This window comes from Diadema antillarum, unplaced genomic scaffold (assembly GCF_040938485.1).
Source record: "Diadema antillarum isolate AM-2024a unplaced genomic scaffold, OU_Dant_1.0 seq00001504_RagTag, whole genome shotgun sequence".
In the NCBI taxonomy this organism is placed as follows: Eukaryota; Metazoa; Echinodermata; class Echinoidea; order Diadematoida; family Diadematidae; genus Diadema; species Diadema antillarum.
Window position 1 is genome coordinate 187,917 of NW_027272238.1, and position 144,179 is coordinate 332,095.

The 144,179-nt window shown below is 38.8% G+C and overlaps 4 protein-coding genes and 1 non-coding gene across 6 annotated transcripts; 1 reads left to right on the plus strand and 4 right to left on the minus strand.

Annotated features, from left to right (window-relative positions):
* Positions 1-937: 937 nt before the first annotated feature.
* Positions 938-4,343, minus strand: LOC139710136 (thioredoxin C-1-like). The gene is made up of 4 exons (XM_071622067.1): positions 4,243-4,343; positions 3,433-3,597; positions 2,360-2,506; positions 938-1,398 (listed from the first exon to the last, which is right to left on the minus strand). Exons 2-4 carry the CDS (start codon positions 3,570-3,572, stop codon positions 1,161-1,163), a joined length of 525 nt encoding a protein of 174 aa, XP_071478168.1. The 5' UTR covers positions 3,573-3,597; positions 4,243-4,343; the 3' UTR covers positions 938-1,160.
* Positions 4,344-4,611: 268 nt separating this feature from the next.
* LOC139710143 (2-oxoglutarate and iron-dependent oxygenase domain-containing protein 3-like) lies at positions 4,612-18,191 on the plus strand. Its single transcript, XM_071622075.1, has 9 exons — positions 4,612-4,763; positions 8,649-8,857; positions 9,291-9,366; positions 11,831-11,873; positions 12,458-12,522; positions 13,166-13,225; positions 14,538-14,691; positions 16,592-16,715; positions 18,052-18,191. The coding sequence occupies exons 1-9, from the start codon at positions 4,651-4,653 to the stop codon at positions 18,189-18,191; spliced, it is 984 nt and encodes a 327-aa protein (XP_071478176.1). The 5' UTR covers positions 4,612-4,650.
* A 10,131-nt stretch (positions 18,192-28,322) lies between these two features.
* LOC139710148 (protein N-terminal asparagine amidohydrolase-like) lies at positions 28,323-42,076 on the minus strand. Of its 2 annotated transcripts, XM_071622080.1 has the most exons (10): positions 41,969-42,076; positions 39,531-39,675; positions 38,245-38,347; positions 37,343-37,517; positions 36,442-36,515; positions 35,547-35,600; positions 34,231-34,284; positions 31,778-31,878; positions 30,800-30,913; positions 28,323-29,539 (listed from the first exon to the last, which is right to left on the minus strand). In XM_071622080.1, the coding sequence occupies exons 2-10, from the start codon at positions 39,609-39,611 to the stop codon at positions 29,351-29,353; spliced, it is 945 nt and encodes a 314-aa protein (XP_071478181.1). In that variant the 5' UTR covers positions 39,612-39,675; positions 41,969-42,076; the 3' UTR covers positions 28,323-29,350. The 2 variants fall into 2 exon arrangements, with proteins under 2 accessions (XP_071478181.1, XP_071478182.1); XM_071622081.1 differs by lacking the exons at positions 39,531-39,675; positions 41,969-42,076 and having other exon boundaries at positions 37,343-37,536; positions 38,245-38,343.
* A 5,123-nt stretch (positions 42,077-47,199) lies between these two features.
* Positions 47,200-100,631, minus strand: LOC139710140 (fascin-like). The gene is made up of 5 exons (XM_071622073.1): positions 100,502-100,631; positions 89,023-89,883; positions 52,117-52,297; positions 50,399-50,679; positions 47,200-48,641 (listed from the first exon to the last, which is right to left on the minus strand). The coding sequence occupies exons 2-5, from the start codon at positions 89,846-89,848 to the stop codon at positions 48,436-48,438; spliced, it is 1,494 nt and encodes a 497-aa protein (XP_071478174.1). The 5' UTR covers positions 89,849-89,883; positions 100,502-100,631; the 3' UTR covers positions 47,200-48,435.
* Positions 100,632-112,418: 11,787 nt separating this feature from the next.
* On the minus strand, positions 112,419-112,491 carry Trnat-ggu (transfer RNA threonine (anticodon GGU)). Its single transcript has one exon. It is a non-coding gene; the product is annotated as a tRNA-Thr (tRNA).
* Between the last annotated feature and the right edge of the window lie 31,688 nt (positions 112,492-144,179).

The following is a 144,179-nucleotide window of genomic DNA, read 5'->3' on the forward strand; positions in this document are numbered from 1 at the left end:
CCCAATTGGGCCATCAAAACATATAGTTGGTGGCTAGACACCAATTTTCAGTGGCCCTGGGCCACCAATAATGTTGAGCCCTGCTTTAGGATTAAATAACATATGCTTCATGATGTCTCCTATTCTATCAGTGTCAAAGACAAATGCAGCATTAGAATCAGTTTCTTTTTTTTTTCTTTTGTCGTTTTACAACTTCTTTTACTTTGATATCATAGTCATGATTTAGGCAGTACATTCTAGTTGACCCTAAAGGTTAGTCAGTGTTGAAAGTAGAAGAGATGCCAACTTCTTGACATTACAAAAAAAAAACCAAAACTAAAAAATCAGATTTTTGAGAGGAAAATCAGATTGTCACAAAATCTTGACATCACTACTAGGCTGTTGGCTCTGGGCCAGTAAAATGTCATTAAAAGAAAAAATGTTTTCCTGGTATTCAGGTAAGAACGGGCAAGTGAAATGTTGCTACTTCATCAACATTGATGATGAGAAAACAGTAAAGCATCTGCATATTTCCTGCCCACTTAGGCTCGCCGTTCAATGTTGTTTTTTTTTTCTTTGTAGGGGTTGCAGGAATTTAGTAGTACTGTACATCTTTCTATGTGATGAAGCGTTTTTTTTTTTGGTTGCAGTTTTCTGCCGTTTATAGTGACTTCTGTTTTTTTTTTCAAATGATGAAACTTTAGTCAAACTTTCAAAAGGCTTAGTATCATTGTATTTCACATTGTTTATTGGTACACGTATATCTTATTGGTTGGCATCTCTGACGTAGGCATTCCCAACAAGTTTCAAGTCACTGATGTTGTCATCTAGAAAACAGATTGTATCCAGTCTCCTTCGATTTTTTTTTTAATTTGAATTTTTATTATTATCATTCTTTTTTTCTCGGGGAGGGGGGGTTGGGGGAGGGGGGTAACAACCTCAATGACATCTTTTCACTGTGGAGAAGTGAAGTGAAGATTGCTCATGAAAAATCTTGAATATTATACATGGTCTCTATGCAATTCTCACTAAAAAGCACATCATCAACCTCTCTGTTAAACAGGTGGCGCATTGTTCTTGACTTGACAAAAACATGCAGCAACTAGGACAACTATGTTGAGAAATCTCATCTCTCCCTCACTTCTTATGGCTACAATTTTAACCTTCCATTCCTTTGCAAGCTAAGACAGGAGTTTCTCCACAAAGCGCTCAATCCGGTCCTTGCTCTGCAAACCGATGAAGGAGTCCACCTTCTCGCCACCCTTGAAGGCCATGACTGTCGGGACGGAGTTCACCCCATAGCCGATGGCCAGGTCCTGGAGTTCGTCGATGTCCACTTTGGCCAGCTTGACCTGACCCTCGGTGTTGGCCAGGACTGCGTCCAGGACTGGGGCTAGGGCCTTGCAAGGTGCACACCATCTGTGGATGATCAGGGGTGTGAAATTCAGATAATCAGATCTCCTCGTGTACGTAACAACTACAATGCATGAAACAATAATACATATATATCTCATGAATTCATAATTTTATTCCCAATAATTTGCAATTACCATGTCAATTTAATAACCTGTACCTTGCTGATATCTAGTCATTGCGATGTCATTTTATTCACACACACCAAGCAAAAAAGTTGCAGATATGAATTTCTATTTTGTATACTCAGCATATGGAGACATATACACCCTGTGCTTCTAATGAAAGCCTCTGATGAAAGTAGTTGTATCAACAGGAAAAAAATTTTAGAGACAGAGTACCTGTCATATTTTCATATCATAGATCAAAAACTATCTAAAAAGTCTCCACAAAGTTGTGCATATGATGGCACATAAATACAGCTGCTTGCAAGAAATGATGAATCCCAAAAGGGTAAAAGCATAATAAACCCAGTTAACGTATGACACAGTCTATAGTCTGTAGAGGGCTAATTTGCTTTGGCTTTATGCTTGACACACTCATATACATACCATGGTCTATAATATATATATATATATATATATATATATATATATATATATATATATATATATAATATACATGGGGGGGGGGGGGGAGATGCTGCAGCCCCCCTTGCCCATCCCCAGTTTTTCCCCTCATATACGATGTATATTGTACATGATGTTGATGATATATATCATCCCCTGATATATAATGTCTGTGTAGTATAGCTGTATTTTTTGTATTTTAATTCTTTTGAAGAAAATTACAATATTTCTCATATGACTTGGATTGCATAAAGGTAAGGAAATCAATCTATAGACTTTTCTAAATGTAATGTCAGTAACACTGGAATTGTCCATATAAAGCATATCTCTCAATAAGTAAATGCATGTACTACCAAAACAGCAATTATGAAAGTGGAAAAGTAGTACAATGTACATACTCTGCATGAAAGTCCACGATGACTGGTGAGTCACTACTGATGACCTTTTCTTTGAAGTCCTCCTCATCTTGGATGTTAAAGTGGTTCTCATCCAGAAGATTTCTGCTGCTGTGGAATGATGCACTGTGGCAAGTCACTGGCAGGAGTCTGAAAATTAATGTTTGTTACAGGAAGAAGGAAAAAACAACCTCCCAACAATAAGATGTAGATTCATGGATACAGGTCCACTTTTTGTGACTGTTCAGTAGTCATGTAAACTGTATGTGTGTGTGTCTACTGTGCATGTGTATGTGTGTTGTGTGTTTGTGTGTGCATGTTATGTGCATGTTATGTGCATAACAATGCCTCTTATCAAACTAGCCACAAAAATAGATTTGGACCAAGAGAGCAGAACACTTATCATTTTCTTTGGCTGAAATCTATCACTTAGAAAAGTCTTGCAACATTTTATCCACCTTATAGTGACCATTCACATTTTGTTATTTTTTCCTGACATCAGATGCATGTAAGCCATGTGACAACACACACCAAGATACTGTACCACAATCCGTGACTACTGAAGACACACACAACACAGACTCAATGTGACAGGTATTTACACGATAATAAAATAGGAATAAAAGTAATTGTGTCTCACAGTATCCCTTAATAAATAAATTCCTTTGAAATTCCTTTGAAATGGGAGGTGACAACTCCATGCTTTAAATATTACCCTATTTCTAGGGCATCTCTTTGTCTTAACCCGTTGAGGACAAGTCCTGAGTATACTCAGGCAGGTGTCTACTTACGGGAAAAACGTGTTGGAGAAAAATCAGTAATCTAAATGTGCTGGATACCATTATCACTCATAATTTGTGTATCACAAATGCAATGCCATTCATTACTTGGTGGCAGGTTTCTATTCCTTGAAGAACTCTCTATCTCGGCAGGCATTTAATCTTGTCTAGAAGTCACTGGATAAATCAATGTTCTTGCCAGTAATTTTTGTGCTGAATGGATCGAGGCTTGAACCCACAACTTGGTGGCCACGTGTCAGACACTGAATACTGCATAACCACTGTACCTTCCCTTACCTCTTTGTTACGGAGCTTGTGATGCTAGATGTCTGACATGCTGCCTTGGCGACTCCACTCTGGAGCACTGCTGGTCTGGTGGCAACCAATACAGATGACTGCCGGAGGATCACTCGCTGAATGAGATGCTTGGTTGACATGGTTACTCGGTCTCTATATCGAATACTCCAATAAGGATGACAAAAATAGAAATTAGATGCTTAATCAACTTACGATAACAATGCCAAAGTAAGCTTTGTTACAGTGAAATTTTTCAACAGATGGCTTTTGTTCATGCCATATGGCATGGGGTGAAATAATTTGTGTGAGTTGCAACATGTTAATGAGAGATACACTTGTCTACGTCTATGTCTACTTCTATGTCTATGTCTACTTCTACATCTACGTCGATACTTGGCAAAGAGCCAGTTCAGCACATTTACAGAACATATTTTTGTGCATTGGGTGCAGAAATTTGAATGCTATTTATTTTAGAATAATGGATTTAACACGCGTAGACGATTGCTGATTGAATGAAGGTAAATCTAGTTCACATAGGTCTAGTCATAGTAGTTGAGTAGTTCAATCATTTAATGAAATGTAAAAAACTGCAGCAGTGTTTGCTTACATTTACAGTCATTGGACAGTCTACTCTCGATCTATATAACGTCTACAATAGTACAATACATTTCATGATTTGGGCATTTAATATGCCATTGCAAGTTTAATAAACTTACATGATCAATTGATGATTGAAGTACTAGATCTACTCCTAGCTATACTTTCTAGCAAGAATTATTAAGAACTTGATCATCATGCGTTCATACTTACAACTACTGGTTTTAGATTTCCTAGCTAGCTGTAGTCTCCGAATCGAGGAATCAGACCTTGTGGACCTCAATGAACGTAGCTCGCTTGCTAGATTATGGATACTGTAGGGCATGAGGGGGCAGAAACCTCGGTCACCACTGCACATCATCAGTCTGTGTAGTTTACCGATGGCGATAACGGTACACTCTCCATGTAATGTGATTACGCAATAACTTGTGTACTGATGGTGTATGTCCAGCCTGCGTCCAGCCTTGTTGGACAGCGCACTCCACCACCGCGATCGCTGTTCGTACTGTACGTGTACGTGTCTCTATCTCGCTCTAACTTGGTTTATTGGCGAGCAAACATCTGCGAGAGAGTCTAGAAACTTTCAGCGGAGTAAGTTTAGTGAAAGAAGACCGAAGAAACATGCCTGCAGAAAGAAGAAAAGCCAGTTCGAAAAGACCAGAAAGTGATAAAGAGAAGAAGAAAGAAAAAGGCTCACAGCGTAGTGGCTCAGATGAGCAGAAGAATGACACGAAGTGAGCATAATCGTTGGAGTTTTATGAGCTCTTGTTTGTGTGGACCCACGTATTACATTTCCTGTAGTGTGTAGGGCTGTATTATTTTGAGCAGTTACATGGGGCCGTATTCTATCTGAGAGCTTATTAAATGTCTGATTAGCACTTAATTACCGAATTGGTATTCTGAGAGCATGATTAAGTCGGGGGTATATTAACTACCATAGCAACAAGCGTTTTGGCGGGAAGGATCCTACGCGTTTGCGCGTATCAATGCGCGTGCGCGTGCACCTCTGAGAGGACTTAAAGGACAAGTTCACCTTCATAAACATAAGGATTGAGAAAATGCAACAATATTAGTAGAACACATCAGTGAAAGTTTGAGGAAAATTGGACAATCGATGCAAAAGTTATGAATTTTTAAAATTTTTGTGTTGGAACCGCTGGATGAGGAGACTACTACAGCTTGTGAGTCATATGCGTACAACAGTATAAAGAAAATGTAAAAGAAAATTCAACATATTTTAACTTTTTTGACATAATAAAAGTGCACTTGACTTGCCTCTTTCTAAAGGCAGGGGGAATAATATTACCCATAACATTTGTCGGTAACGAGTCAGGGGAATGTGTACTTTTTTCAAAAGATGGAATTTTGTGAAATTCTCTTTATATTTTCCTTTTATTGTTGTACGCATGTGACATCTAAGTTATTCATACACTGCAGTAGTCTTCTCATCCAGCGGGTACTGCACAAAAACTTCAAAAATTCATAACTTTTGAATGGATTGTCTGATTTTCCTCAAACTTTCAATGATGTGTTCTACTAATATTGCTACATTCTCTCAATCCTTATGTTTATGAAGGTGAACTTGTCCTTTAATCACAGAGTTAATTACGAATCGGTATTCGGAGGGTGTAATTAAGTATGAAAGTTAGTGGAAAACTTAATGATACTAAAGAGTGTCATTGACTACTCCGATATCACGCAATACATCGTGTTTTCTCTGCCACAACGATGCTTACCGTCTTCGGTAACCGAGGAGCGATTGAATGTTGTTATCATGGTATCCATAGAATTCAGAGAAAAAAGAAATATAGCCGATCTTCTAGGAATTTTGTCATTTTATGTGAGCAAAGAGGTTGAGATCTTCGCGTGCGTAGGTGAGGGGTTGTAATCAAATACCGGAGTGTGCGCACGGAGCTCTTGGGTTGTAATTACAGGGGGCGTGGAGGAGCGCGCATTGAGGGCATATTTGCGTGTGTAATCATCATTTTGGCTTCTAACAACGCGTCTGATTGGATGGAATAACAATTAGATGGGAGGGACCTAAGATAATTACAGGGGACTTAATCATACCTTAATTACATCCTCAGAATACCGATTTTGCCCATGATTAAGGGCCTACTAACTTCACGACTTAATCACGAAGTTAATTACAGACTTAATTACGACCTCAGAATACCACCCCTGGCTATTAAACTATACACAGGCTACAGCGCGCCCAGTCGCTGTATGAATAGCTTCGCACGTACAGGGTATGGTCGGGCTATTACCTGGCTGGCGCTGCGCTGCGCTGGTGACCGTAGCGAACTACCAACCCTCCCTCCCATTAAGCTTCCCCCAGTCCCTAACCCCGTCGCGGCCGCGGGGCGCTGTAACATAGTAACACGGTACGTATTTGTCCGTATGGGGTCGCTGCTGTGGTTACCCAGGCCCCAGATTATACAACAAGGTAAAAAATGATGACGGCATGGCGGCACAGCACAGTAGATCAATGATCTGCCCTCTGTTTTGTGATGCAAGACAATGAACCTGTATATCTAGACTCTGCAATGTTATTTCCTGTTACAATATTTACAATTTTTCGTAAATAAAAATAAAATAAGAATAGTGTCGATTAGTGACCACTCGACAAACAAGCTCAATTAGTGCTAATGCTTGACCGAAAGATCGGTCTGTCTATGCTACTGCTAGCTTTTATGGGAGAAAATAAATGTAGACACAAAAAACTGAAATGTAGTTGTAATGTTGCAGACACAACAAATAGTCATTCAGTTTCACAATGGTGGCTATCGTCTATCGATCGCAATATACATTGTATATTTTCCATGGCATGCCATTGGTCACTCTCATTTAACACTGTCACATGCTTACTTATTTGCAGCCGAAAACCCTCCTGGCTGCATATCATGTAATTGTTTATTTACGGTTAAACACATTCTTCTTGAATGTGTAGAGTTCACTGATATTCGCACAACTTATCACAATGTTCCTGATTTGTTAACTCTATTTAGAGACGTTTCACGTGAATCAATAGTAGCTTTTCTAAAAGCTATCAATTTGTTTATTCAGTTCTAAATACACGTAGGCAACTGTTTGAATCCTAATCAGAACAGGTATACCCTTTGGCAAGGTATCTTATGCTAATTGCCTAGTCTTTTGGAGGAGACTTTAATGTTGGTCCCGTGTAAAGGAGAGTCACACCATTTGCACATTAAAGAACCTATTCACTTTTCGAAAAGAGTAGGGAGTTATCCCTGTGAAATAGTTCATGGAATTTAGTTAATATGCTATGATTGAGATGCTCGTTATTTTTACTGTGCATGTTTAAACTGTGTATGAATGTAATCATTTAGATTAAGATAAACTGTTTGACACTTAAATAATGCTAAACGTGTTGATAGTGTTGTTAAGCATATACCAATCAATCAATCAATCAATCAATCAATCAATCAATCAATCAATCAATCAATCAATCAATCAATCAATCAATCAATCAATCAATCGATCAATCCAAGGCTGGTGCTGCATTTAAAAAAGGGGGGGGGGGGTTGGGTGGGGGTCCAATTTACCAGTAGATTGTTGGTGTGTAGATTTACTGTGCATGTTAAAACTGTGTATGAATGTAATCGTTTAGATTAAGATAAACTGTTTGACACTTAAATAATGCTAAACGTGTTGATAGTGTTGTTAAGCATATACCAATCAATCAATCAATCAATCAATCAATCAATCAATCAATCAATCAATCAATCAATCGATCAATCCAAGGCTGGTGCTGCATTTAAAAAAGGGGGGGGGGGGGTTGGGTGGGGGTCCAATTTACCAGTAGATTGTTGGTGTCATTTCTGGGTTTAATCAGCAGACAAGGAAAAAGAAAGGCCTTCAGTGCAATTTTCTGGTGCACCTTCCAGGTTTCATCAGCTCACAAGCAAGAAAAAAAAAAACCCAAACCACAAAACAAAACAAAACAAACAAACAAAAAAACTTAACCACATTTTTCTGGTGCCACTTCTTGGGTAAAAAAAAAAGGGGGGGGGGCAAGTGGTTAGACCCTATATACATATTCCTATGTATCATGCAAAAAAGTGGGGGAGGGGGATCATGGGAGAAGAGGGGGAAGAAATGGGATGGGGCTTTTAAGACGTACTTAATCAAACCATTCTTCTTAAGAGTGTTCCAGGAAAACTGCTAAAAAGCTCAATTCCCATTTAGTTTATGATCCCAAATTTTAGAATAATGTCGAAGAAGAATTTTCTTTCAGAAAGTATGAAAAAAAAAATCAAGCTTGACTAGTTTGACTCATTTCACCTATTTTTAGTTGTCACATAAAATCAGGGCATGCAATTTGTTTTTTTTTGCTTTGTGATGCACAGTCACATATATTATCTATTTCTTATCATAAAGTGATCAAGCAATACTGATTGAGTAAAGTTCAGCAGATACAGTATCATTTTCCGTATTTGATTGTTGTTTTTTAACCATTAACCATCAATTTAAAAATAGTGTGTCATCTATGTTACAAGCCAATAAGATGAATGTTTTTTGGCCATGAAGATCTTTCATTCATCATGTTCATGTTTCTGTATTGACAGTCTGATATTCTTTCTTTTTTTTTCTTCCAGAGATGACCCATCAGCCAAGTATCGGTCAACTGGCAAACGAATTGTGGTCAGACTGACCACCATCATCCTCCTCCTTGTGGGAGCTCATCTCTACTTTGGTCAGAAGGAAAATTTCAGGCCCTTTGCCAAGCAGTCAGAGAGCGTGTCGTCCAAGTTTGCTCACGTCACATGTTCAAATGACTACCAAGAGGACAGGAAAAGATTTAAAGGTACCGGGGTACATTCTTCTTCCCCTTGGGCTACCCCATGCAGCACTCGACTCTCTTACATTTCAATCAAAAGATGTTGACTGTTTGGTTTTAGCTGGTTTAATTCATGTGTATTTGATTATTATCATTTTTACCATTATGTAACATGCTTTTGAATTATGCACAATGCACTACAGTGTCAATACATCATACTTTCAACAGGTTGTCTTCCCAGACCCCCTAATTAGGGCAACCAAAAAGTATTCATTTAGACCCATACGTCTTTGTCTATGTTTCTGTCTATAGTGATACATCTGTATCTCTACATCAACTGTATATCTCAATGTCTTTATTTCTGTTTATAGCTATGTATATTTCTTTCTTTCTATGCTTGTGTCTGCTTTTGATGTTAGAAATTTAGTTGTTTTTTTTCATTTTCAAATTTTCATTCCAGAGTGTGCACCAATAAGATGCGGAAGAGGCGTGATGGACCATATAGTGTCGCAAGATGAAGCAAGACGGTTACTGAAGTGAGTTGTTCATGAGTTGGGCATGTGGTTCCTTCTGTATTGTCCTTCTCGTTGAGTATCGTCTTTGTATATTTCTCTATCACACGTATAAAATTCTATGTTAAGTGTCTTCTTGGCTGTAACTTATGCCAGTATCATAGGAACCTGAAGGTCCTGTATAAGTATGCAGATTTCAGAATGTCATAGGTAACAAGTGAACAATATGACAAGTGAACATAATGAAAAGATATAAACTGATGTAGACTATATCATCCAGTCATGAAAAGATCTTTGAAACCACATTTCTAATATATTGTGCTTTTGAACACTTTTCAAATTATTGGTTGTTTTAGTACTGTTGACACTTTAGCTTGACATTATGTGAATACTAGTGTATTTGGAACGTTTGAATGTACAAGATTAACTCTGTTGCAGTATAGATGATCAAGAATTCAGAGCCATTAGTGTTGTTATGCTGTAGGGTGTAATTCCCACTGCCACGTAACAACCAGAAACCTAAATAGCAGCACTTTGCAAGTTGACTGTAAAGGTTTAAAGAAAGTATAACACATGCTTTGGACTATCTGCCAATTTTTAAACATTCTGCTTGAAATCAGCCCGTTGTTGTCAAAAGGATATGAAATGTTGAATTAGATTTCTTATCCTGCAGAAAGCTTTAGCCATATATAAATATATATATATATATATATATATATATATATATATATATATAGGGATACAGTCAAACCTGCCTTAGCGGCCACCTGTCTATAGTGGCCACTGAAAAATCCCCCCGAGAGAAAAGCCCTGTTAAAGACCCTGTGTATAGCGGCTACCTGTCTAATGCGGCCAGCGGCCGCAAATTTTGTGTCCCACGGTAGATTTTAACCTGTCTATAGCAGTCACAGACCCGATGGAGCCATAGCCGAGCCGGTAATTCAGCGTGTTTGTCTGCTTTGAAGTTGTACCAGTCATTCCTGGGCAACGTGCAGTGATCGCCACTGCTGCATTCATCACTCATTCAGTTATAACACTGTACTGTTAAGCTTTCTTCACAACTGTACACATGCTACTGCGCAACAATTTCATAAACACCGGCATTGTTCAATGCATGAAGCACACGTGTGCTACGTACACACGTACATGTACATGTAAGTACTTATAGATGTATACAGCGATGACACATGTACATGTAGGCAAAGCACACAAAGTTGGATAACCTGTCTACAGCGGCCACCAGTCTATAGCGGCCACTTTTTTCGTCTCCCTTGTACATGTAAGTACTTATAGATGTATACAGCGATGATGATACAGCAATGATACATGTACATGTAGGCAATGCACACAAAGTTGGATAACCTGTCTATAGCGGCCACTTTTTTCATCTCCCTTGGGTGGCTGCTATAGACAGGTTTGACTGTGTGTGTATATATATATATATATATATATATGTGACCTTGCACCTCAAAACAAACAAAAAGTCGCCAGACATGAATTTTTAGTTAAGACCATATTCTGAAAGAGCAGACTTTAATCTTTAAAATGATGTATAATTCAAATCAAATGGACTCTCCTAACCTATCCAAATACTGGAAAGAAAGCACAAACTCAGGAAAAGTGTGAACTGAGAAAAGAGGCTCTGAAGTACAGTGTCTATTCAAGCGCTTAATCTTTACCAAACTGTGCTGGATGTGCGATGAATGGGACAAAAAACAGGAAGTAAACCACCAGAGCAACAACAATGAAGAGATTATCAGATTAGACTGAAATAAAGCATGCCTCATTAACACATTCTGTCCATAATTAATGCCAACTTTCAAAGCAGCAGCACTATCCTTTCAAAAGTTATTAGAGTTGAAAGTGAAGAGTGTGGACAAGGTTTTTCAGAAATGAAAAAGGGATTCTAAAGACACACCTAATCACACTATTCTACCAAAAATGCTCGAATAAACTGCTAAAAAAAAAACACACTTTCCTGCCCGTTTTATGATACCAAATTTCAGCATAATGTAAAAGAAGCCCCGCTTTTTCAGAAAATATGAAAAAGTCAAGTTTGGGTAGGTTGATCCATTTCACTTATTTTCAGTCCTCACGCAAAATCAGTGTGTGCGACTTTATGTTCGTTTTGAGGTGCACGGTCACATATGTATATACATATATATTTATATATAATCATATATATATATATATATATATATGTAATCATATATGTATATATATATATATATATATATATATATATATATCATAGAGTACAAGAATCCACAAAGGTAACACAGTAAATCTGTCACTGCAGTAGTCAGCAGAAAAGAGAATGACAGTATGATACATGTAAAAGCAAAGTGGATCATGTATCCTAAGATATGATTGATATTCATTGAGATATTGAAATATATAGAATAAAATAAAAACATGCAGAATAGCCTATGACTGCTGGAATGTGACGCACCAAACTTCTCTTGTTTTTCTTCTCTACATATTGCAGGGTTGCAAAAAGTGGGTTGGCACTTGGAGGTTCAAATGGAGGGGTGAGTTTAAATGTTAGTTTGAAGTGATTTTCCGTGGGAGATACAAATAATGTGGTAAATGAACATTTTCATCAGAAAAGAGGACATCAAAAGTGAGAGAAATCCTCATCTCCACTAGCTGGCTTTAGGCTTCTTTGTATACTGATAGCTCCCTCTCCCTCTCTCTCTCTCTCTCTCTCTCTTTCTCTTTAATGAAAGTAGTGAATAAAAGTAGGAAATGAGATGTTCATTTTTTTTTTGCCAAATTAGACAAGTGATAATATGACTCAGTTCAACATTTAGTGCTAAATGTTTTTTTATTTTTATTCATTTTGTTTGTGTTTTTGTTGAATGCAGCTCATTAGTTAAACTGATATAGTATATCTTTTATGACTATCATTTATCAGGTTGACTTGCATTCTCTACAGTCTTGAATATGATGTCTAATTGTTTTGTTAATCAAAATTATATTGTAACCTCATTTAGTAACTTACATTTCATTCACAATCGAAACAAAATTAGGCCAATTTCCTGGCAGATGAAGTTTTGTTACTAAACCTACTCTCGATCTTCAAACTAAATTGGTTGCTTTCTGTACACTGCAGGCATCTATACTTGATCTTCACTCTGGGGCATTGTCCAAAGGAGATTCTTTCATAAATATCTACAAGTGAGTATAACAGTGGCAGGAAACAGGATATTCATAAACAGACAGTGATTTTTTATTTTTTTTGGCCATTTTCTGAGACATTATATCACTCTATGTAGGCCTTCATTACTTTTATTTTTTTTCCCTGTATTTTATCATGTGAATGCCCCATTTTATCAAAATATATAATCGATTATAGATTTCCTTACCACACAGGCTGCCATAGACTTATGATAGAAATCAACTATATAATCAAATATAACTCTTCATAAAACAGAGCCCAGAATTGTGAATATGACAAAATAATATCAAATATATGTGACCTCTGTATATATGTTATTATCCCTGTTTTGACCCTTTCTCCAGAGCAAAGGACAGAGTCATAAGTTTACATCACTGTGGATATATCACTCAAGTTTTATATTTCCATATATTTCAATCTGTTCTTAATCAAAAATATGCGGCTTTATATATCTGAAGTGAATTACTTAAGAGTAAAACATGCACATGTACCTTGTCCATTTTATTCTTGCCTTTGCATACTGATTATCAATGATAATGAAAGGTTGATATAGTTGTACTTCATTATATTATGGCAAACACAAATGATATCTCTTTGTGAGAACTATCACAAGTGTGTGTATCTATGTTTCACATTTTGCAGGTTACTTGAACAAAGTGATGCAGAAAATATATTTACTCAAGAAGACATCAGCTTGTATAGGTAAGAGACTGAGAATTCAACCTTCATATCGCTTCTGACATAGTTTCTCAGTTTTCCATTGTAGAGGTATGTTCTTCCTCAAGTAGACTAGCAGTCCTCATTTGCAAACCATTTTTAAAAACAATAATATGCAGAAAGTGGCTCATTTTGAGACAATGTCTAGTTTAGTCAATGCAACATCATTGGCACATGTAAATGTTTCCCACTCTTTGGGGTTTTATGGTTTATGTCCATTCTCCAAATTCTTCCTGTTGGTTAGATGTACATGTACGTTGTCAAGGCCAGATGTTCTCAAGTATTTTTCTACAGTTTCCTTCCTTTTTTTTTGTCCTCCCACAAGGTTTTTGTTTTTGTTTTTGTTTTTTTGCCTTCTCCTGAGCAATTTTAAAGAGATGTATAGTTTTTGTTGATAAGGGGCTTCAGGTTTCCACTTTTGTGTGAGATAATGAGAAACCTCTAATGAAATACGAAAGAGTATGTAATTCTAAGAGGGCTTTAAAGTTTATGTGATGAAAATTAGTTTTGAAACAGCTGAAATATCCATAACAAAGCTACCCTAATAAAAGGTGGGATCCACCTTTCAATAGCGATTGTTTTTTTTTACTTTGTTTTTGGATATTTCTCAGCCATTTCAAAACTGATTTCATCGAATAATATTTGATTTCCTCTTTAATAGAATTGTATGCTGTGTAACATTTCATTAGTGGTTTCTTAGTATCTTCCAAAAAGTTAAAAGCTCAATCCTCATCTCAACCAATACTATACCATCCCTTTAATGTTTTCTGGAGCTAGTATTTTACTTCTCTCCTCTAGCCAATGTCCATACGATCTCAGCCTGCATATCACAGCAATTAATTCTTGTGAAAACATCCTGTACCTGTCAGACAAGACTTTGAAATTCTGAAGAATTATGAGGTGCCTCAAGTGTGTAACCCTTTGTGTGCTCTGAGTGACAAGTGGCACAGAAAACTCCATAGCTTTGTACACACTGTCCAAAGTCCCTGGCACAGAAAGGGTTTAAATGATGACAATGAAGGAAGTGAACTTCCTGACAGATTTGTAGATAAGAATTTCATTTGGCTGTAATAAAATGACATGAAATTCATGACATCCGAGTGCAAATAACTTTCTAGCATTTGGTCACTATAACAACTCTATGAAACCACTGAGCTGTTGTAATTTCCCCTGCCTGTTATCAGAAATGTTCGTCATGACTGATTGTAGGAAGTAGCAGAGACTTGATATGAAACTAACACACTTACTTCCCCAGTGTGTAGTCTCAATCCCAGACTGTGTTTGCTGTTACTTTCAGGAAGGTGGCTGATAAGATCAAGCTGGCCATCGCCTCCAGGTTTCAGATTCCGCAGCAGAAGCTCTACCTGACGCACCCAACCTTTTTCTCTCGCATGACAACGAGGGCGGCAAAAACAGTTCATGACGAGTACTGGCACCCACACGTTGACAAGGTATAGAGATCACAGATGCTCTTTCTTTAGTGATTGGTCTGAGCGGATTTAAAGCCAAAACATAGTTCTGGTACGCCTGCAAAAGTTGTCAAATTTCGCTCCCAAATGTGAACGTATGCCTAGGAAATGTGCGGAATAACGCTGTAATAACAAGATATTCGATGGGTAACGACGAAAATGCAAAATATTAACCGAAAAGGTTCAGTCTCAGAACTTACCCGAACGGGGTCAGGGTAAACTTGGACTCGGGGATAACTCGGCCTCGCTTGATGGCGGGCTGAGTTGTATTGGTTGTCCCTCTGGATTGTACAGTGTTGTACTATGGGAGCGGCCTGTATAAACTAGCGCTTCGCGTTCTGGCTACTCGCAGTAATGGTCCGAGTTGTTACAACGTGCGCATCAAAAAACCTCTTTGTGTGCACCTATCAAGCACCTCTAAAAACAATCAAAGACACTTGATAAACTACAACAAAAACTTCAAAGACAGTGCGTCTCAGCAACTCAGGTGATGTGCGTATAGGCTTGAGGACCGCGCACTGTCCATTTGTTTTGTACAGGATTAGCACGCACTTTCCTGTCTGTTCAGTTATGCCTCGTTTGGTATTATACAGTAGAATATGGCGATCACGAACTGCGTGTAAGTTGTCTGAAATAGGGTCGAGTTTTCCCTGAGACCGAGTTAGTCTGGATCCTTCTGGAATAAAAGTTGGTTTTCCGACTTTTATTATTTTTCTCAAAATACTCCAAAACGACTCATCATCCCGGCAAATCGTGTCAGCCAGGTACGTTTCTTTGTAGACTCTTTCGATATATTGCAAGCAAATATGAAATGGTGCCAGACGGGTTCTCAAACCCTTACCAAAACTATGTTTTCACTTTAAACTGATCATCCTAGAGAGAGATAACAAACATTGTGGAGACATCCATGCCAATCCACTGCAAAAGGATTCTTTTTTTGTGTGCTATAATGAGGCAGTGCTCAGTGTGGAGACTGCAGTTTGCAAGGTCTATGGTTTTCATGTTGGCTCATTGAGACCATTTGTAATTTTGGTTATACAATTGTATTGATATGTAATTTAGGGATCACAGTAAATAGTTTGATGTTCCTTGAATTGAATTATGATTTGTTTTTTCATGACCACTATAAGGAAGTGGTGAATGGTAATAGCAAGCAACCACAGCAGTGACGACTAATAGTCTCCGCCAAAGAATTAGTCAATGGGGATAAAGTGCCTTGCCTAGAGGCACAACCACTGTACTGCTGCATGTGGACTGGGACTGGGGACCTCTTGATTGAAACCCAGTAGTCTGTTGCCCAATCCACTGAGTCGCAGCAGCTCATTAACTCCATATTTGATTCTCACTCCATTACTCGGGCATTCGATTCTGAGATTTGGTGACTTCCATTGAATTGAATGTGTGGTATACCTGGCTTCAGTATGCAGTGGCTTAAATTTTAAGAGGCAATTTTAGGCAGTTGGCTGCTATGGACATCAAACAATGTAGAAACATTGTTTGGATTGCATTGATGATCATTATTTTTGAAAACTCATATCAGTATCTATGATATTCAAAATTTAGTCAGGAGGTTTTTGAATATGTGCCAATTGAGATATGAGTTTTGTTACGATACTGTTACCCCAGGGACAAATTGTTACTGTTCAATATTCAAAATTTAGTCAGGAGGTTTTTGAATATGTGCCAATTGAGATACGAGTTTTGTTACGATATTGTTACCCCAGGGACAAATTGTTACTGTTCAATAAAAAAAGGCAAGACTTTGAATGCAGCAAAGAAGTGTAATTTCATTTCAGCAAAGATGTGTAATTTCAATGGGAATTCTCTGTTGAATGCTGACCCTTCATGCAATATTTCTTTCTCGCTCTTGCTGCCTCGCCAGGAAACTTACGAAACTTTTGACTACACATCGCTCCTGTACCTGAGTGACTACGGCACAGACTTTCATGGAGGGCGCTTCGTATTCATCGATAAGAAGGGAAACTATACCATCGAACCGAAAATGGGTGAGATTATCAGTTCGGGGCTTCACATGGTATGGATGATCGATGACTGTTAAAGGAGAGGGAAAAAGGCAAAATGTTTCAGTTATCCCATGGGCTTGAAATGCTGTTGAGGAACTTTAAGTCACTGAAAGAGCATTAAACCCCGAGGTGAACATTCTGTTCCTCCTTGATAGTACGTGTCATCATTCATGCCCATATATAGGAGAATAAAATCAATATGCTTATACTGTCTATGCTGAATATCTCGCGAGGTTTTTCTTTCGGTAAATTTTGCGAGTGGTGTGCTCTTTCCGAATTGAAAAACACACAAAAATATTAACTCTGATCCTGACATGACTCACTGAAATGGCATTATTTGTTGTTTGAAATCCAATGTGGTTAAAATTGTGCCTTACGTAATATATATCTTGTCGCTGGATATAAACTCACTCATACAATGCACTCAATACACAGTGAGGAAGTTTCCAGCCACTTCCAGGTACAGGCATCCTAAATCGTACCACATTCATGTTTCACTTTGTACCGAATGCCCAATTATACTCCAAAGTTGAAAGGGAACGTAAAGGATTATTGATATTGACACTAATAATGATGATGATAAGCTTTACATTTTACCACATCCAATTCACTTTGCGATGCTGAAAGCACTTTGCAGTGATCAACGACAAACGACAGCGACAGTGCCATGGCGGGGCTAGAACCCATTGTCTTCTCATCACAAGCATAGTGAACAATCTTGCAGACCACAGTATCTCTGTTATGAGCTGCACCAGCATAGTGCAGTGTATTCCTCATTGTTGTTATACAGTGCACTCCCGTTATAATGAAATGCTTGGGACCGGCAATTTTCTTTCAAATACAATGTATAAGAAAACAAGGAAACCACGTATATCATATTCTGTTTGCTGAATACTCATCATACACTGGAAAGCTATGTGAAATGTGATGGGATAACTGTATTACAATAATAAACGCAAGTTCCCCTCAGAAACTGTGCGTGACACAAGGAGCGAACACACATTGGTGTGAAGCGTTCACCCATGCAGAGACGCTATTATGCTTGTTCTGCTACGTATTTTCGAAAGCAATTCGCATTTCGTTATAACGGAGCACATTTCTTTTGTTTTTCTTTGTCTGTGGCGCTCAGAAAAGACTTCGTTATAATGGAAATTTCGCTATAACCGTGTTCGTTATAAGAGAATTTTGTACCATAGACTTTAATGGTGATAATTTCGGGACCAGAAGATTTACTTTATTATAACGATATTTCGTTATAACTGTGCTCGTTGTAACGGGAGTGCACTGTAATCCCTCTGCTTCTATGTGTGCATTTCAGGGCGGTTGTCCTTCTTCACGTCAGGGTCTGAGAACACGCACTACGTGGAAAAAGTGTCGCGAGGGACGCGGTATGCCATCACCGTCTCTTTCACCTGTGACAAAAAGCATGCCATCAAGTACCCCTCCATGGGAAGCTAGAGATGAAGCTGACCCTAGCAAGAATGTTTTCATTCAGCTGATTAAGGTGATTTGGAGTTGTGAAGTCAAGATATCTTGGTTTTTATCTTGTTTCAAATTAGAACCAGAGGGGTCACATTGTCTTGAACTTATTGAAGACTAGTTTTGAGTATACTGGGGCAGGTGTCTGTGGACTATTTGATCTTGAAATTTATATTCTTTTACCGATACCTGTCAACTCATAGTGCGTCTTGTGATGGAGGATTTATTTTTTTTTGGGATTTGTAGGAGACAGATTCCAGCTTTTATAATTAAACATAGGTTCTGCAAATCAAATCTGAATATTTGTGAGGCCTACAAGCCAAGAATGTTTGAAATCCTCTATTCTGAATGTTTTAGTGATTCTCAGTCACTCTGTATTTTACTGGAAAGGACAAGCGTCCTGTTTACTGATCTTCAAGTGGTATAAGCCTTCATTTGTAATGTTCATCAGAAGTGCTTGCAAGCCTATCATGGAAATACATTGTACTACTATTTTCTGTTTCATTTTATGCAGGGCTGCCAACATTGGAAACTAGTTGAGAGTGAGACTCCCATAGGCCAAAGCTATAATTTAGGAGTCAAAATGAGTGAGATCAATAGAAATGCATGCAAATGAAATAAAGTTTTAGAGTGAGAAAGGACCAAAATGAGTGAGTCTCACTCTCAATGAGTGAGAGTTGGCAGCCCTGTTTATGTTCCCCCATCATTTGTTCACATATATGCACACATGATACTATGTAATGTAATGGCTTTCCCTTGACATTCCTTGATAGTCTCAGTACTACTCAAAACTTTGTTTGCTTTTTATGTATAGTTGTGAGTGAAATCAGCCATAAGAAAGAAACTTGACTTTTAGCTTATAAGATATGATATTTTTGCATATGCATCCTATATACTTTGTGTTATTCTGTTGTGCAACTAGACTCAAGAGTGTCCGAGTCTCAGCTTTGCTGCAAATGATTGGATGGGAATGCTTTTTGGAGTTTTTTTTTTCCAGCTACTATTGCTTACACTGCTCTGCCTAGCTTGGTATGAATCTTTGAATTTGCTATGTTAAGACAAGATATTATTTTGAAAACACTTTGACCATATATTAACATTTCTTTCTGATGTCGCTCAGATAATGTTTAATTCTTCGTATGAAATGCTTTGTACTAATGGTTGTGAATATTCCAGATTTAAATTGCTTTGTGCTCTTTCAACTTTTGAAGGTAGTAGATACAGTTACGGGACACTCTTATCAGAGATGTCATGTAGTTGGTACTCAAGTAGGAATGATAAGTATACACGTACACAGTTCTTGTAGGATACACTTGTATGCAAAGACTGGATCAGCCTTTTTTTATGCCTCCGCCATGAAGTGGTGCCGGAGGCATTATGTTTTCGGGTTGTCCGTCCGTCCGTCCTTCCGTCCGTCCGTAATGAATTTTGTGGACAAGGTAACTATCAAAACCTGTTGAGGTATCCTAATGAAACTTGGCATGTATGTGTATTAGGGGGTGAAGTTGTGCCTATCAACTTTTGGGTGCACATGCTCAAGGTCAAAGGTCAAAAAGGTCAAGGTCAAATACATAAAATTTCACTATTTCCACCATATCTATTGAATGCCTGAATATATTTTCTTGAAACTTAGTGTATACATGTATTACCCAATCAAAATTCTCTGGTGAAAGTTTGGGTCATGAGGTCAAAGGTCAAAGGTCAAAAGTTCAGGGTCAAATACGTAAAATTTCACTATTTCTACTTTATCTATTGAATGCCTGAAGATATTTTCTTGAAACTTAGTATATCCATGTATTACCCAATTAAGATTCTCTGGTGAAAGTTTGGGTCATGAGGTCAAAGGTCAAAGGTCAAAAGGTCAAGTAAAAATATTAAAACTTCTTTTTTTTCTCTGTTCAAGGTATCTTCATGGAACATAGTATATACATGTACTGACTGGAAGTGATTATCTAGAGAATGTAGGGTTCATGGGGTCAAAGGTCAGGGGTCAAAGGTCAAGTGCAACACTTCAAAATTTTACTATTTCCCTCATATTTATGCAATGCCAGCGGGGTTATTTTTTTTTTACACTTGGTGTATGCATGTGTAACCTAATAGAAATTCTCTGGAATTTTTTTTTCTTCTTTTTTTTTGCCTCAAAGGTCAAAAGGTCAAAGATCAAGTGAAAGTGCTGAACTAACTTTTTCCTCCATATCTCAGAAGTGGCTCAAGTTATCTTGAAACTTAGTACATATTATGCATGTTCTACCTGCAAGTGATTATTTTATGAATTTTAGGGTCAAGGGCTAGATGAAAATGGTAACAATTTACTATTCAATTCAGAAATTGCACTTTTTCTCCACACCTGTACCTTGAAAATTACTCAATGCCTAAATGTATGAATGGGTCAAAGTCAAGTTAAAGTCCTTAAATCCCTAGATACATGCTCTCCTATTCATCCAATTAAACCTAGGTCAAGGAAGGTGAACATTCAACACATTTGTGACAAACTTGTCATTTCAATATTTTGCCAATTTTGTGAAAATGTAATCACACATTGTCCACATGTACTATCTAGACCTATTGGGAAAATCATGCATTATGGCGGAGGCATACCAGTCGCCAAAGCGACATTTCTAGTTTTCTTTTCACAGCTCTCATCTAGATAGCTATATTTGTATCTCTGTCTTTTGTGTTTGTGTGTGTGTGTGTGTGTGTGTGTGTGTGTGTGTGTGTGTGTGATGAGTCTACAATCTGAATGCCAAAAATTGTATGTCCGTAGTAGTAAGACTCTTGCAGTGTTACATGTACCAGGTACTTACGGTTTGCTTATGGACCAAAGTTTGTCTCCATTTCATTCTGGCCTCTTTTCTTACGTACATGTGCAGTCTTCTCTTTTTTTATGACAGCTGCGACTGAAATCTTATCTTACACAGAAGATACGTACAACCATGCTGCATGAAGTCAAGCCCTTGGCGTTCTCTCGACAAGTATCATGCACTTTTGGAATTTTGTGAACATCACCTGTTGCCATAGAAGATCAATAGGCATGGTCAGACTGCAAATGATCAAGAAGTTTAAGATTGTGAAGTCTTTGGAATCTTTTCATGTCCGGTCACACTGGCAGCCAAACTTCTCGAGCTTTGGATTGAGAAGTTGGGTCATTAGTGCGCATGTGCAAGAAAGAAGGGAGAGCACGCTGTCTGATGGCTTGTGATTGGGGGGGGGGGGGTGGGGGAAATATCCCTTGTTGGACTCACATGGAGTGGGGGGGTTCACGAGAAATTTTGCGGGAAGTTTGCGGTCACACTGGCAAAACTTCGAGATCTTAATAAAGATACATTTGTACTTGCAATCTTAAACTTCTTGATCTTTAACCAGTCTGACCATGCCAAGAGTCTTTGTGCAACTACAAGAGGCGTCACCCATTCAGTACCTGAACTTCCTCTGCAGGGGAATTTTGTTATAATGAGCTGCTTGGGATCAGGGAAATCTTCTCATTATACATGTATTGGGTATCTCTTTATATCTAAGAATATTATATATAAAATATAAAAGCATAAAAATATTCAGAAAAAATGCAAATATTGCCCTTTTTGAAAAATTATGCATTGATTTGTTGATTTGGGTTCAATGCAGAATTGAACTGACATGAGCACAAAATGCATCTTATACCACTAAATTCTGTATGTTAATGAGAAATTATAACTCTTTTTAGAAACAAGCAGATATACCTAAATTCCCCCAAAGACCCGCTTTCTATGCACATCCAATAGATAAACCCATTTTTTTGCATCCCTGCCAATCTCCCTTAAATTGTATTGATGGTACAGTCCTCAATCTATACATACTATGCCATCTGTGCCCTACTGTGGAGTAGTCCCGAGGCACCAGATCAATAAGACTTTGAAAAACATTGTCAAAACCTTAAGGGGAATAAAAAATGTCCTCTTTGGAACGAATTCCCCTCCAGATACCTTGTTTTCAGACGTATATTCCCCCTATGGATGCTTTTATACTTGTATAAGAAGGAATAGGACCTGCAAAGTTACCTTGCTATCATCGGTTTTCTCGCTACATCCACCCTCGTTATAACAGAGTTCCACTATATGTAGGGTGAGAGTGTATGTTCCCTTGCCTGGGTCATTTCCCTTTACAATCGCTGTATTCTGAAACTTGAGCTCTAGAGAAAGTGTCAAATTTACTGCTTTCTTCAGGGAGTATAGCAGACAGTCGGTACATACAAGAAACTTCCAAGCGATCAAAGGTTTTGAAGGTGGCTTGACAAGTCTTTTATCAGTGCCTTAATGTCAGTGTGATATAATCGTCAATGTACCCATTGAGTCTAGTTCTGTCATGGTATTCTGCAATTAGTCTGATTTACACTTGTTTATTATATGTATTCAACTTTATAGACATCTCCCATCCCCTCTCTGGCTCTCCCCTTGTAATGACCCCCCCCCTCCCCCCTTTGTAATGAGCTTTTACACTTGCCTGTTTCCTACTGCAGACGCTTGTATATATGGCATATGGTATGTACTGGCATGGGTGACGTTGTCTTGAGCAACTTGGTCAAGCTTTTGTTGACAGCCTTTGGAATAATTAAGGATCTGAACTACTGTAAAAGTGGAAATTTTCGCGCATTTCGCGCAATCAGAAACTAGCGCAAAAATAAAAGCACGCGAATATTTTTGCTTGCCATATGTTCCTTTGCGTGATGTCTTGATTCCGCGGAATTAAAAACACGCGAAACTCTTCTTACGGGGACAAGCGCGAAAAATTAGTCGCGCGAAAATATCCACTTTTACAGTATTACAAAACAGTACAAGTGGAAGTTTTTGTGACACGGAAACCGGCATGAAAATAAAAGCATACAAAATGTTTTTGCTTATTACAAGAGTATATGTAATACTATGTTAGATTTTATTCAGTAAAAGACACACAAACTAAGTTCATCTTACCTGACTGAGTGTGAAAAATTACTCTCACGAAAATTTCCACTTTTACAGTATTTGAATATTGTGCATAAACAAATGTAGTAAGCCATTCTTGCTTGGGAAAAAAGAATGGATTTGCTCACAAGGACAGCTCAAAGTTTGTGTTGTACCTTAGATGTCTTTCTTGTGGTTTTCATCTGCATATTGGTTCATGTAATTCATGACAAGATTTGTCCAAATGAGAATACATGTCATATTGTGCAATACCATGCCGATTGTTACCTGAATAAAATGAACCCAAGGGACAGAAATGACACATGGTATGAAAATTGTTATTACACTAGTCCTTGTTCTACACTTTATGAAAGAGGAATGACAAAGTCAGCACATGGCAGAGTTACGTGGACATTTTACCTCATTTTTATCATCTGTCTCAAAAACAAAAACAAACAAAAAATCTTAAAGGACAAGTTCACCTTCATAAACATAAGGATTGAGAGAATGTAGCAATATTAGTAGAACACATCATTGAAAGTTTGAGGAAAATCAGACAATCCGTTCAAAAGTTATGAATTTTTGAAGTTTTTGTGCAGTAACCGCTGGATGAGAAGACTACTGCAGTGTATGAATAACTTAGATGTCACATGCGTACAACAATATAAGGAAAATATAAAGAGAATTTCACAAAATGCCATCTTTTGAAAAAAGTACGCATTCCCCTGACTCGTTACCGACAAATGTTATGGGTAATATTATTCCCCCTGCCTTTAGAAAGAGGCAAGTCAAGAGCTCTTTTATTATGCGAAAAAAGTGAAAATTTGTTGAATTTTCTTTTACATTTTCTTTATACTGTTGTACGCATATGACTCACAAGCTGTAGTAGTCTCCTCATCCAGCGGTTCCAACACAAAAATTTTAAAAATTCATAACTTTTGCATCGATTGTCCAATTTTCCTCAAACTTTCACTGATGTGTTCTACTAATATTGTTGCATTCTCTCAATCCTTATGTTTATGAAGGTGAACTTGTCCTTTAAAGAGGCCACAGCTCAAGGGACATGTGTATTTGAGGCATTAACTAAATAAGCCATGCTGGTTTGCTTTCAACAGAATTCACACAAGATGGAAAGACTGGAGATGCAGCATTTTCCCATAATAACGAACACCGTTACAACAAATTCTTGTTACACTGAAGTGAAAAGTCAGGTTCCCAAATTATCATCTGTATATCCACATGTATTTGACTATTTGGCTTTAATGACATTTCAATATAATGAAAGAAAACTGTTGGTCTCAAGGACTTTGTTAGGATGGGAGTTGCCTGTGCATTGTACTGTAAAACCAGAAACGTGTCATGCAGAATCTTTTGCAAATTGGACTAGTCTTTTGTGCGCAGGGTGAAACTTTTGCTAATCGCACAGGCATTCAGTGCACTGTGTAATCAAACACTTTTGCAAAGCTTGACTCCTCGTATGACTGACATTTAGAAGTGGCAAGCAAACAAACATTTCTGATTTTATAATACAGCTTAAAACCAAACAATCGACATGAATTTCTCTATAGACCTGCTTGATTCGAGTGCTGTTTTTTTATGCTTATGTCTATTCCAGTCATAACTGGGGGGCTTCAGAATGCCTAACAATATTTGATTTATGCACAGACATAGCAAAGCACCTGACTTATTGCATAACCCACTGAATCGTCATTTCTTATTTTTCAAGCCCGCAGTTATGGCCGACATAAGTTGCAACGTTTTAAAACTGTATGTATTACTGAATTCGTCATAAGAGTTTAACACATTTTACTGAGTTGGTACGTGTACCAGATGTGATGCGAACAACCTCAAGAATGTCTCCCTGCTGCTTTAACACATACAAACATACACACACACACACACACACACACACATACAAAGTGTGCTAGTCAGAGTCTCTGTGTAAGGAACAACTGAAACATTTTCTCACATTCATAAGTTCAACCTCTTTGAGAAACATGCTATACAAATATTCTTATAATTGACCACATGTTTTCATAGTAACAAACTTTCTCCAACACGATACCAGCTATTACAAACAATTCAACTATTCAGAGTAATTGCCCTGATAAAAATCATGTGTATGGTACATACTCCGTTGAGATTCCAACCCAAGATATCCTCATAGCTAGACAAGCATCATATGCACTAGACCATACAATACAACTACCTACAACTGTACTGCCATATTAAAGGGATAAGAACTGTCACTGGCTATCGAGTGGAAGCTCAGTAGTCTACTGGATATGATGCCTGTCTAGCAAATCAGAAGGTTGTGGGTCCAAATCCCATCATGATGTTTAACAAGGAAAATTGGCATGATAATTTTTTTTTTGTGTGTGCTTTTGATTTTAACTCCATGATGATAAATTATCTTCTAGAAGTCTCTGATGATTAGATGATTTTGTTTCCATCTATTCAACGGTGATGGTTTATCAACTTTTATATATTTTTGATATTCTAGCAAATTACATGCCGATATTGCCAGATCGCACTTGAAAACAGGGGTCTAGTGTTGGAGTCAAGGACTTCACTTAAAGTTTACGAAATGATTCTGAATCTGTAGCATCCTCCAAACCGCAGCTATGCCATCCTTGTAACTACGATGTATTAAGTTACATGTACTATGGTATGAGCCACATTATTTTATTACTATGGTATGAGTCACCTGAGAGTTAATGCGTATGACAGTCTACACACACCCTGCCCTTTAAGTGAATCTTGCTAAATGCCTTTTCACTTCTTTGCTCGTCTCCTCCCCAAGGAGTACCAGTACTGCTGGCAGTGCCTTTTGTTTCTGGCAAGTGTGACATTCATATTCTAATCATCTCTAGAAAAGTCTAAGATTATAAACATACAGACAAATCATATACAAACATTGTAACACACACAATCTGTGAGCAGTCAGTCTCTTTCTCGTGCATGAAATCCCATCATTTATCTGTACTTGGCCATTTTTAAAGGGGATGGCTAGTAACTGATCTGTGGGAATCAGTGGGAATGCTGGGGGATGATTGTTCCAATCCTTGTGGGATTCATTATATATCTATCTATGGTTGTGTGAAAATTATTTGCTTCAGAATGGTCTCATATTCAAGTAATGTGCAGTTTAATGTTAACGGGCCGTTTACAATTGCCCCGTCACTGTACAGGCATGCTAACCTGGAAACATTAAACAGCACATGACTGCTACTTGAATGTGAGATCATTCTGAAGCAAACAATTTTCACACAACAATAAATATACAATGTACTCTTAAATGAATCCCACAAGGATTGGAACAATCATCCCCCAGCATTCCCACTGATTCCTACTGATCAGTTACTAGCCATCCCCTTTAAAAACAAAGAATCTTATCAGTTCCATCTTATCTTTTCTTCTTTCTTTTTTCAATTAGAGAGGACAACAATATAACTCTTGCAGCAAAACAACCTCAGAACTTAAATGGGTTAAACTCAAAATGCCACTCTACATTCCAGCTCACTGTGTCATAAATGTGGTACAAGTGACTCCCGATATAACAAAGTTTTTTGGGACCATCAGTTTTCTCTTGTATCAAAAATATGTTATAGCGAAATTGTAATGTAAAGAGATAAAGATAATAATTTTGGGACCTGAATTTATACTTTGTTGTAATGAGAACTTTGTTATAACTCTGTTCATTATGACAGGAGTGCACTGTACTAGCAAACAAAGAAAAGGGTAACATTTACTTAAATTTGGATTTAACCCTAACAAGCTGGAGTGCTTTCTTCGTCACTTGGAACAAAAGTTTGATACATGTAGTTAATTGTCAAAGAGTAGAGATAACTGGTCTCAACTACTGTAAAAGTGGATATTTTCGCGCGACTAATTTTTCGCGCTTGGCCAGGTGAGAAAAGTTTCGCCTGTTTTAAATTCCGCGTAATTAAGACATCACGCACAGGAACATATGGCAAGCAAAAATATTTGCGTGCTTTTATTTTCGCGCTAGGTTTTGGTTGCGCGAAATGCGCGAAAATTTCCACACCGCGAAAAATTTCCACTTTTACAGTATCCCTATTTTGTCACTAGGGCCTTCCTGTCGGACTGAAGCACTACACCTGAGTTGGCTTTTTTACCTTCACATCAAAGGCAAAGTTTTTGATGGATTGCTAAATGCTAATGAAAAAAATTGGCAAGTTTTCATAAGTTAAAGGGATGGTACAGTATTGGTGGAGATGAGAATTGGGCTTTTAAGTTTTTGCAAGATACCAAGAAAGTACTTATGAAATAGTACAGAGCATACCATATTAAGAGGAATTCAAAGTTTATTTGATGAAAATTGGGTTTGGAGTGACTAAAACATCCAAAAACAAAGTAAAACAAAGCGATCGTAATACCGAGTGGGTCCCACACTTTAGTGGAATCGCTCTGTTTTGGATATCTCAGCCATTTCAAAACAAATAAATGTTGAATTCCTCGTGGAATTACCGGTACATGCTCTTTCATATTTCATAAGAGGTTTTTCATTATTTCACCAAAAAAATGTTAGAAACCTGAAATTAGGTCTCAACCAAAACTATACGATCCCTTTAATGAACACATGGGGTTGAGATGATGAAGGCATGAGATATTTACTCTTCACATGTCCCCTCTTACAATATATCACATTCCAACAGTAAATTTATCATTTACATCTACAATAATTTACACTTGGAGCGGCATTTCATTTTAACATTTCAAAATCTACACACCAAGCTTGATGTTTGTAACAACTATGTTATACTAAAAGAATTGTTTCAGCCACAGTACTGCACCTTACATTGTGCTTTTCTTGACTGTAATATCTGGAATTTTATTCAGGCAAATCAGGCAGTGACCTGCTTAGGTTCCAGTCAGCTTCAATAAGTTCACATACTTGTAAGTACATGTATTTGGAATGAACACTCACCTCCTGTTGAAATACACAAATTAAATTTCGATAGTTTCTATTTCATGACCTACAGGCATAGGGAGTGTATATTGCTTTGTGCATTCATTGAACAAAAATGAATACTGGTACTGTTATTATTATCAGCGTTAGGAATGCGGCAATGGCTCGCAACCTGCATGATGTTAGTCACAATATTTGGAAGAGATTTGTGTTCATCAATCAATGCAGATTGCCAAGAATAAAGTTTCTCCTCAAAACTGGAGTTGACACCTCTTCCTCATTCTCCTCCTACCATACAAATCCATTACTCCAGTTGTTAAATGATCATACCCACTGAACTTTACAATTTGTTACAACTCTGCCTGCAGAGGTGTACAAGTTATAGAATTGTCACTTTACTATACTCAAGTTGACTGATGACGTGAAACAAAACACATACTGTCATAACATTTCTCAAAGGCCATGTGAAGTGATAAAAAACCCCTAGATGAAAACAGAATTAAAAGTCATACATTCATTTCATGAATATAGCCAAATAGAACAAAAATTAAAAAGAAAATAATTACAGGGAAGTATTATATTACTTTAACAATGGTGAAACATATAAAATATTTGACAACCAAGATGACAAGGATCATATATCCTGGAGATTTCTGCAACCATGAATTTTATCATGCTGATATTAAGTCATTCTCTTGAAAGGTCTTTGTTCACGGTTGTAGTGTAATATACAATTATGAGTGGGCTTCTTTGCATTATGGGTCTCACAATGACCAAGGCCTACACACAAACTACCTCAGCTTAAACAAGCCAGTCTTACACGAATTCTTGCACTCATAGAGAGGAAATGACAATTTCAAAAGTGAGAAATGTCTTGTAATATTGCAAATATTATCATAAAAACTACTCGGCTTTGACATACAATGTAAGTGTAAAAAAGATATTGTCAGCAGAATTAAACAGCAGCACGCTGATTGTTCTTATTTTCTTTGTCACTAGCTACCAGCCTGCTATTTAAACTAAAGGGTGTTAGCACCTTCTGAAAGTATCATTGTATTTGTGCTCAAACCTGAATTCCATTAAACAATGCAGATTTCCTACAATTTCTGTTGGTGTCTGAAAGAGAATCCTTCTTTTGTCTACAGCCAAAAACACACAGTTCATTGTATCTTTCTCTCATATACTTTCTTCTCTCACAGACGTCGTAACAGTTCGAATGAGATGATGAAAATTCTTCGTAAAGTTACTCATGTGGAGGTATGCACTTCTACTACTCTCATCTGCTCCTGTCGTCATGATGATGGGCTTTCATTGCCCTTGGCCTCCGTCCACTCACCCTCCTTGTCCTTGCGGTAGATCCTTGGCTTCTTGCCGGGGAAGACAGTCTGGGCGGGGTTAGGGTGGTCCAGGACCCAGCGGAGTGCCGCCCTGATGTGATTCTCAAAATAGGGCGGCTCCACATTGGGGGACGTTGACATGTGCTAGATGGAGTAGGAGTAAGGGAAAGGGAGGATGGATTGGGGAATGGATCACATCAATATGGTGGTCCATGAGGGGTTCCGGCATGGCACAAGAACATATTGATTTTTTTCCCCCAACATCCTTTAATATGAACACAACATGCAACAATCTAAGCAACATGCCCTCAACTGACAACATGTGAAAGCAAACCCACTGAAAACTGGTTGATGATTTGTATTCTAGGATTAAAGCTCCTTCACTGAGGTCAAATAATCTCTTTGATGTTTCACATCAAGCTTGATATCATTTCATTGCTCTATTTCTACTTACTTTTCCTTTTCTTAAAACTTACATTGGGTCTTGTACATTTGAAAAAAAAAGTATATTCTTTCAATGATCCTTCATTCAACCATACTTTCTCCTATGTTCCTTGTTTTCCTGCAAAAGTATTGTCAGGTACATATTAAACGCCACATGTTTGTGTTGGTGCATCTGCAGGTAAATTAGTTTCACAACCTCTGTACTGTTTCACAATGTCCATGTTTATTCCCTTTGAAGTTTATTGGAAAGCAGACATTTATCCACATTTCCTTCTCTCACAGTACGTATTAATCTATTGTGCTGGGATGATATTCTGTAGAGGTGCTAATACAGACACATTTCAGTCTAAAGCAGCTGTTATTATTCCCTTTCTAAACTTTGACACACTATCCCAAGATTTCCATTGACAGGATGATATTCTTTCCTACAACTGCTCAAAAGCTTTCATGCTGTACAGTCCAATAAAAAATTTCTCATGAATTAACATTCACTGATTAATTAGTCCATTGAAAATATATATTTAGCAACTGGATATGTGTGTTTCATTCAGCTAATTTACGAGAAATGGACTATTTGAGATATGGAATACTGTAAAAGTGGAAATTTTTGTGCATTTCACGCAACCAAAAGGTAGCACAAATATAAAGGCACACAAATATCTTTGCATACTGTATGTTACAATAATTCATGTCCTGAGTCCATGGATTCTGGGATGAACACTGAACTAGGGTTTTCTATCGCTCAGTCGGTAGAGCACCGGGATAGCAATCTGGAGATCTCGGGTTTGAATCCCGATGGAATCCCATTTTCTTTGCTCATTTTTCCACTAATGAATTAAAAACATGTGAAATTCATCTCACCAGGCTGAATGCGAAAAAATTATTCATGCAAAAATATCTACTTTTACAGTAACTTTGACAGCAAAATCTTGAAATAAAAGGAAAGAACCACAGAAATACCCGTCTGATGAAGGAGTCTGGCTGCTGCAGCATGATGGCAGCTTGGGGCCAAGAGGTATAGCTGAATGGAGTGATCATATGCTCGCCAGTCTTGTGGTCATATATGTTCCTGATCTATCACAGACAACACAAGATACTACTCAGCTTTCACAGACAAGAATATCATATTTCATGATCACATGAAAGAGGAGATACTGCTGATCAATCATGGACAAAACATGAACATCTCTATCATCTCGCAATGTTTTGTTCACCAAATGGCATCTCTGCTTGATGCCATCTTTTGTTGATGGACAGAGGTTTTGTGAAACCAATTCCTACTGATCAGGGACTACCAAACATTTTGTGCATTCCTATTACATCACTAAAGCCTTTGGATGGGACTGTGGCTTTGGAACACCAAACCGAGTTGTCTTTTCTGCATCATGGTAACATTTTATGGTCACTCCGTTAATGCCACAGATACAGCTGGCAAGTTACAACTGAGTACATGAGCACATGTGGGACTAAAGGACATACCCAATGAATACATCTTACTCAAATAATAATGGACATTTGCACGGCTACATTCTTGAGAAGCATCCACAATCAAGAAACACCTTGAGTTCTAAATCCTATATTGATGACAATGAAGTAGATCCCTTAGATGCAATCTTAACTGATCTTAGGAAGGAAATAATACATTACCAATGAATGCATACCAAAATTTCAAGTCCCTCAAAAAACCCGGTGGGATTAGGGTTAAACCAAAAAGGTACTACTTGGGAAGGGTTTAAGCATTTGTTCCAACTGCTTTATTGACAGAGTTCACACTTGGTTTACAAAGCAGTTTGCCACTTAGAGTTTCTTTTTTTTTTGGTGCATGTCCACATCCATGAAAACATCTTGTTGCATTCTGCACTTTTGGAGTGCTTCCCACCTGCACTATCACCATTAAAGTTGAGATTGCATGACAAGTTCTGTTCCAGCCTTACTCACATCGTGCTCTCCAAAGAGCGTATACACAGAGCGCAAGGCCTGATCCGGACCCTTGTCAGAAAAGGTCGCCGGGAAGATTTCCCCGCTGCGGACATCAACAGCTGAAAGAACAGAAAAAAATCACAACACAGCATAAAGTTCAGAGTGGCAGTTTACATTGGGGGAACAGATAGAACAATTGGAGACTTGTCTTGAGAAATTCATCTACTCTTACGGCCTAGAGACTGACACAGAACAGTACTTGTCAGATATACACAGCCCAGGATAAGGACAGTATCAACTGGGATACTGCCGTTTCATAACATCGACTGAGACATTATCATTGGCAACTTGGACAATATCGCACAAGCCATTCCTTTGGTGAGCATAATTTGTTGCAACTCAGGATTAGTAAGGCAACTTTGCAAGTTGTTGACTTTCCTACTTTAAAAAAGAAAAATCAAGAATTGAAGTTAACAAACTTAAAGGGATTGTACAGTTTTGGCTGAGACCTAATTTCAGATTTCTAACATTTTTTGGTGAGATAATGAGAAACCTCTTATGAAATATGAAAGAGCATGTAATTCTATGAGGAATTCAACGTTTATTTGATGAAAATTGGTTTTGAAATGGCTGAGATATCCAAAATAGAGCGATTCTAATAAAGTGTGGGACCCACACTTTATTACGATCGCTTTGTTTTACTTTGTTTTTGAATGTTTCAGTCATTCCAAACCCGATTTTCATCAAATAAACTTTGAATTCTTCTTAGAATGGTATACTCTGTACTATATCATAAGTGTTTTCTTGGGATCTTGCAAATAGTTAATAGCCAAATTCTCATCTCCACCAATACTGTACCATCCCTTTAACCTCGGAGATGATATTCACCACATTTGTGTTGTGGAGACAACATGTCTTTACAATGACAGCACCTCATTCATTCCAAAAATATCAGTTAACTTCAAGAATTCATGAAAATAAAAGCATAACAAAATGTTTTGCTTACACTGCTTCATTGCATCAAGGGTAACGTCTGCTTAGACTTGGACAACAGCCAGATCATTGTCGCAATGAAAAACTAAAACATATGGTACATGAGGTAACTCAATGATTAATCTCGTGACTGCATGTATAAAAAAAACCAAAACAACACAACAACAACAACAACAACAAAAAAACACACAACCCCCCCCCCCCCAAAAAAAAAAAAAAAAAAAAAAAAAAAAACCACAACAACAACAAACAGTGGACACATGCTTGCCAATATCTGACTTTACCTTGTGAGCAAACATTCTAGGATTGCTGGCACACTAAAGTCATTACATTTTTGTAATGTATGGATCCTACACTCTATTTGCTGTCACATGTTCTACTTTGGCTTTACAAAACACATCAGTATGCAAAGACTGAACATTTTCTAAATTCCATTCAAATGCCTGGTACTCCCTCTCATCATAAACCAACGGAAAGAAACTGCTGTTGCTATTTCACTCTTTTCCTATTCTTTATCCCTTCATTGTTCCTTTGTCTTATTTGATGTTGCCTCCCTATTCATCCTTATCATTCACAGGTTGCCCCCTATGATCCTTGTGATCATCACTGGCCCACCTCTGCCTTTTGTCTGTCCACCCTCCTTTAATCCTCCTCCCTTTCTTGTTGGGCTCCCTGCCCATGACTTCTTACTACCTATCCCTTTTGTTCTCTTTGTTCTGTGTCCCTAGCCCTCCCCTGACTTTGCTAGTTGTGTGTAGTCCTTATCATGTGATTGCTTTCCCTGCCTGTTCGCCATTTTGCCTCTGACGAACATTCTTCTGGGTTTGAAAGCTCCGGCCCCTTTTGAATCCATTCCACCAACTGAAAGAATTACAGACATGTCTGCGAGTCCCACACTGGACCCAAGCCAGGCCAGCCTTTCAGACCTATGAACTGAGATGCTATGGTGGTTTCAACAAACCATCTTTATCAACAATCAAACCTGTCAGCCTGCCAAACCTGTACAAGCCCTCAGCCTTTCATCTCCAGTCAATGTATCCATTTTGGTGGCACAAACACATGTACAAGGATACAAGTCTATAACATATAAGCTTATTTTTCGGGTCACTCACTGTAAGAGTGTCGATGTTCGCGGTGTGGAAATTTTCATGCATTTCATGCAACAAGAAACTAGCATGAAAATAAAAGCACATGACTTTTTTCACTTGCTATATGCAACATTATTTAATATTTTGATTCTGTGGAATTAACAACATGTGAAATTCATCTTGCCTGGCTAAGAGCAAAGAATAAATCCCATGAAAATGTTCACTTTTAATGTAAGTGTTTGATCCAAGTTCAACTGCCAGCCAGAGAACTGAAACACTTTTGAACCTCAATGAGATATCGAACTTGTCTGCCAGTGACCAACTACGAAACTTTGCATGTAGTGACCATCATTGAGCCTTTTCACTGATGTTCTTTGGATTGACACTTACCAATACCGTACACAGTCGGCCAGTGAGTATCATTCTTGACAGCATCATTTAAATCTGGGAAACCAAACAAAAGCCATTCCAACAAATATCAAATTGTTGATCCTCTACCTATTCAGACCAACAGAAAATCATTCATATTTAAGATTCCATTTTGGCACTACACACAGGATACAGTTGAACAGCATTCAATTCAGTCCACACGACATAATATGAGATTGCGAACTGAGATGTGACTTTCTTTTTCAAAAGAAACTGAATGCTGTTGTTAATCATAACAAGTTTAACCCACACAAATTAACTCTTGGATAGACAACATATCTATGAGATATGTGTTCCTACACTTTTTTTTTTGGATCAAATACCATGTGACAATTACATGTAAATGATTATGTTGAACTTGTACAATTGTAAATACCTCTGAATGTTAAAAGTTCAATATCCAGTCATTTCATTCTTTAACTTCAGAAAACAACAATGTTGAATTTGTAAATACCTCTGAATGTTAAAGGCACAATTTACCATTTGTACACAAAACATAAACCTACCTTTTGTGCTTCAAAATAGTTCTAAAATGTGAGTGAGGGATAGAAACAACCAGTGTGAAAAGGTTAATCAGTATAATCAATGAATATTGTTAAATGTTAAAAATGTGAACAATAAATATAATAAGATTGGGTTTAGACTTAACCATCTACATTTATGGTTTAGTAAGAAAAATAGTGATATCTCCTTATATTTTAGGCTTTATTGCAAATTCTTTATATGGCAGGATGTTTTGTGATACAACTAACCTACACATATGCATCAAATGTGATGATTCAAACATTTTTTAAATCACTGTTCCCAATGGTAAACAGAATCTTTAAAAGTTCAATATCCAGTCATTTCACCCTAAATTTCAAAAACAATGTTGAAGATTAATATCTCTGTGTTTTCCCCCAGATATTTAGCTTCTTTAGACAGCCTTTGAAATTGTGCTCATATGATAGTAGCACACTAAATCTGCATCAGAACAGCATGCACCAAACATGACATCAAACTTCCGTCTCATTTGGCAACGAAAACTGAATAAAATGTTGTGAATATCCCCTCTTTTGCGCACTTTCCCTCCGAATGCCCAGGCATCTTTAAGTTGCTTCATTATTTACAACATTACCATGATAGCAACAGTATCATAACATCCTGACATATACAGACATATCTCACTAGTCTATGCTAAAATGAATACATTTCCCTTCAAGGCCACTTTCACTTGCACAACAAATATTCTCTCTGGAGAGTATGAACACACTTGGCATCTTCAATTTACGACTGACCTGACATGCACGCCGTGATAAAGTGAAGATCTTCTGGGCAGTCCTGGAGGATCTCTGTTTGGAAAAGAAATCCAGAATCACATTGTCTATTATTTGGTGACACCTGACACACACATGCATGCTTGCTTGACATTTAACACTGCTTAGAAGCAAGGTTGGTGAGAGTTCAACAAAACTGAGGATTTTACACGTCATCTGCCAGTAGAACTGAAGATGCATAATTTACAGTTTTTGTCCAGCTTTAAACTACTGCATGGCAATTTTTATATTACTACTGCTAGGCAATTTTTATATTACTACTGCTACACTACTACTACCACTACTACTACTACTACTACTACTACTACTACTGTTAATACAGTGTACTAATACTAATTCTCATTCTACTATACTACCCATAGTATTAGTACTACTACAGATACTAGTACTACTACCACTTTTACTACTAGTAATATCATCAACCATTGATTTGTGCCATATCTATCACATTGCCACTTCTGACACTGGTTGTGGAACAAGATGGACTTTACTACAACAGGCAATTCAAAGTATGAACACACTACAATACTTCACACATATCTCAGCTTCATGAAGTATTAGTCATATAAAGGTTTTTCTGGATATTTCACATAGAAAAAGTACATTCACAGATGTGACATTCCCTGACAATGCCGGACTTCAAATGAAAATGTGATTCAATATTTTGATATGATCATACAGTATGCAATCCCAAGACTCATATTATCTCCTGTGTTTGTAAATGCATATACCGGGGTACTCATTCAGTTAGTCATTTAGTGATTGAAATGAAAGGTTTACTTAAGAAGGAAAACTACGACAACTGTAGAATCTAATGAACGAGAAAGATTTCACCAGATAGGAGACAACAACTTACTGAGAACCTGTTTGGATATCCTCTCTGACTCTCTCTTCTCATCACAATATCCCCCAAAGAGGTGCACCTCTAACCTTCAAAGGGATAAAAGGAAACATAAGATGATCTTCAGTCATTATCATAGAACGTGCCAAGAAATATTGCAGTCTCATTGGTCGAGAGCCATGCTTCAGTTTTCACTGGCTGCACATTCGAAAACAAATAATCATTGCGATAACTGGCAATAGACACTGTAAACACGTTATCCCCCACGCTTAGCAAGAGAAGGCTAGCTGTGACATCCAGTAAATATTTCATGCATCCAGCAATTACTGGTGAATGGTTGGAATGTATGGCAAGCCAAAAGCCATCCCATAAATTTTTCAAGTGTAGGTAATTGTCTGCAATTTAAAAGTAAGATAGTGCATTTCCAGCAAATTTATTGACAGTTTTATAATACAGATGATGCACATGTCTTTTCATACATCAGTAGGAAAAGTGTGCATGCAGTAACTATGCAACTTAGTCTAAACTCACTCTACTGCACTTTTGTGGGTTAAACGACCATAGAGTTACCTTAAGCACACAATTCCTGATGCACTCAGACCTGTGCATCATTTGTATGCTTACAAACTCCTGTCACCAGCTTTCACATCAAGACTGTGCTGCCATGTAAAAACCAAACCAAACCAAACCAAACCAAACCAAACCAAACCAAACCAAACCAAACCAAATCGAACCAAACCAAACCAAACCAAACCAAACCTGATATTTGCAATAACTGAAGGAGGAAGATTATCATAGAGAAGAAAGAAGAAGCCTGCTTGGTCACAACCTGCGACATACGTAGGGACCATATTATCACAATGTTCATAACAGCCGGTTTTTGATAGGAGATACATTTCAGACAATGACCACACACCTGCCTTCGCTAGATTCCGAGCTCAGCTCATTGATAGCCGTGATGATGTCCCTGATTCCTTGCTCCGTGCCTTGGCCATCCAGGTGCGAGAGTCCCGTCGCCCCGCTACCCGTGTGACGGATGACGATGATATGACACGTAGTGGCATCGTCTGACCCGAGGAATCTTACGACATCTAGAGGGGAGAAGATGAACTACTCGGTCGTTATTCACGTCACAATAAAAAACCAGACTATGCTGGGCAGATCACCCAGAACAAAATATGCTGATCCTCACCTGGTGCTTTACTGCATTATAGCTTGATGGCCTCCTGGTAAAAATATTGGGCCACATATCTGCAGATACAGTTGTATGTAAAATTCCTTGAGTCAGAGAGCAATGTCTACTACCTTCAGTCCATCCAGTTAGTTTAATTTTTATATCAGAAACAGTATCTAGTCTAGGGATAAAACTATCTCATGCAGAATGGTTTCTCCTCCAGTGGTTTATCACTCTTTGTTAACAAGAGTCACAAAATCATAGCATTTTCCAGCTGGTGTGCCTCAGTCTACAGGGCCTGTGACAGAAATAAAATATTCACCCATGCTCAGCTGCACCATGTACACTTAGATGTTGCATTCTTTAGTGACAAGAGTTGACACAATCATGGCACCAGCAAAACAAACAAACAAACAAACAAACAAACAAACAAACAAACAAACAAACAAACAACAAACAAACAAACAAACAAACAAACAAACAAAGATTTATATACATACTGCCACATAGAAGTACATTAATAACCATGCAACCATGTAGAAAAATCTTGTAAGGAATGGATAGGTACACTGTAGGTGGGGAAAAAGAAAATAAACATCTTGTGGAGAATATAGACTGATAAAGTCTTCGTATTAAATACTCACTGTCATCAGGATATGTGACTGCAAACTCTCTCTGATTGACATAGAGGAGGTCGATGGGGGCACAGTGGTGCGCCTGTCTCCTGAAGAACTCTTCAGCAGTGTCCTGACAGGAGGAAATCACACGCACTATATAAAATATCATCTCACTGTTGACTAGTGCAGGTGGCAGGATCAAGCAATCTTTAAAGCTGTTGGTTGAAGGGGGTAGGAAGCCTGCTGATCCTGAGCTGGGGATTCATTACAGTTTGATCCCTCTTATGATAAACACGGTTATAAAAATTTTCCTCACAACAAAGTGGAAATCCAGGTCCCCAAATAACTTTTTATTCATCTTTATTTGTTCTGCTATAACTGCATTTGGATATTCTATGAAAGGAGACTGCCAGTCCCAAGCATTTTTTTTTTTTTCATAACAGGAGTCACTACCCCTATAATAGCTAAAACGGGCACAATACTTTTAGATATAAAGTCAAATCCTGCACTCTCGATGCGTCTACAATGTACTTTGACAGAGGTGAAAAATACACTCATGATTAAAGGAGATATCTTGCCATTGTTGCCGACAAGTAAATGGCAAGAAGTGTGTGGTTAACAGACTGTCCAATCATAATGATGACATTTGCTAGGTGTGATCGATACAGGGTGGGCCAGGAGGTGTTTCAGCATGTCACTGCAACATGCTCAAATTCTTGTGCAACACCCTCAAATCTTGAGAAACATCCTCAAAAGACAGGCAACATGTTGTGCAACATCCTCAAGAATTTGCAACAAGCTCAAAATAGAATGTATTCACACATATGTGAAAAACATGTGCAAAACATGAAAAACTATCAAACTATATGGTACTTAGATATTTGTGTGCAAAACATGAAAAAGAACATTGAATGTAAGCAGCACGAAGAGAGACAAGCTGCGAAATATTGCTTACTACGTGCTCATGATGTGTGCACATGCAATTTCTGCAATTATTCTCAGATTCTGAGCTTGCAACATGCTCAAATTTCAAGTTGTGGACCACCCTAATTGATTGTTTAATGGAGCATAATCTGACTGCAATTAATATTTCACATTTTTTATAGCTTTGAAACCCAGAAGTTGACATAAACTTCCTCATTCTATACTATTGCGTAAACTCTTGACAATTGAGATTTTTCTCTTAGTAGCACATCACAGGAACAGAAATTTTCAACTGGTAGCTTTGTGAACATTTATGAATGGCTAACTTACATGTATAAAGAGAACCTCAATGTGAAGTTAACAATTCTGTTGTGAGTTTCTTCACTAACCTTAAACTGTGGGTAAGTCTCAATGAAGGCGAGCATTGATGGCTGCCATTCAAATGGCTCCCCTTCGATTAGGAGAGGCATAGCAATCCAAAGTAGAGATCAGCAGCGGTGAAGGTACTTTTGGTCTGTAAGTGCTGGAATGAGTCTGAGGAAATCAACATGATAGTAAAGAATAAATCTTATCTGCCCAGTGGTTGAAGAATTACTCAATATTTGCAGGGGCCACAAAACACATTTTTGATTCTCCAAAGAAAAATCAGGGGGAAAAAAATCTGCAAAAATATGGAAAAAACATGAACAACAAAACCATAACTTTCCAAGGGTTCTGTCCGAAGATTCTTCCCGTCCAAGACCATTGGATTGGCCCTTTGACTCTTGACCCCCCGTGAGTTAAGTCAATGAACCTTCTACTAGTTTTTCTACATTTTTGTAACTGGCAGGTGAAGAGATAAGAATTTGGGCATAAGACTGACTGACTGTCGAAGCAAGAGTCAATACCATTCATGCATGCATCTCAGTTTCATTCAGTTTAACAATAGAAACATTGTCATAGACAACCTTGTTAAATTAAGATTCATGTTAAAAACACAAGTAGGATAGATTAGAATTCTGTGAGCATGAGTGTTTGGTATAATCCTGATATAGTCCCCACCGCTCCCCACTGCAGTGCGCGTGCACCCGTGCGTTCGCGTTTAGGGTTAGAGTATAGGGTTAGGTAGGGATGTATTTAGTACAGACACGCAGCGGTGGGGACTACATCAAGATTATGCTGAGTGCTTTTTTCTAGGAATCTCATTATGATCTAGCCTAGATAATGTAGATTAGGTTACTAAATTAATAGGTAACGTTCAATGGGTCCGTTAGGCCTAAGACTAGAGAGTTTCTACTGCAATTCAGTCCGGGAAACCCGCTCATGAGGACCGCCCCCGCGTACGAGGATGGTCCCTCCTCATGAGGACCTCCCCCCGCCTCATGAGGCCCCCCGGGGAACGCCTCATGAGGCCCCCCATTCACTTCTTATTCATCTCACATCTGACGTACAAATTGTCGCAACTTTGCACGGTGATTTTTTGTTACACACACATGTCCACTATCCATGATGAAAAGAAGAAAAAATCCTGTTTTTTTTTTCAAAAATCGAGTTTTAATCAACCGATGCAGAGCGCCCATCAAAACACGGGCGCCAGCGCGTTCGCACAATGCAAGACTGCCGCACCTAGCGGCCTGATCCGACTAAACATTTTCGATGCTTTTTTCTGCGGCTCTCACCTCTCCGCGCACGAATCAGCCTCGTGAAGCTGAAGTCTGACATCTTTTTACACAAATTCGTAACGAGAAAAATTAAATCAGTACTAACCTGATCTTGTCCATATATTCCAAATTACTATTCCACACTGAAAGAGTAGGTGGGTAGATGACATACTCCAGTTTGTTAGCAAAATAATAACTTTGTAGGTATGACGAGTTCACTTTCTTCGTCAATTCCGCCCACGATTCCGCCGTTTGGGCGCTTTTTCTGGAATCATCCCGCGACGCGACGTACGTCGCATCACATCACGCATCCAGCACATACCAGACTGGTATGTGCTGGATGCGTGATGTGATGCGACGTACGTCGCGTCGCGGGATGATTCCAGAGAATCATCATGGATAGTGGACATGTGTGTGTAACAAAAAATCACCGTGCAAAGTTGCGACAATTTGTACGTCAGATGCGCTAGATGTGAGATGAATAAGAAGTGAATGGGGGGCCTCATGAGGCGTTCCCCGGGGGGCCTCATGAGGCGGGGGGAGGTCCTCATGAGGAGGGGCCATCCTCGTACGCGGGGGCGGTCCTCATGAGCGGGTTTCCCGGACTGAATTTACATGTCATTAGACATTACGCTGTACATTTTTAATAGTCAGATAGTCAAGAACGCGAAAGGTATAGAGCCTACTGGATAATAAAGACAAAGACACCACATCACAACTACTTTTTAAAACCTATCAAAACATCTTAAATGTGCCGGATAAGAAAGAGACTGAAGAGGAGGAATATGCAACACACATATTATTATTAGATTCTAACGTTTTATAGAAATTAGAATTAGATGGTTAGTGATAGACACTCATGCACGTACGTAGACAGAAAGATCCGTCTGTCCATTAACCCTGTCCTCCGTATACGGAGGGAGGGGATCCGTGAAGCCAGACGCAGTCTCCGCGAAACATTCCCCGACGGACAGATACAGACCGATCTTTCGGTCAAGCACGTACGTCGCTGCAACAGCAGCAGCATCTCCAGTCAAAGCCAACGTCGATTTCAGTATGTGGGGACCCGGAAACAGTGTTGTGTGAGTTATCAAAATGAAGGCGATGCTGTCAATGTTTCTCATGATAAATCTATATCACAAATTTTATTCGAGTGAAATTATCTTCCACTAATATAAGAGACTCACCAAAACCGTAAACAGTTACTTTTTAAGCAAATGCTTGTATGAAACCGACTGTCACGTTCCGTTGTTCAAGCCAAATTTCGATCCGGTCTGTCAGGAGTGGAATATCAGCTGCTACAAAACTGGCGCCAAGCGAACGTTGAGGGCAGAAATTATGTCACCTACATAGTTCTGTGGTCACCTACCATCGCAATCATCATATTACATCAGACTGAATGGGCCGAATGCATAAAACAAGCAATTGCTTGTAAGCAATTGCTTCAAGCAAAAGCACAAGCTTGTCTAGCAAAAGGTCTAGCTCAAGTAATTGCTTAAATCCATATGCATAACCTTTTGCTAATACTTATACCTTTTGCTTGTCCCGCACAAGCATTTGCTAGCGTTTTCAACAAAAGGGACGTCACGCCTGTGCGAACACAAGAACAAAGGCGAGTGTGGCAGCATGTACAGTGTATTTGAAAGGGCATGTGTGTGCAGAAACGTTTCCTGACATAGCAGAAGAGCTATGAAATGACACTCATAAATGCACACACAGACGTACACACACATCTATACACACACTCGTATTACTGGCTGATTCCCATCACTGCTTACAATAGCCCGCATCTGCCAGATCGCACGTGGAGAGACGTCTCCTTGCTCTCCACCGAAGTGAGACATCCAACCTGTGTTTCATCAAATTTTGCGTGCTAACCACTGGACATTCCCGTTGTTGAAATGAAAAATTTCTTACTCTACTTAAGAGTAATTTCTTGTGGATTTATACCACTCCTTCACAAGTATGGTCTTTCTTCCATGAATATGAAGATGATACTTAAAAGGGAACGTCCCAGATAAGCAAAAGCTCAAGCTCATTCATTTTTACAGAGCTTGGAAAATCGTAAGCAATTGCTAGCAAGAACTAGCAAAAGGTATGTTTTATGCATACGTTTTCAAGCAAGTGCTTGGTCTCTAAGCAATTGCTTGCGGGCAGCAAGCAATTGCTTGGGCTTGCTAGCAAAAGCTTCTTCTCACAAGCAATTGCTTGTTTTTATGCATACGTCTTCGAGTAAAAGGCTAGCACAAGCAATTGCTAGCGTTTATGCATCCGGCCCAGTGTCTCGCGCACCTCACGTAAAGTTGACCGGTAGCTCCTCATTCCAATTTCGTTGTACTGTACCAAAGATTTTTAAATAAACCGGAAAAAAAAGTCAAATGTGAGCCATACCAGAGTATTACAAATCAGTTATATGTGGCTGATGAGGATGTATCCCTCTAAAAGATACACCCTATTTGGAGGCATGATACGCTTTTTCTTTTTCTTTTTTCAATCAGCAACGGGTTGATATATTAAGTCTTAAGATCTTTTATACCGAGTTGCCGGAGTTTCTCTCTCTCATCCTCTCTCTCTCTCTCTCTCACTCTTTGGGAGAGGGGGATATGTCGGTAGAGTATAACGAACTGCCAGGGAAGTTTCTGCCTTCGCCAGTTATGACAACATTTTCATTGTTTTTACATGACCTTCCATTACGAAAGCAGCGAGAAGTCGCCAAATAGGACTTGTCATGGTTTTACATAATGCGATACGTTGAAAAAGAGATGATTAGATTTTCATGTAGCTCGCATTTCTCATCATGGTGTTATGACTCAACTGAAAAAGGTATAATTAAAGTCAGTCAGTTCTATAGGCAGGCCTTTACCAGGATGTTGGCCTCCCTGGGTATACAGACCTACAAATACCAAACCTCAGGCATCAGGCCTAGGTGTGGCCTTTCTCACGCTCACAAGCCTCGTCACAAACTTTTCCTCACGTCTCTAATTAGAACAACCTCCTTTCCAAAAATGCGGATTCCCAACCACAAAGAAAGTAACTTTTTCAGGTTTTGGGACAATCTTTCTTTTTTTCATCTTGAATAATCCAAAACATTGTGCTAATTGTGACTGTATACACCCGCCCGCACAATTTACAGCGTGGAAATAGTTCTATAAAGCAGTGGAAGGAAAGGGGACGCCCCCTCCTAAGTCTCAGACTCAGTATTTGCTCTTTCGAGCGTGAGAGCGGGACAAACTGCTCTCTGACCTTGGTACGTACCTCTACAGGTATGAGGTGTGGATATAGGGTAGATTGAAGTTTGAAGTACGTCTTGCAACTTTTGTATTGACTATAGAGCCTATCATTCCGTCATTCTTGTACTGACAGCTAACGTTATTCAGCATCTTGCGAGTGTATGCTAAGAACAAAGTACTACATGTATTTTGTTTTTGTCAGTACACGGCGCTTTGAACAGTGAATACAATACCTGTGTATTTTCATCTCCACTGGAAATGAGTTTGAACGACGGCGTGCTTGATGGGTATTTCAATTACTACTTATCACGTTTGGTTTACAGCATCAAGTTACAAAGTGCAAACTTTGAAATGTACACCTGAAAATGATAGCGACTTGAAACGAGTGCTTATGATATAATTTCGAGGAAGTGACGAGTTATAGAAAGACGAGAAGCACGTTCACTCCGTGCTTTCTGCGTGTGTAGCGTTATTCTATTACATTAAACCCATCATAGATATGAATCTCATTTATAATGCTGCCAGCGCATTGATCATAAAAATCATATATCATGATACTATCCCCATTAACAATTTGCATGAAACAATAATGTCACGAAGGCTACAGTGTTTCAACTCCAGTCTCTTCTACTAAATAGAACAATTGTTTATTTCTTGGGCATGGCAATCAGACTAGACAGCAAAATGCAATAAACTCACGTTCGATATAGACTTTGTATCAAAGTAAGAAGAAAACATTAAGAAAAAAGAGAGAAAATAATCCATGGGATAATGAACAGGTCTATCTCTGTCGCCTTCATAGTAAAGTCAGAAGTAATTAAGCAAGCAAAAAAAAAAAAATGAAAGGAGAAGAGAAAAGAAAAGAAACAGTCCTATGATATTATATATCCATTAATTTGTAATTTTCTATACTCATCGACAACAGAAAGTATCCATTTAAAAACTTTTCTAAACTTTTGTTCTTTGTCACCTTCAAAGTAAAATCAGAAGCAAGCAAGAAAGAAAGAAAGAAAGAGAGAGAGAGAAAGAAAGAAAGAAAACAGTCCTGTTAAAAGAGGTCCATTAATTTGGATTAAAATATACTTGATACATGCATATTAAACTTTGGGTATTATATACTTGGAGAGGATATGCAGATAGAACTCTAACTAGGTGCATTGATTAATTCATATACAATGTAATAAAGACTATAGGGTTATGGTTATTGTTGAGGTAGGGTTTTAGGTTTATTGTGATGTGACTTAGGATTAGGGTTAAGGTTATGTTTGTGGGTAGAACTTAATATGTTTAATACCTAAGCGTGTAGATATTTCGATGGGAGCAATATAATATTGTCGCAGTACTTAGTAATGTCACGTAACCACCGTGTATTTATGGGTGGCATATATTCATCAAGCGGTGTGCAGGAACTGGGTATTTCGAGCACTGTTGGCATCCATTGTGTTCTCAGATATTTGGACCAGGTGAGGTTGTTTAGAACCAAGTACCATGGCGATGGATGACTATGAAGTCATACTACGGTACACTCTACACTAGGATAACAATTTTAATGCCCCGTATATTGAATACTATAGAGCTCCGTGCCCCCTCCCCCTTCTCCCTATCACACACAAACACACACAAACACGCACACAAAGAGCAAACACATACACACAACGCGCGCGCGCACACACACACACACACACATACACACTTTTCCCCTTATTCCTTGGTTTTGTTCCCTCTCTTTTCCGACCAACGATTCACATCATATACACATCAAATGAGAAACAAGGCTACAATTTTTAAGGCCGTTTATTACATGCAATAAACCATCTTCGTTCGTAGAGTAATGTGGTAGTCTTCCCACCACGATCCACGACCGCAAAATGGTGTAGGTACCCTGTGCAACAACAAGCACGTTATGTATCTCCTAGCATAATTGCGTGTTTTTCTTGTTAAAAAAAGCTTCAAATTTGTCATTGATACCTATAATTTCATTAGCTACAAAAATTTCCTGACAGTGCATAGCTGATACGAGAACCAATGTAAATATCATACACGGTTCAGAAGTGTTAGCAAATTAAAGTTAGTGTCACCTTGTCTAAAACATTTGGTAATCTATCATAATACACAATCATACTTCATCCTACAATAATTATGTAATATTGCTTTCGTGCTACTTTGTATCTGTTAGATTTCCAACAAATCACCATAAAAGAAAAAAGAATCTAATGTTTTCCCTATACTACATAGAATATGAATGCGAGCAGATGCTGCAACATTAGAACAATAGCTTTGTATGCCATCACCCATTCAAATATCGGGTAGCGCTTATGCCATATACAGTGCTAAGCACGGCATAGGTATAGAAATTGATAACTGCGTTATCTGCTTACAGCTTTTCATCATAATAATTTTCAAGTCTAGTCAATACGACTTTCTCTAAAAACCCACTCCCACGCTTTGACAGGGAGGGGCCGGGGACATTGCGTCCTAAAACAAGCGAGTGAGATACATAAATTACCATTAATATTTTTTTTCATACGAACAAAAATCAGCAAAATGATCAAATATTTACACGCGTAGTACACTCTTGAAAGACCCAAAATAAAGAAATAAATTAAATAAAGCATGAAAAGACAATGCAGTTTTAACAAAGACACGTTATGCATGGAATGCTATCATAACACTTAACAGCAAAATTACTGGCTACATTAACAGTCTTAAGTAATAAAGGAGATATAGGTGAATAAGAAAATTGGTAATAGATCCTGTAAATACGTACAAATCGGCGTTTGAAGTAGTAAAACTATGATAGAACTGTACACAGCCGAGAAATCCTCAATATGATCGTATCAAAACTTTACCATGCTTTTTGCTTGTTTCTTTCTTTTTTTCTTCAATTCAAACTTCACTACGATCAGATATATAGCTTGAACAATATAACAAGGAAGCATTTTTGGTATCATTCTCGTCCCAAGCACATACTGCTATTAACGTCGGGTGTAGATAAAAAGCGTAGATATACTAGCGAGCAAACATAAATACATACAAATTTACCTATAGGACAATCCATCTGAACAGATTCAGTCTTGTACCATCTTCTTTAAGAATCTCGACACTAATTGCGAAGATAACACTCAGAAACAGCTGGCATTCTTTCACTCATTTCTTGTTTTTTTTTTAACAGACAACAGACAATAAAGTTCCTTGTATCCTTGTTAAGATTTGGTCAAGCTAATACAAGTTACATTTACGGAATGTAGACCTAGGGCTACATATAGCTGGAGAATGTTGGTGAAAGAGTAGGAACTAACGGAATGTCACTTTCATTTAGACATACTTTTTTTTTTCTCTACGTCCGACCTTAGGTTGGGCTTCGTGATTAACGGTATAAAACAAAAGAATTGCGTTACACATTTTTCAGCTGGGAGAAACGTGAGCGATCTTCGTAAAAATCAAAATTTTCATAAGTTTCCCTAAGCATCTTATACTGAAATAATGACACCATGCATTACGTCTTAGAGTTATACCAATGCAGAGAACACAGCTCAAATTTCATGGACGATGTCGACATTTTAAAGAGGTTCGACATTCCATAAAGAAATGTTGACCGTAATGCGCAACAAGAGCATTCATCAACGCGTTGCGTTCTCTCCCATTCTGTACAAACACCAAGCAAAATAATCTTCAAGTTCTATTTCGAAATTTCAAGTGCATAGCAAAATTTATGTTTGTTCTGATTGCGGCTGCTATATGGTGAATATCTACATCACATCTCGCAGGGGGGAACTAGCGATGGTGACAAGTCGTGTGGTCGATTTCTTACGACACCACAGTGAGTATATGGAAAACATTCAGCGAGACTTTGGAACGGAAATGATGTCGGCTTCGAAGTCCTTGTTCAGCAAACGGACGAGCGGAGCGGCCGTCAAGCGACGGGTGGCGTCTGGCTACGGACACACGAGAAAAGTTTCACGCAAGCTTAAACGCTTGCAATATCTGACCGAAGATGACATGCATACTCATAATTGTGTTTCCAATCCCCACATTTTGTATCTAAGTGCCAAAGTTTTTTTTTCTTTTAACGTATGACTATACAAACTTTTGTGAACTTAATGTCAAGTCAGCGAAAATATAGCCTCACTTTAGAGAGTCATTATTACATAAATACAAGTAAATAGCTTTCGAGATGTATACGAGCCACCATCTGAGAAAAAAGAAACCTTTGGAAGCGTATTGATCTCGTAGGATATTTATATCCTATGTAATTTTAGAAAAAATACCAGTTTATTTTTGAACAGCAACGCCTCCGATGCGTCCGAATGAAAATATACGCAAGTCATCACGGAAGCAAATACAGACGTGTAAGCTTTGTGTTTAAACAAAACACTCGTCCCCTTCTGTAAAATTCACCGGATTTTTTCCCCTTTGGAGACACCTTAGAACTCCCATAGTGTGTCCTTTCCCACATCCACGCCGTTAGCCGTGAACAAGCCGCTCTGCTCGCCCTTGATTAACTTGCCGTTGCTCTCCGCTCGAATGGTGAACTTGGATAGCTCGTGGAACTCGAAGAAAAAGAGCCCCTGTGAAGCGCCGAGGACGACTCGATCAGCATCGTCGATGGACCAGTACCTGCCTTCCGAATCTGGATATAACGAATTATCAAGAGAAAAGAGATGTGCATCTTTTCAGGACAAAGACTTCCTCAACAAAAGTTTAATAGTCGACAACACCTACGCTTGCAGGTGGTGTGCATAATATACCCCTAGTGAAAAAGCACTTCCGTTTATCAATGACAATAAACCAGTTCGAGGTTCCACTTTGCGCATGATTCGTATACAGGGCAGGTTGGTTTTTAAATTTACTGAGATTTGCATCTGGGATGTTCTGGGATGTAATGAAATAAGTTATTCAAGTAACCCTTATAACTGGTGCTTGCCGCCACAACTATCTAACAGCAAAATGTGGCATTGATTATGTCAGTTTCGATAGAAAGATGTTGTTAATAAATAATCAGTGCAAAATAATGAAATAGATGCTTTCCCAGGTGTTAATTAACGACCATTCTGGTCACGATCTACGTACGTTCATCCTTTGTGTGAAAATGATTGATGAATTCATCAAAATTGTTACGTTGGGCAAGCTTATGAAAACGAATGATTTGCCTTAACCCTAACTAGGCCGGGATATTTAGGTAGTTGATAGAGCCGAGGGGGGGGGGGGGGGGCCCTCCCAGGCCCCCCCACCAGATCTCGCCCGTCGACAGCGCGATCGTGACGAAAATTGGCACACACATTGCCTATGATGTAATCTAAAATACCATGAAGTTAATTTTTCAAAAAATTATCATTTATGGTAAATTATACTAATTTATGCATAATGATGCATGAAAACAGACTATTTGGTATAAATCACAAAATAAAACTCAAAACTAGCCCCCCCACCAGATCTCGCCCGTCGACAGCGCGATCGTGACGAAAATTGGCACACACATTGCCTATGATGTAATCTAAAATACCATGAAGTTAATTTTTCAAAAAATTATCATTTATGGTAAATCATACTAATTTATGCATAATGATGCATGAAAACAGACTATTTGGTATAAATCACAAAATAAAACTCAAAACAGGCACATTTTTTGTGTAAATATTCATTTTAGTGTCCTCAGCAAATGTTGTAAAAAAATTGTGATTTCAGAAAAAATTCTTAAGTATTTTATTGTTTTTTGAATTTCTTATGTATTTCTCTGTTTTTTTCGACTTTATGTTTTTCATTGTTTTTTGATGAAATTTGTCCGCGACATCGCTGCGAACAAGAAAATATGTTATTCATTGATTTTGATCAATAAAACACCAAAATAATCATGCTTTTATGAAATTTGCCTGTAAGCACAGTTTGCATTGAAATTGTACACGAATTCACGTTTTTGAGCAATTTTTGGTCTGACATGCATGCACATATTTATGCGTAACTTCGGAACCGCGCGCCCGGGCGTCGCAAATTTAGTGTCAAAAGAGACTCGAAAGAAAAAAGCCATGAAACGTCGCGGTGATAGCTTTTTGCGATTGCGATACATCCGCGCGGAACGTGGAGGGGGGGGGGGGGGGGCCTCCCCGGCCTAGTTAGGGTTAAATAACTGAGAAAAAAAGGAAGGTCACTTGTACCCAAGTGCACATGAGCTAACTCCGAACTGGCTTATACAGACAACTTCAAAACAACACATAGTTGAACAAACAAAGTAACAGTTGGCATACCGAAAGCAAAAATTCAGCTTGCACTATTTCAAATGAAGTCCTCTGTTTTACATTTATCCTGGGTGAAAAGTCTGTGCTAAAATTCACTCTATAATGGGGTCAATCCCAGACGTGTTGAACGCACTGGTGGTGCACAGCTCGTTACCTTGGATGGTGTATCCGCCTTCCTTGTAGGAAACGCTGAAGACGTCGAAGTTGGATCTGTTGCATGCCAGCTCGGCCTTGCTCTCCTTGACCCCGACGAAGCCGTGTAGGCACTTGAGCACGAGCTTGGGTCGGTTGAGGAGGCGGAAGACGAAGTCCTTGCGGTTGTCCTCCTGGTACAGGTGACCGTTGTCACGCACGCCGATGTACTTGCCCCCGGGAGCACGGAGGTACATGTGCTTGCCCTCGTACTCGACAGCGAATTGGCAATTGGCATCCTCCCTGAATTCGCATGAGAAGAGAGACGTACAGAAGTTTAGCAAGCGGTTGTTGCAACCATAGCAACCAGTGAGACCCAAAACTCGGAGCTTATATTCGCTCGCTTAAAATCGTGAATAGGAATATAAGCATGGGATGTAAACCATGCATCTCAATATCTACAGAATATTTGTGTATTCTATTTCACTTCCTCGTTCATTATGACAAGTCAAAGCAAAAGTGCATTCACATAAAAATCAACTACTCAGTACCTTTTGAAATCAATACGTTAATCTCAAATGTTCTCAAAGTACTTCTGTGAGGACAAATTTTATCTACGGCAAAACTTGTTAGATTGATTCCAGTGACAGACTTACAGAAATTAACATGGGTACTCATTCATATGTATACTTGTAGTAAGGGTACAACAGTTGATTAAAAAAAGTTAAAATCTTGAATACTGAGGGTGGACAATGTATGCATCTGTGACTTCCATTAAATCATTTGAGGTGTATCACTCGTGTGTCGCATTTGCGAGGTTCTGATATTTCTGTCTTTGGGTTCGTTCATCAACTCTTTTTCTCGGCAGAAACAGGTTTTCCAAACAGCTTTCAAGAAATTTTTACGAGTTGATAAACGCAAAGCTGTTTTGAAAGCCCTTTCGGAAAGCCTTTTCGAAAGCCGCAAATTTGTGGCTTTCCAAACAGGTTTCCTAAACAGGTTTTCAGAAACCTGTTTGTAAAAGCCTTTTGAAGTTGATAAACGCAAAGCTGTTTTGAAACGGCTTTGTAGTATTGTACTGCAGTTTAATACGAACAATGCACGCCTGACCTCTTCTCCTCAGGTCGAATTGCGCAATGCAGCTGTGCAGTGACAGGCCAGTTATCGTGTTCGCGAAAAACGCAACTATTTTGGAAGCCGCTTCTAAAAGGCTTTGGAAACGGCTTTTGAAAGCTGTTTAAACAGGGGAAAGTTGATAAACGCAGCCACAGACGCAGTGGAGCTCGTTACATACTGTGCAATTCCCGATACATCTGGGCCCCATTTCATAAGGAGTTGCTATGATGACAACTCTTGCTGGAAGAATGGCAATTAGTTTATGATAACAACAAGATTCCAGTTTCCCGATTGACTGTTACTGCTACGGGAAGTTGCTATTCTAGCAAGAGTTGCTATTCTAACATCTTTTATGAAACGGGGCCCTGTAGAAATCCTGCACTGAAAAAGAAAGAGCAAAAATATCTGTTGCATCTTTTCAAAATGATCGCACGAGAAAGATCGAGATATCACATGAGATAAGGGCTGCAGAGAGCGATCCTGCGGATGATCCTTGCCACTTCCTGCGTCCAGGGACTACCTTCCTGTATCTATTCACCAGGCCTGATCAATGTTCTTTTCTGCTCTTTTTTTTTCAGGCATGCATTTCCCTTTCTTTCGTTAGAGTGCTATCAAAATACTCACTTGGAAGTCCCGTTAGCCTGAATGCCTGCTCCTACCCTCTTCCAGTAACGGACGTCCGCCGAGTTCTTCTTGGTATCACACACCCGGACGGCGTACAGGTCTGTGCTAATGAACTCCAGCTGGAAGGTCTCCGTGTCTGTGATCTCGTCGTCGCTGAGGAGCTTGAAAGACACATCCTCACCTGGACAAATGATTCAAGATGGGAAGGGGAGGGGGGGGGGGAGAGACAAATGAAAGAGTGTGAGTTTCTCTGGGGTGCCGTAACAGCCACATATCAAAATCATGCAAGGGACGTTCGAAAGAGTCATCACGGAGACACCTGGGTGTTACACGCATCTCAGTGGAGTCAAAACTAATGCCCTAATCAAGGAGGTCTGTCTCTACGTTCCTCTGTCAAGGCATGAACCCTAGTCAAGGCATGGAGAGATAGTTAATTTATCAGGGAGACTCCCGCAAACCAGGAAGACTGCGGAGCTCTGTCCTCGCCATTAAGGCAAGTTATAGCTATAAGCTCCACATGCGTTGGATAGATTACAATATTGTTGCATTGTGGTATGATTAAGAAAAAAGAATCAGCAAACGGGGTTTGGTTTTAAAGATGAGATCGGAAGCACATCTATACGTCTTTAGTAATTTGCATCTGTAGATGTTGCTCTCTGAATGTGAACATGCCAAAATATATACAGGAAGGGGAAAGAAGCGTAGTCACCTTGGGACAAAACTTAACGCTTTTGTTTTGAATGTTACAAGTTCCATGAATGAGAAGAATGTCGTGGTGTGTCAAACTCCTGAGTCATCTAATCAAGGAGGTTGAAGAGATGGAGTTCCAACTGGCTGTAATTATTCAAACAGTTGTCACTTTTCTATTCATGTACAAAAGAATTCCACAGGTGCACCTGTGCCTTTGATGACGACATTTGATGCCGCCGTCTTGCTGAGCATAACGTTTTGAACGTAACTTAATGTTGGCTATATTTTGCTTGTTTATCTATTAAATGAAACGAAATCTCACTTAATGATAAAGAACATTAAACAAAGGTCAATCCCTTCCAGAAATATGTGCATAAGTGTAAATCAGAGCTGTATCATGTGAAAGTGTTTGAAACTGTACCCTCCTGGAAATCCAGTTTTATCACTTTTCCACTTAATTCCGACAAAATAAAACTGATCATGGAATAATCTTCAAGTATAATTCTTTATCAATAGATATATCAGATTGGTGTCCGGGCATGGCCAGTCGAGTAATTTTCATTTTCATTTCATGATTTTTTTTTCGCAATTTCTATTCGCGCATCCCCGTGTCTTTACTTTTATATATCAACTATCTTTTATAAGTAGGGATGGCGAAAAGTAATTACCATCACAAAAGCATATCTTCCCTAGAAAGTGGCTGATGATTATGCAATGAGACATGAATCAATTGTCTTCCTATCTGCGCGGCAGATCCAGTTTGCCACATGCTTCAAATACTTTCGAGTGGCGGCATCGAACATGACTTCAAAGGAAATGCGACAGTTGTGACTCCATTCTCTTGAACCTCCTTGATTTAATCATACTCGCAGAAGATGCCTCGAGATTACAAGTGTATTCATTAAGACAGTTATATAATTCTGCTCCCAGAGCATCGTCAATCAACCTCAGAATTCTGTCGAACACAAGACTATGAATACAGGTGGTGACAGGAATTCAAATCTCCATGATTATAAATAGACAAAGAGAAAATAGTAAACACATGGGCGCCACCAGCCTATCCGGTCAGGTAGTCGACAAGTCATGAATTACGTAACCACATGTACATGTATTTGCCGAGTGTATAAGGATGTGAATGTGTGGACTGAATCTTATCTCCCAAGCTAAACACGTCTAACCGTCACTGTGAATTCTTCAAGCAATGTTGTCACAACGGGTAAACACGACTTGTTGCTAGTGACTGAACCAAAGCAGTATAGAGACCTATAAATGACCAACCAATGTCACGATTGTAACTGTATTTACAAGGTTATCTGTTAAACCTGCTTAGAAGCCATGGAATGCTAATGACGTAGACTGTCATCTCATTACAAAGGTATTGTCTTATCATAAACTCAGTGGGTTTTCTTTTCCCGACTGATTAACTAGGTATTCAATGCAACTCATTGCTCATCAGCGTCTTTCGGTAGCTGCTTGATAAGAGACAGAAGTCAATACCTATTACGGAGAAATAACGACATTGTAAGTTGGTGTCATCTTAGGAAGATGGCGCCGGCCCCCATGGTGTAGACAAGAATATTCGATTGGTGATAGTAAACGACTTTGCAAACAGTCAAGTAACAACACTGTGGTTTCTACATGACTCAAAGACTGAGTCTTTCGTAGAAGTGAGAGATTTTGTATATCGTTCCGCGACGGACGTTGTGAGAAGGATTATTGTTCCGCGACGGACGTTGTGAGAAGGACTATTGTACTCGAAAACCCACAAGATGTTAACGGATGACACAATCGTGTGAAGAATGGTATGTTGACCGGAAGCTGAGCTGGAGTAACTATGTAGCGCCACCTATTGGTCAAACCGTGAAGGGTGTAATACACTGCTGTTCCCCAACTACCAAAGGTACTCACAAATTCGGGCTCAAACTTCCATAACTCATTTGAATAGCCCCTTTCTCACATCAAATTTGATCCCTATAGCTTTCTCCGAGGGAACTACTACTAAAACCACCCATGAATAGCACCGACCTGTAATCGGTATTTCACCTGTTCCGTCAAAACAAACAAACAAACAAACAAACAAAACAGAAATATGACTAAACTAGATATATCGCTATGGCTACTGATATGCCTCCGCCATAATGCATGGTTCTACTAATAGGTCTATAGTACAATGTCTTGACAATGTGTGATGACAGTTTCACACAACTGGCAAAATATTAAAATGACAGGTTTGACACAAATGTGCTGAATGTTCACTTTCCTAGAACTAGGTTCAATTGGATGAATGATTAAAATGTCAGAGTGCAGGTATTTGGGGAACTGATGATTTTTACTTGACTTTTGACCCTTTTATAAGTTTATGCATTGAGTAATTTTCAAGGTATTGAGAAAAAGTATAATTTCAGTATCAAATGGGAAAATAGCATTATCTAAACCTGGCCTTTGACCTTTGACCTCACAGTTCCAAAGAGAATCACTGTTAGGGTGAACATGCATAAATATGTAAGTTTCAAGATGATACCTTGAGTTACTTTAGAGATATGGAGGAAAAAGTGCAATTTAACACTTTCACTTGACCTTTTACCTTTTGACCTTTGACCTTTTGGCAAGAAACTTCCCCAAAAATATATATTGGGTAATACATGCCATACATCAAGTTAAAAAAAAAAAAAAACCTTCAGGCATATTGCATTTTAAGGAAAGTAGTGATATTTTGAAGAGTTGACCTTGACCTTTGACCCCCTGACCTTTGAACCATGACCCCCAACTTCCCTAGATAATCACTGCCCATCGGTACAAGCATATATACTAAGTTCCATGAAGATACCTTGAACCATTTGCGAGATATGGAGAAAAACATGAAATTTCAATTTTTTTCACAAAATAACCTGTGACCTTTGACCTTTGACCCTGTGACCCTAAAATCCACACAAAGTATTATCCCCCAAGGATATACCCTCATACCAAGTTTGATGTAAAACCACCACACGGTTCTTGAGATATCGACAAAAACAAAACGGGACGGACGGACGTACGGACGGACGTACGGACGTACGGACGGACGGACGGACGGACGGACGGACGGACGACCCGAAAACATAATGCCTCCGGCCACTTCGTTGCGGAGGCATAAAAACAATAACAAACCGCAAAATAGAAACTTCACACTTGTGATTGTGATATCGGCCAAGAAATCAAACATTGACATTAGAGATTTTAGAAACCTACCGCGTCTATTTGTGTAGCTTGTAGTAACCCTGATCAAGACTCCGCACCCCCAACATTACGTCATCAAATACAATTAAAGTGGAAGACTCGAGTCTTTTTTATTATTATTTCTCTCCACCGGTCTTTCATCCATCTGGCCGTCTCACTCTGCCACGGCGAAAAATGATACTCACTTAGGCTAATGATCACGGTGTCATTTCAAAAGGCAGTCTAATCTGTGCATCCAAGCCGTTGGGCACTAACGGGAATTCTGTGCCCAGGGCGTCCCGTGCCTAAACTCTGCTGGCACCCTCAACCACGTACTTCGGAAGGGGAAATTATGAGAGGTGATATACTCTCACTCAAACGGTTTAGGACGGTCAGCTATGAAAGAATCATAACGTAAGATTTTGTTAAGGCCTATGTCATATTTTCAATTTTCATTTGTTTATTTATTTATTTATCTATTTATTCATTTTTGATTTTCTTTAAAAATTTATCTTTTTATCTTTTTTTTTTTTTTTGGGGGGGGGTGTCAAATTCAGGCTGGGGAAGCACATATTGGACTATATGGTATCTTTGTTTCATTATTGTTCATGTTTTCGTTTTGTTTGCTTTAGTTTTGCTGAATTGATTTTGCTTTTACATTTCACCTTTTATTGTCTTCTAACAGTGACAGCATTACGAGAAATATTCCTGATGGCTTGTTCGTTGGCAATGGCCTGATTCGGGAACGACATTACTAACTTTACGATCGGCCAAAGATGTTTTCTTCCTATTCTTTCTCTCAATCTTATTACGAGTGCGTCCGGAATGACGAGGCCGTTGTATCATTTAAATACACTGTACAACACAAATACAAAGCCAACTGAGTTTGAACGTACATGCGTGAAATATGCTTAAGTTATATCTGCATGTAATTAAACTCCTATCATACAAATTTCAGTTATGGACATTGTGTAGCTATTCCGTGTGATGTATATTACACGTAGTCATAGATACATAAGTATAAACATAAACATATGCACATGAATACACATTATACACAAGCACATATCATACACAAAGACAAAGAAACGCCACTAAGGTATAGGGCAAATGGCTTTATGGCGGCGGGGACCTTTCTGTTCCTTCTTTGACGCATTCCGCTGTGCTGTACCAAGGGGATGGGACCTCCCTGATAAATACCCGCTCCTTTTCTCGTCCGACATACTTACGACAATGATGTGATATTAATCATACTCATCATTGACCGGCCTTTGTTTTTACGGGAGTCGTAAGACAACCATTGCTCTCATATTGTATACATCACGATTGTGTATCAATTGTGGTTTCAACTCGGGTAATAAAGTTCGCTTAACCCCACGTGAGCCAGGCCCCGAATGAGACAAATATACTTTCAACTTGATTGCTCCTTTTGGCAGTAATGATTATGAAGGCTCACGAGTTCCCCAAGTTCTGCGCCCGTAACGTCATACAGTCCGGGATAGGTGGTGAAAGGTCGAGCCAAGTTCAGGGTATTTGGATCATGAGTCATGCGATATAATTACCGATATGCCGCTTGATTCATAATTTCCCCTTAACATGAATAAGAATGGTTACGACGAAAATGATTGCATCTGTTTTTTCCGCGAGCGCAAAGTCTGTGTCTCGCATCTGGAGAGCCGCAAGGGGAAATTCTTTTCGTCTTACATGTATAAACCCCTCTGGAGTCAGATGACATTCGTTTTTGTGCGTCTCGTATAGAAATACATAACACGCATAGCGAAAAGATGTTTTCTGTTGACGGATTGCTCGCTGATGAAGGTCGACATGTTCCACTCAGCAATGGTGGTCGAACTTGCCCGTGACTCATTTCTTGGCTGTAGGAATTACCAGCATATTTTACCAAAGAGTAGAACTATTCTCTCATTCTACCATGCTGGAGGATAATTGTCAATTTCGGTGTAAACAGAACATTACTGCAACTGATTCTGAACTTCCAAACCTCCAAAAGAGTTTTGCGCACGACTTATAAACTGTCAATCTTGAGACTAACCACAAGTGACAAAAGAGTAGGGCGGGAGAGAGAAATGACATACGAAACATTTTTGTGGGGTCTCACTATCACATTTATCATCATTTTTTCAGTAAATTAGATTCCAAATAGATTTCCTTTATAGCATAAGCACGGTGATTTTATTCGGCGAATACTTCCGGCCAGTTCCCAGTTACAATGTGATCTCTCACAAAAGAAAAATGACTCACATCGCCTACACAGAGGAGCTCTTGAAGTATGACATGCACTTGAGTCCTGACGGACTCTTAACAAAACCAATATATGGATATAGGCATACCTGTCATCTTGAGTGTCATGATAACAATGTATAACATCTCCCTTATTATAACATTGCCGTCAATGTATAAAGCGCCATATAGCAAAACCCATTTATGTTTTTATATCCCCTTGCAGTGACGCCAACTTAGATAATTATTATGAAACAGTTATAATGCTGTCATGTAGTTATGTACGCATGAGCTTACTACTGAGAAATAGGATGGGCAACCTATGTTAATAATGCCGATGCATAGACATTGCACATGCAGCAAAGCCTTCCTGTTTTTGTTTTTTGTTTTTCCACAGGAGACAAGCAATTTTACGGAATGTATCGCAGTGTATTCACCTTACGCACACCCAATAACAAATGTTGTTCAGGACAATAAAAAAACCATGCTTGAATCTTGCCCGATATACATCAAAAAATGATTTTCGAGTAATCAGATCTGGATTTACAGTAGCAGGCAATTTGCGCAGCTTACTACGAGTTCTCCAGGGTCAAAATGATCTGATACTGAAATACCTTGCGAAAAATACATGTCTATTGTGTGGCCATTGGGCATGCAGGTGTTTGAATAGGCAGATATCAGACTCACTGCTTGCCAGAAAGACAAAATATATTTAGATGGATAGATAGATAACGAGACAGATAGATAGATGGGCGGATAAGTAGAAGATCACGAAGGGGAGAAAAGATCGATTGAAAATTTTAAAGGGACTGTGCAGTACTGGTGGAGGTAGGGATTCATGTTTTGAACATTCCTAAGTGAGATAATGAGAAACCTCTCATGAAATATGAAAGAGCATGTAATTTTAAGAAGGATTCAACGTATATTTGATGAAAATTGGTTTTCAAATGGCTGAGAAATCTAAAAAAGTGATAATAATAAAAGGCGACAGGCCACGCCTTTTATAGGATCTCTATGTTTCACCTTGTTTTTGGATATCTCAGCCATTTCAAAACCGATTTTCATCAAATAAACTTTTGAAGCCCCTTATAATTACATGCTCTTTGACATCTCATAGAGTGGTTTCTGAATATCTCGCAAAGCAGGAACTGTACAAACCCTTTAATGTATGAGCAGATACCCCGAAGGAAGCAGGAATATAAGAAGAAGAGAGGGAGAGGGAGTAAGACAGAGAGGGAGAGATAATAATCATAGAAGAGAGAGAGAGAACTCGCACAGTACACCTTGTATGTGCATTGATTTTCTTCCAACACTAATTCTTCCTCTTGAAAACCTTCACTGCTGAGATTACGACTTTCTTTGCTGGCCTTTGTCTAAGCGACGCGGAAGTCACTTGAAACAGATCAAAGCTAAAAAAAAGTGCGATATCATCATCCCTCGACGTCATCAACCACCCCGACCAGGGACACGACGTGACAGACGAAGATCACACATGAAACACTCGCAAAATTCTAGAAGTAGGCAGGATGAAAGGAACAGCTTTGTAGTTTGAGTGGACCATAATGATATCAGCCATAAAAAGACACCCTTCTATGTACCCTATACAGGCATAACACAAATTAGGGCCCTATATCTATAACAGACGGACACGGACGCGGCATGTGGTATACATGGTATATCTGTCATATCAGTGGAAGACTCGAGTTGCGTCTTTCCTTCATTAGAAGTGGAGAGATGCGGGGGTAGTTTCCCCGCGAGGATGGGTGATTGGGGGGGGGGGGGTGGTTGGAGCTGGAGGAGTAGGTAGGGGGAGTGACAATTCGGATATTACATGATAACATATCCAGATGGTCTTCGACACGCATCAGATAAGAACTGCTTATCACGCTACCCCATGAATAATGTCAGGTCACAGTACAACACTATACAGCCATATTTATTGGATTAGAAGCTGAAAATCAATAACAAGATTAAAGCGGGGAAAAAGCATCAGAATGATTGTATACGCGTGCCATTACCAAACACATGACGGTGATCATTATTACCATGCTATATACATATCATCATCTGAAAGTGACAAAATCGCAAAGGAGGCCAATGTAATTTATCAACACATCTCCGCCGTCGAAGGCAAATTCCACCATACGGTGCATGTGAATGCAAGCAAACACATTATGACTTGGGTAATACATTGACCTTCACGCAGCCAGCAATATACCCTGGTAAATAATTTTGGCTCGTTAGAACAGAGGTCATTGGTAATGATACAATCCAATTGACTCTCAAAAGAGTTCTACCTTCGTGTTTATTGTCCATAAATAATCTTGTTTTCAAGTCGGCAAAACAGAACCAGCGGCAAGTATAGGCCTACACCGTGTCTCTCTGTTGTATTTTTTTTTCCCGACAAAAAAAAAGACAAAGAAATAAGACGAAACAATACAATAATGGCACGCTTTGGTAATCCAATCAAGACATGAAAGGAATCAAATTGGATGGAGAGAGCTTGCGCGTCGCTCGGAGAGCTGTAATTACCGTAGCTTGTCAATTAGTCAATGATTATAGTCAAACGGTGGAGGTCGCTTTGTGTTATATATACAACCGTGTGTCCACTGTATACCCACAACGTGGAGAGGTATTAGCAGCAGAGAGACGGGTCATCTCCCTGGTACAAGGAATCGCAGGACCCGGATACTGCACTCGCTCTGTTGGGTCTCTCATGCAGATCGAACATTGAATACAGTTCTTTTTTTTTCCTTTAAAAAAACTAGAACATAGGACCTACTCATGATATGAGCAAATGGAATGCCAGTACATAAACAATTATTTGATACTTCATTGTCGTTAAAACACCCATAGGTGGTCAACTTGTAAATTTCTTAATGTGATGCAAAATTAGGATGGTTGTATGCATAATTATGTTCTTTTGGCAGCAATAAGTGGGGCTCAGAGTAACCTCAGACTCCCCCAAGTTTGGGGAATCATGAAGGAATGTGAACCATTGTTAACGTTCTTTCTAAAAGCACAATTCAATTATTCATGTATGAAGACGCCCATCGCCGGTGTCGCAAAGATACAACGTGGAATTCATTAATAATTTGCTCATCAAAAGATATCATCTTTTCACTACTTTATCTCATGCGAGAAGTTAAACGAAAATTAAATGCCAGTTTTAGACCTTGTACAAAGAGATGACAACGGCATGGCTGCGTGGTAGAGAAGTAGAAAAGGCTTCATTCGATTATCTCTTGGTAGTAAATGATGGAGTAGTAGTCGGTGGTTCATTTCCTTGGGATATAAGGCTCCGACATTTATACATATCATACATCTTTGGATTTCACCTTATAGGGAGAGACAATGTGTGTCTTCGTAACGCTTCCAACCATTTTATATCCAATTCAATCCATGTTTTACAGTTGACAATGCTTAGTATACACATTTCCATAAACTCTCTCCCTCAAGCTGGATCAAGAGTTCTCTATACCACCAGGGAGGTGGGACTCCCCCCCCCCCCCCCCTCCGATACCACTCATGGCACCGTCGACGTGTTTTCAAGCACGCCATTCCACTGGAAGAGTCCTGTAGTGAACGACTGACGACATCTTTAGCTGGTTGTCACCCATCCTTCCTACCATTTCCATCATCTGAGCGAAATGAGGTTCGCGGGTGTTAGGCCCGTTTCCTCCAATACCATCCACATATACGACTATTTCTGCTCTTTCTCGAACGAGAAATATATATTATATATCCCACCATGCATGCCTCATATTGATGTCCAATGATAGATGAGAGCAATTCGAGAACTGCCTGACCGTCCGTGTAGAATTACATTCGCTGCAGATGATATTTTGCGATTTATGAAGGAGTGCTAAATGATCCCTTTACGCAGGGGTTCAGTGTTTCTTTCGCCTCCCTGCTACTCGGCAACGAAGGATGATGTAAACGCCGTGGTTTGGCAGTTTTCTACCTGATCACATGACATGAAATCGCATGCACTTTAGATCGATCGGATAATATCACGCTAACATCGTTTTTTTCCCCCCCCCCCTTCTTCTTCATTTTATGTATAAACGAGTACCGAGCAAGAAGCAATGGCCTTGCTGGCCAAGGGAAGTAAGCTGGTGATCTATGGCTTTAATTTGGCTAATTCTAGGCTGTCGCGCTGGCAGAGGTGCGAAGCCAGGAGCAGGTGGCATGGTAGCCTGGTATGTGCCGTCGACAGCAATTTCATATCCAGAATTAACATCTTCTCTCGTTTTAAATCTAGGAAGCGAGATCTGCACCACAACGGAAAATTCTGCCACCCCTTCTCTCCTCCCTTGTTGACCTGTCAAGACCCTGATGACAGCGACACTTGCTCAGAAACGTTCCGAAAAACTACCCAGAGAAACCCCAGGAGGGGCGTCGCTAAAGATTAAAGTCTGAATCAAGACTAATGACTGATAACGAACAGAGATGCCGGGGATGTAGCTTATTGTTCACGGCAAGATCGATAGTGCTATGAATATATCTCATGTACAGCGTTCATCGCCATATCATCCACTCGGGTTTCAATTCATATACCACGGACTTCTTCGAGTAAAACGTGTTTATTACACTTCCGCAATATTTCTCGGGCTCCATTAAAACAACAACAAAGCATAAAATGCAGAAAGGCGTATGGAATCATGGTTGTCTCATACAGTATACTAGTATCTCCGCTTCGAAGTTCAGTTTATAATGGTATTATGTACGACAGTCTAGTTTCAACCACATAAAGTTGTGCCAGTTGGCTCGTCAAGTACCTCCTTATTGCTTGGTTTACTCCTTTCACACTATAGTTATAGAGGAAATCCACCCCCAAAAATGAATAAACTTCGAAAGAAAGAAAAAAATATTACCTACAGAATGATAAAAAAAAATGACAAAAATCGGATAAGAAATAAGGAAAATACGATATTTTGACATTCTAAGCCACAACTAAACGATCCCTTTAAATTACGGTTCCTGCTGCACTGAAAATTACAGACGAAAGGGAACGCTACCCTCGACAACGCCTGGTGGTTGGGGCAAGTGACACAATTTAATTCAAAAAGGAGGAAAATTTCCTGGGGGTACATTGTATTACCTTTTCCAAACTGGTGAGTTGTAAAACAACCGTCGAGTTGGGGGTCTTCAAGAAGAAATCCACTCCAAAACTTTATTGATTTCTTAAGAAAGAGAAAAACAAAATCCCCACAGAACAGTGCAAAGTATCAAAATCGGATGAGAAATAAGAAAGTTCGAAAAACACCACTGGACCAGTCGTTATGGATATTCAAATCAGCAAGTTGACGTCATGCTCTCATGATTTCTTATTGATTTCATATACAGAAATGACAAAAATCTCATTGTTTTAAGCTGTATGAATTAAAAAAAAACTTGCTTTAAAACCACCCCCCCAAAAAAAAAAAACAAAAACAAAACAAAACCCAAAACAAACAAATGTTATCTCTAATATATTTTGGTATGGGAATATGTTTTTACCTGTCTTAGCAAAAATAACATTCACTCCGAATTTCGTATAACAATTAACACACACGAAAAATAAGTGTTAGGGCATGGCGTCATTAACTCACTCTCATTTGAATATTCATAAGGACTGTATTCGACTGCGCAGAGATAATCATCGATACAACGCTTTTCTAGGTTCTTTGAGATCATCGATAAAAGAAAGAATCTTTGTCGTGGATTGTTCTTCAGCTCCTGTCCATCGTTGCAGAAAGACAGGACAGGCGACAATTATTAACAGTTCATCATGTATAAGAGGATTATGCTATAGTATCACCATCCGAGTTCTAAATTATGTCGCTCCAGAGCGATCGTTCATCGCATACAAACTGTGCAGCACGTCATTTTCAATCCTCTTCCTTTTGACATCAGATCAACATAATTACGGTCAGTAATTTGCTCTTTCACGGTATTTCACTAGCATTTTGCGGTCAAGATTAGACACAAACAGAATCTAAAACATGACCTGCTCACCTGTCGAGACACACGCTACGATGAAGTAGCATACGATTTATTACGATTCAGACGCTTGAGATTGTTACTGGTACACATATTCTTTATTCTTATAGAGAGCACTGTACGAATATGGGCAATGGGTATTCTCGCTTGTTGTGTTTTATCTGAATCTAATTTGTTATAGAACCAAGCAAGTGTGTACCATACGTGTGAGGCGGAAAGAGAGAGAGAGACAGAGGGATAGAGTGTTGACTCTTTGAACAGGATACTAATATATGATCATTTATATCAGCCATGCAGACTATGACACAAGATACATCGAAACATAAATTATTATTCTTAATTCTCCCTTCTCCATATGGCGCCTATAAATAGCGGGTTGTAGTGTTAACTGTTGACGAAAACAATCAGGGGCATAAAATAACTCTTCTTATTTTTTTTTCTGTATAGACAACCGTTGTGTAGAGAGAGCCACAAAGTTATCAAGTTGACAACGTCCATATCTTTCTTTACCAACATAAGAATTCACAGGCAGTAGTGATCAGCTCTCAATTTTTAGCTCGTTCCTTTGGACAGGCACAACATGGTACATAACACCGTCCCGTTATGCCTGCCTTTTAATCTTACCGTCCTATAAAACAAAATTTACGACCACTTCAAACAAATGAACAAACGAGCTGTTATGATTTACACCAACGACCGCCTCAATGGCCTCAATTCCAGTGGAGACCATACGTCGAGGAAAGAGCTGTTGTCAGTTGAATGGCAAATTATGTTACAGGTATGTGCTAATGAATCAATTGAACGTAGAGTGGGCGGGGTTACTGTCGTTGAGTCAGCACTCTTTATACTGTCTCTTGCAAATGCGTGTGTCACCTTCAAGTCCGCTTAGTGTGTCCAGGGAGGTGAGAGGGAACTCACCTCCCTGGTATGTCTCGGCTCTGGATCGAGTGGAGTTGAGACAGGCAACCTACAATTTTGCGTTCAGTATTCATTATGAAAAGAATAATTTACCCTTTAAAATGCAGGGTTAACTACAAAGATAATTATCAGGTGTCCCATTTTAAAATAGTAATAACATTAACATGAAAGGTAGCTCTTTCTTTAACCGAGACAGCCAAGATTACCAACACTTATCCTCATATAGGCAGACACAGAGGATCCGGCCGTTATTTCATGTACCGTACCGTCTTCGAATATTAAGGCTCGTACTAAGTTTCACAACTGGGTCAAGAGCGCTATACTGTACAGTGGGTACAACATCTTGTTGAGGGTGTGAAGCACCGGGACGAGATCGATCCAGCTTTGCATTTCTTGAGCCTAGTCAGTATACGCAGTGATCTCACTGCAATCTTACCCGTCCGCTCGCTGTCTGGATCTCTGGACTCTGGTATCACCAGGGCGGTGGAGCCATCATTAAGGCATCTTGATGATGGTTAATGGAGCTGGATCCACCTCCCTAGTATCACGAAGGAGGTACTACTCTCTTTGTACCTCTCTGGTATAATCTCCCACCAAGACGGTTCAAGAAGAGATTGAGGCACAATATTCTTATTCTCGTAGAACTCGTGTTTGATGTCACCACTCCAAAATATTCCTGAATATTATATGCCAAACTGGATCTACCTCACAGATATAGGAAGACAATTGATTCATGTCTCACTGGATAAAAATTAGCCACTCTCCAAGGAAGATATATACATGTCTTTCTGATAGTTATTGCAATCCCTTTATACTTATAGAAAGTTGGGCGATACACAATGGTACAGACAAGGGGGTGCGCGAATACAAACTGCCTAACGATTGATGAAATAAGAATCAAACTTTCTCGACAGGACATGTCTTGACACTAATCTGACATATTAATTGATAATGACTCAGAGTTATGAAGATTACACCATCAGTTTTAAAATTGTCAGTAATAATCGGAAAAGTAATAAAGTCGTCCCCCCCCCCACACAAGGGAACAGTTTCAAACTCTCTCAAAACATACAACAGCACTGTTTTATACTTTTGCCCATGTTTCTGAATTATTATGGTGAGTGACTTTTTATGTTATGAAGTAAACTTAATTTCATTTAATGAATAAACAAACAAAATGATCATACCTGAAGTTATGTAAGAGTTCAAAATTAGTCTGCTCAAAAAGATAGCGGCAACCAACCCCGATCATCAAAGGCACGAACGCACCTGTGGAATTCTTTTGTGGATCCCTATAGAAATCTAGCTCCCTGCTGTTAATCGTGAATAACTTGATGAATATTACTTGGTATCATCATAGTATCACTTACTGTTACCTCATAACCACAGTGCGCTGCGCAACATGAATGTATTTGTGATATACGTTGGTACCCTGGATAGAAAGTACAAACATACAGAGGCATCAGTATCGAGCATGGCGCGAGCAAGCATCGTCAAGTGCACACCATGTTCCGATATCAAAAGACGAATTCGAAACTGGTCCTGTCGTCTGCACATGTTTTCATCACGACGCGTGGTATGTTTACTTTAAACCATAGTTGGTCAAGACCTAGTAACGCGCCATTTCCTATACCCTAGGTATCGCCGAGCTATTCTACAATCCAGAGGTCTATTATTAATCAAAATGCAATTTCCTGTTTGTGTGTGCTTGCACTTTCCAATTATCTGGGGTATCAAATTAGTGCAAACTAAACACACCTTGTTCTATGTAGAGAGAGTGACCTTCTCTACAGTCTGTGAATGAAGAAAACGAGGGAGCACAATGAACTATAATTGTATTACCATTTTCCCACACGAGTTCCCTATCATTTTTTTCTTTTAAATTGGTAGAGGACAATAAAACAATACCAACATAAAACAATCATGATCTTTCCAGCAGAGGACTGTATGAGTCTGTTTGACTTGACAACGATGTTCATCATTGACATCATTATTATACCTGGCCCTTTCTTTTTTATGAAATTCAATAATTGTTGCTTTTACTTTTCATTTCAATTCCACACGCGGACAACGAAACAAGGAAATAGGACTACGAACAAACACAGTTGGATTGATATATGAGCAAGAAAACAAAACAAATAAAATGGCAAAGACAGAAAAAATACACAAGACCGTTAAAATAACAGACGAGTACAGGCAAAAGTTCATAACCCATATCATACACATGCAAGAATGGTTCGTCAAACTATATCTTTTCGTATACACCCCTTTAATGATGGCACCATCACCTATTACCTTGAAGAAGGTGACACGGGCTAATTTAGCTCCATATACTGTAGTCGAGACATTTATGGTTGAAGGCCCAATTATTGACATTTGCATGGGATGAGGGGTGAGGTGGGGCGAGTGAGGTCCATGATAGCATTGTCCTTGGAACGTGCAATACCATATTAATATTGTGGGCGTGGTAATAATTTCTTCGTCGATAGGATATTGATTTACTATGGCTTTAATATCATACCGCTATCTAGAATGATTTAACTTATCATCAAGCATTTCCATCCCATCGTCTGATGGATCAAGAGAAATGGGAAGGCAGGAAGACGGACAAACGGCCAGTGAATGTCATAATGGGCACCCCGATTAAGGTTTCTTCCTAGCTTATCAATATAAAGCCAAGGCGTAGACTGGAGGGTTTTACGCCAGTAATTGAAGTCATCTTATTTTAAGCGAAAATCTTTGCCACGTGTAGAACGTAATATACCGTGATATAATCATGGAGCTCTAATACCTCAATGATATAATCGTGGGAAATATGCAATGTGTCCGTGCGTTCTCAAGCGGCAAGTGAGCGTGCCTCGACAGGAAATCTCAGTTACACCACGCCTCCTCAATCGATCGATTGGTAAATCGATAATGATTTCTCTTGGCACAGTATTATATTGACCTGGTCGCCATGGATCCTGTTTTACACGTAACCATGGTCAGGCGGTAGCAAGAACTCAGGAGGTAGTCTCATCTACACTCCTTCTATTTGGTACACCTGGGTACACGTTACTTTAACAAACAAACACAACACGCGCACACACATAATAATATAAAGCGCTGAGAATAGATCAATGAATGCTCATTAAGAGTCATCACGCGCAGAAGTCACACCCTTCGGGGCACACCTTTGGACCTTGTCTCGGTAATAATGGACTGATGCGTCAACCGCTTCCAAGGCGTGTATCACAGGGTTATCAACGTGTTTGACCATGGTTTGACGTATACACCCATTCATCCCATTAATTGACGACACCATGTATGAACCTACGACGACCTCATGACAGGAAACCTAACATTACACACGAACCAACACATGCTATTCAGGGCTGCGTATACTCAGCTTGAGCTAACATGTTTACCAACGTCTGTAAGATTATTTTTGGAGCATCTCGAAGGAGAATAAACGTACTCGAATAACTCCACTGGAATTGATGCTACGGCAGATGTCCTACTTTCTCCTACATTCCAAAAGCAATAATGTATCTCCCAGAATAGGCCAATCGGCCAATATCTACACCCCAATAAATTTCGACTAGCAGGACTACTGTAATAGCCTTTAGTTGGACCGCTGGTGGGGTCTGAAAGCTAAACGTTGGATTGACGAGGGTCGGGGAAGCCTCTACCCCATTATACTAATAGATTTGAGACCCTTCATGAAAGCAGGGAGGTGTTCCACCTCCCTGATGAAAGCTGTGCCCACGAATGTACGATACCTTTTTGGTTATACCATGGAGTTAATTTTCAAGATAACAACACTGGGTGGAGTTCATTGGACAGGGGGTGGCGGGGAGGGGCAGATGCAGGTGCGTGAATGGAGAGGGAAGGGGAAGGGAGAGAGGTAGGCGCCTGTAAAGGTATAGCTCGGGGAACGATTATCACAATTGGAATAATCGTTTCTGTTGTCCCACGAGGACACAAGCTTGTATACAAACCCCATGAGATTAATTTCAACAAGAATATTGCTAAGAAAAACGTCAAGTGTAGAAACCTTCGAATGTCTGACATAAGAGATAATGTTTCATATTCATTACTGACTGACAATTAACGACAGAAAAAAATATGGGCACGTCGCGTTTCGAATTCAGCTGGAGGCAAAAATTGCATACCTCGCAAGCATCCGCGACTTTCCAGCTTTCTAACCGTCAGTCCGCGTTATCATTTTTTTTTTTGCCATGTCTCGACAGTTATATTTAGAAGTGTCCGTCTCTCATCTCTCGTCGAGATGAAAGGACATAAGCCCATATGGCACACAAATGCGACTCCATCGCGCCAACAAACATGACTTCGGAAGCTGCACCTCCCGAATGTGTTTTACGAAGGGAAGCGATGCAGACGAGCGCGTGCCCTCATGTACAATAATGCCATGATTGACTAACCCTTTTTAAAGGGATTGTAACAATAGTTTCGGTTGAGACCTACCTTCAGGTTTCTTACATCTTTTTTTTTTTTGTGTGTGTTTGAGATAATGAGAAATCTCTTGTGAAATGTGAAAGAGCATGTAATTCCAAGAGGAATTCAACATTTGATGAAAATTGGTTTTGAAATGGCTGAGATATCCAAAACAGAGCAATTCTAATAAAAGGTGGGACCCACCTTTTATTACGATTGCTTTGCTTTTGGATGTTTCAGCCATTCCAAAACCGATTTTCATCAAATAAACTTTGAATTCCTCTGACAATTGTATGCTATGTACTATTTCCTAAGTGGTTTCTTGGTATCTCGCAAAAAAGTTAAAATCCCAATTCTTATCTCCACCAATACTATACTATTTCCCATAACAATCCCACAAATTTCTTCTAACGACTGGTTATCAGGATAAACACACGCTATACGATTTCCGGCTTCCAGTAGGTGTTCTAACAAGATTGAATTAGACAACATTGACGTGTATTCTTATGTTGTCGGAGCTGGGGAGTTTCTTTGAGCTTCTTGTTTTCGTCCATGGGTATCAAGAGTTCGGTCAAGTACCTATTGTCCTATTGTCTATGGCCATTTGGCTGTTGGCGCACTAATAACACTGTTACACATTACAGGTGTTGCCCTTATAGAAATGTAATATACAACACTTGACATCTTCGCGAAAATTATGTGTTTTCCCCAAGATATTGTCTCGAGAGGAAATATAACTCCCACGAGAGACTGCCAAGCGTTATATTACAACGACAGCCCGGACAATATTTGTGATATTACATAGTCTACATGTAACATAACTGCGTATCAGCCAAAACATTCTCGACCAGTCGGGGGTCAGTAAAAAATCTGGATTTATATTACCTGACATGACGTCGCTGCTTGCAATAGGGCTATAGGCCTAACGTTTTCCATCCATTCGTCACGTCATTGTATTATGGCCAATCACCAACCACTATTATGTGGACCGCTGAATATAACAATCTGCGAAAGAGACTACTTTTCTCTAAACTCGGTCAAACTTGAATAGGTTTCCCTGCAAACTTCTCTTTGATAAGGAACAAAATATCTGTGTGCCAGCTAGACTACATCGACATACAATTCTGCAGGCCGCAATCATTTCCTTATAAGGAACATTGTGGTGTACTCGTAGACTTTTAGTTAGACACTTAGTGGTTTCTTCGAGCAGTTAAGTCCAAGAGAAACGTCATCCGAATAACCCGGCGATTCTCTTCATTCATTTCGATCGTGAAAGGTGCTAAACCACATTACCATCCCAGATGAACAGAGGAAACAGCCTTTCACCCCTCAAGGAGAGCGAACGATCGCCGATTAACGCCAACAGCCTTCCTATCGGCACCGCTTGTGCCACATCGATCACTCATCGAAACACAATCGTCCTGAGTCACCCTGCCGTGGTTTCTCAGTGGAGAGGAAGGGGGGGGGGGGATACGTTCGGTCGTTCATCCCCCGTCTTCATAACATGTAGCACAATAGTCATGTATAACCCATGGTATAACTATTGCGATGAAAGTAACTTAAACAGCCCTCTATAAAAGTGAGAGTCCTTGATTACAATGTAACAACTGTATGAGATGAAAATTTTAACTGCACTTGAGTAAAAAACAGTGAAGGAGGTACTAGGTGAGCTCGCATTGAACCTCCTTGGAACAATACATGTACAGTCAAGAGTGTATCATCAGGGAGAAGAAGCTTGGAAGCCCCATCTGCATGGATCTGTCACCCATGCTGCAAATTTCAGAGAATTTCAGAGAAGTTTTCATTCATTAAAGAATTTATGATATGAGGAGTTACCAGGTAAATGATATATTCATAATCTTAATGACGCCGTACCATCTGATCATGCTGTGATAACGTACAAGCTTTCAGTTTCATGTTATGAAATAAGTCACAGCGCGCTAAACTGTTTTATACGACTAAACGACAAGCTTATAGGAGACGTAGTTTGTGAATGCAAGAATTATTCAGTCAGAATAAGTTTTAGGAAGTACCCCTTGGAATTTATATAGGGCCTACTCGCTCATAACACTGCACAAGGGTTTCCTTGAAATTAAAGCATATAGGCCTATATATAGTTTATTTTGTCTTGTTGAATGATCTTTTCCTTTGTTCTCTCTATAACAGAAGCCAAACAAAGAAATAACCCTCCTTGTAAGGAAGAAGCAAAACAGAAATATTAGGAAAAGGGCCATGGAGCACTGACAAGATCCTTGAAGAGCACAATACTTTTCTGTATGTAATTTTTCTACATAATGATGCCTTCCTGCTCAGAATACAATGCTTCCACTTCAGATTCGCTTGCCTGCGCGACAACACAGCTACAACGGTTGTATGTACCGAGAGCCGAGAGATCGTGATGGGGATAAAAAGAGGTGACCTGAAGGTCTCTTTGCTGGGAGGATAGTTGCATATTTGAAGACACGACGTTCTTTTAGTCTCTCTCCTGTCACAAACATTTTTCGTTTTCATAACAAAAATTTTCGATATCATTTCCTCTATCATCAACACAACTTTCTATAAAAGTATATGCTCGATATACTGACACGAATATTTTACATTGAACGTCGTATCATACCTCCTTGCTTAAACCAAGTTCAAAACTAACTGAACATCAACAACGCCTATAGCACGACGACGTCCCTCGTTTTCTTCCAACGCTTCACCTACTTCCTGGCACGTAACACGTCGTTCTTTCTCTCTTTCTTCGTGTCAATGTGCACGAACACATGAACTAAAATGTGAATCGTCTGGAAAAGCCGACAGCAATTGACCCTGCGAGCAGAAGCGTGGCACGGATTGCACATTTCCATTTGGGAGGGGGGGGGGGGATATTCATCGGAAAGAATGAAAAACGATTAAGTAATTTGAGGGATATCGCAGCTGTTTCGTCCGTTGCGCTCAGCCATTCAGCGACTGCCGTATACGATAATCGCATGAGACCAGACATGAATAGAAGAAATAAGCGAGAAACCACCCCGCTCTCGAATCATTACGTATCCAAACACAACGGCAACATATTGCGAGGCGCAGTCTTCGCAAATGGTTCCCCCACGTGGCAGTCGGAGAGCTCGTATTTTTCACTCCACCGTGCTCACTCACTTTCTCAATCCCCTGCTTTAACACTACAACACAAGATGAAAACACTGTGTGAATTATAGTTCCATTATAATATTATAGTTACTTCAATTTGCAGTGTGTTATTCTAAATGTACGAACTTTTAAGAGATGCCACGAAACGCGATGTGCATATTTAGTACACGTATGGGCACCTACGGTATAGCATTCATTTCTGGTTCTCCGAATATTGGCGCATGCAAATTTGAACAGATAAATTTACCATGTATGGTGTGTGTGTATACAAACATGCTATGTCTATAATTCTATTTGCGCCTGCGAAGGTGAGAGAAGTAGCTACTTAATGACCGTAATGTAAACCAAATTTTCATGTCGTAATTGTTCGGCATGTATACCTAGTTGACCTTTTGACGAACCACCGGTGCAAAGCACACGTTAGGCGTTTTCACATCAGCCCGATAAAAATCCAAGCTCGAGATATTTTTCGCAGAAAATAGTCAGCAGAATAGCGCGATATTTCGAAACATCGGGCTGAAGTGAAAACGCCTACTATCGCGTGCCACTGAAAGGCAGCTTAACATGTTGTGATCATTTCACTAACTAAACGCACACACACACACACACACACAGATACACATGCATGTACATATTCTATTAGAGATCATGTTTATTGTGGCATGCCCCCAGAAGATTTGAAAAAAAAACCCTTCTGTTAGAAGAATGCAATATTGTGCTACGAGAAATGCACGCAACCATATCCACACACATTATTTCGTGTCTGGATATTGCAGCAGTGTATTATGTGAGGGATGTGTGCTGTGAAAAACAGGTCGTCACACAATAAATCCAGACACAGTGAATTCATGTTCGAAGGATATCCCATACTGCACACATTTATGTATGTGAACATGCTATTTATACGTTATTGCAAATCTTAGTCTCTACCTCCAGACCGCAAGTCTATAATAATAGCGGGAAATAGAAGAAGACAAAGAAGAAGACGAAGAAGAAGAAGAAGAAGAAGAAGAAGAAGAAGAAGAAGAAGAAGAAGAAGACGAAGAAGAAGAAGAAGAAGAAGGAGGAGAAGAAGAAGAAGAAGAAGAAGAAGACGAAGAAAGTTAGAGGCATGATGAATGTTTGAGTTGATGGCAAGGGGCATGTAATATTGTCATGTATCACAGTTGTGTTCGTTGGACAGCACGTCGGCGAGATTGTTTGTATACCAATGAATAACTCTCATTTCGTTCGTAATACCAGTTTGCAGATTGACTCCGTGAAGGTCAGTTATTTCAACTGCACACACAAGTCAGTGTTTAAAGTAGCCTAACAAAAACATGCATACAGAATTATTATTCCAGTGTTAATTGCAATTTCGATTCCATTCTCAATATCTCTTGAGTCAAAAGGGACTCTGAATGGCGGTGCATGGTAAAAACTACTCTGTTCTAGAGAACTAATTTTCTTTAGGAAAATGTTACTTTATGATCACAAATACAGTCAAAATGAATTTGTAAAGATCACTAGACTTAGGGCTGCATGATGTAGGTCCTACCGTCCGACATATAAGATACACACATACGAGCATGTCATAATCAAGGGACTATTTCTGCTTGAGATAACCCCTTTCGGGAGTCCAAACAGGGAGTTGGGAACCTCCCTGGTCCAACACAAAAGACGCGTGGTATTTTGAGGATTGCGCTGCAATTTGAAAGAGGAGCATTAAAAAAAATAAAGAGGGGGGGGGGGGGATTCAAGGGAGTGGCTCCGGGCGCTGATGTCCTACCTCTAGCTACTACCATCAGTGTCTTGATGGCGAGACAAAGGCAGAAACAGTCTTGGCGTCGGTGTCAGACTGCCAAACCAAGGAGGGATATACACCAAGGAGGTACTAGTTTGGAGGAACTAAGGAAGCAGCCAAACTTCTCTCGACACGTGAGCAAAGAAAGTGGGAAGGAAATCGGCAATATCTGTCGCCTTCAAACAGCAGCGCGCGATATTGGCTTCGATAATAAAGATACAGCACCTTCCGCATACGGCACAGGTATTGCGTTATATATTATTGTTTGACATTTAATATCAATATGCAGCTTGCGTAGAAGAGGGCGTGTGTGTGTAGGTGTGTATAATGTGTGTAAAGGTTGTTTCTCGTTCCAATACGAAAGCTTTCCAATTTTACTCCATGCTAACAATGTTCGCAACGATCGATCTATACTCTATCCTCAAATAACTCGATCTCTCAATGTCACCTACAATAACTCTAAGGCCTTGCTTTTGATATTGGCGGAGGTATAACAGCTTTCAGCGCGTTATTGGAAGCATCTCTCCGGTGTCAACACTCTGGAGCGCGGGCCATAGGTTGACTTACACATCCCCGAGTGCCCATCATTGTTGCTTCACTTCTTCCACTCGTCTCGTGGTGTGCGGAGTACACGTCACTGGTTCGAAGCGTTAATGGCGCGAATAATGCTATGAAGGTATAACATAAAAACGCGCGTAACACAGTTTTTTTTTCTTGTTTAATACTAGCAACCATTGACTATCAAATGAATACAACTGGTTATGAATTCTCGTCTTGATGACGCTCTTGGCCACTTTGCCACTCCGTCCTCAACTCATAACCATGGTAACAAGACTTGACCCCCCCCCCCCCACCTCCAGAATCATACCAGTTGAGCGTCTTTCAGTCACAGCACTTTCAAAATGTACACTGATTTGCTTGCAAATCTCTGGATAGATGAAATCTGTCAGCTTATCACCACCCAAAGTAGGGGGAAAGCTTCTTAACTCGATCATGTCACTTCGAATGTATCGGTGAGCTTCGGTGCATTTGGGCTCTCTCCGTGAGGACCTATACGACTTAATACATTATTTATAATCCATTAACTTATCTTAACACACACAAAAAACGAAGTAGAAGAGACGGAACAGCAACAGCAAATTCAGCAATCCAACCAGGGAGGTGGGCATATGGATTGAATCTATCATGCATACGCGACCGGTATATTATACTCTTTGTCACAGGCGTGTGTCATTCTTATCGTGCACCTTCAACAAGAGGGCAATTAACAATGTGTATTTACGTTATCTGGACGAGGCAGTAAAGTCATCACAGGGTCCAAGTTCAAATAGAAACATGCAGTTTGAACCCAAATGATGCCAATCCAAATGTCACCTTCATAAAATCAGTCTTGACAAATGAACTCAGCCTGAAGTACTTTAATTCATGGCATCATTTTCTTCACAATTATAAAACTTTCATCAAACATACTCAGCTCGTCACTTTTACTGTATATGCAATATAACATTAATTGACATGCCTCGGGGAAGTCATCGTAATCATGGTCGTATAATGTGTGCAATAATCATGACTGTGATACAATCTTCACCTTTTATCATTCATCGCGACATTTGATTTTCGAATGAATTCGAGTTGTCACTAATTCATTTCTTTAAATGTCTTTGATTTCTTATTTCTTCTTTTATCATATTTCCTTCTTGTTTGTATTCTGTTTACATTTCTTTCTCCAGGCAATTGTCTTGGCGTAAGAATTTAAGATCGTACAGTATTGTAGGCGGTATTTGCGAAACATCGTGGAAGCTTCTTTTGGTTCTAAATAAGAAAGTTGTTCCCCATCCCCATGCCCATAACTCAATCTGGGTTTGGTTTCACTCAGCACAAACTTCATATTTACAGTGCTCCTATGTTGACTTTCCCGATCGCCTGTCATGATGAAATAAAGCTAATTGCACTCGAGTACGATCTGTCGATAACACTCTTTGATCGAAACTTCGGTTGCACCGTGGACCTTTGCACGCGGTAGCTGGCAGATAATTATTATTACATTTTTTATCTCATCATTACATCCCAGGTCCCGAGTAAAGTTTGCTTCTGTGAATTGTATGACAGCCACAAAACCCTGTATAAAATAAACATGCAGACCACAGATAAAGTTGTTAAAAGTTTCATTCTCCGGCTCTCCTCCAAGCACCCCTTCTTCATAAATACAAAGTTTGTACTGTTGGAAGGAGAAACTCCTCTTCATATCTCTGTTTACTTAATCAAAATGATTAACGTGAACGAAACAGAGCGGTGAAATATGTTATATTATATCGCAGTGTCTAAAATCAAAGATTTCTTTCATATCACGTGTTTTTGAAAAAAGGTCATATTAACTAGAAAATTTACATACACAAATTAGCCACTGCAATGAGAACACTGCTCTTAGCTCTCTTCATACGTGAAAACCAGCACAGTTACTGCATAACTATAATAGGGAGATAAGACAAGACATGTATATTTGCAATATATCCGACTTCTGAGATAAAACAATACCGTGGGGAAAATCCCCACAAAATAGGGCACGGGTGATTGGTTGACAAACCCAGGGAGCTGATCCTGACAAAACATAATCAGCTATCCCCTAAGAGTGGAATTAAATCACGGAACACATGAAACAGTCATGTTTATCGTTTAAGCGCATGATCACGTGCCATTTTATCATGAAAAAGGAAGTGTATGATACGACGCACCCTCTTCAAGCAAAGGATTGCCCGGGGAACTCACGTATAATCGACGTCCCTGGCACAAGAGAAAAAAAAGGAAGTTGAATATTTTGGCAAAGGTGGAACAACACTTTTCGAAATCACAGGGTGTAATAAGAAACTTTTTGAAGAATTCGACATACCTTGGCGTTTCTTGTTTGTTTGTTAGCTTGTTTATTAGTTGTGTGTGTGTGTGTGTGGGGGGGGGGTTTGTTGTAGTTGTTTGGTTTTTGCTCTGATTAGCTGTTTATTTTTGCTTGCTTTCGGCATTTTTCCAAGTCCTCAAGTTGTTTGCCAAATGAATCTGACCCACTCCAGCAGAGTTCAGTTCGCATGTATGGCCAACATACATTAGTTGTTGCATTGTCGGGCAAGCCTTAGGAAAGCCTCTTTGCATGTTTTATCAAGAAAACGTTTTGTTAGAGCCACGAGGCCCATAGAGATATCGATAAAAGCTGACGTAAGAAATTCAAACTGCTTTCATGGAAGGCTATGCAGTCCCTGTCCATTGTGCTTTATGCGTATTTTATCAGGGTAGGATTGTTCATTTGTACCCATTGTACTCAAGGTACGATTGACCCCACGAATTGATCTGAAAGCGGCAAATTGCATTGGCTAACGTACTAACGATAATCACTGCCAAAAGCGGAATTCGGAGAAAGGAAAAAATGATCGGTAAGCAATGGCGGAAGTGTGGTGACCGACCCTCTTGTAATTGCATTGATATGGGGAAAGCGAACATGGGTCATGACGCGGTGCAGACTACAACATCAGAAGGTACTAGTAGGCGAGTTGGTACTAGGCGAGCTCGCCTATATAGTAGTACATGTACCTCCTTTGTATTATCAGGGCTGCATGGAAAAGCCACCAGTGCAAGAAATGAAGGGCTCGGCTTTTGGCAGCCCTACTTTGATCGTCTCACCTTCCCCATACTACCAGTACCACCAGGCAGGTGGGATACCACCTCCCTGGTACCACCTTGATCCTATGGTGGTTTTTCCCCATTGCAATATAAATGCGCATCGGCTTACAGAACTACAGGGCTTTATCATCCTGCAACAAGAATTTCTGGTCCAGTACTTTACTATCACACCAAGGAGTAAATTTAATGCTTATAATATAGGGGTCATTGGATTCCATGTCATCAATATGCAGAGGGGATACCTACTAGCATAGAGGTGCACCTCCCTGCTACTAGTAATCAAGCTGCGTATAGCCGAACAATACATGCAGGGCCTAATTCCTTGCACTAACCAAATCTTGGAAAACCCCTCGCAGTGTTTGCAAAACCACACGGATTCCTCACGGCTCAGCGGTGACACTCAATAGATGCAGTAAAAGTAAAGAGGTCCCAGATACCTCCTTGGTAAAAAGTAAATAGGCTACTTGGGTGTGTATTCGTCTGGAAATGACAGAAAAACAACCACATTCAGATATCAGCGGATTACACGCAGAATCGCATGGACGAGCTCAAGAAGTAAATTTGAGTACATTTCTACCTAACTCTTGAACTTTCTTCAATACAAGTCATAACTAGCCTACTTAAAAAAAAAAAAAAAAACTTTCAGGAGAAGTTTCTTCAAGACAGGACATGATACATGCTAGAAAAGCTGTAAATTTTTTCAGCTTCACATCAGAGAAGAGTGTAGTCATAGAAAATCGACATTAGCCGTCACCATATCAGGGTCATATATGCCAATAAAGGGGATAGTAATCATTGTCTCTGTTTGCACGCGCACACTCACACAAACACACACATAATCATGTTCGGATATAAAAAATGGCAGCAACAGCCTTTCTCCTCACAAGTCGTCATTACGACAGAAACATTTCGAATGGTAAAGGCTAAAATGGACAATCTCCACCCGGCATATTTATAGAGACGTCGCTGCTGTATGACATTCGGTGGGCATCTGCATATTTATTCCTGGAGTCAGCTGCGCTCTTTCTCCGAAAATTGGTCGTCCAGCTTGGGAGCGGGATGCGGGGTGGGCTGGAGAAGGGAATCCATACCGCGAGACAACAAAAGACAGACAGGGCCTTTCATTCATGGCCCCCTCAACCCAATATTTGGATTGTCTGGCATTGCAGAACACGTCAGACCCTCAAACATGCTGTTTGCTTTGTGGGGAGCACCATATAGGCCTACAAAAAAAAATGCTGTCTTTCTTTGACACAAGCAGAAGTCGTGATTTTATCACACCGTAGTTATGTATTGTTCGCGAATTCCGCGTTCCAAGTGAATACAAAGCGTCAACGCCTTACTTGTCACCAAGAGGACATTTGAAAATAACAAGTCGGATAATTGCAACAGTTCCCCTTCTGGCTTCGGAGCATTCAGGAAGTACACTTGCTTTGGGAGCAAGGGGTGTGATGACTTCCTGCAGGGGGGCGCACCCCTATTAGGCCTGCAGTACTACCATGCACCAGGGAGGTGGGAAGAGACTCTTCCCAGAATCCAACCTCCCTGCATGGACCTACAACAACCATGTTGTACATGTTGTAGGTCCATTGTACTACATAGGTCCTACCTCTTTGGTGATAACATCAGTAGCGTCCGAAATCCAAAATTAAGAGCTGTCGTGGCAAATGGGGGGGGGGGGGGGGGCGAATATGTTCATTCCATCTTCTCTATCGTGGCATTACAAAGGATGTCATGCACCCTTGGAAATTCCATGGACTAACCAAAGACATCTTCTCCTTTCAGACTAACCTGGGATGTCCCCGTACCAAGGTAATTTGCAATATCAACGAGCCAGGTTAACGAGTCATTCGTATTCGTGGTGAATGGAATCGTTAACACCAGCTGTAGGTGCGAGTATTAAACACGTAGGTGTTTGACGAGTCAACTATCTGCCACTGCAAACATAAGACGCGTGGAGCATGGTCCTCCCTTCCCTCTCACACCAATCAGTGAAATGTATGAGTAGTATAAAGGGCTTTTTACACTTGTGTTTCTTAACCCCGGACTTTCTCTGACCCAGGACTATCGTTAGTCCCGTACCAATTTTTTCAGCTTTTTACACTCGCCAATTAGTCCCGTACTATCTCTTGTCCGGGGCTAAGGAGAAAACTGACCTTTTTACACTCGTATTTCTTAGCCCAGGACTTTCCAAACCACATGAATATTCATAATTACGCAGTGTACTGTACACGTACACGCACGCACCGGCAGCACTTGATGACCTCGTTTCTGATTGGTCAGTGAGGGTCGGACTTCGTCTCCGTCGCTTAGCCCAGGATTATTTTTTCGTTCTGTTTACACTCACTTGCTTGGCACCGCAATTGCGGTGCTAGCACCGCAATTGCGGTGCTAACCCCTGCTATTTTGCAGGGCCAGATAGTACCGTACTATCGGTGGGGCTAGCCCACTTTGGCAAAAACGAGTGTAAACAGAAAGTGGGCTAAGGATAGTCCCGTACCAACGGTGGGGCTAAGGCCCCCCCTTAGCCCCACCGTTGGTCCGGGGCTAAGCAAAATTTTACAAGTGTAATACTGATCATGTCGAACCATGGAGCTCTTAACATGTAGGCTATATTGTGTGCGTTTATTATTCGTTTAGCGTTTTGTTTTTAAGCACCTGAAATGTTGAATGATTGGAGGAGAATGTATTTGAGGCAATAGTTGATAACGACATGTACTATGTAGTTGATATCATTTAACAAACCAAAAAGAATTCGTTTTACTGCAATACTTAGGAGATTTTGTGTTTAGTGCAGTGCCACAAATTTTACTTTTGGAACAGTCCTCCCATAAACGGAGAGAAATCTTTTTGTCACGACAGGTCAATGACTTATTACACGGGCTGAGTCACAATCCGGGATTTCGTGGAGAACAAGCCGGGCACAAAGCTTGCGGTCACGGCGGCTGAAACTTTACAACGCCGTCAGGTTGTTGGAAGTTAAAAATCACTGAACAACGAAAGGAACAAGTAATGTACTGTAGACTGGATATTGGAAACCAGTGAAAATAAATGAATTTGACCTCTCCCTTCCTCTTCCACATTTTGTTTCGTTGGTAAAGTTGTCGTGACCGGCATTTCTTACTTTAAAATGGGCATCATTGTGTTATAGTTGTACGGCTACCATCAGTCGTGGGCCTTCAATTTAAACCCACGGTCACGGTCACTCTTCAAATACGTCTAAACCAAAGCTTTCTCGCCTTCACTAGTCTTATGAACTGTGAGGCGAACCTGTTAAAAATTGAAATTGGCGTGGACCGCTACCAGATGACGTCATCATGCGAAGCTTATACACTGTACAAGACCACCTGTGGACTGCATGACTGTATACTACTATACCCTGTGATAGCTGAGAAGGGGATCAGGGACGCCGTCATGTTTAGTCTAGCCAGTCGAGAACGATTACATAACCCAAATCTTCCGCGTGACATTGATTGCTAGACTTTCTCGGAGGCCGCTCTTTGCACGTCAATAAAATATTAAAGGTCCAGTTTACCTTTGGGAGCAGTGATTTAAAAAAAAAATTCAAGATATCACATTTAATGCATATGTGTAGGTCTGTTGTATCACAAAACATCCTACCATATAAAATTTTCGCAGTAAAGAATAAAATATATGGAGATATCAGCATTTTTCTTCATAAACCATAACTTTAACTGTAGACAGTTTAGTCTGGAAACAATTTTACTATAACTATTGTTCACATTTCGTGTATTTAGCAATACTTAAAATCGATAATACGGATTCAAATTTTTACAGTGGTTGTTTTAATCCCTAACTCACATTTTGGAACCATTTTAAAGCACTAATGCTGGGTTTTTATTTCATCTGCAAATTGTAAGGGGGCACCTCCTTCAAAGTTCAATGTCGGCTCTGTTCAACCATGGTTCGACTGGTTCGACAGAGAAGCGACACTGGCCTCTCGGACTATAAAACCACGCTGTAGTATATGCCATATCAACTGGTGACTAATTAACTCATCAACCCGTTAAACGCATAATCGTCTGTCTGTATATAGTTTCGGTTTTGTTTGTTTGTTTTTAACAGACGAGCATAAATATTATGTATACAAAGTCATACATTATGCATTTGGGATGACAAGCCAGAAACACCCTGCTCTTTGCAGAGTGTAAGGGTATATTAAAGGGGAACAATGTTTCAGGCTACATATTCCTGGTACGCACTCCCATGTTCGTCTCAGACCTAACTCCGCCCCTCCTTGTTTGTTTCCTTTGAAACTCCTGATTGATCTATTACTTGGGTCATGAGATTAGGATTTCCGTTCTGGGCAGGTTATTGACGACTGTAAAGTATATGAATATAATTATACACCAAGAGAAACGCGCTGTAATTTGGTCTAAAGACTGAGAAAAAAACCAGAAACGAGGAAGTTGCATCTACGGAAGGAAATGGGACCAAGGATGATAAGACGAGGTGTATACGAGCCACCTGGGACAGTCTGGGGGTATATGATGAGATTACGGTGTTTCCGCTTGGGTTTTGCGGTTCAGTACTTTGGCCGATACATGGAGCTACACTACTACGAATGGTACTATTTTGTTCACAGACTTCTTAATCTGCGTATTTAAAGTAATTCTCAGAATTTGTGTATGCTTAGAGCTTCAAGCAACTCCAAGGTAGCGTAAGTAAGAACGCACAGGATTCTGAGTGAGAAGGGTGTCACATTTCACTTCAATGATTAAAACTGTCTATCGATCAACTAAAAACAGAATTCAGTGCTTTCTTCAGTATGGTACCGTGACATTTATTTATTATTTAGAATCAAGAAGATATCACCTTTGGTTGAATCTTAATTGAAAGGAAACGAGGCAGCTCCAAAAGTCCGCAAGGATCATGGGTGACCCTTATTTACGAGACGCCGTGCCGTTCTGTTTCTGGACGCAGTTTGCCCGCAAAGCTGATTGCCTTTTCGCAGAATAGTTTCACAGCTGCGATATTCCTGAATTTTTGATTAATTGACTTAATAAAATGCCCAAATGCCCTCCGTGCCCATGCAATTTGACGATTACGCTATCAGTATCGGTTTACTTTTTATATATCACAAGCAGAGACAAGTAAGCCGTGATATAGCCGGTTTCTCGATCGTCTATTCAAGGAGGTATACTGGTAGTACCATGGTCTATTGTGTTTCTTTAGCTAGGTTATTCACCATGTATGGCGCCCAAGGAGGAGGGGGGGGGGGGGGAAGAGAGAGAGAGAGAGAGAGAGAGAGAGAGAGAGAGAGAGTGTGTGTGTGTGTGTGTGTGTAGGTATAAGTGTATTAGCAACCCTCTCTGGGGATGCACCTACGCAACCCATGGGAGCAGGGAGGTGGCCTGGTGAAGTCGTTACTGAGTCATGACTTTGAGTCACTAGACTATAATCTTCGTCTTCTCGGCCCGGGCTGGAGCCGCTGCTCGTCACTCTTCGACGTCGCATCCGCTCTCATCGCGAGACAAAAGGCTCTATGCCGTGGGGATTCCGGGAACAATAATGAAATCACGTGTTCCATTGACTGTCTGTGCAATGCCACCAGCCACCAATCAACGATTTCACAAATTTTATCAGTCATCATTTTGGTTATAAAAGAAGCCCCAACAAAGTAGGCCTACACATTAAATCGTTGTCATGGCAACTTGTCATTTCAACTCATTTTTTTTTTTTCAGCATCGGACACATAACTTCTCCTCCATAGATGAGTTTACAAATATTCCAAATCTACGCATGCCTTTCTGAACTATATAGGTAGCCTATATACACATAGGTACTTCTCGACAACCTGAAAGTTTGCCAAATGTTTGCTCGATGTAGCAAGAGTAGCAAGAACTCGTATAAATGCATACTGGATTCCAAGTATTAAAAAACATTTTTGAGGTACAGGTTAACAGTTTAATTACTACGTCAGGACGGAAGAAACATTAATACATTTGAAATGTAGGCCTACTTAGTCAACCTGTCTATTAATATCATAGCGAACGGCTGGACTACAAGTTCACATGGATATGCAAGGTCTATGGTCACACTACATGGTACAAAATCTAGGGAACGATTGCTGTAAATCTGTATGCCCTTTAGGCTGCGTTCACATAGAATTAGTATTCGGTATTCGGTATTCGGTATTCGCTATTCGGTATTCGCTATTCGAGCACCGACTACACCATCACCCGCACCGTCAACTCACCATCCCATGTAGAGAGGATTTCTTCCTCCTACATCGCAGCAAATCTTATTAAAAACAATTTCTAAACTGCATTAGAATGTCAGTCTACATGCTTATTTTTGCTAAAGGGCAAATCCAGACCAAAAGTGCCATTATTTCATAAACGAGAGACGGTATACGCTGCAAGAAAATCGAACAAGCTCGATTCCCACTTTGCTATACTTTTCGCAGCTATTCGTACTTTCGAATAGTGCCCTCTTATGTGAACCGGTGTAAAGAAATCCTATCGTTCGATTCAAGCTATTCGCGTGCCCTCGAAAAACGAGCCCGAATACCCGAATAGTATACTTCTATGTGAACGCAGCCTGATCGCTGCTTATTTGTAACAGACACGAAGCATCAATTCTATAATTGTTAAATAATGAAAACAGAATGAGCCAGGCAGGTACGTTTCAGTTCAGTATTACAGGATGGTTAGAGTCGACACGTTAAAACTACACAATGTATTTGTAAAAACTTCGGCACTCTCCTCTGTAATATTATGATACAATGTAAATATGGCATGGACAACCCGCTATATACAGATCTAAATTGGTCTCAACACTAACACGCCATGCCATCTGATGACGTGATGAAATAAACCTTTCATTTACAGCCGTATACTAATATGAGTTATAAGCTCATTACTACCCCTGGCGTGATGACTATTAAAGGGTCAGCGTATACTGTAGTGTTGAAAAAGAAAAAAAAAATCATAGTGTAGATAGGTGTTCGCCATTGCACACCTCTTTTGCTAATGCGGTGCTCCGTTTCCATATAACCAGTACCGAACCTCCACTCCCAGCCTCTCTTACAAAGTACAGTAATTACATGCCAAGGACAAGCGATATTGTATGGTGACGCCATGACACACCTGTACCATTCATAAACACAGAATAATTGCCTACAGCAAACAAGACACACAATGGGCACAGCCCGCATAACTAACGTCAACGATCTCACCCCGACAGCTATAATAGTTCGAGTATTATTGCAGGTGTATCTTTACCACGTGAGCGAAAGCGCCAAATATGGCACAAGAATCTTGTACATGTGAGAAGAACGCTGGAACGACATTCCACAAGAACATCATGGTAAATACGAGGCGAATAATGCGCCATGGAATTTACAACGCCTAATCGAGACAGAAAGTTTGTTTGAATTGTAAGGAACACTGATGTCGACGGTCCATGACTGGTCAGTGTCATGTTGACCGAGAACTCAAAAGGACAGGAGGGGGTTTGGTCGTCTTGATCACAGATAGAACACGTGTAATATTTACCACAATACATTCATCCTGAGTACATTGATATTCAGGCATCCACCCATCCGACTGTTAATTTTAGGACTTGATTTGCACTCTCTTGTTATGCTGGTATAGTTAACAGCCAAAAACAAACGGAAATGTGTAGGATTAGAACCTTTAACGATTTATAATTAGTATCCTGCAAGTGCAATGGTTCCCATTTGATATCTCTTGGATAATACTAAGGAGTATCGTTCAAGAAACCGTGTTACAAATCTATGTAATCCGGGACCCGGTGTACAGTAGTTAGTCTACATGTTTTTATAGTAATGATGTACACGGCAAGTCTTACTTGATCACAATCATTACTGTGTTATTCATTGAGTCTCTGGCAATCGATACCCACTTCAAAGCAATAATCTTGTTCCATGAATGCCAACCTCACATACATGTACTACGGTCTATGTGTCGTATGCGTAAATCAGTTATCCAGAGTATCACAAGCATTATTGACAGTGCAGCAGACATCCTGAAGCTCTGTGTAACATCGAGGTTACGTGCGATTGATTCAGTATTGGATTGTTTATCATGCCTTAAGTGGAGGAGACCAGGAACGATGATGTTGTAAAAGCGAGGGATGCTTCTTTCTTTCTCTAAAACTTCGATGAAGTGAGCACATGAAACTACAAACTTATCCGTGATGCTATTGGTATAGAGTATTGGCAAACGAAGGAACATAATTTTTACAAATTGCATCAGTGCTGCACCTTAGTGTTCTGCAAAATATGGACAGGAATTAGCCGTGTCTGAACCTTGGCAAGAACAAAGTTAGCCTATGAAGGCCTATCGTGAAGGATTAAGAAATGACTGTATACCACCGGCTTCAAGTGCAAGCCTCAATTCAACCAGAAGGAAATCTTTTACCATCCGCGTTCTACCACTTTGCTAGTCGTCCTTTAATTCGTCTAGAAAGACATAGATAAGATTTCTATCTCGGTGCAAGCATCCTGCCGGGTTGGGAAGGGAAATGGGCTGGTTCCTGTTCGTGCGCCCAGACCCAGGGGCAGCCCTTGGCTAGGTTCTTTCGCTCTATATCTAGAAGCTCCACGTGCATGAACAACCGATCCTAAATGGAAACTGAGGATCTTCTGAGCAGATAGTACCTCGTGTCCAAGAGACACTCTGTCCCAAATGAACTTTTACCACTCATTTTTTAAGGAAATTGTTCGTAATGACAAGATGAAAAAAATTAAATGTGTGTGAATAGTGATATCATTTTAAATGCAGTTTTTTTTTTCTTATAGACCGCACAGTATAAGGCACAAGTAACATAAATCATTAATATCATCTGATTTAATAAACTTGCGAATTTTGGACTATTGCCCCAAGAACACAAGATATAATTCAAAGAAAACTGCATTTCAATTTTTAAACAAATAAACCAGTCAAATGTTAAGTATTTTCAGGACTCCAAGGTTCAAGCATTTTTCACTTTCCTACCTAATGTGCACAGAAATAAAAAGATTAAACCAATAGGATTTTTGAACAAACGATATCATACAATCATGCCGGGGCAGACAGTCCTTGAGAGAAGAAATTTGCATGGGGTGGAAATTCCTTGGTATTGGGGCCTGAGTGGTATTCCATTCCAAATAAGGGATGTCTGAAGTTTTGTTTTCTAACTCGTCTCACTATTGTGTTCTCTTGAATCAGAGAGACGTGTAAATACATGTACTGCACATTCAAGTCAGCTTCTGATGTAAGTCACGTGTCAGAATGGGCGTGTCTTTAGGTGTATGTACAGTGGGATACTTGCGTGTTCTCTCTCATGTAGAAGTGTAGGACAGACAATGCCCCTGGGGATGGGTTTCCCCCACGATGCTAAAAAATTGAACAATGGCTTGATTACACTCATACATGTAGGCCCGAATTCACGAAGGTGATACAACTAAAACCATGGTTTAAAATAAAATCATGGACAATTAGTATGGAGCGCCAAGTGTCGCATGGTCTATTTCGTTACGAAATTAGTCATTTCGTCGATGAAATGTTTATTTCGTTAACGAAGTGATTATTTCGTCGACGAAATGACTGATTTCGTAACGAAATAGACCATGCGACGCTTGGCGCTCCATACAAATTGTCCATGGTATAAACCATGGTTTCAATTGTACCAATTTCGTGAATTCGGGCCAAAGTCATTTCGACTTCGATGTATCTTTCTACACAGTCACAACTGAACTACCCCGCCCCCATGTCCCAAAGAGGAATATTTCTCATTTCTCTAACAACCATAACAATGCCCCCAAGAATAGACAGAATGAAATTTTCTTTTCATGCTCCTCACCCTCATCTTCATGAGTCCTTGAATTTCACTTCCTTGGCCAGCTGATATGATTTTATCATATAGTTATATCTCACAGGATATGCCTGGTATATATGATGAAACTGTAATCCGAGAACTTTCCTATCACCCATCTTTTTGAGCCTGATATCAGCTGAATAGCTCTGAAGAAGGATTTATACTCTCTTCATGACGAACAAATCAAAATGGGAAGCACCGACCGCAGAAACTGATCCGCAGAGTTCCGGTATTATTTTGGCAGATGTTTTATAGGCTCTACTAAATTTCATAATCATTCTTCTGTAAAAAAAAAAAAATGCTTCCTCCTCACGTTGCCACCCTGTGTTTCGGGTTAACACCTGACCCTCGCCAGCCATCAGGGTCACACGACGACCTGCTCCTGCTCCTGACGACCTGAGAGCTGTTTACAATCATATGCCTAGGGGTGTCTGTGTTGGGCTGGCGCGGTTCACTCATCTGAAATTTGAGTGAGAGGCCGCGAGCGACTGCCAGACAACCAACCACTGGATGACCTCATGCGACCTCTGAACTTCGCCGGTATATAGGTCACTCTACGGGAGGTTGCTCTTGGCGTGCCATTCGATAGTAATGGCGCTATTTTAGGCATTCCACTGTCAGTGGTACAGTTTGTATACTACTAGTAGAGAGTAACATCATTTTCATACCCACAGAGTGTCAACATAGACTTCGATTTCACCAGGGAGGTTTCCCACCTCCCTGATTTTACCACCACACGAGTCACTAACCCACGCCATTCCACATTTTGAAAGTGCCATAATTTGTGCAAAGCATGAACCAACTCCCCATAGGCAATGAGTAAAATTGAGTCTACAGGTCAACTAATTATTATCTTCAGAGGAATTTGTCGCTGCTTTCGAATACTCCTTTAACTGCATATCGCTAAAACTCTAATAGCGTATAGGACCTAGGTCGCAAGATACCTTTTCTGAAAGTATGTAGTTCATGTATCTGTATTAAATGCAAGATTATAGAAGTAAACTGCGTGGACTTACCTTGCTTGAGAGAAGCAAACTTCGATCCGTATTGGAAGGCCCCCTGTGGCGCGCTGTCTTCCAGGATAAAGTAGTTTTCCTTGGAAATTCCGATCTTGCTGGACGATTTGAGCGCCTTGGATCCACTGGCCACTCCTAAGTTATGGCCGTCGTTGTCCCTGAGTACCAGATGACCAGATTGAAAGAGGAGGGTGAACTCTGCTTCAGGGGTTGCACTTGCGCTAAGCTCTCCGTTGGACTGGACGAACTTGCCGTTGAAGGCCTCCAACGCATACTTGCCCTGTCCCAGGTAGGCCAAAGTGAGGGTGGAGTCGGCTCCCCAGGGGACGAGTTCCTCGACGACTACCTTGTCGCTGCCGTCTTCGCTAGTTTTGAGATGGGCGTAGCGCTGGTGCTGGAAATTCTTCATGCATACCTGTGGGTGGATGGCTAACTGGACAGTCCACTTGACCGATGGGTCTTCTTTGTTGCCGGCCGTGCACACCAGGTTCTCGCCATTGCATCCAAGATACCGCTCGTATTTGACGTTCATAAGAACCCACTTGCCGTCGTCAAGGCGATCGAGATTGAAACGAACGTCCTCGCTGTCGCTTTTATCCTCTACATCACAAAACACGTTTCCATTCTTGTCTGCCGAGAGATAGTTACCTGATGGCGCCCTCAAGTAACTGATAGAAGTTCCTTCATCCTGTTCGAGGGTCCAAACTTGTTTGGCTTTTAGTGATGAACCGGAAGCATTTACCTTTCCACCAAATTTCTCGGCTGTCAGGTACTTTCCAGCAGAGTTGATCAAGCCGAATTTGTATTTCAATTCTGTGGCAGGCATCGTATCTTCTGATTCTTGCAAGTCTTCGTGGAAATCTGAAATGAAATACAAAAATACAATTACTAGACACTATTACTCGTCAGCTATCTGGCTTACAGTGGAAGAAAAACGGGTTCAACTTTGCACAAGTAAGTGTGACGCAGTCGTATCAGGGCAATTACCCCCGAGGGCAATCATCCCCCGGCTAAATACTAGTTAGGGATAAGGGTAAAGTAAAGTTTAGGGTTAGGGTTCGGTTTAGGGGCTAGAGTTTGGGTTAGGGTTAGGATTAGGTTCAGGATTAGGGATCAGCTGAGGGGTCCGGGTAATTGCCATGGGGATGATAATTGCCCTAGGCCCGACACAGTACCTTCACGAGAGCTTTTTTGCACCTTTCAGACCAGAAAGGGGGTAAAGTTGAACCTATCTTCACACAGAGTGTAACGGTACAAGAAATAAATGCTTTGACAATACCAACTTACGACACACGAAATGAATGCTTTTGATAATCATACTTGCATGAAGTATAATCTTTTAAATCTTGCAAGTATAAATATACTAGGAGTTACAAAAAACATTTCCCACTTTTGATCCTTAATAGTTCGAAAACTATATATCAGTTAACACTGTCATTGATATTAGTAATAGCTGAATAGTGTACAATTTAGTTGGAGGTGATTTGAATATGAGAACCTATAGGGAGCCTGTCAGTTTCATGAAATCCATGATCAATTTCAAAGTTAGGTTCCAGATTTTGGTCAAATTTTAACCCTCTGTACAAAACCTGAACTTTACACAGGAACTAAATGATAAGTATGTGAGTGTGTAATACAATGTCCCTGGACAATGGACATGGATACCACCTGTTCAGAGCTCTGCTCCAAGGCGCATGATTTTTTTTTTTAAATTAATTATTCATCGTGTTCATGATGGATTGCCCTGTGCACTGCTAGTCTGAATTCATGGCAAAGGGTGAAATGCATGCACACGAAAAAAGTACTTTAAGCACATGTTTCCATGTGCTTGCATACACCACATTTCAGAACGAAAAAAGACTAGCTGCGATCTCAGTAGAAGTCCTCATGAATTAATAATGGACATTCCAATTCTGGCCATTGTTCAGGACCATTATTTGGGTCTCAACTACACACTCCCATACACACCGATTGACTTCCGTGCAAAGTTAAAGTTTTGTACAGAGGGTAGAAAATAGAGCAAAATCTGAAACCTAACTGAAAAATAAATGTTTCATTTAATGAAACTAAATTATGCTGTCATTGTAACATTACCTCCAACAAAATTGTACATTATTCAGCTATTGCTCATATCAATGTCAGTGTTATCTGATATACACTGTAGGCCTACTAGTTTTTGAACTATTAAGGATAGAAAGCGGCATTTTTTTTTGTAACACCTAGTATCTGGCTACATTGGTATATTTTACATTTGTACTAGGTTTCCGGAAGGCAGCAAAGAAAAAAAAATCATCCACATAACAGAGACTGGCTTGGAACGAACATCCACGTATCACGTGAACATTTTCAAGTGACGTAAATCACGCTCATGTTAAGGACATTTTCGTAAAACAGGCGACTCTAGCTGTTATATAACCACACATAGGCCCTATAGGTGTAGTATTTCAGAGAGAATATAATAGTATGTTTTGCCTGCAAGGTGGCTCACGTCAGTCACGCGTATCCTTCTGGAGTTGGTAGCCATAAGATATCAGACTAAAAAACAACTTGCAAGCCCCTAAACTAATCTAAGATCTTACCCTTTAGCCCTGCTATATCCCCAAAACGCTTACAAATTCGTTGCTTTGAAAAAAAATCCAAGTCTTCAAGTCAGAGACTGTTGAACAATCCAGTGGAATGTCAGTTTTATTGATGGTTTTTTCCTCTCTTTATTCTTATCTTCTTTTTTTTTGGGGGGGGGGTGGGTGGGTTGGTGGGATGATCTGTTTTCTGTCACTCTTCCAAAATAGGGTGCAATCAAATTATCAAAGGTTGACTCTTGTGTATTTATATTTTATATGGTATACTTGTGTATACCATATAATAATATATAGGGGAGAGAGGGGCTAATGAGGCCCCCTTTTTTACAATTCATCAAATATCTTGTCAATCAAAAGCAGCAGGTACATGGTAATGATTCAACTGATAATGTAGGTGACAGCTATATTATCCAATTACAATCAGAAAACCAATTATTTTAATTTGCATATTAATTAGCTTTAAATGACGAAGTTTTGGGGCCTCTTTTGCCCCAGTGGGATGGGGTAAAAGAGGCCCTCTTCAAACCTAATTTGCATTCTCAATATATTACATGCAAATTAATGAGCAAAACTGAAATTAATGTTACTGCATTCATAAAACAGTCAGTACTGATGATTAACAATGTATGTCTTACCAATACTTCCCTGTTTAATTGGTTAATTGTTTAATTACTGTTGCGTATAGTGCGTGACACCCAAGATTTTTTGTTCTAATTTCTGGTCACTGGACAGGTACATGTATAGTGTGTTGTCCTACATGTTTTCCTGGCAGTGGACACACACAAAATCAACTGTAGAAATATCTATAACTGATGAGAGATCAATCCCACTGCAAGAAACAGTTTTACAGTACCACTTAGGACACAATTTTAAGTCACAGCCAGTGAACTGATCCGAGTTAGTAATGTCATCTATAATTCCACAAACTTCACATTTCTCAACCTCATCATCATCGCTTTGATTTTCACTTTCACTGAGAACAAGTGCCTTTGGTTCATCAGCAACACTTTCCCCCCTGTCTACCCTTCTTCTGTTTCTTCTTGGTCTGTCTCTCTTTCCTTCTGCTTCTTTGCTTTTTCACTTTCTTTTCTCTTCCTGTCCGATTTACGTTTGTAATTGAGCATGATGTTGCTCGGTTGTAGGCAGGCGTTCAAATTTTGCCGGGAAAGATAACACACCTTGAAATCAAGAAAAATGACAGTACTTGTTTCAATTTGTGATTAATTACATCAATTACAACTAAATTAACATCTTAGTACAATTATAATATACATGAATTAGGTGCATAGGTAAAACTACATTCATCAAAAACAGTCATCGGAGCTTTTTGTACAGGGGGCCTCTTTTGCCCCGATGGTAATACTACAGTCATTCACCCCCAGTCAGAAAAAAAAATAAAATTTCATTGAATTAAATATCATGCTAGCATGGGCACTAGTAGCTTTATAAAATACATAGAAAAAATATATAATATTCAGTAGGGTGTAGGTACAGTTGTCACCTATCCAAAGTGGACAAGCCACTTTTCGAATTTCAGTTTGGAGATGCCTGTAGTTAACAGCTCCTCACAGCCATGTGCATAGGGGTATGACTCAAACATGATGTTGCAAGTGAAGGCAGAGAAGTTGCCTCTCAGACCACATGGTCAGCCACTGGTTTGGCCTTGGCACATTTGAGTAGTAAGCAAAATTCTACTTAGGGGCCTCTTTTACCCCGGGGCCTCATTAGCCCCTCTCTCCCCTACATGTACGCCTACTTTAGCTCAAGAAGTGCCTGGGCCTGCGCATCTTCAGGAACCGTGATGAATACTGTCAAGTCCACACATTACCAAGCCATGACATGCTACAGCTATCAGAAATTGCTCTTCTGGGGGGCGTTTCATCAACGAGTTCGTCGGAGGTTTTCACCGACGAATTTGCTATCAGTCAATCAGACGCAAGGATTTCATTAGCTTTGAATAGTTGTCATTGTAAATCACTGACAAAAAGTTTCATGAAACGGTCCCCTGGTTAATCCTCTCTATGTGCGTTTATGTCTGGGTGATGCTTTTCTTCCCAGCGAGCATAGGGCGAACTCAGGGCGAACTCATGGCGAACTCGTGGTGGAGTTTTCGTTTGAAGTTCGAGAAACTTGTCTCCATAGAGGAAATTACAACAAACATGCCTCTCGTGTTTTTTCTTTTTCCTACTTCCGTGTCTCCACCACGCCCACTCGAGCAAGTCTCAAGTTTTTCAACCGCACTGGCAGCAGGAAAACGTGGCGTCCAGGTCCGAGGGTATATTTCTATTTGGTTGCGCACGCTGATTGTGGATTTGTTCTGCAACGGTCACGAGCCAAGCCAGATCACCAATATGTAGACAAGGAGGTATGCGATGCCTCCTTGGTATGTACAAAAAAGCACACACACACAAAAAAAGAAGCCGCATACGAGCCTGACTGACCAGATGTAGATTTAGGGGATGGCTATAGTACCTGATCAGTGGGAATGCTGGGGGTGATTGTTCCAATCCTTTTCATTGTATAACTGTTGTTGTGTGAAAATTATTTGCTTCAGAATGGTCTCAGATTCAAGTAATGTGCAGTTTAATGTTTCCAGGTTAGCATGCCTGTACAGTGTCAGGGCGATCGTTAATGGGCTGTTAACGATCGTTAACGTTAACGTCAATGTCACTGTACAGGCATGTTAACCTGGAAACATTAAACTGCACTTTACTTGCATATGAGACCATTCTGAAGTAAATAAATGTCACACAACAATAGATGTACAATGTACTCTTAGAATCCACAAGGATTGGAACAATCATCCCCCAGCATTCCCATTGATTCCCGCTGATCAGATACTAGTTATCCCCTTTTAAAGGAGCGCAAAGCACAACTTCCCGGGCGGTTAATTTCACCAGGGAGGTGAGACAACTCACCTCCCTGCTTTCACGGAGTAAAAATACTCTTAGTACAGTACTCTCCGCATAATCGGGTAGGCTCGGGCAGAGCATTTCTTACCCGATTAAGCGGAGTACCCGATTAACAGAAGAACGCGTCTCATTCACAATTGACACACACAATGTGTATGTACATTGTACATACATTGTACACTGCACCAAACACCTACACTGTATGCTTAACACGCATGCTTGCACGGCACATTATACATACCTTACACTTGCTCAGTCACGAGCAATAATTTACACTCTTTTTATGGACAAAAATGTCTTCAGAAAACTTTGTCGTTTGACTATAGACTCCTCGCTAACATGCAGGCATTTTCCAAAATGAACACGTCTCTCTGGGTGGACTATAGGTCACGTAAAACGTCGGGTTACTTTTCGAGAAGTGACTGAGGAAAAGCAAAATTATGGAGCCGGTGCATGAACTGATTTTCATTGCAAACTTCTCGTATGGTAAATGTTGTTGGGGATAGGGAGGGAATAGGGAGGAGCGCAAGTGTGTTCAACTCCTGTCTGTCTATGCAGTTGTGAGTGCCAGCAACATTTGTAATGTTCCTTCACGTGTGGCAAGTCGGTACTGGTACATGTGTTTTCATCATCACGTTTAATCACTCCCCAAATGATCAGTCTTCTTTGCAAATTAAGCAGAGAATGCGATTAGCAGTGGAAAATTTGACATTCATGATTCCTTTAAAAGTGTTATATCTGCGATAAATGTGGGTAGAAATTAGATTAGAAGATTTATTTACCCATTTATGAGGAGAGGCAACCCGATTATCAGGTAATTTTAATGTGCATTGGAACTGACTTTGACATTACTACCCAATTAAACGGAGTACCCATTTAAGCGATACCCGATTACGCGGAGAGTACTGTATTTCAATAGTAATCCCGCTGATATTTGAGGAGAAAGAAAATTGAAGATACAAACACACAAAAAAAGAAAGAAAAGCAGAAATAATACAATAAAAGGATCTTCCAAGCATTCAGCGTGTTTTCACAATCATTCATACTAGAGACTAGCGAAGTGTTTCTTCTTATCGCATGTATACACAAGCTGCAATAAGAGAAGCTGAACTAACTAATGCTTCGAACAATCGAAAACAAAAATGAAACGATCCACTGAGTGATGTGATAACTTTTCGTGTCGACGCATCGTTTGCTCAAGGAGTATGATTACTCCTTGGTCTGCTCAAAGTCACGGGAGAACGACTTGAATGATGGCGACAGACATCTTCACCCTTTTTCTCAAGACCAGAGCAAAACCACAATAGGGAGCTATTCTTGCCCTTTGTATTTATCAAGGTTGCCGAGATTTCAGTGGGTGATATTCCAGAAAAAAAAAATGAGGGGAAGACTACCGGGGGCAGCCATTGTGGCAAAATTTCAAGTAAATGCTCTCTTTTGAAAGCACTCAACAAGGGGAGCTGCGTTGTTCACTGTTCCGCCCCGCCGAGTACCTCCTATGTGGTTGTATTGATATGCAAAACAGCATCACTGTGAGGTGGGACAAAACACAGATGCATGTTCTTTACAACACGGAGCTCGCCTCCAGGTTCTCACGAATGGTGAACTGCACTTGCCAATACATACACGACAGGTATATTACTATTACTATCATGGTACCCCTCCAAACTGACGTTCCGCGCGGGTTGGACCCCCGGATCGTCGAAAGCTTATGAAGTATATAACACCAGCTAAAACCTGTAACTTCATCGTTAATGGCACAATGCAAGTTTCCCAGAAGATTTGATGTGAATATTCATTGTCTTGTCCATCTAAGAAAGTTTTCGTCTCGCCAGGGTTTGACAACATGATTAATGCTGCCAAGAGTTAAAATGTCATTTCTGCACTTGTTACATGGACATCGACATCTTGGAAAATCACGATAAAAGTGACAAGCAGTTATTAGAAACTTTGTGGTCTATTACAAAGGCCTTCGTTGTCTTCGCTCTCTTGGAATGGGGTGAGGGCTTACTCCACCGATTTCTGGCAAACCAGGTGATCTTTACCAATGTACCTAACAAAAATGAAATTTCACATATCACCGTCACATCTATTCTTCTGTGGTTTTTTTCTTCTTTGCACGAATGTGAACGTGACAAGGGAGCCCTTGTTTACCCGCAAGGACTGAACATTTTTCCCAATCATCCATCCCAATGTTGTCATCTACTCTACTGATGTGAATAAGTCCAAAAATCAAAAATTCTGGAGCTGTCTTCTATCATTTCATTTTTTTTCCTGCACCCACTATGCTCCGCCCATAGAAAGAAAAACAAACCAGCTCTCATTGTCTTACCTTTCGTAAAAAGTCAGCCCAAATAAGCATAACAACGCTTGGTATGAAACTTGCCTTGAAATATGACCAAAATCACACGAGCAAGATGTCTCATTGAACTATATCTCCCATGGTATGATAGTATGATCACGGGTCATTGTTGTGTGGAAAATTGAGAGTAATATGGCAGGAAAACGTGCGGAATTAAATTGTCTGAAACATATCTTGCCATTGTGACCTGGTGCACGCAGAAATAACAAGGTGCCATTAGGAATTGTTAGGCTCGATCATTTCAGCTGACTTTAATGTTGAAGATATCAATGAAAGGCAAGGAACCTTAGTGCGTCTTAAAAAAAAACAACTTGAAAATTCAGTCATAATAATATTTGATACATAAGCCTATCATATGTCAATGAAACAATATTTATGAATTTGTGATATAAAAATATACTCATAAAAGCAGAAAACATCACGGACTCGGGACCGGAGCTCAATGTCATTGTAAAGGAGTCTGTAATAGAACGTATAGGCCTACACCCTCGATCCCTATATATTATTACACGGAGAGGTATAAAAATCCACCTCCTGGTCTCTTCGCAAGCCTACTCCTTTCACTCATCACCTATACTGTCGTTAATCAATATCATCATATCCCTCACTATCATCTTCAACGATACCTAAAAAATATCATTATACGTGTTAAAGGGACATTTTTGTTTGCAGATGAGTGTATAGGCCCTACACTACTTTTGTTAATCAATTGTCTGAACTGATAGGCCTACTTATACAATATGAACAATAAACAATAACACAATGGGCCCCTACACATACATTGTATTAAGTTTGTCCCTTATGTTGTATCTGTATGACTTTTTGGGAAGCGTTTACATTTACCTTTTTCTGAAGTACGCAATATCAGGACTGGCATATGCGGTTTATACCTGGGCCCTACTTCTAACCTTCAGAGCAAAATCTAGGTACATTTAGGCTACCGCAACTAACATTGGGGGGGGGGGGGGGGGGTGTCTTTCATTCAACTAAGAGAGCAGTTCACAGGAAAATAAAGGACAAGGAACAACAGCATTTCTCGATAAAAATACCAAGATGTACAATGTAGTTCATCAGAAGAGAAAAACAAACATTATATTCGTATTCCTATAGGAAATAGGGGTCATGAAGTTTAATTAAATCTGGTAGGCTTTGGATATAGAGGGCATCTATTTATGAAAACACAAAGAAGAGGGAAGATTGTGAATCACTGAATTAAGGGTGGGTCCATGGTTGGACCTGCCCAGCAACCTCGCGCTCTCCTAAAGCGCATAATCGCGTAGCCAGTGGTTGCCATGGATACTGATACTTCCAGCAGACTACTCACTAATCCCCTCCTCGCTGGTGAGAAAAAAAAAACCCGCGAACGTCTTTCTTGAGCAAGTGCTCTAAAAGCAGCAGACGTGATCGGTTCACCAGAGACCGTTTTCTTTCTTTCTTTTTTTTTCCTCATTAGCTCCCTCACTGGAACCATGGGTTACACAAAGCTGAAACACAGACGATGGCATAATATCGCATTCGTCGACCTACAATGAAAAATTGCATTTGAAGCCCGCTTGTTATAATCTCCCTTGCCTGCAAAGAACGCCCAAGATGTCTAATAGCGTCAGTGTATTGTAGTTGTACACTGTGTACATAGGTGGAGGGGAGGGGGGGGGGGTAGTTCTTGGCCAACGTGTGCTCCGAGGAGTGTGATGAAAAGATAAACTATCCTTTCAAATAAAACATTCTACCGATTTGATTCACCCTATCACGTCAATTTTTTCCTCATGTCTTCGATCGTCGGAAAATTTTAATAACATCTTGTTAAGCTTCGACAAATATCATTAACCTCCGACAAATATCATTAACCTCATCATCCCTCAAAACAGCAAATTTACAATCAACAACAAAACTCACAAGTCAAGTGTGGCCCATGAGGTATGACCTAGATACTCTTAAATTTCGAAACCATGTAGGCCTCATTTAGTCCTTTAAGGAAACAGGACATTCCATACTATAACAGTGTTTGAAAGACCAAAGAGGAGCAATTTAGCGGAGAGTCATGGTTTTCACATTCAAGATAACCTCTAGTATAAAGTGTTTTTAATTTATACTTTGCCTCGTTCCGTATTTCAGTTTGCCCCGAATGTCAGGAGCAACGATGAATTTTCATACTTTTTCAAGTTCCTGGTATTTGATAACATGGATAATTTGAGAGAAAAAAAAACCCAGATACTGCCATTTGTTAGTGCTCGTCCTGAAGTAAAATTATAAACCAAAAGTCTTGCTTTGCTATTTCGGCCTGACAATTGACAGACAAACAAATTTGGTCCCCTTTGCCCCGGGTTCTGGCCTCTACGCGAGCAGTACCTCCTATATGTGTCAGGATCAAAATTTATCGGGGCTTGTCACAAACTTGTGTCGTATTAAAAAAATCTCCTTTAAGTATAACAGATTAAAAAGATGAGGAAGCAAATTTTGCATAAATATCAAATCTGAATTTGGTAGAAGTATAAATACGAGATCATTTGCCAATTTTCGATCAAAGTGCCTTTTTAAAGTTTCGACTTTGCGCTGAAGAATCATTATCGATCTAATTACTCTACCATCTAAATGTCATGAGCAGATATTTTGTCTACACATTTCTTTAAGTTTGCCTTGTAGTATGATTACGAATCATCTTCACCAAATGAAGCAGGCACGATGATCTGTGCATGCATAAAAGCGTATGAGCAGCTCCAGTTGAACATGAAGCGGAGGAAACAAAATTAAGGACATGTAATACACACAGGCAGGCGATGTCATGCACCAACATCGCACAGCACAGAAGGGCGTGCATTACGTAATCGCATAAACACGCACAGTCGCTATTCAGCTCGCCCTTGGGCACAATTATGATTGATTTCCAGGAGCACCACGCTTGATTTTCTACAATAGTATTGTTTTCCCCACGCTCTACACAGGGAAGCCAGGCGATTGATTGTGCGTGGAGCAACCGAAAGCGTGCATGTAACATGCTGAAGGAGGGGAGGGGAGGCCCGCTTTTCTCCAAGAGGAACGTTAACGAACCCCTTAGAACCCAATACGGCAAAGCAGGAGTACTAGTTGACAAAATGCACAACCATGAAGCGCATGAGTTTAGCAGTATATTTTTTTTTATCCCTTTCACTTCAACCAAGCCCCTCTAAAGTTTCTGAGGTTCAGGGATTGACCTCAAGAGCTCTCAAACTTCTCGAGAGAAAGAGAGAGACGGAGCGGAGGGACCCGGGAGAGAGCAACACTTTATGTTATGAAGGGAGTCTTACAGTAAACGGGCAAAGCATGAAAATGATACCAAGAAATCGTGCAGCAGAGAAATAAAGAGTCCCGAGACATCGGACTTCTTTATGGCTTCGATATCAATGCCATGCCTGTAACGTTTCGTGAGTGGAAATATGAGTTTACATCCATGTTTTTACTTGAATCACACGCCATGCTCAAGATATCGTGGCACACCTGTTCGAGAATCAAGACACACACACAGACACACACACGCAACACAAATCATGACATGGAATTAGGCATTTTGCCAAACTTTCACACGTTCCGGCTCAGACAAAAGTGACTAGAAGATCATCATCATTTTAATTGGACATTAAGTAACGTACCTGCAGTTTGGCTTCAAAGCCTCGGTTTGTGAAAAGTGTCCAAAGAAGCTCTATAATGTCAACAACCGAGTATTTACGGTCCACCACTATTCACAACCACTTCGGAAGAGTAGAGGATGCGAGCGCTTTACTTCTACAACACACCGTACCGCTTTCTCCGCGCGCTGCTCCGCTAGTACGTGCAGAGCGGGTAGTAACAGAGAACCTATGAACTAATCATCCGCGTGTACACACGTAGCGATGCGCGAGGGAGCGAGGCGGGGTTCAGGAAGTCAGTATGTCTCTCTGTTCGACGGAGTGTACTTCACAAATGTAACGACGCTGAAGCGGTGTCTGCAAGCTCGGCTGGAGCGGTCGGATTATTATTCCGCCGAGAAGAGATGGGCGGGGCGAACAGAGAAGTCACGTGATCAGACCGCTCATTGACATGCTGCAAGTGAGTGCACTCTGACAAGAAAATTTACCGACGATACTCTCCCAATGAAACCGGTTTATCTTCTTCTATATTGTAAACAGTCGTAAGAGAAATAAATTTGCAAAACATTTCAGGGTACAACTCTTAGATTAATGAGTGTCTCTATGTTAACTATCCTTTGCTTTACTTATATACCGCCAGGTCATCCCAAAATAAACATTACCGAGAACTCCCGCGGTGTCAGACAGACCGAAAAAAGACCCCCAAACAACAACAAACATTTAAACAAACACCACAAACAATGGGGAAAAGATCCACATCATCGACAGCAGGTTCTTCATTGCCATATATGGCAAACGGTCCTATGAAAATGAGTCGAGTTAGTTACTTTAATCGTGGGCTTCAACAAAGGTGCAAACGTCACCAGAAACGAGTTCCCATTGATGATGGTCAGACCCTTTGATCATGCCGTGATAATCTGTGACCCGGATGACCAAAACAATGCCAGAACCAGAGGCGTCCCTACCACCACGGAGGTGACCCCTCCTACCACTGACGTCACTCCGGTAAATCCCGAATTGAGTTCGCATGCACAATACGTCCTCATACCAAAGAGCTACCCTCATACAACAAGCCCCATGCTCATACGTTCCTCATTGTTGCTGCTTTTCATTTCACCGACCCCTCCCCTTCTCTCTTTGCCTCTACCATAATCGACAAAACAACTTTAAAAAGATGAACGTTGAACTCTGCAAAAATGAGAACCGAACATTCAGCACCAAACGGTTACTCATAGCATGTGAAGCGTGCAGTCATGTCGCAGCATGCTTTTGCAGAAAGAAGCCATTAGTGCGAATATTATACTCTTGTATCTTTACAAGGACTATTAGTGTGATAATCATGGTAATGACTTTTGTTAGGCGGAAAAAAGAATGATTAGAATGCGATAACAATACTCCCTGTTCCTGAATTGGCCAGTGTCTTGATATGAACAGCAAAATGCGAGGTGGGGGGGGGGGGGGGGGACCTCAAAGGATAATTTCACCTTAATGCAATATCAAATATCCTCGATCATAAGAATTATGATTATTGTATGATGCAGAATCTTCTCACTATTATCTTTCACCTTTGTCCCTTCTTTTCAACTCTGTTCTTTTTTTAATGTTGAAGAACAGCAATAAGAGTTGATAGTATAACAGTTTCAAACTTATCTCTCAGTCTCTTTCGATGTTTTCTAGAAAAAAAAAACCTCTGCAAAAGGGAAGACTTTCGAGTCTTTATTCTGCAAATTTCATTGCTGTTAGCCTATTACACAGGAAAATTCTGAAGAAATGCCATCAACAGAGTCAAGTACTTCTTTTACCATACTTTTCCATTACTACTGAAAAAGATTTCCCCATTCGTATCAATGAATTGCTGGAATCATATTGCACCCGAGATGATTTTTAAGATGAGCAGGACTTGTGAATTTTCTGCGACACAATTTCGTGATCCCGGGTAATCTTATGGGTTATTGGACATTGATCTGTCTACCCAGGGAGGTGGATCTCTTCCCACCTCCCTGTTCTACTTGACTTTAATCTTCTTGCGCAAGACCAGTATTTGCATCAATGCAATAGTATGTATTGCCCAAATAAGGCAGCCTCGTGTTACCCACTCATCGTGAAGTGCTTTAGTAAACAGAAAACAACAGCACAGTTCACTGACTTCGAGGACTCGCGAGGAAATTATTTCTAGCTCGCCCTCCCCGTCTCCCTTTCTTTTTCTTTTCTCTGTAGACCACTTTTCTGTCATTTCTTTCCCACTCTCTCTCCCCCCCCCCCCTCTCTCTCGCTTTCGCATGAAAGTGATTGTATCTCTCTTTTACAAGAGCATACAAAAAAGCGAATGATTATACATCCGGATTTGGGACGATGATTCGGTTTGATCATTACGATAAATATGCTGTACTGCCAAAGGCTACTGTTTTGATTCAATTTCTTCTTCTTTTTCTTTTCTTTTTTGTTTAGTTTCCTGCCGCAAGAACGGGCTGTAACCAAAATACATGTTCTTCAATTTCTCAAACTTGATCTCATTCATCTTCATTGTTAAAAGGCACATCAAACAAGTTGCAATTGACGTAAAAATCATACGATTATCTGATTACGCGCTTCATTATAAATGTGATAATAAATGTGTAGGCCTTAGTGTTTGCTGGTCGGTCGTTTGTTTTTATAATTTATATAATTTTACATAAGTGGCTGTAATATTTGATTTGTTTAATCTGATAGGAACAGCATGGGGCATCACAATGTATTGCTCTGTGCAAGGAGGTTACAAAGAACTGGCGTTCTTTGTAACCTCCTTGCTCCGTGTAGCGAATGACAGAAATGGAAAAATTTCTTAGTACAACAACAAAAACACTGATAAAGGAAAACAGAGAATCACCATGTCATAGCGGATCAGGCTTTGAGTTTGTAAACAAAAGGTCATGGGTTCGAATTCCTCCTGCTGCATTCATTCTTGAAAAGATGATTTCATCCCATTTGACACGAATGTCTGCAGCGTCCTCCTTGACCAAGAAGGTGATATACCTCCTTGTCTTGAAACGGGTGTATAACAGTGGCAGATGGGGGGGGGGGGGGGTGGGGGCGCCCCTTATTTTGTTTCCCTTTTTTGATAAAGAAAAAAAGACAAAATATTTAGTTTTGTATCTTTAAAAAAATAGAAGAATGTGCCAGCTTAAGCCCTTTTTCTTTTTTCGTTTTCTTTTTTGCTGATGAAACCCGGAAGTGGCACCTTGCTTTACGCCCATCCCCCTTTTTTATGGAATTCCTGGATCCGCCCCTGTATACGCAGTGGTATACCTGCGTGGTAATCAAGGGATATGGCAATGAAACGACCCTCTTGTAGAACAGTGATGCCACTGGAGAGACTTCTCTGGGTATAAATGGGATCAAATTATCATGATTACTTGTTTAAAAAAAACGACGAAGAGAGTTTCTTCTGTTCATGCATCTCACTACGACTGAATGGATATACCAGCTTGAAAATGTCAAGGTAAGAATGTCAGAATGAAAAAGTGTTGCATGGGGTACAAGTAGATTTTGGGCCTTATCATATTTGACCGACAGCACAATGTTTTTGAATGGGTTTTACCCATTTCATGGATACTGTATCTTTTCTTATATTTGGTGAAAAAAGTAAATGAAAGCATTAGCATTTGGTAACTCCATCCTTCTCGTGCTACTCGGAATGTTGTTCATCACCGCCATTATGCAAGGCAGAAGTCTTGCCAAAATAGAAAGTTAGGAAGTAGTTAATCTTGAACATTTGGCAGAAGTTGACTATCAACAGAAGATTAGTATTTTTTTTCGTTCAAAACAAAGTCACTCATTTTAATCATTATTTCTTTTTATCAATAAATCAATTGAATATTTGATTATTGATTGATGAATCAATTAATTCATTTTCAGTATAAAAAAAGAGCAAAATACAAGAAGACAAGATGCCAGGCTTTCCCTGGGGGGCTTCCCTACGTTGCCCGGTTGGAAAAAAAGCAATCAAAATCACTTTCAATTCCATCAAAATGAATTTGTGTGTTTGTTTAATTGTTTACTTATAATCATAATTATTATTGCTGTTATTATTATTATTATCATTATATTATTATTATTATTATTATCATTATTATTATTATTATTATTATTATTATTATTATTATTATTATTATTATTATTATTATTATCATCATCATCATCATCATCATCATCATCATTATGACCAACATTTTCATAATCATTCCTTTTACTGAAGTAATGATAGGTTCTTGTGGGATTTCCTGTATGGGCTGGTTTCAAAGAAGTAGGAGCAATGAGATTTCCGATTTGCGACTATAACAATATTCCGTACGACACACATTTTTTCTTTCATCTAATTGCTAAAATCGTAAATTTTACAATATTTTATCTACTAGAGAGAGAACAGCTCAGATAAACTAGAATTAATGAGATAAGAAGCGGGATAAGATTGTCACCAGTGAAAATGTCATGAGTAAAAATGTCACAGGTTCAAAAAAACAAAGCAAAGCAAAACAAACATCAGTTAGATAATGATGTCAGTGGTAGTATAAATATGCCAAGAGAAAAAAAAAAAATATTACATGTACTGGTGAAGATGTCAAAGGTAAATGTCAGCAGTGAAATGTCAGAGAATTTTAGAGGGCGCTGTTGCGTGGACCCTTTGGGGAATGATCTCCTGAACACGATGAACGCTTACGCACACTGCCAGGGTTCGCACTTCCGAATGAAACCACGAGTATGTGGAGAATGGTCGAAGTAATGTCAATCTTATTTTGTCCCTTCTTTCGGCCGTATCATTCCTGGCTGGTTCCACCTATACAATGTACTATCACAAGCTGACTGTAAAACAAGCTTCAACTTCTTGCAGCCAGATCAGAGAGGTAGAAAAACATATTTTTGGAGGTCTAAAATGAGGAAGTATAAGAAGCGAAAGCAGTCTTATACTTTGCTTGTGTTGACACGACATTTGCTCATGCGACAATTGCTCATGCCTTGTTTTCTCCAAGGGTAGGGTTAGGGTTGTGAGATGATTTTAGGTCTAGTTTGATGTGAGGATTAGGGTTATTGTTATGTTTGTGGGTAGAATTTACGATCGGCCTAGCATTCTGATATAATACCCATAAAGGAGCAATTGGTGTAGGAGAAAATATTATGGAACCACTTTGCTTGCCCCTGGCATTTTTAAAAATGAAACCTATGGTATAGAAGAGCTTGAAACGCTACACAAATTTCGAGCAAAAAGGAATTCTGCACCAACTATGTACGTACATGCATGAAAGATGATATGAATTCTGGGCACAAACAAGACCTGATGATGTATTCATATAGGCATGCTGATTTCGTCAGTTTCAGTTTCGTCGGCATTGTCGGTGAGTTGCTTTTTTTTTCTTCTTCCTTTCTCCAATGAATGGCAAGCTTTTACGAATCATTAACAAAAATGTACAGCCAGTGATAACACATGGGATTGCCTGCTAGTGTTGAAGGTATTTCAATGTTACATAATTATGAAAGTACATTGTAGATGTTTCTGGTGAAAAACGCATTCAAGATTTCAGCTCTTAGATGAAAGAGTGAAAGGATGGGAATAGGAGTTTTCAAGCAAGAATAGTTTGTGTTTTGAAAATCCACTGAAATGGATGATTCGGCAGGCAAACACAAAACCCTCAACTCCTCCACTGTCGGAGGTTTCTGATACACGATGTGTTTGTATCCCGGGGTTTGTCTATACATCTGAAGATAATTCATATTCAAATAAGATATCGCAAAACCAACAATAAAAAGTGTGGTTATGGTTAAAAACTGTCGTGACTCTTTCACACAAGAAGTCCTGGGTCGCAATCCAACTCGGCGCTTAAACATCCTTGGAGAAAACGTTATTGCCAACGATTTTTTTTTCTTTTCTTAGTCAAGAGGGACGTTGCGACGTCCCTCTTGACTAAGAGAAGGAAAAAAAATGGATGCCTGGTGATGATTTGGTAAAAACAATTACAGGATCCTCTTGAAGAAAGGCGCGAACAGTGATCAAAGAGGCTACCCTGGTATCGTAGACCATGTTATCATTATGATATTGGTATCGAAACTGCCAGTTGACACTATTTGAAATGCTATATGTGTGAGCACTTTGACTCGGAAAGAAAAAAAAATCGTGAAACTTGGCGTATAGAACGTATATACTTCTTGCCATTATTTGCAGACCTTTCAATCGCTTTACGGTCCTTGTTGGAGCTTTTGAGATAAAGAACAACAAAAAAGCAACAAATTGCAACGAAACTTGAACAAAATCATAGTAATACAAACAAACAAACAAACAAACAAACAAAGCAATACATAGAAACAACACAACAGTATTCGCTATTAAGCAATTCCAAGTAAGGCAAGGAAATTTTAGTGCTCAAACGAAGCATAGAACAAAGTGGTTACCTTGATAATGGCGTTAGAAGAAGTTGAGTTCGGTTGTGTAGTATTTGTTTCTGTGGGTGAGTGGAGTGGAAGGGGCAGGGATATCGGATGCAGAAAGAAGGGTTTACAATGGTGTATGGAGGTGTGGATGATAGAGGTTCGCGAGTGGATATTCCAGAGCTTGTGTTGTTCAAGAGCGTATTCATGGTGAGTTGAGTGGGTCTTTCCTATGTAATGTAGGTTGCGTTCGTTGCATGTGGTTAGATAGATTAGACAGGATCATTTACAGTCTTCATAATCTGTTATGAAGATTTTTTATTGTTTTTTTTTACGTGCTTGCGAACGTGTGTTTATTGGATGTGTTGGTACAGAACGCTGGTTTGTTTTTGTTGGGTTTTTTTTTTTTCAGCCCACGAAGAGATGAAGTCTGTTGGCGGGTCTTGGATCCGTGGCGGTTTTGACGGGATTGTTTCTGGTTGGTCTCATGGTGCATGTCGTTGATCCAACCAGGGAGGTGTTTGTCTCAACTCCCTGATCCAACCATGCAGGAGCTACACTTCACCGCTCTGCAAGGCGTCTTCTTCAATCCCATCTAAATTTATAAGTATGGATGTTGTTTGTGTGTCTGTGTTCTTGGTAGTGTGTACACGGTAGTTAGATTGTGTGGTGTAGGTGATTTGGCATTCATCAGTACGAATGTATGTGCATGTAATGTGCGGGTCGTAATGCTAGATTATATAATACAGCGAGATAAGATGTGACGGCGGAAGGGGAGGTCTGGGGAAGATGCTTCGTAGTGTTTCACATTCGCTGATTCGGGTTATGCGAGAGGCGTTGCCCGCCGTATAGCGGCTATTTATGTGGTACATTTTGTGTGATATGTTACGTTTCTTGTAGGAGAGAAAGTCTTTCCGGGGAAGGTGTACTGCACGGGTTATTTGTTGTTGAACCATATCTGAATTGTGGCTTCTCTGCTAGAGGTACCTTTTTAGTTGGTCAGGATGATGGGGGCTTTGTACGGATCTGTAAAAAATGAGGCGGATGCGACATCAGCTGGCTTGGCTGTGTGGAACGTTGCTAAATACATGTATCGGATTGCATGATGTGGCGAGTAGGTAAGCAGGCATGCGCACACGTGTTGGTGGGTTGGTGTGGAGTTCTGTATGTAGTGTGTCATTTTCAATGAAAGTGTTTCATCTAGGAAACTGATGCTTGTGTCAGACAATCATGATCTAAATATGTATATGATCGTTTCGTGCATTTGGTTCATGCTGTTCTGGAATTTTTAGATCCTATGAGGAGAGCCTACCTACCAAGATGCTATGGATGTATCTCTGGCCATCACGATTTTTTTTTTTTTTTTTTTTTTTGCGTGGGCGTGGTCATTGTTTAAGGATTTATCTTTTCTTTCTGTTTGTTTGTTTGTTTCGTTTTCGATCTGAGAAGATGGCTAGATGACCCATATCTATAGCTGCACAAGCTGGTATTCTATAGGATCCAGTCGGATCGTTGGATGTGAGGGGGACCACTTCACCAGGTTATGCACCCTGCTCTGTGCGATGAATAAATGGGGGTGGGGTGGGGGGTGGGGGTTACTTGAGCGAGTTGTTACTCCCTCACACACGGGATCTCAATTTTACGACTATCCGAGGGACAGCCTCTGCCTCTTACAGAGCGGACGGTGTTGGATTACACACAACATTGCTCAGTTAGACTCGGGAATCGAACCCTGGTCCTTTAGATCTAGAGGCAGACGCGCTACCGATTAAATCAAATCACCGTCCTGTCATGGACAGACAAGCGCAGGAGGGGAAAGGGGCCAGTGTCAGTGGTACCCATGGCTGTACCTAATAAGCCAGTTCGGAGTTCGTAATTCGTACCAACAAGCATGTTGGCGTTTAAATTTACAGGGATAAGCATCTATGATGATATTCATGTAATCCTAGTAAAGGTTGCTTGCAAGCACATCCACCTGACAGTATAAAAAGTTGTATTTGGCAGTATCAATAGAAAGCGATCGTTAATACATTCAATGCAAAATAACGAAATGGATGCTTTCCCAAATGTTAATTAACGGATCATTCTGGTCATCTGGTCTACGCAAGTTCATTCTTTGTTTGAACAGGATTGATGAATCCCATAAATTCTTACGTTAGCAGGTAAAGCTTATGTATATATCGCTCTGAAAACGAGTGAAGTGCCCATAACCGACTGAGAGAGAAAAAAAAAAGAAAGGTCATTCGGACGAATGTGCCCATAATAAGCTTACTCCGAACTGGCATATTGGATTTGAGGATAGTTCGTGTCCTGAAACTGAAAGCTATTCAGTGTTTGGACGAGCTCCTGCGTACAAGTTGTTGCTGTGTAGATCTTGGGCTTGTCTCGACGCGAGAGGGCGCTTTGGACGCTTTGGGAGAGGATTTCCCTTTCCCACACGAGGGAGCCCCTTGCGTTCAAAATTTAGACTGACTACATGTTGATCTAATTACAGCAAATTACATACATCAAAAGCCCTGATAGCAGAGTCGTCAGAATGACTTTCATTTTACGCCAGTACTGTCGTCAAAAAACGTCGTAAACTGTCGACAATAAGACGTATTTTTGCTCAAATGGAAAACGTAAAAAAGACATCATAATAGATATTTAGACGTCAGAAGGGCGTCGTAATATGTCGTCTTTTGACGTAAATAATAAAAAAATGGATGTCATTTAGACGTTTTAGACCGGCGTCAAAATGTCGTATTTTTGCTCAAATGGAAGACGTAGAAAAGACGTTATATTTGTGACGTCTGTCTAGGTGGTTATACAAAGACGTCTTAATGACGTTTGAATTACTACTTTAAAGACTAAATGTCACGTAAGAATAATGTCATAAACATGTCATTTACACGTTGATTTACGACGTGTTTTGTTTTGTTTTTGTTTTTTTACTTGTAGCGGTACAGAAAAAGACGTCGTAAAGACGTCTTCTTCACGAAAATAAAGAAAGAAAATGGATATCATCTTGACGTCGCTATTGAGCCAAGACAGAGTAATTAGTGTACCATTACTAAATTTAATGAAGCTGTGGGCATCTTTAGGTACATACGTACAAATTTAATCTCACCTTCTCCTAAAGTCCAAAATCCTAAACCAATATGCCTATGCCTGTGCCTGTGCCTACCACCAATTCCTGATTACTGGACTGTTGAATCACGTTTTTATACATGCCGGCAAAAAGTTGTATTGCCTCATGTCATGGTTACTATGTTAAACTAGATCACAATTTTGTAATCACCCCCAATTAAAATATGAAATTATGTCTTCATAACACGTACAAGTTGGAATTAGTTTGAATAAGATAACAATCAAGTGTACAATTTCTGACGCTTTAACTTTAAACCAAGCATATATAGTGTAATCATAAATGTTATCCCTCTAGTTAAACATATGATTTCCTCTAGTTTTTGCATATTAGATTAAATCTTATGAATATTCATGATGGATATATTACCAAACGTATGACGTCGTTATGACGTCTTTATAACCAGTCACAGTCAAGATACGAAAAATCGAACTAACAACTTTAACATGTTTAACTTTAACTTTATAAGTATTTTGATGTCTCTGTCTATTTCCGTCTATTTCCGCTAGTTTCCATAGATTCTCTCTTATGTTGTTTCATAAAATATTTTTATTTCGATTCCATCATTCATACTTCATTAAAAATTGAGCCTGTCGTTATTGTTTGGTAGCTGCGTGACATTTCAAACATCTTACGAAATAGTACAAAATAAATGTTGGGACTATCATTTGTGTGTCCATTTCCTAATTAATATACACTAGTGCCTACAGAAATATAATACACAATTGCATCTATATACCCGTCTCTTTTTATGACAATTCATGATCGATATAGAAACCAACAGAAGCCAAGTTTCAACTGGCTTTAACTAGTATCAGATTTCCAATTATAGGTTCATGAGTTTAAATGTGTACAAACCATTTGTTGTCAACTGACACCCAAGGAAGGAAGTCATGCGTGATTTCTTGTCTCGAAATCGTGCAGTATCGTACAAACACACACAAAAGAATAGTGTATACACAAAGAAAGTGATAAGATAATGGAGCTATGATAGCAGCTCACCCGTATTAGTCCATGGGCCAAGACCCGAAAAATGGGTTACTGGTACCACCTGAGGTGGCAAGTTCTAGTTGTGCATTTTGAAATGGCATATATCTAAGGATTATTTTTTTTTGCTATAATAGCATTTCCAGAGTAGTAGCTTAGTAATAAATTTCAGCCATTAACCCGAACAATACCAAATATTTTTTTGACGCTCCGTGACCAAAGACAGGCACAATTTGCCCCTTGATAATTTCCAGATTTTTCAACAAATCCTTCTGAAATTTGGCGCACATGTACAGTATATGATGCTCTACAAAATGACACCATGAAAATTTCACTAAAAACACCGGATGGGATGCAGTCAAAATACGCTGAAAACAAAGAAAAAATTAACAAAATGACATTCAATTGATTTGTCCCACATTATAAATTGGACATGTGGAATAAAAAAGAATCAAATTGTGCTGTTATTTCCAAACTACAAAGACAATGGAACAAAACTTTAGCCTTGTTTTGATAAATTTAGTGCATTTAAAGGTCCAAAGCTTACAAGAAAACAGTACTTACCACATTAGAAATAAAGACAAAAATCAAGAGGGCGCTACAACCATTTAATGTCGATTAGTCTCGATTCAGAAGTATTGGAATATAAAAACGAGACGAAATTGGTTAAAAGTACTCATATAATTGGAAATGCTATCATAGCTTGATAAGCATATCTATGCTCAACAAACAAAATGACACGACAAAGGATTTGCCACCTCAGGTGGTACCAATATCTGGCCTGGCCCATGGACTATATGAACTTTATTATATCAGCATTACCATATGTCTACCGTGTGCGAGAGAGGGAAAGAAATGCGGAAGCGACTTGAAACGATTGTTTTATTATAACATGTTGTCAAGATAATGCCAAAAAAAAAAGAAATTTAGGCGATATTAGCCAAATTTAATTAATGATTGCACCTTCAATGCACCGTGTGTGTATTGTGTGTTTGTGTGGGTGTGGTGGGTGTGCAGTATATCGTTACCTGCTTTTTAAGCCTTGTGGATGCTAAAGTAAAAGACATAGTCAATATCTATTCTGAAAGAAAATGAAAGCGAGGTCACAGCTGGTCGTTGTTCGCGTCTTTAAAAAAATAACTTTCCGGCCATAACTATATTATTATTGTTATTGATGTTATCTTTATTCAACATATCAGTGATCGCAGCCAGAGGCTGAATTACAAATGATTTTACAAAAATGGAAAATATACATAATACGGTATGACATAAATATCAAAATGAAAAATTACATAATCAAGACAACACACAGGCTCATACAAAACAAGAACAATTTAATATTGCATCAATTGAATATACATAATTGTTATCAATTCGGTTTGTATAAAATAAACTAGTCATAAATTAATCATAAAAAAATCATGGGCGTACAAACTCGGACAGGATTCGAACCTACGACCTCCTGATCACCGGACAGGCGTCATCTCCACTAGACCACCGAGCTTCCGCCCGACAGCAAGTGTTGCTTCTAATCCTTATAGCATGCAGCGGGCACTGCCCCCATGATTTTTTAATCATTGCCACTACTAAAACACTGATCAATTCAGTGCTCATTTACGTCGGTGTAGGGCAATTTGTTAATCAGTTGCAATGAAAACAACTTGACGGAGAAATTTCATGAATTTGAAAAGCATTTCCCACTTTTGATCCTTAATAATTAAAAAATTATATATCAGATAAAACTGACATTGATATGACTAATAACTGAAAAGTGTACAATTTTGTTGGAGGTAATTTAAAAAATGATAGCATAAAGGATTTACGTTAGGTTTCAGATTTTGCTCTGTTTTCAACCCTCTGTACAAAATTTTAATTTTGCACATGGGTCAATTGGTAATATGTATGGGAGTGTGTGGTTAATACCCTGACAATGGTCCTGAACAATGGCCAGGATTGGAATGCTCTATTACATATTCATGACAAATTCCACCATCACTTTATTCATAAATGAAGTGTATGCAAGCACATGAAAACATGTGCTTATTTTTTTTTCATGTGCATGCATATTACCCTTTATAGTCTGGGTGCCAAAAGCTGAACCTTGTTTTACCGTCCACCCAATGTTTTTGGGTGGTTTTACCCTATTTCGGGGGTGCTGAATCCGAATCTGCATGATGCAACTCTTGCATCCTTGAGGGTTTTGAGATATTCAAGATGGCCGCCAAAATGGCCACCCAAACCGGAAATTTCCATGTATTTCCTTCTAAATGGTGAGAAATTGAAAACAATTCACGTTTTTACCCTACTTCGAGGGTACTGAATCCAAATCTGGATGATGCAACTCTTGCATCCTTGAGGATTTTGAGATATTCAAGATGGCCGCCAAAATGGCCGCCAAAATCGGAAATTCCTATGTATTTCCTTCTAAATGGTGAGAAAATGAAAACAATTGATGGTTTTAAGCTATTTCGATGGTGCTGAATCCTAATCTGGCTGATGCGACTCTTGTATCCTTGAGGATATTGAGATATTCAAGATGGCCGCTCAAATGGCAGCCAAATTACGCGGAAATTCCTATGTATTTCCTTCTAAATGGTGAGAAGTTCAAAACAATTTATGGTTCTAAGCTATTTCGAGGATGCTGAATCCGAATCTTGCTGATGCGACTCTTGCATCATTGAGGATTTTGAGTAATTCAAGATGGCCGCCAAATTGGCCGCCAAAATGGCCGCCCAAACCGGAAATTCCTATGTATTTCCTTCTTAGTGGTGAGTAATTGAAAACAATTGATAGTTCGAAGCTGTTTCGACGTTGGTGAATCCGAATCAGGATGATGCGACTCTTGCATCCTTGAGGATATTGAGATATTCAAGATGGCCGCCAAAATGGCAGCCAAATTACCCGGAAATTCCTATGTATTTCCTTCTAAATGGTGAGAAGTTCAAAACAATTTATGGTTCTAAGCTATTTCGAGGATGCTGAATCCGAATCTGGCTGATGGGACTCTTGCATCATTGAGGATTTTGAGATATTCAAGATGGCCGCCAAAATGGCCGCCAAAATGGCCGCCAAAACCGGAAATTCCCCTGTATTTCCTTCTAAATGGTGAGAAATTGAAAAACTATTGATGGTTTTACCCTAGTTCGAGGGTGCTGAATCAGAATCTTGATACAACTCGTGTATCCTTAAGGGTTTTGAGATAATAAAGATGGCCACAAAAATGACTGCCAAAAATGGAAACTCACATGTAGAGTGACCCTTTTTCCTTCTAAATGATGTAAAATTGAAAACAAACTGATGGTTTTATCCTATTTTGAGTTTGCTGAATTTGAAGCTGCAGGATCCAGCTCTTGCATCCTTAATGGTTTTGAGATTATAAAGATGGCCGCCAAAATGGCCCCCAAATGGCCGTCAAAAACGGAAATTTCCATGTAGGCCCCCTGAATCGGTCTAAATGGTGTAAAATTGAAAACAGTTGGTGGTTTTGAGAATTCCAAGATGACCGCCAAAATAACTGTCAATATTGAAATTTTGAGACCCTATTCAGCACCCTCGACGTTTTGTTGTTGCCATTTTTGCGTTCCTTAGGGTTATGAGATGTCCAAGATGATCGCCAAAATAATTGGCAGAAATTGAAATTCCAATGTTAACATTTTTTCTAAATGGTGAAAATTTGAAAATAAATTGATGGTCTCATCCCATTTCGAGGGTGCTGAAGGTTTTGAGATATTTACAAATGTCCTATATAAACGGAAATTCCTTGATATTTTCTTATAAATTGTGAAATATTGTGCTATAAAGTGAAGCGAGTGATTAAAAGCAATAATCCGTATTCTTGAATTCAACTCGGTTGAGCAAATTTGTCAAATCAGCCAACAATTAATGGCATCCAGAATGACTGTCACAATGGTATTGTAATATAATGAGATATTCCACTATGTCTCAAACAGAACTTTAACACGTAATGGAAAGAAAAATGATATTGACATCAACTGAAACGTACAAACACAAAGATTAGACTGAAAATTTCTTTATGCACAATTGTTATAGAGTAATGCCTGTGGTAGCCAATAAGGGCTCCGCAGACTGATGTGAAGTTAATCCTTTTTGGTTATAAGAGTAATATTAGATTATGGCCTGCTGGTATTTGGTGTTCAAATTTGTCTTGTATTCTTATGAGTCTCGCCGCGTACTCTCATGAAACTTGTGGCATATTCTGATTACGTCACCAGAAATGGTTGTATCCATGACCACTATCAATAGTAGATATCAATATGAAGGTACAATTGTAATTTCAAAAGCACTCTGCGTGATTATGATATTCGTAAGTATTGGACTATCAACTATTACCTTACATGTTGTTGTTTGTTTGTTTGTTTGTTTGTTTGTTTTACTGCGCGTTACCTGAGATTTTTCCATCCCCTCGTGTGTATATATGATGTCGTCGCTTGGGCGACAAGACCCTGTGTATCTGAAATTTTAGTGAAAATGACATTTTTGAATAAACAGATAATTAGTTAATGATGTCCTGTCCAAACCCTTGCTGTCTTCACCCAAAAAAAAAAAAAAAAAATGAAGCTACCATGGCACGTCAAAGGAAAGGTTCTCTCATTTGTTATAGTTCTTTGGCTGCCACGTTTGTTTGCTTTTTGTTTTTGTTTTTGTTTTTCTCTCCTGAACATGTGACATTTTGTAGATGCGAGGTTTGTCGCCCCATATATATATATATATATATATATATATAAGATATATATGGGTGAAAACATTGAACGATGTACAATTGGGCAAATCAGGGGTCAAAATTAAAAAACGCGACTCACTGATAAAAATATATCTCGGTCAAATCTCATTGATATCAGCTTTCTTGCAAACCCGATTATACTGGGATATCTCCAAGGGTGTTGTTTTTATTCAAGGTTATATAGAACTGTGACATATTGGCGAACGTCTCTGACTAAAACAAACCTTGTTTTAGTGAAAATTAAAATGAAGGGTAGAAAAACGTTCAAATGAATATATTTTCATCTTGCTCATGCTTTTGAAGACTGTGTTAATTTGTTCCTAAAATATTGCTTACCTCCTGTGAAGTTTACAAAAGCTAATACACACGGAAGTTAAGGTAAAAGTGGAGTTTTTGTCATTTAAGCAGAGATTTTTATATTCTTATCTTCACTTTCATCTCATTTGAACAAAACATATAGCAGGGGTTTCATTTGTTTAAATGTTAATGTTCAGTAGATACTAATAATGAATTTAGTGCATTTCGTTTGGTCAAATCCCCAATAAAGCCCTTTACAGATGCTGAAAGTAAGCCATGTTTTGATCAGAGACGTTCAGGTTTCACTCATAGACGTTCCTCAGACATAGACAATAAAAACGATGTCCTTTGATCCATAATTACGAGGTTTGTGAACAAACAACATTATTCTTTTATTAAACACATGTTTATCTTTTGTCAACAATTCAGAATGGCAATTTGAACTTGAATTATTTTTCATAATAACCGATTGTAACTACAAACCTCCATATTGTAAGAGGAATTTCGATTTCTACACCAAAAATCAACAACAAACCTGTCTTTGTTATATTATTCATATCTTACAACACTTTTGAATGACAGATCAATAAAAATTACATGAAATACTTGCAAGTTTGACTACCTAACCTAAATCATTTGTTTATATCAGAGACATTTGCTTTTCCATCAGGGACGTTTTGGCTGTAAGTTATCACTAGAATTAAACACCAAACTCCCTATTCTAAAAGATGCTCGTAACTCAACATTCCACATTCATTGACAAATCATTTACCTAGGCATATATGTCAAGAATTGTTTTTGTTTATGATGACCACTACTTTGTATTTCACCTTCCGATGTATACGAAGGTGTGCCCGCATGCTATCAATATTGTATTTGTTTTCTTTCAAATGTATATAGTCCAAATCTATAACAAAGGTAAACACGAATTTACTAATACTATTTTAATTTGACCACTATACCTCAAATATGATTGGAAGTGTATGTTAGGCCAGTTCGGATTTTTATTAGGGACCGTACCTGGGCCACTGTTATGATGTCCTCTCAGAAAGCTGAAATCAACCTATACTCATCCTAGAAGCATCAAATTCCGCTGTGCTTTTTTTGTATACTATGGCAGATATAAATTGTAAACGCCAAACTCAAAAGAATATCAACGGTGTGGTACAGCAAACGTTTGACCAAAAATAACTGAAAATCTCTTTCAAGAGGTTGACAATGATAACATTACAATATCACATTTTACCTGTCACATCGGTAGGGGATTATCAATCCTTCTTTCTACTCGAAGGTGATACATAAGTAGTGTTGTAGAGGAAACTAAGTAAAGGGACATTCTTAATAGACGTTTTCTTGTTTCATTACAGATGTTAGTATATTTCCTTTTCTCATGTATTTGGCTTACAAACCTCAAAAATAATACCACTAGAATATCTCACCTTACTTCTAAGAGAAAAATAGTCTATTACAGGGGAAATTCAACCCAAATATGAGCTAGCCGCTGATAAGAAAGAATGAAATCTTCCGGGCTCAAGAAATATAAAGAAGTTATGACGTTTTGAAGTTTCGCTAATTATTCAGGAAACAGTTTTTGAACGGTCATTATGAATATGCAAATGGCAAATTGAGCTTGTCATTCCCTCACAACTTGCCGTAATGTTTGCACATAAACATTTTGAAATTTTCAGTTTTTCATTCAAACATAATTATGCCCGAGGCTTAAATCCGGGTATATCTCACTGATCACTATTCTGAAGGTAATCAACCAGGAATAGCATCATGTTTTAGATTTCAAAGACAGAAAATTGAATTTTCGTTATTTTTTGTACACGATCAATGGAAAATTGTGAGGTTATGACATGGCTAGCTCACTCACTTCCATGTTCTTATCAACTGTACGAGAACTTGTTTGCAGAAATTAGCAAAACTTCAAAAAGGCAGTTAATTAAGGGTGCAATTAAGCACAATTAAGGGTGCAAGTATGCACCGCAGGTGTGCTGCTATTGTTACAAATTAGGTGCAAATTTGAACATTTATTTCTTAGCGTGTAAGCCTCAGATTTTACAGGCTCAAAAGCAAACGTAGTGATGTGCATTAAAAACAGAGTCCGCATTATAACATTAAATTGTATTTCCCCTCCACTTGGTATTCCATGTCCTCAATCAGTGCATGGTACCGACTGCGTCGCTTGCTACCTGAAATAGGGATAGTCATTATTTTGTAAACAGATGACACCTCCAAGATGTCCGTCCGGTACCACGGCCGTTGTCTGGAACTTGTAGGCTCCTTGAACATGACTGAGCCTAAAGATCCTGGGCAGGACGAAATTCTAATATTCGGAGCATTTAAAATCCATCCGGTCTTTCCATCTTTCTGTAAGAAAAAAAGATAGAGTTAAACTGATATTAAAATAAATCTATCATGCACTGGAAGAACAATGTGCACACAAATGAACGTCTCTGATCAAAATTATAAAATCAACATTGTTTTTAGATTGCGTAAATTACCTAGAACGATGTATGTATACGAGGGCCATATACTGTGGAATAATGAAAGATCTACTCCTTATTGTAGTAGTTGAAAATATGTAAAACGTTCAGTGTAACGTCTCTGACGTAAACATCTTTACTTATCAGTAATTAATGGGTTTTATTTTTACAAGACATTGGCATTATATTTGGATTGAGGAACCTATGTGCTACAAACATAGGCACCAATTCGCCATGATGGGTCATTGATATTGGTTTGAGAGCAGATCCTAATTGTTCAGAGAACGTCTCTGACCAAAACCTGTTTTTCTTACATTTCTGCTTCTCTCACAAAAAATACGTAAACTAAAGTGACTACTACATAATAATCATAGACTATTGACCTATTACTAGTCATAAAGCATAGTTTCTGTCCTGGCAATGTGTTTACACTTGCTCAATCAACAGAAAATCTTAAATTTGAAACTCTTTTACATATTTTCAACATCTTTCAGGAAGCTTCATTTTTCTTAATACTATAACACGCTCGTCTTAACTTGGTTCTACTTGTTCCTATTACACTAACTGAGCCCATCCAGAAATAAATTTACTTTAATGTTCTCATAATTTGTATAGTGGATGTCTTTATTTCATGAAACAGTATTTTTCAGAGACGTTTTTCATTTTGCTCAGAGACGTGCGGTCTTTGATCTTCGTGCAGATTCTTAAATATTTACTGTCTATCCTCTTTTAATTTACCTCTAATCCAAAGATTAAAATACATAATTTCACAAAAGATACTGATTGGAAAATCTACGGAATAATAATTCTAATAAATCGGCACAAACAGCAGGAAAGTTTTTGTTATTACTCACATTTTCAAGATTTGTGGGCATATCTGTCGTTGAACTGTGCTGATTCGATTCCAGGATGGCTCGTCAGTGAGTAAAATAAGCACGCAAATAAAGTATCATGCAGTGCGAAAGTGTCAGATGAGGGAATATCCCTTCAGAGACTTTCAATCAGGGACATTCGTTTTGATCAGAGACATTCGCCAATTCAGGTTTTCAACCAGAGCTCATTTTTGTGGACAGTATGCTACTAAAGTTGCCAATCATCATAGTCGCCTGGCTCACACTGACATACTAATAACCACTTTTTATCTGAAGCATAATCCACTTTCATTAATGACACCATTAAACAACTGAACATCTCTGATGGCTATTCAGTATAATTTTCTTTAATGAGCCACCACACGATTATTTCACACAGCTCACACACAAATTTTGATGGAATTGTAGAATGGATAAGACGCTAAATAAATATGGCCTTACATGTTTTCATAGTCATCCTGAATTTTTGGCGTTAAGGAAAAGATAATTCATTCAGAGACGTTCTTTTTCAGACATAAGTGAATTCAACATTCTTTGATTAATACACACGTTCACGGCAGAAGTACTTGATTAAATAGTTGAAGTGTGTGGGCTTACTCACAAGGAAAAACAAAGCTGTAGAATTGTATTAGAACAAAAATTAAGACGTGTGATTCTGGGATTTTTTCGCAAAATATGCATTTTTGTCAATTTTTTCAGCTTCAAGGCATTATTTTTTTCAGAAAATGCAGTACGAACGCTACAAAGTACATATTTTCTGAAAGGTACAACCCTACCCTACCAAATGATACCTAAAACCATGAAAAACACCCCCAGGTGACAATTTTACAAGGGTTTGAATATTGAAAAGCCCGAAAATGGCCAATTGTACATCGTTCAACGTTTTCACCCATATACATATATGAGTATATGAATATAAGAACGACGCAAGTCCATGGAAGACCATTTCGAGTAAACTAAAAAAAAACTTCATATTTTTTTATTCGTCCAATGATATTCTATTTAACTGTGATGGGAAGGCAACATTGTATACACAAATTAGAACATATATTATTATGACAATCAACATTTACATTAATTGTGGAGAGGCCACTTTGTGTGGTGGACTTGGGTCGTTCTTTGATTCATATGGACTTGGGTCGTTCTTTGATTCATATACATGATATTCTGCTACAGAGATGAGAGAAGGATGAGAGAGGGCCCTATTATATGAATGTAAGAATGACCCAAGTCCTTCATTCTTACATTAATATAAGATTTAACTCATTCATTTCAGGCACTTCCGGGGGTAATTAGGATTTATCATTTATACACAAGATGAGTCCATGCATATATTCAGGTCTTCATATATATGTATGATATTACATCATATTGAAGGAAAATTTGAAGCAGAACTATAAAAATGTCCAACTCTTGTCTTGGACAATGTCATCAAGACCACCAATATAAACCAATTAACCAATGTGAGTGTTCATAGATGAAACGATTAAAACTGTTCATGGATTAAAACAGGTATTATTGGGAATCTCAGTAAACTTCTCTACATCACTATCACAATATGATCGAGATGGGTATGTCTTGTCCACTGATTGTTATTGTTCAAAACATATCCATGATATGTAGATGAAACAGTGTAATCTTTCAAATATTCAACCGCATCTGTAGTCTTGCAGGATTCATTCCTGGCATAGCTGTATCTTACAAACTCTAAGATATCCGGTAAAGCTGGTTTCACTATACAGCAAGTTCAAACTGGGATGTACAATATGCATTCGTTTATCAGCAGAGTATGGTTGGGTTTAGATTTTGCCATTGACGAAACCTGAAATAGGGTAAAACCATCAATTGTTATCAATTTCTCACCATTCTGGCGAGCATTTTGAATTTCCCCAAACTCTCAATGATGCAAGGGTGGTTTCGTCCAGATTCGCATTCAGCACAGTGATCAAAATAGGGTAGAATCATCAATAAAATTGCTCTCAATTGCGAAATATTAAAATTGAAATACGTGGAAATTTCCCATTTTGGCGACGATTTTGAAATCCGAATAGAATAGAACCATCAATTGTTCTCAATTTTGAACCATTGAGAAAGAAATACGTGAGAATTTCCGGTTTTGGCGGCCATTGTGGCGGCCATCTTGAATATCTCAAAATCCTCAAGGATACACGAGTTGTATCATCCAGATTCGGATTCAGCACCCTCCAAACAGAGTAAAACCATCAATTGTTTTCAATTTCTCACCATTTAAAAGGAAATACATGGGAATTTCCGGTTTGGGCGGCCATTTTGGCGGCCATCTTGAATATCTCAATATCCTCGAGGATGCAGGAGTTGCATCATCCAGATTCGGATTCAGCACCCTCCAAACAAGGTAAAACCATCAATTGTTTTCAATTTCTCACATCGGGATTTCTGGTTTTAATTGGCGGTTATTTCGGCGGCCACTTTGGCGGCCATCTTGAATAGCTCAAAACCCTCAAGGATGCAAGAGTTGCATTATCCACATTCGGATTCAGCACCATCGAAATAGGGTAAAACCATCAATTGCTTTCAATTTCTCACCATTTAAAAGGAAATACATGGGAATTTCCGGTTTTGGTGGCCATTTTGGCGGCCATTTTGAATATCTCAAAATCCTCAAGGATGCAAGAGTTGCATCATCTAGATTTGGATTCAACATCCTCGAAGTAGGGTAAAACCATCAAGTGTTTTCAATTTTTCACCATTGAGAATGAAATACGTGAGAATTTCCGGTTTGGGCGGCCATTTTGGCGGCCATCTTGAATATCTCAAAACCCTCAAGGATGCAAGAGTTGCATCATCCAGATTCGGATTCAGCACCCTCGAAATAGGATAAAACCACCAAAAAACATTGGGTGGACGGTAAAACAAGGTTAGGCCCAAAAAGTGGCTTTGGCACCCAGACTATTACCATGAATTTAGATTAGCAGTGCCCAAGGCTATCCATCGTGAATTATTGATAAAGCATTCATGTGCCTTGGAGCAAGAGTCCAGAAGCCTTGTCTAATGTCAGCAGAGCTCTGCGAAGGTGGTATTCGTGGTATTCATGTCTATTGCTCAGGGTCACTGTGAGCACACACTCACATAAACATCACTGGTTCTTGTGTAAAGTTGTGTACATAGGGTTCTTGTTTACATAGAGTTCAAATTTGACCAAAATCTGGAACTTAACTTTAAAATTAATCATGGATTTAACGAAACTGATCCATGATCTCATATTTAAATCACCTCCTACTAAACTGTACACAATTCAGCTATTACTCATATCAATGACAGTGTTATCTGATGTATAGTTTTCGAACTATTAAGGATCAAAAGTGGGATTTTTTTTTAGTAACACCTAGTACATACCCCCTCTTTTTTTCTTGAAGTAGTTGGTATAAAATCAGATTATGAATGACCTAGGCCATGGTTGATAATGAACTTGCTGCTTTTTTGAACCTGTAGAGTCGGCATCAATCTAAGTAGTCTCTGCATGGTGATTCAACATCAAGATTATCAGATTATGACATCGACAACAATAAGTTAGTCATCATGTGGGTGTTAAAGAATCAATTGAAAGAAATGAGTAAGTTAATTTTTGTTTTGAATTTACCTGACTGTTTGTTGACAATTGTCACTAGGTAGTCATCCACGAGTCATACAGCCTACGAGTTCAACCTGGGAAAAAAGTCCATGAGTTAAGGCTCGGTCACAAATGCCTTTACGAACTGCTACGAACGCCATACGAACACTTTTTAGACAATTTCGTAAGATCTTCTTTAGAAGGCCGTACGAAACCAGCGTTCGTAGACCGTTCGTAGACCGTTCGTAAGTTCGTAGCCTGGTCGATGGTCTTGTCCAAGATTTTTTTTTAACTTCGCACGAAACCCTCTCTTCGTAAGGCGGCCGTATGAACGTCGTACGAACATCGTAAGAACTACGTAAGATTTTGTAGGGTCGAGAGACAATTCTAGAAGCCTTAAGTTCTTACGATGATAGTAAGAACGCCTTAAGTCGTTCAAAGAGGGCTCTTACGTCTTTCGTAAGACTGCCTTACGAACGGAGATTCGTACGGCGCTCTTACGAACAACTCTTCGAGTTTGTAAGGCGTTCGTAAGGGACTCGTAAGGCGTAGGTACACAATTTGTGCAACTGTTGAGTTTTAGGGGGTATAAAGCCAAAGGGCAAAGTTCAAATCCACACTCTGTTCTAGGTGTTCGACCAGAAAGCATTTCTGCTAAATATGAGACCAAAGGGGAAGGCAATCAAAGGGGAAAGGGGGAAGGGGAAGAAAAGAAAGGAGGGAAATGAGGAGGAAGGAGCGAGAGGAGGAGAGTTGGAGCAACAACCTCCTCCTCCTCCTCTACTTGTAGATGCAGCTACAGTTGTAGTTTCCTTGGCACTACTGCCATCTTGAAGTATAAAACTTTTAACTGTTACAGAATTTTAGACAGGACACGGCAGCGTCTTTTTAACAACCCAACAAAATATACACAAAATCGTAAAATCTTCTTACGAATGACTTGAGAGTGCCGTGAGTTGCACGTACGACCTTCTTACGACAACAAGAAATCGTAAGATGGCCGTAAGTCTGACGAAAGAATAACTCAAGACATTCTCTCAAAAAACGTACGAATTCTAGGGCCTTTGTATAACTGAAAATCATTTCGTTTCTTAAAAAGGTCTCAAGTTGTTCTTGCGAATTATACAGCTTTCCTACGAAATTCATAAGAAGGCGATCTACGAATCTCTACGAACTCCAGAATTCGTACGAACAGTCACATTCGTACGAACCTTTGTGACCGTAGCTTTATACAACCCACGAGCTCATCACTAGGCAAATAAAGGCCCATGAGAACGACACCCCCTAAAAAACTCAAACCTTCTTTGATTCCGTGATAGCGTGTTTGAAATATAAACGATTGGAGGTGAGACAGAATGCGATAGTACGGTGACCTCTGAAAACTGAACATCTCTTTTTACTTATAAACGGATCCCACTTTTTTTTCTTAAAGGATTGATTGTGACAAATGAGATATTTAACTCCACAGTATTTGCACATTGAATCGCAAGAAAACCAAGAGTTCATATGAATGTACAACATACTGGTAGGCGCGATGACGCGTGACCCGCGTATGTTTACCGGCGGAGACACGAGCATTGTCACACAGATATTTGGAAAGGAATAGCTAGCCTATGTTACGATTTCTTGCACAATAGCAAGAATGTTTAGTGGGATTACAGAAATTCTAGACGAAAATCGTTCGAAGAATGATTTACTCTCTCAATAGAAATACCGTGCAAGTGAAAAAAAAAGATATAATGTTTCTCCTACACCATTTTCAACTCTATTCTCTAACGGTAATGTGGGTTGAAAGCGCTCATCCTCATGTACTGTAAGCGCGTCTGCAAACTTATTTCTTTGTGCCTTTCTGTTTGTGTATTTATGGTTAGATGAACGCAATAAATGTTTGCACTATCATTCCCCACTCTGTCTCTCTATCTGTCTTCTCTGGAAAATCTTGTGCTCATCAGCAATAATTGTTCAACTTAGGGTTAAAAAAAATGATTTGGAGAGAAATTATCTACACACCACTCAAGCGCTCTAACCCAATGTTCTACGGCGTAGAGGAGAAGTGGGGTAAAAACATCTACCAAGTTTTATCGGACACCTTCGCCTGTCTCAGCCTCGAAGAAGATGACGCTGCCAGCAACATGGCCTTGGTGAGCGCTCACCGATTGCCGCCCCGCCATGTTGCAGAAGATCAGGTTGACCAGTATCGCCCACCCCAACCCAACCCCATCATCGCCAAGTTCGTACACATGACGGACAGAAACAGAATCCTAGCGGCTTTTGAGGATCGTCAAAGCCGGGCCGACCTCTCTTCTCAAGCTTCTGACGCGACTCCCTCCCTACCTACCCTTCAACGGAAAAAAAAAAACACGGTCCGCACTGACTTGCCACCAACCATCAAAATCACCAGAGGAGAGCTAGCCAAAACTGCCTACAGACTGAGGAACGAGAAAGGTGTGTTGACCAAGATTGCTGTTCTTGGAACGAAGGTAATGTTGCAATGGGAAAAATACAAGAAAATGGATCAACTGCAGTGACTAGAGTGAATCAACTTTTTGTCATGCATTTTGATTACTGCAACAACGCATTTTGTCATAAAATTTCGTCGTGTCATGCGTAATAAATTTCATTACAGAAAATTTCTCACCCATACAATCAATGCTTGTCTCTGCTAAGCGGTAACACTGCTCAACGGTAATAGTCTTTTGCATTGACCACAAGGACAGATTCTTTTTTCTCACATATTTAATGCTTTGTTGAGATAAACGTTAACAGTGGCTAACGTTGTAGTCTCTTTTTTTCGCATTGCTCTTGTCAGTATGCTTGCTCAACGTGTTACACTTATAACGTCGTGTCTATTTAAATTGTTTCTTTGATATCATTACCATATTGTAATGATGTGCTTACTTAACGCAACTGTCTGTCAGTGGTGAAGCAAAATGATGACTTTCAGCCATTAATTTTGCACAAAAACTTCTACTCATCATAACGTTAATTTTGTGATATGACCTTATAGGCCTCTACTGCTGTATTTTTCACTGCATGTAGTCCACATTTTGTTCATTGAATTGTTAGCCCGAAGTCAGTGGTGGCTGCGAGCAGACAACCGTGTCTTCTCTATGACGAGATCTTCGTCTAGTTCTCTTTTCTACTTCATTCCTTGTGATCTTGATTTCGGTCCTTGTTTCGTTTCTGATGTGTATGTACATTTTTCCTTTTTTTGTGTGTGTGTTTGTTTCCGGGTTCTTTCCTGCGGAATTTCGTTTGCACCGTATATCTTTCTTGTGGAAAACTCATCAGCAGTTTCCTTTCACACAATATACTAGCTGTATGCGTATACTCTAGCTCACTTTTACCAAAAGAATAAAGAAATCGTTTGTCTCTCACCTTTTTTGCTCGGAGAATATTCTGGTGTATTACGCTTCAGAAGCATTCTTTACATTTCCTCTTGAAAATATTCCTTTTACACATGCATTTGTGTGATTTAATGCGTATGACTCATCTGCCTTCGTAATGACAATTTGCAGTTTTGGCGTCAGTATGTTGCTTGGCATCGAAATCTCCCAACTGGTGTTTCTCGCTGCTTACGTTTTCCACCAGCTTGTTTTAAATGTCTCTTCCCATAATGGCAATGTTAAGTATTTTTTTATTCCTCTTGAAATGTCTATAATCCTACTTGGCAACGAAATCTCCCGATTGCTATTCAGACGGTGTTTCTGTTTCTGGCAAATTATGTCAAATTGTCTCTTTGTTTAATAGTAATATCATGCACTTCTTGTATTCGCAGTGTCAATATGGTAATCGACATACATCGAAACCTCCAAATATTATCTTTATTTATTTATTTATTTATTTATTTATTTATTATTTATTTATTTATTTATTTATTGTGCGTATGGATATGACTGGGAACCATGTCTTGTTTGTTTCTCCGTCCCGCCAGAAAGTGGTAGTTTCTAAATAATGTCAACTCTTCCTTTTCTACTTGTTGTAACCTAATTCCTAATGGCTAATGATGTTATCATAAACTCCTTATTTGTGAGTAGAACTATAGAATGTGCTGGCAACCGTGGCTTTTTACAGTCACTTTACACACCCTGAGCTGCGATTTGATTTTGATACCAATGTTTGGTTAGCCCACATCACCACAAATTGTCATTCCGTGAACGAAATGATTAAAAAAAAACCGCAAAAGGATTCTGTGAGCTATCTTCTTATTTCGCCCTTTAATATCAGAGTTCTTAGAATAAGAAAATTGATCAGTTTATAATATTTTTAGATCAGGTGAAATCTGATTATTCCGTCATTAGTATTCCAGAGACTTGGAGACTTGTTATATTCCAGGGTATTATACCTTTCATTCAAATAATAGGCTTAGTAGGAGAGGGGGTGCTGTAGTTTTTTTTTTTTCAATTTAATTGACAGTATGAAAGTTAAAATTTTGAAGGATTTGAATATAATGTGTGATAGTTTGGAAAGTATCGGTATTGAAATTGAAATTTCGAAAGAAAAGAATATTGTAGTTGGTGAAATTTATAAGCCAGCGCGTTCCAATTTCCAGGATTTTTTGTAACATTTTCCGATTTGTTGATAGCGCCTTCCCTAAATCAAAAGAATATTTTGTTATGGGGGACTTCAATTTGAATTTGCTTCATTACAACGATAAAGTCTTCGCTGTCAAGAATTTTTAGATATGATGTTATCCAAACACCTTATACCGTTTATCAAAAAACCTACCTGTGTGACTGATACATCACCCACGTTAATTGAGAGACAGTATATTTTCTAACGATATTTCGTCTGTGTCATTTGGTGTTATAGTACGTATCCGATATTTTGTTTGTTTGTTTGTTTGATTTATTTTTCTTCCAACACAATTTCATACATAAATCAAGATTCTTTTCAGTAATATCACATAAAATATCAGTAAGCAGATTAGGCCTACAATGTACATGATTCAAAGAAGGGAAATTGATGTGTAAATTAATTCCATTAACAAAGTATAACTCGTATTACCAAATTTCCAAATGATTACCTGATAAATTATGCGGAAGAATTAGGACTGCCACTATAAGCAAAAGCTTGAACACGTGGCAGCCCAGGGACCTATGTACATAATACATATATATATTGTTTGCGGAATGGGGAAATATTACAAAATATAATACACTGTAAATGCATTATGTTTTATATTCTAGATACGAAAAAATTAAAGTGAATTATGATGACGATGATGATGACGACGGGGTAATGATGAGAAAAAAAATGTTATAATAAAGATGAAAGTGATGGTGGTGATGATGAAGATAATGGGAATGAAATGAAATGATACACACAGAAACATTGTGTATATTTGTTGTAGTTTTAAATCCAATTTACAGGAAAAGAAATGTGATCAAACAAAACAAAATCTATATTCAGATGCTATGTTCATAGATTGTAATCTGACAGTAACGTAGTTTTCAATCTAGCCTTAAAAGAATATAACGTTTTACGTGATTTAACATAATCTGGGAGTGTGTTCCAAAGATTTGGTCCAATATGTCTTCTAGATTTTTGTGCAATAATTAATTTGGGATTTACTAAATGAAAATTTTGCGAATTACGAGTGGGATACGAATGGAAAAAATCATAAATCTATAGTTATAAAAGAGCAACAAGAATGCTTTGGATTACCAATCCCTCCTTAAGTCTAGCAATCATAGGAATAATTTATGTTGTAAATACAAGAGGAATCCAAATGAAAATACGTAAAGTAAATATGTTCTTATCGCAATATTCTTACAACTTCTTTGAGGCTTGCTAAGAAGAATTTATTTCATAAGTCAGTTTGATCTTTACAAAAATGATGCCAAGAGTACGTGAAAGGTGATTAATGAAGTTTTCCGAGTTTAAGATAGATCGGAACAAGTGAAGGAAATATCTCAGCATGGAATCTTGATCCAAAATCCTGTACATGCAGATAATGCGTTTATGATTTTTGTTTTTGTTGATTTAGGCCCCATTCTTGCTAGTAATATCCCAGTAACAGATAAAGAATTTTATTATTTCTTGACTAATCAAAATCCTCAATCTGTGTTTTCACTACCATCCAAGAATGCGTAGTTTATAAGTTAAAAGCTAAAAAAGAGTGGTGGACACGATGGCATTGCGGTTTTTGTTTTATAGAAAAATATCATATCCGCAATTTTGTCTTCTTTAACGTATATATTGAATTTGTCCCTTGTTACTGGCACAGTGCCTAGTCAAATGAAAATAGCTAAAGTTGTTCCAGTTTATAAAAAAAAAGGTAATAAAAAAAATGTAAATAATTATCGTCCAATTTCTCTCTTGACCACAATTTCCAAGATATCTCGAACATTTGATATATCATCGTGTAATTAAGTTTTGAAATGATTGCAATATTTTTTTTTTATTCTCAATTTGGATTTAGAAAAAAACACTAGTACTACTCACGCGCTGCTTGCTGTTATCGATAAAGTAGCCCACGATATTGACGATTCATAACATACAGTTGGTTTATTCCTGGACCTGTCCAAGGCCTTTGATACTACCAATCACGATATTTCGTTATATAAACTAATATCTAATATCTTCTTTTCACGTCGAAACCCAGCAGTCATTTTTGATGTAGTGAACAGAGAATCAAAGTCGGTTCAAATGTGGATTCAAGCAAACAAGCTGTCTCTCAATGTAAACAAAGTCATTTATTTGTTATTTAGTAATTCTGTTACTCACTTGCTAGGCGATATAAACATGAACATGATAAATAACGACTGTGTAATTCAAGTTGAATAGTCTAAATATTTTGGTTTTTATATTGACCATGAATTACCATGGAAATATCACATAGATTACTTATCTAAGAGGCTTTCAAGATTTAAAAAAAAAGCTTAAAAAAGGCCAGGAAGTGTTTGTCTGTCTTGTCTGTCTTTCCGAAAATTTGACACAAATATTGACCAGCAATTTGTATGAATTGGCATGGTTTGATTTTATTTCTCCATTTTTCAATATCCCAGTACAGAAACTTGTACATTTGTTATCAACGGCGACTTATCAATATCAAATAAAAAGAATATCAACGAAGAGAAAAAAAAATGCAGTAGACCGCACATCGTAAGCACTTCCCTTCATTGATGGTGGTCTGGGAATGGGGTATCGAAGAGAATGGAAACGAGGAAATAAAGTGGAAAATATCGTTTGGGTAATCGTGCAAGGTGCATCTTGCTGTATTCGAATGTGCATGGACCTCACAGTAGTATCTACTCACTTATCAAAAAGAAAATGTTTATTATTGTTTTTTGTTCAGATATAATTATTTGAAAAACCTAATACAAATCATATAACTTTTTGATCAGGTTTTGATGACAGACAGGTCAGAATTTATCTACATATCTACATCTCTTTTATATATGTTATGTATTTGCAATTATATTCTCTGATTTACAGTTGTAGATCATGTCACACAGAGCCATTATACATAGTGAATCTCTCGTTGTTGTTATTTTTGGTTTGTATATGTGTGACTATATTTCAAAGTATTTCAAAGCTACTTTTTTTGTGAAAAAAATATTGATAAATCATTTCTACCTAGGACTTCCACTGGATATGATGGATTAGATATCAAGTTAATCAAACAGTATATTCATTGCATCTCCTTTAGAGTATGATATGTTCTATAGATATAATATATCTTTGCAGTGTGTTAAATTCCCAACCTCGCTTAAGTTTGCAAAAGGGATGCAAAACATAAAAACTTTTATAAAAGCCAAAAAAGGCAGGTAACAAATTATCGATCTATCTCATTATGGCCCTTAATGTCGAAAGTTTAGAAACCATTGTGAACAAACGATTAATATAGTTTTTAACAAATTTAATTCACCTTTTCCATCCCAATGTAGATTCTGGAAAAATTGTTCAACTGATTTTGCCATCGTACAATGAAGACATAAATTCACCGAACAACTTTCACAAAAAACAGCACATTATTGCCATAATATAATTTTGAATTAAGACAAAGCCTCTGATACCACTGATCATAAGAATCTTTTTTACAAATTGAATTACGGTACACGAGGTCCAGTTTATTCCTCGTTTCAAAGTTGCTATCTGATAGGAAACAATTTGTATGTATACAAGGTCATTATTCCTCCGTGCCAAATATACAATATAATTATGTTGAGTCCCTTTAATGCTCAATACTTTTTTGTGTGTGTTTGCGGATGACACTACTGTTTAGGTTTCTCGTAAGAACCATCACAACCATATCGAGATATTAAATAGAAAGAGGCAAGTCAATTGCCCTTTTATTATGCGAAAAAAGTGAAAATATGTTGAATTTTCTGTTATATTTTCTTTATACTGTTGTACGCATATGACTCACAAGCTGTAGTAGTCTCCTCATCCAGCGGTTCCAATTGCAGAAAAAATTTTCGTTTTAATGCAAAATTATCTCTGGATGTTGGTTAACTTTCAGAATGCATGCATTTTCGAAATCCACTGCAATGTTATTCCCCAAATTGAATATGATATAGCGATTGGTGGTTTATAATTGGACAGAAAGGATTATACTAATTCTTAGGATTGTTAGCTGATAATTATTCAAATTGGAATTATCATATAGCTGATAAATCTTCACAATTAGCCGAAGGAACAGGGGTGATATGTACAGTAGCCTAAAGAATGCATCTTAATGCTTTATTACACTCATTTTCACCCTACCTATTGTAATATTGAAATCTCCCTTTATGGGGATATTGTTGGAACGTCTAGTCATTTTGTCACAAGGAAAGGGCTGCCATCTCATCAAGCATCATTATGTATACCATTCTTGCAACAAGGAACATGTCATGAAAGAAATAAAAAGGCAATAGTGTTCTGTTGTTTTATCTAAATGATTTATTCAATTTCTTTGTAAACCTGACTTTCCAAAGAACATCTTTTTTTTTTACCAAAGTCTCTATGTCACTGTTGTATTTGATTTTTTCATACATCTTATTCTTGAATGAAAAAGTTGCAGAAATAGATTAAAATTGAAATTGAAAAAAAAATCCGATTACTTATGAAAGGTAGCACATAGTCTCAGATACAACGTGATGAAACCTGGGCGAACGTGCTCAAACATTACAACAACAACCCTTTCCCCCTAAAAAAAAGACCCCTCAAGTTTAATAGATACTGCTCAAAACCCATGAGATTCATGATTTCAAAAGAAATCACCATTCATTCACGTTGATTGTATACATCATAGACACATAAATAATGACAATTATGACTTTTCTCCTGTAATCGAAAATTTGACTGAGGATGCTTTTGATATACACATGAGGCAACATAATATGGCAAAGGCTAATTGCCGCAGCTACACAATTCAACGTAAATTAATGAGCAAAGGTAACATCTGAGGTAAGATTAGACACTTTATGTAAGTGATACCCTCAAAGCATCTTGAATTGTAAAAAAAACCCAAAACACACTTTTAAAATCGTAAAAAAGTCATTAGACAAAGACAACTAACTGTATGCAAAAAAAAAAAAAAACCCACCCCAAAAACAAAAACGGGGTGATATTTTTTCATTTTTCAAGACACTCAGCACACACGTCTGCCAGCAGGTCTTCAAGATATGTTACACCTTAATCAGTGTTGTGCCGTATCGTTTATACTTCTAAAATTCTACTGATACAAGTGTCGATGCTGTATAGAACGCATGAAAAAGTCCTGAACTATAAGTTGGCGAGGAACAGTGTTCATGTCGGGTACACCATATTTCACTCAAGTGTAAAACTCGACTGCACTTGAAGTCGAACCTTCTTTGAGTAATAGTTTAGTGTGGAACTATATAGATTATTGTGGAATATGATTATAGTTATAGTGGTAGCTATCAAACAAAAATATAGAATACCCCGTAGGACGTACCATTAGCCGATGTGACAGAGGCGTACCCCGCCAAGGTGATGAATATCAGGCAATACACAGCATTCATGGTTGCTGATGTTCCTCCTATCTGTGTCATTCGATGAGTGATGCTCGATTATAATAATCCGAGTTTTTATTGATATCACAACGTAACAATGCGAAAGGAAACACGCCTCATTTTTTCCACTTAGCAACAAGCAACCAATTAGCGTGCTTTACATTTACAATGGTTACTTTTGTACTTACTTTGTTGTACCTTGATTCAGGGCCTTAAACTAGTCGTGGTGATGCAAATGCATGGTAAATTAAACAGAAAAAAAATCATGTGATCCAGCGTCAAAGGGAGGAGCTTGTAATGCTTAAAAAGGTAGACAATGAATCTGCCAACACTATCTTTTTTTTAATAATAAAAGTACCGTTGACACCTGTAAGTGGCTAAATACGTTGGACACACAGGTATGATTTGAAATGTAATCACTTCAAATATATGTAGTACTTAATTATTTTGCTTGTAGTTGAAATATTATAAGATAGGGTTTGAGCTGTAACAATATTATGCTCTTGTGTGTTCATGAGTTGGGGAAAAAGGCATATTACACTTTACGTATTACACACTGTATGCACCTAAACGGGTGCCATTTTGCACCTTTCAGACCAGAAAAGTGCGTGATTGCACATTTTAAAGTGCTCATTGGTCGGAAAGGTGCAAAGTTGCACACGTAAAAGACATTTGTTACAAAAACAAAATGTTAACCCTGCTCGTTTTAATACAAGAGACTATACACTCTAAGAAAAATAGATTCAATTTTGCACCTTTAACTGTGACACAATATATATTATGTTCACCCTGCTCTTACAAGAACCCATTTTTCTTAGAGTGTATAGTATCTTGTAAAAGCAGGGTAAACATTTTGTTTTGTAACAAACATCTTTTTGTGTCTTAGAATTTCAAGAGGACTGATAATATTTTACACTGTAAAATGAATTACCTCAAAGAAGATATACTTCGGTATATACGATGAACTGCAGTGGTACCTGTTTGTTAATGCAGTAAATATCTGTACATGTCAGTAATCATTCAAGACGTGATGTGTGCCCGACTCTCTTAGTTCCATACTGTATTGAACTGAATTGAATTGCAATGACCAAGTTTTATTAAATATCATGTCTCGCAGCCAAAGGCTGATTTGCACATGTTTACAATCATGATTATAAAAACAGATTATTTCAGTGTTCTGTACAAACAATAATATAAAGACGTGACATTACAACAAACATTACGGTGGTCACATGTGGCAAATCTCGAAACAAATGGTCAATCAGTGAGGGTACCAGCCCAATCCATACTGAAATTGCTTTAACAAAAGGAAAAAAAAAAGAACAAATAAAATACTGTCAACATGGACACACACTGCTCAACGCTAAAAAAAATCAAACAAACAAACAAACAAACAAAAAATCACGTTACTATTACAACTAATAATAATTCAACTTTACCAGTGATTGTACCAGCCCGATCAATACTAAGATTACTTTATCAAAAACAGAATAAGGAAAAAAAAGGAAAAGGAAAACAAGTTCCTGTCAACATATCAACACACAGCTGATCGCTGAAAAAATACAGTTACCATTTCAACTGATAATTTGATTTAAACTAAAAGTAAAATTTACATAACCGCACATCATAGTAGTCATTTCACATGTGCCAAATTTCAAATAAAATACATTAACGACTAAATAAGTTATCTCAATCAAAAATGTTTTTTTTTTTAATCACTATCATTTTGGCAGCCTATCTTTCAACATGGACAAAACATAGGTTTGTACTAATAAAATAATGACAATGATGAAGATATGGCTTTAAAAAGAGTTTTGCAAAAAGCAACTGAATTTACAGTCCTGAAAACCATGCAAAACGTTGTCACGATAGTTCTTAAAGGCAGACGCTCAGTTTGTATTGCTCTGGGCTGCTGGCTACAGCTTGTTATTACCGCCGTTATTCAAAGTCTATACCTAACAAATACGCATCGGTATGTCACCGTGATCTCCTCATGAAGCTATTAAACGTGGCTTATCGAAAGGTTCTCTGTTTGCGCGGTTTAAATTTCTCTTCTTGTATAAGTGTCATTACATGTAGATTGCAAACTTCACGACAAAAGTGAATGTAACATCTCAAATTGGGTAATGAATATACTAAAAAATGGCCTCCTTATTTAATTTTTTAGAATATCATGAGTTCTTTTCTTTCACAGTTGCAAGGCTATCAAACTCGAGCAAACTTAGTATGTAAATTGATTAAAACAAGATTTATGAGTATATTGCTTGATGATGGGCCTGGTACTCTTGTGATTCGTTGAGGACCACAACCCAAGTCACATCCACTATGTAGTTGGTACTATTTTTATTATCATTATTTTTTTTTTTAACGGACTGACTACATAAATTATGGTAATCAAACAAATCACATCCAGCTGTTTGTAATCCGCAAAGTTTGTGAACTGTAGAAAGCAACAGTTGTGAGATATCAAGAGAGAGACAGAGATAGCGAAAATGAAGTTATTTTATCATCGCAATCATTATTTTCCTTATGACATTGACATATACAAACACAAATTAGATGAGGTAAAAGCAATCCAACAATTATAATTCTTCTTCAGAGAACACTTTTCTCTCTCTCTCTCTCTCTCTCTCTCTTTTATAGCTGTCATCTTGGTATATGAAGAGCAATTAGAGTAAAGTCTTTGCATGTCTTCATCAGATGATAAGTTCTGTCTGTAAATACCCGTATATTTGAGAAAAATGGGGAAAAATGGTGACTTTCTGTGCACAAACCGAACATTGCCGATTTGAGAGCTGCTCAACAACTACGATGCACAGAGTTGTTAGCTTTTCTTACTCTCTATGCTTGAAAAGATCACAACTTTCTTGTGATTCTCATGTTTGTTTTTTCAAAATTCTCCATGATCTAATTTTGTTTTTTTTTGTCTTCTGTTTTCTCACAAAGCAACATAAATGTCAAGGTCGAGTCAAATTCAAGTTTGTTATTCCGAATGTTCGTTATTCTTAAAATAAAAAAGGCTTGTTAATGCGAACATTTGTGGCGTTATTATGAAGGTTATATTTCGGATATTTGTAATTCCGAAAACGAAATGAGGGTCGTTAGTACGAAGGTTCATTTACCCGAAAATGAAAAGAAGGTGCGTACTAATGAATCTTCGGAATTACGAACCTTATTTCGTTTTCGGTTTAACTGAATCCATTCGTAATTCCACTTTTTAATAGAAAATTTCACCATGATCCCAGCATCTGAGCAAAACATAAATGCAACACTCATGAAAGTTTGTTGTCTCAACTACAACATATTTGAATTTCCGAGGAAATCGAGATACAGTTACGAGAACTCATAAATGGAAAAATATAAAGATCACCTTCCGGAGACATAATAATTATGTAAATATGGCAGATTTTGACAAGTCGCCTTTAGTCGAAAATTTCATTGTGATGACGTCATCAGAAATTAGCAGTATTTTGATGGTACAACATCTTAAAGATTGGGAAAAATTGACTATTTATTTCCAAGAAACCTCAAATTGATATATTAAAAAATGATATCAAAATGCCAAACAATAACTTGATTTCACGTGCCGATATGTTGACATCAGAACACCCGATGAACATTTTAATGATGAATGAATTTATATCTACAACTCATAAACTCTCAGAAAGTGTTTTCAAATTTGGGTCCGGGGTCATCATACATTTTTAGGAGCTATGGAGGATTTAAGATTGCTATGATTTTCCGTTATTTTGCGTTGTGTGGAGTGAAAGATGCACGCACCCGCTTTCTCTTGTTTAATGTTAAATCACTAGAAATAAAGGGATATCGCTATTAATTGGACCCAGAATCCAAATCTCAATCCATACGTGCAGGTGTGCGTCAATATTAAAAAAACTCCATTACTGCATATTTAGCAAAGTTATATAACAAACAATGACACTCAGAGTGTTTCAAGGACCATCTTCAATTAACTTTTAAGATATCAACCTTGACCTTAATTTGCTTAACCGTCATGAGAGCCTGGATTTTTATCATTATGCAATACAATTATACGTGACGTATATGCTTACAAAAGTTATATAGAAATGACATTGAGTTGTGAAGATATGATATATGGGTCCCACCTTTTATTAGGAATGCTCTGTTTTGAATATTTCAGCCATTTCAAAACCAACTTTTTATTCCTCTTGGAATTACATGCTCTTTCATATTTCATAAGAGGTTTCTCATTCATCTCACCAAAAATGGTTAGAAACCTGAATTTAGGTCTCAACCAAAATTTTACGACCCCTATAAAGCCAGGATTTACTGTGTGACTTATTTCCTGATATCCTCTTCATTCATATTAAAAGAGGTCATCATGCTACATTGGATTCAAAAGTCGATTCTCACAACAGAATATTCATTTCTGAATGTCAGATGTTGTAAAATGGGTTTCACCTTGACAAAAACAAATCGTTGATCTGCTTCTCAGTGTGACTACCACGTGTGTGACAATGATGATGATGATAATGACGATTTATAATTTAGTAACAAAGACGATCCCTGTACGCCGCGCTGATGGAATTAAGTTGCTAGAATAACGTTTCACTTAATTTCTTTTTCTTTTAGATTGGCAGGAGATGTGAATTATTTAACATCACACACTGTGGCACATTTCGTGATCTCAGTTACACTGAATTAGCATTTGATCACTCCTTCTGATTTCTCTTCATCCAAGACAAGTAGTCTGTTGCCCAAATAATACAGCCCCTTGTTCTCCGCTAACAGTGAAAAACTGGAGCAAACAAACAACTACTGCACAGTTCATTGGCTTCAAGGACACGTTAGGGATCTTTTGTCTCTCTCAAATCATCATGTTGCACGCAAACGATTGTTACTCTTTCTTTTATCATTGCAGAAATAAATGTGTATGAAGGACGTTCGGAATTTGTTTTAATTCAGATTGATCATTACCGTATCCATGTACTACCTACGGGTTCCGCTTTTAAGTTCATTTTATTTTACTTGGTTTCTTTTTAACTTCCTGATGTAGAGATATTGTAATTATTTTACACATTTCACGCCTAAACTTCATTATAAAGATTATGAAACACAGTTTGAGAGCCAATCATCTCCGCCCTGTCCTCAGCCACCCCCTGCGCATGCACCTGCGGCTTTTGAATTCAGTATGTATACACAGAGAGACAGTGGCGTATCTAGGGGGGGGCAAGGGGGGCACGTGCCCCGGGCGCCACTCCTTGGGGGCGCAAAAAACGGGGAAAAAAAGCGAAGAAAAGAAGAAAAAAAACGAAGAAGAAAAAGAAGAAAAGAAAAAAGAAGAAGAAGAAGAAAAAAATTCGCCCGGAAGGGGGGGGGGGGAGGGAGAATGATGGGGGGGGGGGGGCAGAAAACCAAATCAAACAAGATAAAAACAAAACATGATGATGACGCGGGCAAAATGACAATGTTTATTGTGTTCACACAAGAATTCCATGTTTCGTAAGCTGAAATACACAAATTTTCGGCGCGCTCGCTGCGCTCGCTCGCCAAATATATATAAAAAAGAAGAACAAAACTTGATGATGACGCGGACAAAATGACAATGTCTGTTGTGTTCACACATGTCATTTAATATTTAGCAGGCAAAATGTTTCACTGAGCAGCGGCTGCAATTTCTTTCGTTCTGAAGCGATCGCCAATTGGATCAAAAGGCGCCAACGGTTTCGAACATACGGGGGGGGGGGGGGCGCAACAAAAACCCCAAATCAAACAAGATAAGAACAAAACGCAATGATGACGCGGAAATATACAAATTTCGGCTCACTCGCTCGTACTAATTTAGAGTATTTTTCTAGTCCTCAGTTTGGTGGTATAAATCGTTATCTATAAGGCCGTCACTATATATCTTGATTAGAATTGTAAGATCTAATAAGCAAAAAATGACAAGAATTCCATGTTTTGTAAGCTGAAATACAGAAATTTTCGGCTCGCTCGCTGCGCTCGCTCGCCAAAATTTATATATATTATTATAAAAAAGAGAGATAAGAACAAAACGTGATGATGACGAAGAAATATACAAATTTCGGCTCACTCGCGCGCACTAATTTAGAGTATTTTTTTAAAGTCCTCAGTTTGTTGGTATAAATTGTTATCTATATGGCCGTCACTATATCTTGATTAGAATTGTAAGATTTAATAAGCAAAAAATGACAAGAATTCCATGTTTTGTAAGCTGAAATACAAAAATTTTCGGCTCGCTCGCTGCGCTCGCTCGCCAAAATTTATATATATATATATATATAAAAGAGAGATAAGAACAAAACGTGATGATGACGCAGAAAAAATATATACAAATTTCGGCTCACTCGCGCGCACTAATTTAGAGTATTCTTTTAAAGTCCTCAGTTTGTTGGTATAAATCGTTATCTATAAGGCCGTCACTATATCTTGATTAGAATTGTAAGATTTGATAAGCAAAAAATGGCAAGAATTCCATGTTTTGTAAGCTGAAATACAAAAATTTTCGGCTCGCTCGCTGCGCTCGCTCGCCAAAATTTATCAAAATTCGCTACATTTAAATCACCCTCAAAAGACCCATTTTAAGTGCTTGAAAAAAGCATATCATGTAGACTTTGTTTAAAGTCCCTACCGGGATGGGGTTGGGGTTGAACACTTTTTCAGAAATAGGGGCGCAATTTTCACGCTTGCCCCGGGCGCCGTTTCCCCTAGATACGCCACTGCAGAGAGATGAAACATTTCATTCAAGATCATCACGCTTTCAAGCTTTCCGTTTTGTTTCTTTTGTATCACAATGCCAAATGTACCCCAGTTTCATCATATCTTGAATATATATTTTCTTTGTAACATTTTGTTTCAAAGAAAACGCACATCTTGGAGTTTGAGATGTTCACGACGGCTGCAAAAATGGTCGCCAAAGTCTGTATTTCCTTATACATGGCGAAATATTGATGCAATTAAAAACATTCAAGATAATTCATTGGCCTTTGCCACTCAGAATTTTGTGCAACACCACCATTCATATTACATTATCGTGTGAAAGAATTTGAACAGTTAGTTAGGAAGGAATAATTCATTGACTATCAACAACATGCCAGTGATTTTTTTTTTCATAGTGACGTTCAAAAACAGTTACAGTCATAATCATCTGTTTGAAGAAATTTATTGGTTCCTGTATGAGCTAATGTATAGACTCGTGTCAATGAAGTAGGAGCACTCTGATCTCAGACATTGTGACTTTAGCAAAATTCGGTGCTTATTAGTTTTGTTTATTGTTCTATTTGTTAAGATTGTGGATTCCTACAATATTTCAGCTAGTGGATATACGGAACAGATTAGAAATGGCGCAAGATAAAATTGTTAGCTGTAAAAATGTCAAGGGTAAAATGCCAGTAAAAAAGAAAAAAAAAATCAAGGTAAAAAATGTCAAGGGTGAACGTGCGAAAGGAAAAAAATGTCAGGGTAAGAATGTCAGGGCAATATATATATATATATATATATATATATATATATATATATATATATATATGTCAAGGGTAAACCAGTCAAAGGAAAACACGTCCAGGGAAAATATGTCGACAATGGTCGAGGGTAGAAATGTTAAACGAAAATGCAAGGGGTAAGAATATCTGTGTTACAGATGCCAGCGTAAAAATATCAAAGGTAAATATGTCACAAGTAAACTGTCAATTGTTTTAATATTTATGACATGAAACATGAATTACTGCCACAGTTTGAGCAGTTTTAGTTTCATCGGTATTTTGTTTTTCATTTCTCCAATGGCTACGAAGCGTTTACAGATTATCGACAAAAGAAATACATAAATATCCAGCCAGACAGAGATGACTACTCATGTTGCAAAATAGTGTTAATTATAATGGCCCCAAACTTTCGAATTTCCTTAAGACTTAAATACAACGAGCACCCAAATTTTATACAACTAAACGTAAGCTTTTTACAGTAATCTGTAGTGACAACATGAATCAATACATGATTTGAAATAAGTGACATTGATTTCAGCTGCTCGGCATGGTTGTTGTACAGGTCCAGATGGTCTCATCTCTAATTTCTTATTTTTTCATATTTTCTTTTCTGTCACAGCTGCAGGAATTAACCCACATTATTTTGTACTTAATGTTGTCCTTATGACGTTCTTGTTGGTGTTTTCCTGCTTGTTGTTGTTGTTGCTGTTGTTGTTGTTGTTGTGTGTGTGTGTGTGTGTGTGTGTGTGTGTGTGTATGTGTGTACATGCATGCTTGTCCAGGTGTATTTGCGTGTGTGTAGTGTGTGTATGCTCATGTGAGTGATTCTGTTTGACTTTTTTTCTGGGGACCTACCCCCACAAGCATATTCCCCCGCATATTATCTTAACCCCATATCCGATATGAATGTGACATACTCTAGACTGATTTAAACCCATTCTGTACCCCGAAATATTATTTAAAGTTTGTATGCACAGAATTTTCAAATATTTGTTACTATTTATTGATCTCTAGATGTGTTATACAAATGTAACATACATCGTGCCGATGCACTAATATTATAGTTATACAAAATACGACACAGATTAAACTCATGCAAAGTATATTTTTATATGATTTTGATATAGCAGTTTCTCTCCCGCTCTTTTTCATTCTCAGTGTGTGCACATAATAATTCACTTGTACAGTTTATCTAAAATATAAATCCTGGTATATCTCTGAATAAGTTAGGATGTGTTTGTTTGTTTGTTTGTTTTTGTGTGTGTGTGTGTGTGTGTGTGTGTGTGTGTGTGTGTGTGTGTGTGTGTGTTTGTGTGTGTGTGTGTGTGTAGTTACGAGCCAAGACACGATGAACACGAAATAGAATAGATTCAAAGTCAACATCTGTCTGCGTTAATGCAGGCTTCAAAACTAAAGTCAAACTGTACTGACAAACCAACAAACTGATGGAAGTAGCATATGAAGCATAATGTAATTGTAGCATCTACCAATATCAGGCTCTGCTCAGAACATTTGGTAGTCTTACAATGATTTTGGGTGGTAATGGTCTCGTCATCTTGGTAATTATTATTTCAGCTTGCCCGCATAACGGTTTTAAGGCTGAGCCCCACGGTTGCCATAAGAGAGCTAGATTTTTTTTTCCATGTTTCCAATCAACAATGAAACCTCAGGCAAATGGTAGGCCTACCAATAATGAGAAGCACAATACATTTTGCTTTCCTCTAAAAGTTGAATGAAGATGTTAAACACGTAAAGTGTTTTAAGAGTGGATAGCAATGAAATTCCTCTTGCCTTTTAGCAGGTAATCGAAATCCTACACATCAACGTAACTGCAGTGTGGCAGGTTAAAATTGCCCTGGATCAATGCTGCTAGTTAATAGAATTGCTAGACTCATCTTTCATTCTTCCGTTTCCATATTTTTTTCCAAGACGAGCGGGAGGTGTGACGTTCATATCACGTACTGTGATAAAGTTTCGTGATCTCGATTACAATGAGTTCATCACTCCATCTGATTTCTTCTCATGCAAGACGAGTACATTGTATTTGCATAAATGCAAACAAACAAACAGCACCATAGTTCACTGACTTCAAGGACTTGACAGATAATTTTTTCCCCTCTCAAATCATCATGTTGCACGCAAACAACGTTAAGCTATTGCAACTTTCTGTTATTACAGCAAACGAATGAAAAACATTCGGAATTCTTTTTTTTTTAAATTCAGAATGATCATTACGGTAAACATGAACTGCATGCTTTCGGCTACTGTTCGATTTTTTTTTTTAATTGAAAGGAACAGAATATTAAGCAGAGGGGTGAAGGTTAACGCGTAAATTTTCTTCAATTTGTCTCCCTCTTCCTTTCATTAATGCCTTGTCCGCCTTGGACTACTTAACCTAACAGTGTCGGAATTTCGAAGCTTGAGTATTTGTACGAAGTTCCTCGTGTCACTGCTGGCAACCCTAGGGATAGTCTGGTGGTAGTGTCGCTGCCCAGAAAGCAGTAGATGACAGATTCGAGTCCCGTGGTTCCCTTTTTTCCCGACATATTTGTTAAATCATAGATCAGCAGTTGCGATCTTACAAATTTCACTTGTCTGCTTGTAGAGGGAGACAAATTGAGTTGTTTTTGTTTTTTTTTTGCTGCTCTTTAAAACTCTCCTGCTGCAGAAACAGAGCGTTGCAGAGATGTTATATGTAATGTAATTTGTTGTTTATTAATTTTGTTGTCAATATGTGTGTAGAATGTGTGACAAAACCAATTTTCCAGGCCATGGTTTTATACATATTTGGACAAATAAAGAAACGAAATGAAAATGAAATATGAACCTTCTCAATCCCTTTTCCTTTTCCGTCAAGAAAGATCTTCAAATATTGTTGGAGCATCATGGACTTAATAATATCATCTTTGTCTCGTCTAAATTGATACAACATTGATTACTTTTATGCCATCGTATTATTCAATTCAAATCATTTTGCAACATCAATGTAACTTCATCGGTATCCTTATGACAATATACGGATAATGAGTGGGTGTGATAGTGTTGAAGGCCTTTAACAATTACTGGCAGTTGCTCTTTCTTGTGAAAAAAACACTTACAGAGTTTGCTTGTCAAATGAAAAGGTGACGGCAAGGCAAGGTGAGTTTTCAAGAAAGATTTGATATTTCTTTTTCGAAAGCTATTCAAAATGATGATTCGGCAGGCAAACAATACCATAGCCTAAAACATTTAACTCGCTTACTATTGGATGTTTCTGATACACCATGTAAATGTCTGCCTGCATTTGAACGAAATTACATGTATATTCAAATAAAATATCGTCTTGTTATGGTAGTAGAGTACCAGAACACTGCTACACAAGAAGTCCTAATCCTTCTCAGTGCTTACATCCGTGGACATTTTTTTTTCGACGTCCCTCTCAGGATTAGAAGAAAAAATACGAGTACCTGACAATGTCTAAGTTAATATGATTACAGGGTCCCCTTGACGTATAGTGCTAACACTGAAGAGCCTATCACACCCTGCATGGGTGTTTTAGACTATGCTATCGTTATTACTGCCTGATGTTGATATTGTTTGCAATGCTGCACGTGGCCATTTGGGCTGTGAAGGAAAATTCGTGAATTCAAATTTGGCGTACAGGACGTAATCCCAAACCTGCAGGATTTCAAAAGAGGGTGGATATATATTACATATATATATATATATATATATATATATATATATATATGTATATGCCTGTACATATGACACCTAAT

Bases quoted from the DNA above. Each gene is read 5' to 3' on its own strand.
- LOC139710136 (XM_071622067.1), bottom strand. From the start codon at position 3,572: ATGTCAACCAAGCATCTCATTCAGCGAGTGATCCTCCGGCAGTCATCT. The intron at 2,507-3,432 runs GTAAGGGAAGGT...ATTAATTTTCAG, and splicing joins ACAAGCTCCGTAACAAAGAG to ACTCCTGCCAGTGACTTGCC. The intron at 1,399-2,359 runs GTATGTACATTG...GATCATCCACAG, and splicing joins ATCGTGGACTTTCATGCAGA to ATGGTGTGCACCTTGCAAGG.
- LOC139710143 (XM_071622075.1), top strand. From the start codon at position 4,651: ATGCCTGCAGAAAGAAGAAAAGCCAGTTCGAAAAGACCAGAAAGTGAT. The intron at 4,764-8,648 runs GTGAGCATAATC...TTTTTCTTCCAG, and splicing joins GAGCAGAAGAATGACACGAA to AGATGACCCATCAGCCAAGT. The intron at 16,716-18,051 runs GTGAGATTATCA...TGTGCATTTCAG, and splicing joins TACCATCGAACCGAAAATGG to GGCGGTTGTCCTTCTTCACG.
- LOC139710148 (XM_071622080.1), bottom strand. From the start codon at position 39,611: ATGCCTCTCCTAATCGAAGGGGAGCCATTTGAATGGCAGCCATCAATG. The intron at 36,516-37,342 runs GTGTGTGGTCAT...ATCCCTTTGAAG, and splicing joins TCGGAATCTAGCGAAGGCAG to GTTAGAGGTGCACCTCTTTG. The intron at 29,540-30,799 runs GTATTTCTGTGG...TACTCCATCTAG, and splicing joins CAGACTCCTTCATCAGACGG to CACATGTCAACGTCCCCCAA.
- LOC139710140 (XM_071622073.1), bottom strand. From the start codon at position 89,848: ATGCCTGCCACAGAATTGAAATACAAATTCGGCTTGATCAACTCTGCT. The intron at 52,298-89,022 runs GTAAGTCCACGC...TCATTTGTCCAG, and splicing joins GTTTGCTTCTCTCAAGCAAG to GTGAGGATGTGTCTTTCAAG. The intron at 48,642-50,398 runs GTAACGAGCTGT...CGTTATATCCAG, and splicing joins AGGCGGATACACCATCCAAG to ATTCGGAAGGCAGGTACTGG.